Consider the following 136,784-nt stretch of genomic DNA (forward strand, 5'->3'; position numbering starts at 1 on the left):
ACCCACCAATTAACCTGAGATGGATGTTTTTGGATGGTGGGAGGAAACTGGAGTACTAAGAGAGAACCCACACAGGGACAACATGCTAACTCCGCACAGAAAGGCGCAGGTCCAGATTTGAACCCAGAACCTTTTTACTGTGAGGCGACAATGCTAACCACTGCACCACCGTGCTGCCCTGTGTGGAGAATAATTATATTTAATGTGGCCCACTGTTGGCACTAAAGCATGTCTAAATAGAGAGTTTATTTAGAAGTACAGATGTCTTATTCAACATGATCCCATACTGTAGTTGTATCTTGTGTATTCACTGGCTTGAAGTTGAATAATGTCACATTTTGTTAGCGAGTGTATTTGACAGAAGATGTGAACAGATTAGAGAGAATCCGTGGGAGGAAGTGGGACTCCCTGTTTACATCTCTGTCTTACAGTTTCCAGGCTGACAAAGTTGCACCGCAACAAAGTTAAAGCCTGTAACCAAAGTCACGTGATCAACAGAGGAACTACCAAACACTTCGCCCCCATCACCTCCCACATGCTCATATATATGCCTCATCAACGCACAAACACATCAGAGAACACAGAGAGACAGACTGTAGGTGGTTAAGGAAGTTAAAGTGTGTGACATTTGTAGATACATTTTTACAGCAGTGTAGAGAACAAAGCCAACAAAATCATGTTGATGGAGTGTTTCATCTTTGGGGTTCTCATGACAGGTAATTTTATGACAAATTTAAACACAAATTTGCAATTTCAATTTATTTTCGATTTTTAATTTTTTTTTTATTTCCGCTAAAATTAACGCCATGTGTTTCTTCTCCAGGGGTTACATGTGATGTTACAGAAGTGCTGGCCAAAGCTGGCTCTCAGGCTGTACTGCCCTGTAAAAGCGGCACTTCGTCCCCCGTCGCCATCGTCTGGAGTAAAGTCAACACAGGGTGAGTTGCAACTTCACTCCTCACTTCTCTGTGTCACTTTTACATTTCTGATTTATTAGTCCAGCTCCAAATATCAACAAATCCATTTCCTCCATCTTCAAACTAAACACTTGCATCTACATGTTCATGACTCTGGGTTGTTGTGACACCTCTGTCCACAGCACTGTTTGGAGAAAGCAAAAGAGCGGTCTGCAGTACTGGGGCTCTCGGTGGTCACGGAAAGGGGTCTCACGAGTGCAGTGCCCCCATTCCCAGTTTGAAAGAGGTGATTACAGCCTACAGATGATCAGCCTGAGAGAAGAGGACGGAGGACTTTACTCCTGCAAGGTGGAAGTTGGAGACGAGGTTACTGAAAACTTGGTCCTGCTCAGAATTATTAAAGGTAAGAAACTTATAGACACCTTGATGCATTGCTGCCACTGCAAGAAGTATTGAAATCAGTGCAGAAGATTCAACATGATACAATATTGATAAAGCAATGATAAAGTAAATTGAGGCTTAATACAATGCTACCTATGAACCAACGGTCTCATTCCACATTTGTATGTGCTATGTACTACAAATTAGCTGCTATGCTGTAAATTAATGTCATTAATTTCATCCTCGCCTGTGTCCTTTACAGTTTCCATCTCTCCATCGGTTCCCATATGGGGGAGCAATGTTGCAGTTACTTGTAATGTGACGCCTTGGCGTGACGGAGCCTCTGTGCAGTGGCTGTTGAACAACAGCCCATTTGTGCCTCAGAGTGGAATCTCGTCAATCAGAGCTGGAAGTGTTGTGAAAAAAAAAGCAACTGCGGGAGTGACAGGAGACTGGACTTGTGTTGTGGGCTACCAGGGCAAAGAGGGGCGAGCCTCAGCGACTCTGTCTGTGAGAGGTGAGATCCTGTGCAAGAAAATCTAATTATGTAAAGAAATGAAGCTGTTGGATGATATTTTTATGCTCTTAACATTTTTTTTTATTTCTCTTACAGGAATCATCCAACCATCCAGAGACAATACAAAGGTGTATGCTGTGGTGGGGTCTGCTGTCACCCTCCCCTGTGTCTTCTCCTCTGGTTTATCCCCTTCAGGCTCAGTTTGGGAGAAACAGAAGACTGGCTCTCTTTTCAAACATGTTCCTTCTTTGTCTGCATCCTCGTCGTCTGCTCAACTCCCCTGGGATAAGTCTGCCAGTTTGAACGAGGTTGGGTTTGGGGATGCGGGAGAGTACAGATGTGCAGGGACCATAGAAGACCAAAAGATAACTCGAAATATGCAGCTCGTTGTTGCCAAAAGTAAGTTTGCAGTTTCAATTTGAGGAAAAATCCTCTGCATCTTTGTTATTTGCCATAAAGTAAATGTATTTCTTGTGTTTGCTCTCAGTTGTCTCAGAAAAGAAAAAAGACTCAATGACGCTGACCTGCCAGCTGACTGACACAAGCGAGATCACCGAATATGAGTGGCTTCAAGTGATTTATGACCTCAATGGCACTGAGTCAGTTGGGCCCGTCCTGAAGGGGAAGACTTTAATTATCAGCAAGGTGTCAGAGGAGAAATGGGGCGAATGGACATGTCGTTTTTACGGGAAAGAAGGCATTTTGGGAAACATAACATACCACGCTCATCAAATGAGTGAGTTTTCTCCTTTTGTTTTTTTGTTCTTTATGCTGTAAAATATGCTACAAATAAATTTGCACACATCAAACACAAGATACTGGATTGATTTCCATGTCACATTCCATGTCACATTTTTCTGACAATCTTTCTGTTATATTTTTTTCTAACAGGTGGTCTCAGTGGACATAAATCATCAGGTGTCTCTCATAACACCGCCACCGTGGTTGGGCTCAGCTTTTTCCTCCTGGTTCTGCTGCTGGTACTGGCTCAGATGTACAAAAACCACCGAAGGGTAAAAAGCTGTATTTCATTCAAAATCGTTTTAGATTTTACTGAAAAAATTATTTGAATTTTTTTCCCTTAAAACAAAAAAATCTTGAAATAAGGGTATTTTCTTTGTTACGAGATGAGTGACTTTATTCCAGAAAAGGCTTTCATTACTTTCGCTGAAAAGAAGCTACCTTTTTTCATTAACTGAAATAATAAAATACAAGAATATTAAAAGCTTAAAGGGTAGAAGGACAGAGATACATATACTGTATCTGCACATTCATAAATTGCATTGTGAAGAGTTGCTTTCAATCTCTTTATCTTTTCTTTTATATTATTTCCACAGAGGAAACGGATCTTTCAGTTCCCTGCGCTGGAGACGATTGTTCACACCGTCTCCAATGAGCAAGAGGAGAGAAAAAGAAACCAAGTTAAAAAGTAAACACATTAAAGCCAAGACCTTGCAATGAAATCATTTTATCTCACCGACTCCAGTATATTGGGAGATTTTTGTTTGCACAAGTATTGTAAATATTTCCCGAGCAGACATTGTAGCAGTACTGTTTCATTGTTTTAAGACAAAGATAATGAAATGTATAATATAATTATCCATTATTTCAACTGTAAATATTTCTAATTCATATATGTGAGTAATGTTTGCATGTATAGGAACAAAAGGTTTCACAAATAAAATGCAGTGAACAAAATAAATCTAGTTTTATTGTTTACATTATATACAAACTGAATCCCTCTGGTCAGTAAGAAAGGTCAGAATGTTATAAATATACAATAAGTTTAGGAAAAAAAAAAATTCAGTATACTGTATTTACATAATTTACACAGGCCATATGTATATTCTGAAAGTAATATATTACACTATTTTACATTCATTACAGAATGATTAGGTCAGCTTTTCCTAAAAAGCTTACATGTCCTTGTTAGCTTGTCGCTCTGAAATTCACATCCACAGACTTAACTTTGAATTACCGCCATACGACAGTGGTCTAGTGTTGAATGAAAGGAATGACCACAGAGCTACACCTGACTGCACTCCCCATCTTCTTGCTCTGAGAGTTCGTTGAGCCCCCAAGAGGCCAAAGAACGTCTGATTCCCGCCAGCAGCCCCTCGTCTCCGGGATGTAAATGATCCATGACTTCATCATCATCAAAGCACCAGCCTGGCCAGTCCACATTTTCACCGTCCATAAAGACAATACTAAAAGAGGAAGAGATGGAAACAAAAGGTCAACCTGATTAATTTTTCAACATTAACTGTGCTTTGTTACTCTGCCTCAAGTTTGATGATGCATCGCAATCGTATTACTATAAATGCACAGAATAAACGCTGTTTGAGAGGCCTTATAAAACAGCCCAAATAAAATGAAAATAAAACAACCGCAATGAATACAAGCTGTATTACCAGCTCTAACAGTATTCTGTTTTATGTAAGTAAAAGTAGCAACAGCACAGTAGAAATACAAGTAATAGTCTTTCGTTCAACAATTGATTAAATTATTGTGAACATTAATTTAATGTTGCAGCTGGTAAAGATGGAGCTAATTTTAATTTGTTAATCATGTTAATCATTTGTTAATGTACAAGTGTGAAGTAGTAGAAAATGGAAATTCATAAGTAAAGTAAAAGTACCTCATAAATGGTTTTATTTTAAGCACAGTACTCCAATAATTGTACTTAGTCAATGTCCAATACTGATACAGTTTACAATATGTACAACACTGTAATTCATACATCAGTCTAAGTCTTCAAAAATGTTAAATTTGAGAATATCATCAAAAAGTCTATTCTCTATTAAAAGGTATTTAATATAATAATTTACTCAAATATAAAAGATACTGTTAAAGTGCCTTATGGACTTTCTTGATTGAAAAACAAACATTTTATAACATTAAAAGTTTTTGTAAATGTTTCATGCCAAAAAATGCATTCGGTGTCCACGGTGAAATTTAATAGTTTTCCTTTAAAGCACTTTAAGTACTTGCTTAGCAGAGCACAAATCCATCGAATGTTTTCAAATCAGTCAGAGTATGAGACTCCAGCACAAGTTTTTCTTAACATACTTTTTATGGTTGTCAAATGAAAATTAAACTTAGTTTTGTAAACAAAAATACAGCAAGTTGCATCTCAGTTGAGAGCTGAGGTCCAAAAAGAACCATAAGAACAGGCATGGAAGTGAAACAAGGAGCCAAAAGCAAAGGAACTAAAATGACGAACCAATAGCGAAATGCAGGAACACATGCGCAAACTATGAGGGAGAGATTAAACTAATCAGGGTGGGGTAGATAATCACAAGGGGAAAACACAAGGGCACAGGGTACGTGATTAAAACGTAAAACAGAAAATAATAAGAATAAAGAGGGAACAACGACAATGGTGCGTGAAATCAAAAATGTTGATTATATCTTTATTTGCTGCCTCATGCCTGAACAGTTTCCACTGCAAAATGTATGTTTTCATCTCAAACAGAAAAACACTAAATATAGTTGTTAGTCATTATTGCACGTGTTAATTGGGGACCTCAAGATGGTCACAGAGCGTTGTGGTTAGAAACACATTAATTTGAAGTTTCCATTCTCACAGAACAATCTCTTCATTACTAGCCTCCTCATCACGGAAAAGTCAAGTCAATACTAGAGATTTGACAGGTTAAAAATATATATTTCCAAGGAAATATAGCAAAATACTAAGAGGACATACTGACTCTGTATATTATTTAAAGTCAAAGTCTGTGATGTGAGGCCAAATTAATAAAATGTCTGGTCTGCACCTTACTATCCGGGCCCATGACAGAAAACATTTTGCTGTTGTAGTTGTTAAAGAAACTGTTAAAGTGTTTTTTTCATATTGTGCCTTCAAGTAACTGGCAAGGGCAGTGTGCATCAGATAAACAACAATAATGCAAATTTAAATAATACCACAAAATGTCTCTAAAATTAAGGCCACTGAAAATGTGCATGTTATAAGTTCTTCTACATGTGACAATGATTGAGACTACAAAAGTCATACTCTAAGAGAGTATTTGGAAAGCTAAAAAAAAGTTAGCGGTCCCTTTTCAGTGACATGTAAAGTTTATGAATGACAAGTATAATTGCATGTATTCTCCGATGGTGGTTATGTATGTGTCTCTGACGAACCTTTAAGCTTTTGGTTCATAATTATTGCCTATTTCATTGTTCTTACATAATGAGCATCTCACTTGTTTGACTGATTGATAGTATTTATTGGTTAATGGTTTAGTGGGATCCTCAGTTAAACTAGTTTGCTCTGTGCAAGTATTACAGTTAAAGTATTTTGTTCAGAAGTTGTCTTTTTCAACATGTCTGCCTTTGTGTCTTTTATGTATTACTGAATGGGCAACCAAATATGTTCTCCCTCTGACGATTGATAAGTTATTTATTAAATTCATACATGATCGAGACAACGTATTAATTGGTCAAACAATGAAAAATGTGTGAAATGAAGGACATCTTTTCATACTGACCTGTTCCTCGTCTCATCATCATCTCCGTCCACCAGCTGCTCCTTCCATCCTTTGCTCACTGTGAGTGCTCTATGTCTCATCAGCTCCACCGCCTCCCACTCTGTGTCTCTGTCTCCATCACTGGGCGATGGTGAAGGTGTAGTGGAAAATGAGGGAGAAGGAGGAGGACACCTCCTCACATTGGCCATTTTTACATTTGTGTCTCTCCTCTGTGCACCTCTGTCCCTAAATCTCTCTTTGGCTCTTTCTAAAAGACCCTCCAGAGGTGAGGGTTGTTGGTCTGGATTATATCCTGAGGTGGGAAAATGTGCAAACCCTGCTTGGGGTAAAGTGTGCAGACTATTGGAGTGCGTAGAAAGTGCATGAACACCTTCAATGATGATGTTGGGAATGGAGGCACTCCTCTGGGTTTTCATTTTGGGGCTTTTATTGTGTAAGTTCAAATCAGGCAGCTCAGGTTCAGAAAGGATTTGAAGATCTGGAGAAACTCTATCATGCATATTCCAAAACATGCCTTGGTTTGGCTTTAGGGAGCCCAGTTTGAGCACACGGTGTGAATTTGAGCTGTTAACATAGGGAAGAGAGTTTCTCTTGAAATTTAGGTTGCAGTCTGAGTCCGAGCTAGAGGAAAAATAGTTGTTTGAAGCAGCACAAGTCTGTCTTGAGCCCTGGACGAGTTGCTTATATGTCTGAGAAGAGGGGCCCTGATTTGAGCTGACTGGCCTCCTCTTCCGTAACTTGGGTGACTTCAGATTTTTGGAGAAGCTACAAGCATCTGCAGATGTCTCCATGTCTCCGGACAGACTGCAGTTGGAATTTCTCCTGTTGTCCTGGCTCACAGACAGGGAATCTGAGTCCCGCCTTGTTGATAATCCTTGTTGTGCCTGCGGTTTAAAAAACTCAGTCCCCTCACTGGCTATTGGTGGTTGGTGATGAATTTGTACAGTGCTATCTTCATTTGTTGGATAGTCAACATCTGGTAGTCCACCAAGTAAAAGATTATATGGTCCAGTTGTTTTGTATCTTAATGGATCTGCAGGAATGTTGTAGTTCGAGGTCATGCCTTGCTCCTCTGTCATCTGAGATTCAACAATTCTGTCTTCTTCCTTCCTATGGTTTCCACCATGATCACCTCTCACTCCCATTTCTATCCATTCACCTTCTTTGACTGCTGATTGCCGATCTGCAAAGTTATTGCCACTAAACTGGGATCGCCAGAGAGATAATCCAATGTTGTTAGTGGCCACCTCCTCTGGAGGCTGATATTGTACTGCTCCATTATACCCATTTACTGGGTGAGAGATAACAAGTTCATCAGTAGAGTCATTCACAAAAGTCTCTCCTACTGGATGTGTAACAGGTTGTTCTTCTATCTCAGCGTCCTCTGTCTTGGCTTTGGTAACAGGTTTGGCCTCTAGCTGGTGTATTTTCAAGTTCTCCAATCTGTTGTTCTCTGTTTCTCTCAGGTTCCTCAGTGTTTCCTGACAACGTAATATGGCAATTAAAAAAATATCCAACAATGAATCTATAATTAAGTAAGTAAGTAATTTCTGATTCTGTTTCATATGATAATATGAGTTTTGTGAGAAAATGTGATTGTGAAGTCACTGAATCATTCAAAGATGTATGATAATCACTTTTGTGACTTGTTTGTTTAGTTTCAGACTGTTTAAGCGTAATGGAAACACCCAGAGCAGGAATGACTGTAAGCCGTTGTTTGACATAGAAGAAATGCATCTAAGTGGCTGAAAAATATTGGTGTTGCATGTTCCACAGTCTCAGAACGAGACAAAAAGTATTATCAATAACAGCGCAACTTCAGACCAGTTTGTGCCAGTCTCAGGATATAGAAATGACACAGATGTATAGCTGTAAAATCCTGTCTGCAGAATCGTTCAGGGGTTCACTTGTTGGTGACCCATTTGTGCAAATATTAATTACATTGATGACTTCCCGCAATAGAGTCCTCAGCCATACTAGGAGCTCTGTGAGCCTGTGAGGTACAGCAGTGCTTTTAGCTAAATGCTAACATCTGCATGTAAACAACCTCGCAATGACAACACTACCATGCTGATGTTTAGGAAGTATAATGTTCACCATGTTCACTATCTTAGTTTAGTGGTTTAACATGCCATTGTTCACTAATCAGCCCTAAAAGGCAAAGTATAGCTGAGGTTGATGGGAATGTTGTTCACTTTGCGGGTATTTGGTCATAAACCAAAGTATAAGATAAACTGCCATTTTGACCTGATGATTGTGCTAAAGGAAAACTCAGGAAATCAACAAAGAGATTAGAAATGAATCTTCTAGAAACCATGAATGACTGAACCAAATTTTGTGCCAATCAAAAAAATCAGAGGTCAAGATGTTTCACAGAAGAGGTGAAATCTTAGACTAGCAGGTGACAAAGAGGAAAGGTCAAGGGATTACCAGACTCAGCAGGATTCATCCTCTGGGGACAATAAATGTCTTTACACAATTTGTTTTAAATCCACCCAAACAGAGATGTTTTTAGTCTAGACCAAAGACTGACATTTTCAGTACTAAAGCGACACTGGTGTTGCAGCTGAACGCTACACAAGACTACAAAAGAAACCAAAAATGCATTTACCTTTGCCTGGTGGATGGTGGAGACCCATGTGGAGCAGTTCTCTGAGGTGCTGGCTACAAGTATGAGGACATTCATGGCACTCTGAAGCTCACCTACCTCCACGAGAACAAATGAATCTGACAGAAGCAGAGAAACATGAGATCTATTAGACTTGAACTGAATCAAAATGTCTTGCATTTTGTCTGTAAGAAAGCATTACTCACAGCCATCTTTCAGTGCTATGCAATATGTTCTGTCGAGGGCCAGAGGAGGTCGAACCACCTTCAGTCGCTCTCCTTTCTTCTGGACTTTGGTCATTAGAAGCACATCAGAGAAAAGTAGAGCCACCACCTCCAGCTGTATCATACCATGTGCAAGGAAACACAAACAAACTATTGAAAAGTATGTTCAGAAGACATTTAAAACTATAGTGACTGAAGGCACCAGTGTTGCTCACCTTGTTATCCTTCCTGCCGCGAAACTTCAAGTTCTCCTCCAGCAGCAGCTTACGTATGACTTCAGGACCCACCCCTCTGATGGGGCATGCTAGGTCAAACTGGCAGATCTCTCGGACGTGCTGTCAACAAAATCCACCAAGAGTATTCATCAGTAACAAAACCTATTAAAGCTAATAACTGTATTTTAGCACACATGTTTTGCAGTATTTTCACTGACGTTTAAGCATTAACATCTTGAATAAACTTTGAAATCCTGTCTCCTCAGTATGATAGTATGCTATCTTAGTTAGCTTAGTCTGATAAATGCATTTAGGAGGGTACACAAAGCTTTAAAATGAAGTGACTGTTAAAATGTTTTTGAAAGGTCAATCAAATGACTACAAAGAGACACAAAACAACTACAAAGAGAGCAAAAATGAACACGAAGACACAAATCATAAACAAGCAGAAAGATACCTAAAACAACTACAAGAGCCATAAAAAAAAATTAAAAAAAACTACAAGGACATGCAAAAAGACTGCAAAGACAGAGAGGAAACACAAAGAGACTACACAACTATAAAGAGGCACAAAACAACTACCAAGAGACACAAAATAACCACATAGACATGCGAAAAAAACACAAAGCTATACAAAGCAACTACGACAAGATACAAAACAACTAGGAAAAGAAGCAAAATAACCACAAAGACACATTTTACCTTATCAATTTCTTCATTTATTCCCTCCACTTCATATCCTTCCACCCTCTGAGCAGATATGGAGAGAGCCAGCTCCTCATCTTTTAGCTGAAGGTAATCGTTGATACTCTCCAAAAAATGGTTTACACTGGATAACTGGACAGGAGCAAGGAGAAAGATGACTACTATGAGACAGTGAGTCAGGTAATGCACCTGTCAAGGACATAATTTGTGCTGAATCAAATAGGTTTTGATTTGATAGTGTCAGATGCTCACCATGCCTCTGAGTGTGTGTTGCACTTGAGGGTCCTGGGTGTTTTTGAGCACAGCTTTGAGCAGCAAGGGATACTTTGTGATCCTCTGATGTGGTTTGGCTTGCATGTCCCCGAGCCGCATCCGCTCACACTGAGGGTGACTCTCCACCCACTGCACAGAACAAACACAACAATATTGTCTCAGCTTGTTTTGTTTTTTTTACAATATATTTACTACATTTTGGCTGAAAACCATGACAATTTTTTTTTTTTTTTATAAAAGTCTGAGTTTAAAGCACCTAACAGCATTCTATAGTCTGAATAGTACCTAGAACCAAGCAGTCATTTAGGTGTTATTTGTTATTTGTTAATGGATTAAAAACATATTGAATCTGCTATTCTTGTGCTTCTGTTATAGACAGACAGAGTGAGGTATTGTTTTGTGATGTGGACAATTAGACCCTTTTAACACCCACCAAGTACTATTTCTTTGAGCCTTTAACTGCAAAATAAAAAGTTTCACAACCAACACTGATTGTGAGATTATGACATAAGTGAAAAAACACATACACTAGAGTTGCCAGGTTCTATGTGCAAGAGAGCTTTGCCATTCCGGTGTCTTTTTTTCGAGGCTCTGTTTAAAACATGCTGCAGGACATGCTTGTCTTGCAGTCAGTTTTTCCATAAATGTCCTGCACTTAGATTTGAATTTCTCAAACCTAATTTGAGGCTTAGTCATTTGGAAAAAAGTAGGTGTGACAAGTGGTTTACCAGTCAAGAAACACCTACGACATATCACCCACAGGTTTATAAAAACGTCACTTGCACACTGGCATCAATCACCGAATTCACAGTCAGGTAATAATTCTGTTAAAGTGGGAGTGTGTTTCAATGTACGCGTAAACTCTCATCAGCAGATGAATGCATGTTAGTGTTGCATCACTATACCTGAATGAAAGCGAGGAAATGTGGGTTGCTCCCCATCTGCCTGCGTGCGAACTCAAGATTGTTTTCCTCCTCCCAGCAGTAGTGTTGATAGGAAGAGAAACGTTCATGAAACTGGGAACAAAGAGAAGATGATTAATGACGACAGTGAAAAATGCTTCATTATGTGTAAAAAGGCTGCAATTTAATGTTGTAGCTGGTTTTAATTTCAAGGCATATTCATACATTTTGGATATCTTTAAATAGTTGAGAAGAAATAAATGTTATTTTCAGAAGGTTTTTGTGCCAGAAAGACCAGTTTTACCTGGAATATTTAGTTTTCACGCTGTTGCATAATTTCTTTTTGCGTATATGCATCGTTTCATGCACAAATACTACATTTTTGAGAATCGCAATACGCAAACCAACTTGTAACTAATCCATTGAAATATACGTGATAAATGTGAGTAAAAAGTGTAACATTTCCCTGCTGAGAATATTGGAAAGGAAGAATAAAGTGGCAGAACGCAGTGCCGGATTGTACTTTGGTAAATGTAGGCTACTTATTAGGCTACATCTCATTCACTGGGTGGATGCTTTTGTCCAAAGCAACATAAAAGAAAATGTATTCAAACTCAACCCAAATGATAAGGTGCAGTTAGGCCTGTGTGTGTCTGAACGTTTTATACAACATTTTCTTTGTCATATTTGACAGCTACATCTTTTCAGTAAAAATAAATAAATAATAATAATATTATACTGTTAATCCAAAACGCAAATTAGATTTGGCTCCTCTGCTTCAAACCATGCACATTACTTGGCACGCGTGCATTTTGTGTGAGCGCGCGAGATTAAAAAAAAAAAAAGAAAGAAAAGAAAAGAGCGCGCGCTGGTCATCAATGACGTCTGTGCGAAGCCGCTAGTTAGCAACACTGTCACGCTACCAGCAAAAAAATATACTAGTAGCTTGCAAGCTTCTTCACTAAAGGCACGACTGGATATGAAGCCGAGGCACAGACGAGTGTAAAGGTTGCTTTAGCGACATAAAAGTCACGATATGAGTGTCTCTGTCTCCTCTACGTGTTCAGGTTGGTTAAGGTGAGGGCTCGTCAGCTAACTGTGTCCAACTCAGTGGTTCCTAAACATTTAGACACAAGGCACATCAACAAGTATTTACAAGGCACAGCTTTGCATATTATTATATCCATATAAATAATCATAAATAAGATAAATGCCCACATTGAGAACCACTGGTTTAATTAGCCTGCACTTAGTTTAATATTAATGTGAAAAAAAAAAATGGGCTAGACGTTTAAAGACTTAGCCGAAGACTATGCCTCTGTTTAATATTAATTAATTTGAGTATATATCACTGCTCGTGTATGTCATGCATGCATGTCATATTTTCATGCATGTTTCATTTATTAATTTGTTTTGAGCCAGTTTTTTTTTAAAGTCTGTTTGATTTGTTTTAATTCTGTCTGATGGTGTGCAGCACTTTGTTCAACTGTGCTATATACATGAACTTTACTTATTATTAGGATTGTCATTATCACTTTTTTTTTATTATTACGATAATAACACTTACAAAGTCATTTACTCCATCCACAGGAAAAAAAAAAATAATGACCACTGATCACTTATGAGCCCCTGTGGGATGAAATAGTGCATTCATAATTTGCTTTTGTATAATCTTATTTGGTTGGTGCTTTCAAATGTATATTTAATTCTTTTTGAAAAATAGATTGAAAAATAACATCACATCTAAAATTGAGAGATTTGGTTTGGTTTGTTTTTTTGTATGCTGACTGCATCTTTATTTATGACCAGGAGATATAAAGTGCGACAGATGGATGAAACACCAACAGAGCGACGGGAGACGTGACAAGTAAGACACAGAGTCAGAACAGTTTGTCACAGGTCAACCAACCCTTGTCTCATAACAGAAGCAGAAGCTATGAGACCAGGATTTGTCTGTTTTCAATACTGAGCGCAGCATTGGCAGAATACAATGCAGCAAACTGTAGGTCTCCTTTATTTACATTGAGTCTCTTATTTTTTCTTACGGTTTTACTCCTGCTGCTGAAAATAATAACAAAATTGAATGAAGATTCAGTCATTTTGTTTATTTTGATTTCATGTTGCGAAAACCAGCACCTGCCTGGAGCTTTTTGGTAGATCACAGTGTTTCACATCTTGTATTAATTTTACTCGGAAATAACTTGAAAATGGTGCAATTATCTGTAAAAGAAAAATCTATAGATTTCTTGGCTGAACTAAGCCTCCAATGTTTATAAACCCTAACAACACCTCCTCAGTGAAACCCTCCCAAATAAACAGCTACAGTAGAAGCGTGTTCAGAGAGTCATCTTTCAAGTGAAGGGCGTAAAGGGTGAGAAAACCACCTCTGCATGTGTTATGATGAATCTAGCAGACAGTGAGCTCTTACCTGTAGGCAGCCAGCCTCCAACCTCATGGGGTCAAAGGGCTTGCCTGTCCTTCGTACCTCCTGCAACATCGGATAAATCACTTCCTGCCAGAACAGCTGGTGTGCACCGAGGATGTAGGGGAGGTTGGAGAAAAGCAGCTGAGGGGGCACCTATTACAGGAGGAAGTCAAAGCAAAAAAAAAGAAAAAAAAGAATTGTTAAAAGTTGAACTCTGTTATATTTTCCGACTTCTCAGTGGAAACCTGCTGTTGTGCTACATGTTCCACTGGTGTGTTGTAGTTTGTCTCAGCTTGCGTGGATGTTTTGTCAGTCAATCTATGTTGGTGGTATGCAGAGCAGTGGAAAATACGCCTGCAGGTTAAGTGTTTTGTACAGTTTTGTCTTTCCGGTCTACATGAGGCGGCATGCTCTGCAGACTGACCTCCAGGAGAAAGCCACGCTGGTGCAGGTTGACAAGAGCGGCAATAACCAGCTGTGAGAGGCAAACACAGAATGTGTTAAACATTTAACATAGATGTTAAACATCCTGCAGAAAGTCCCTTTAGCTCTTTTTACATACATAAAAAGACTGTGACAGCAGGTAGAGAATGACATCTTACATCTTTGATGATAATGAGCTTGTTGATGTAGGTGAGTTCAGTATGGACAAACTCCCACAGTGCCTCCTGTTGGTGTTTTTGCATCTTAGACATTGTCTGTCAATGAAATCCAGAAAGAGGATGGGAGAGTAACGAGAAGGAAAAGGAGACAGTTATTTGAGATCAGGTATTTTACAGTAAGGATATGACAAGAGCTTGTGTTTTTCTCACCAAAAAAATCACACACACAGAACATGGACAACAAAGCATTAGTTTTTCTTAGTACAAATGGTTCCTACTAAACCTGCGAATTTCTGTCATTAAAATATACTTTTATTTCCTGTAAAAGGCCAAATCATTTCCTTAAAGAGCAAAGCAAGGTCCTTTTGTCGGATGTTACTAGAACAGGAGTAAATAGATCATTTGTTGGGGACTATTTTCAGCTGCACCACAGCATATTCACAGTGGGACGGTGTAGTGGTACTGACTCTAAATAAATCCCTAGGCCTGTCACAATTATTACACAATCATCTGATCACAATTATTCCAACTCACCGCAATCTTTTGAATAATACAAATATTTGACATACTGCATTTTATCGAGCATCTATTGGCAATAACATAGTTTTTGTTGCAAAGCCGAACACCACAGCAAGATATGAATTTGGTTCAAACCAAATAAAGAAGGAAAGCCCGTTAACTTGGAGGATGCAATTTGTTGGATTTGTAGCAAAAAGGTGGCGCTCAAAGTAAAATGGAGAGAAAAAGACCATTAAATTGTTCATTGTAATTATTTGTATGACAATTAAGTGTCAACTAAAATTGTTCTTTATAGGGGAAGAGCATGTAAACCAGTGCAAAGGCTCATGTGCTATATGTAGTTACTGTTTTTTAGATAACAGTGAGGTTTTACTATAAAAAAAAAAAAAAAAAAAGATTAAGATTGCAGTGTTTTAGGTTTTGGCTCCAAAGGCAACATTTGTTAGAGGGATAAATTAACTATTGATTTTGGTCTTTTTGTTTGGACTTGTTGGCAATAAGAAAAACACTGAGAACTACCGAACTGATCCTTTAAGGGCGCATACCGAATGAGATTGCACTATGTCTGTCCAGCTCTTCTCCAGCGTCGTTCCCTGACTTTCCTCCTTCCATTTCCACTGAAGAGTGACTGATACACCGTACGCATTGAGATCCTGCTTCAACACGTCCAGTTGACCTCGCTCCTGCGTAGAAAAACAGAAGTAGAAAGGAATGTAGAAGTCAGGGAGGAAATGAATCAGTAGTTCCTTGTAAGTCAACAGTTGTGAATACCTATGGTCACATGTTACATTTAAAAATGTGCCAATCTATGTCAATAGAGGAGAACAAGTAGTGCTGCAGTTGTTTTAGTCGGCGGACATGGTTTGAGCTAGTCCATATCTGTCTCTAGATGCCAGCATACAGTTTGATGAGCGAGAGACAACTTAATACCTCAGATGACTTGTCAGACCCTCCCTGGCTGAACAGGACCTGTCTCAGTGCCGCTCTGGGTTTGGCTCCTGCAGAAGCTCCCTTACTCACTATTGTAAAATCAGTCACGACCTTCTGCTTGGTCCGTCTCTGCAAAAGGAAAAAATACGATCGGGCATTTGTGCTTTTCAAGTCATGCTTTTCAGGTAGTCAGCAAAGAAGATGGAAACGTATGAAACAAGTCTGTGCTTGTTAATCCATGATTTGTGTCTTACTGACGTCAAAAGCAGTATTCAGGGAATCTGGCAGTGTATTACACACCTGGCAGCTTTTCTAAACCTCCTAGTTTTAAACACTTTGACACTGTGGGATAGGTAATGTCTGGGGTTTTAGAACCTTTACTTCAGTAAGAGTAGTAATACCTCAGTGTATAAGTACTCCATTACTGGTTCTTAAAAAAATCTTACTTGAATAGAAGTACAGAAGCATTAAAATAACAAAAGTAAAAGTACTATGCCAAATGGCCCGTTTCATAGTGTTGCATTAGGTTTTGAGCTGCTGAATCTGCAAAAATCATCATATTATGAAGACATTTCTGACCAAAAAAAACCTCATTCTGCAGCGCACGGAGAATATTTGAACTATTTTTTCATTTAAACTTGTTCACAATGTTCTAGACATTTAGTCTATAGAAAGGCTGCCACCACCCTCACATTTCTAGTTCTTTCCACTCACCTGATAGCCGAGCGTATTGTATTTTTGTTTGTCTGCTGACCCCCTGTGGTGAACGTTTATCTCTGCAGCTGTTGTCGTCCCGTCAACAACATCCGGGTCTCTGGTTTCTGTGAACTTCTGCCTTTCTACTTCCACACTGTCTCGCCACTGCAGCGTTTCTTCCGTCAGTGATTCATTTCCCCCTCCGTTGTTCACTTGCAATGCCTTTGAGGAAAGGCTGGAGATAGAGCATTCAGGGTTACTCATTACCAAAATATGGTGTGTGGAGTCACAGAATAGTTTCTCACAAGGAAACGCTTTCGAAGAGAACATTGAGAATGGAAGACAGAGTGGAGGGACAATACTTAGAGTTTACTTAGGCCTGAAGGGCTGCAAACATCCAATACTTCCTCATAAAAAGTAAAATATTAAATGATTTTTGATGATTGATTTTGTGGAGCAGAAATATGAAAGAGTCTGCTTTCTTATTCTGTTTTGCAAAGTTTGGAAACCATTATTTTAATATAGATTTTATTTATAAAGCCCCTCTCAAAACAAAACTTATTTGGAATAAAAGAAGGTGGAATAGAGGTGGAAGAAACCATAATTCACAAAACAGAAATGCCATCAACAAATTTAAAAAAAATAGTATCTGTTAAGAAAAGAAAAGTCTGACTGAGCCTCAAAAACATTTTGTTAAAATCTCAGTCAAATTGGATGCTCTAATAGATAGATAACCAGACTGCTGCATGGTATGGACAGCGACTGTGATATAACAGGACACCAATAGTTTCTCACGGCTCCGGCTCCAGTTACACAGCTGTGCAGGTCGTAGAGTCATTTCAGAACTCCGCTGACATTATTTGCAACTTGCATCGTGTCCTGTAGCTTTAAGTTAGTGTGAAGAATTTATCTCAATTTTCAGGAAGCTACTGTGTATCAAGGAACTATTTTACCGGTTACTGCTGTAGCTGACAGAGAAGTGCCAGTTTTCTACAATGCTGGGTCAAAGCTGCCGCTTAGAAATAATGGATGAATTTTGGGACCAGTGCTTGTAGTTGTAAAAGTTACTGTAAAAGCAAAGATGCCCATTCAAAACAAACATACTGCAGACAGGTAAACTGCACTAATCTGCCCATGCTACACTGTCAAACATCAAAGCACTGACGCAAGTCCTTTCATCACGATGTCATACCTGTTCACAAGCACTGTCTGTATCCCACGGTAACACATTCAAAATGTCTGAAATATAACTTGGTTTGATTTGTGACAGTTTGGCCCAATAAAAAACTGATAATGGGTCAAGGAAGACGGGCCTGCTGGCACTTTAATAGCATCAGTAAATCAACAAATCAAAATGCCACATAGCAGTCCGTCAATCTACACAGCAGCTCTGATATTTTATGTAGAGACAACAAAACAAAAAGATAATGTTCCTCCTCAGTGCTGCACTTCTGTACATTGTTAAACAACCATCTGTGCATTTAATAGGTAAAATGATCAACTTTACCTGGGCTTGGTTGGATCCATTTTGTTTCACACAGTCATCTTCTTGGTTTCTGTTGACTTTCTCCTCCTCTCTCCCTCTCTCTCTGCTTCGATCGGTCCCTCCCTCCCTTCCTTTCACCTGCACCCCTGCCCTCAGCAACTGGCCCGACGGGAACAACTGGATTCTGCAGACAACAAATCAGTGCTGAGGGCTGGTTAATGTGTCGCAGTTAAAAGTGCTTAGCGGAGCAGAGGTGGTGACGGAGGCCTTTGAGCATGATCGCTTGTTGTTTCTTGTTAATCAGGCTCTTTGATCACCCCAAACAAACAAGAAGAAATCATTTTTAGGAGAGGAAAAGAGGTTTTCATGCAGATGTTGTACAGAACAAAAAGAGCCATTAATATAATCAGCTGTGAGAATCTGGTGTTTGATAGAACAGTAAAATAGAAAGCTACACAAAGAAGAAAAATTATTAAAAGATCAGGTTAGGTAAAAGAGACACTTTAATCTACACAGTTAAATCTATAGAAAAAAAGACATCTTTATGAATGTGATTAATGTTTAAGCCGTCATGTTGGAATGTAGATTTGCAGGGTGCCTGCAGTTGAATACATACAGTGCATCCGGAAAGTATTCACAGCGCTTCACTTTTTCCACATTTTGATGTTACAGCCTTATTCCAAAATGGATTAAATTAATTTTTTTCCCTCAACATTCTACACACAATACCCCATAATGACAATGTGAAATAATTTTTTTTGAAATTTTTGCAAATCTATTAAAAATCAAAACACGAAAAAATCACGTACATAATTCACAGCCTTCGCCATTACACTCAAAATTGAGCTCAGGTGCATCCTGTTTCCACTGATCATCCTTGAGATGTTTCTACAACTTGATTGGAGTCCACCTGTGGTAAATTCAGTTGATTGGACATGATTTGGAAAGGCACACACCGTCTATATAAGGTCCCACAGTGGACAGTGCATGTCAGAGCACAAACCAAGCCATGAAGTCCAAAGAATTGTCTATAGACCTCCGAGACAGGATTGTATCAAGGCACAGATCTGGGGGAGGGTTTAGAAAAAATTCTGCAGCATTGAAGGTCCCAATGAGCACAGTGGCCTCCATCATCTGTAAATGGAAGAAGTTTGGAACCACCAGGACTCTTCCTAGAGTCGGCCGCCCGGCCAAACTGAGCGATCGGGGGAGAAGGGCCTTAGTCAGGGAGGTGACCAAGAACCCGATGGTCACTCTGACAGAGCTCCAGCGTTGCTCTGTGAAGAGAGGAGAACCTTCCAGAAGGACAACCATCTCTGCAGCACTCCACCAAGCAGGCCTGTATGGTAAAGTGGCCAGACGGAAGCCACTCCTCAGTAAAAGGCACATGACAGCCCACCTGGAGTTTACCAAAAGGCACCTGAAGGACTGTCAGACCATGAGAAACTAAATTCTCTGGTCTGATGAACCAAAGATTGAACTCTTTGGCCTGAATGCCAAGCGTCATGTTTGGAGGAAACCAGGCACCGCTCATCACCTGGCCAATACCATCTCTACGGTGAAGCATGGTGGTGGCAGCATCATGCTGTGGAGATGTTTTTCAGCGGCAGGAACTGGGAGACTAGTCAGAATGGAGGGAAAGATGAATGCAGCAATGTACAGAGACATCCTTGATGAAAACCTTCTCCAGAGCGCTCTGGACCTCAGACTGGGGCGAAGGTTCATCTTCCAACAGGACAACGACCCGAAGCACACAGCCAAGATAACAAAGGAGTGGCTTCGGGACAACTCTGTGAATGTCTTTGAGAGGCCCAGGCAGAGCCCAGACTTGAACCCGATTGAACATCTCTGGAGAGATCTGAAAATGGCTGTGCACCGACGCTCCCCATCCAACCTGATGGAGCTTGAGAGGTCCTGCAAAGAAGAATGGGAGAAACTGCCCAAGAATAGGTGCCAAGCTTATAGCATCATACTCAAAAAGACTTGAGGCTGTAATTGCTGCCAAAGCTGCTTCAACAAAGTATTGAGCAAAGGCTGTGAATACTTATGTACGTGTTATATTTTCGTTCTTTATTTTTAATAGATTTGCAAAAATTTTAAACAAACTTTTTTCGCTTTGTCATTATGGGATATTGTGTGTAGAATGTTGAGGAAAAAAATGAATTTAATCCATTTTGGAATAAGGCTGTAACATAACAAAATGTGTAAAAAGTGAAGCGCTGTGAATACTTTCCGGATGCACTGTAATTACAGTCTCTTAATATTCTTCTCTTTTCACTTGATTTTTTTTTTTACTCCCTTTGCACTTTCGGAAACATGTATGGCACAATTCAGACACGCAAACAAAAATGCTGTAAATGTCACATTTATAATTCAGCATTTTTAATCAGATATTGACACTTGCTGACACCGCTACTCGTCATTGTTCAACACTGATTCAGTAAATGTGCTTGTTTAAAGTATTACACAGTTTCAAACAGTGTAAAAGTGCTTTGGAGTTAACACTTCTCCGCTCTGTCTGACTGCCACTGATTCATATCTGAATCTGCAGCCCAAGACTGGTATTATAAAAGTTGCTCGGCTGAGACAGACTGAGACAAGGCGTGTACTGTTTTCTCTCCAACAGTAATGAATAATGCTGACGTGATGGGGCTTCAAAGAACGCTAATGGGGCTGTGAAAAGAGGCGGGGGTCTGCCCACACTGAGGAGGAACAACAAACTTCCTTAACTTTGTTACCATGCTCATAAAATTTTAATACAGTCGACTGGAGATTTTTCAACAGTGTACCTGGGAACTGGTGCCAACCAGTTAATTAGTCAGTATTTAATTTAGCACTTCCTTCAGCAAATAAATGGAGAAGTTTGAAAATGTTTCCGTGATAACAGGAAAAAAGTATCTTAAAGTGACCATAATATAAATGATAAAGTGTACAATACATAAAACAGTTTTCAAAAAGTTGATAAAGCTATATGAAAATAAAATGGTACAACATACAGGTATAGAAATTTATAATTCATACATCTAAGACTATTATTCCCACATATTTTCTGGGATTTACAGTGTGGCGATAAAAAACAGCGCATCGTAGGGAGGAAATAGTTTGACATGTTGGAAAACATGCTTACTGGACTACTTATCACCATTTGTTGAAAAGATTAATACTCTTCTCATGTTTGTACAGAAAATATTAAGTTGCTTAGCAAAGCAAACAGCTTGCCTGCCTTTGTCCAAATGTAACAAAATCATTTTAGAAACATCTCATAAGCTCACTGCTCCGACAAAAGAAAGCTCCAACATGTAGTTCCCTGAAAAAGCACAAATTACACTTTGCTTTTTGTTTAGATTTGAATAATTATGACAATTAGTTTGCTTTAGAGATGCTGGTAGATAGGTTTTGTTACCTTTAGCGAGAGCTAGGCTAGCTGTTTCCCCTGTTTCACGGCTTTATGCTAAGCTAACCAAGTTTTAGCTTTACTGTACACACGTGAGAGTGGTATTAGTCTTCTCATCTAACCTAAAGCAACAAAGAAAATTAGCTTTGATACAAAAAATAAATTGTTTATAACATACATTGTATAAAATGTTGAATTCATCAGTGCAAAAATGATCATTTTCTGTGGCTCTGTCTCTGAAGTTTTTGATCCTGTCCTCTCCGTTGATTGACAGTCATCTCAGCAGGTGATTGGTAGAGCCCTCAGTCACATATACTGTGAAATAAGACTGTTTATTTGGTTGTGTTACCATGTCCACTTGTGCTCGTGTAGGAGTGAGTCTCTCAAGTGAACAGTACTTGGTTTCAAAAGCGTTCTGTTCCACTTGGCACGCGTAAAAGGATTACTGAATGCCATACTTTGTCTCCAGTTCCTCCGCTGCCCGTCCCAGGTGCATGTCCCTCAGTTTGTCTAACAAGTCCTGCAACAGCGGCCGGTGCAGCATTCCACCTCGTACTCCTCCACCTGCATGCGAGCCGCTCTCGGCCCACACCCGCAGCATCTGGTAGTGAGCCTCTCGGCACAATCGGTGGTCGAGCTCTGCCTGTTCGATCTCTATATCCTTCACGCCTAAAGAGCGCACCAGCTGCTTCACCTGCTGCACGTGAACCAGATCCAGCACTGTGTAGATCAGCTCAGGGACTGCACAGGGGAAAAAGAAGAGGGGCGTTGAGGGAAAGGGATAAAGAGTTGGTACAATAGTTTTCTGTATGTTGAAGGCAACACACACTGGACCACTGCATGTGCTGCTATACACTTACTGTTGATTTCCAGGGGGACACAGTCAGGCAGATTTGGCTGCTCCTGTTCTCGCAGAGGGCTTTGAGGAACGGCCTTCAGACTCGGGTTCTCTGAAAGCTCTTCACAGATCAGGACGTGCTATGAGACAAGAAGAGATCAAATCTTATGGACTGTACATACAAATCCAGCCGGAAAAAAACACAACGAGAGTTACATGAAGGTACCTCGCACGAGTCTGGGGAAACCCTGGATGGTTCGGAGGACGGATTCAGATGATTTTCTGTACACGTTTTGGTGACTTTGAAGGTGATGAGAATCCCCAGCGCAAACAATATAGCAATTCCGGCCACACATCCAGCAATCGCATTAATAAGTTCACGTCCATCAGGATCTTCATGAGGAACCAGAGAGGCACAAAGAGAAAATATGAAATGTTAGAAAAGCAGTAAATTACATTGTGTAGTTAACAAAGGAAGTAATATCTTAAATAAACTCGTTATTGAATATCTGACCACTTTTTTTTATAATTACAACTTTGATGCTGTGCAACAATACAATAAAAAAAATAAATTTAAAAAAGCAATTTAATACCCTTTTAAAGATTGAAATATGAAAGCATGATGTAAAACCAGTCAAGACAAAATAGCCTAGAATTATACATGACTGTATCATGTCACATTTTTTCAACACTTCCCAGCAGTGTGTAAAACCTGTTGATATTCTGGAAAGCAGCATGTCAACTCTTCCTCATAAAAGCTTACTTGGTTAGTGCTCACCGTTTTTTTGAGTAGGTGATGCACAAAAGTGTTTACACTCAGCAATACATCTGTGGAGTACAAAGAGGACATTTAACGTCAATATCGAGGAGGAAGTACCACATTTTAAGAGGAAGTTTAACAGGAAAGCTGAGATCCCTTTTTAACAAATGAGTTCAAAAAGACTGCATGTTAAGACTTTAGGTGTGATTTCAACTACACATTAAATTAGTACTAATTCATACTCATTCACCTGTTTTAATTACTACTAATGGCTGGATTGATGCGTTTATGTGAATAAGGACATAGTTAAAGATTATTAGATGTATGTGCAGTAAATTCCTCTGAGCTTTCCCTCTTTCATCTGTGACAAATACTTATTCTCTGTACCCGTCTACCTCTTAAACAATTTACTTTAAAGGACAACTTCTCAAAATATATTCCTTGCCTTCTATGACGCAGTTTCATCGTTACTTAGGTTTGTCATTTTGTACTTCAATCACTTCCTGTTTCAAATCTTCAACAGTTTGACGTGATGTCGAAGATTACGTGGGAAGAAATTGATACAGCATACTATCACCATATTTTGCACAGTAATATCGCATCAATACACGGATGCTAAGTATCAATATTTGATTATAAAAATGAAAATTAACATGTACATTGTCAGTCCATTGGCTTGACAATCACATTTTACTGAATTAAAATAACTGAACATTTTATTATTAGGAAAAAACAGTTGATTGCTTTTTGGGTTATAAGTTGAAAAAAAGTTTAAAAAAGGTAATAAATAATAACATACATATTATCATAATACCCAGCATCTTGCAAGATGTTTTAAAGTATCATGGTATCGTGATAGAGGTTCTCCCTCAGTGAACCAGGCAGACATTATATTTAACAAACTGAGCACTTGTTGAGTAACTGTCAAAATGACAAAACTGTCGAACACACTTTAATGTGTTGTAACTTCTCTCTCATGTTGCAGACAAATGGAAAAATTTAACAGTCAGAAGTGTGCTGCAAGTTTCAATTCCACAAACTAACTTCCCCATGAACAACTTAAATAAAAAACATCCTAAAAGAGAAGGATAGGAACAATGTATGCACAATAAAACATGAAGCAGCCGTATACTCACTTCCTGCAGGGTTCGCACTTGTTTTTTACTTTGTAGAAATTCTCGAGACATTCACACCGGGTGTTTTTTTCTGGTGTACCTGTACACAAGATTGTTTCTGTTTAGACTGAAGTGAGGAAATACATGATAAAACATGGCTGAATATTAGTGTAATATATCATATTGCCAGATTGTAAGACTTACATATCTGTTTTTCCTTTTCATCAGGCCTACATTGTGTACACTTGCGACAATCGAATGTTTCCGAGTCTATCTTAAAATTGTAATAACCATCCTCACAGCGACAAATAGTGTTTTGATTTTTCTGACATGGTGATTCTTCAACTTCATGGTTTGATGCTGCAGAAAAGTTCAAAAGAAAGAAAAAGTGAGCAAAGCAAACCATCACCTGATGCTACGCTGGTAAAACCAACATATGAAATGAAGTCAGAAAAATGTAATGCTGCTCTACTTTTGCAGCGTCGGCATCGTCTGCAGTTGGGGGAGAAGTTCATCTGGTTTGTGTACTGTCCATCAGGACAGGGTGTGCAATTAGTTCTCAAGCCCACACCACGACAATTTTCTACAAACTTATAACCTAAAAAAAAAACATGAACACCACATGTAAAAAAACAAGCATCGCGATATTTCCAATGATTTTCTTGCTACTGTGTGTGATGCGTCGTGTGCAGGGGTCCATAAAGTAGAGTACCTTCATGGCATTTGTTGCAGCATATTCCGTCTTCAGTGAGATAGTCCTCATTTGGGCACGTCCGCGGCCCTGCATCATTTAACAGTTCCGCGTTGAACATGCACTGAAAGAAATAATTTACAATGAATATACAAAGAGAGGCTTTATTCTACATTCCCATGTTTTAATGCAAAGCACTGGGCTTTCTCACCACAAGAAGCAGTAAGGTGCCAACAACGGCTTCTTTACTCCATCGTCTTCTGTGGCCAGCTACCTCCATTATCACGACGGGATTTAACTCAGTCCATCTGAGGCCACCTGAAAGGTAAACAAACTGTAAAAAAAAAAAAAAAAACTCTAACAACCAATGTATACACTATATTACAGAGCACAGTCTTCCCCTACAGTTCATGAGAGGATAAAGCTGTACTCTGACATTTATGCTACATACAAAGTATTTCAGGAACATGAACATATCAGAACAAAGGCAAACTCCTTCAACTGGATTTTGACACAGGGACGAGACAGACCCAAATTCACTGGGTGAACGTAGGGGTCTGGCCTTCCTCCATAGGGAAACCTTTCCAGTCGCTGGATCCTATTGGGCGTAGACCTCAGATTAATTTTGAAACTATTGGAGCAGCTTTAATCAATTGGCATTGACAACCATATGCATGAAACTGCCACCGCTGCAACATTTAGAAACAAATGCTTGGCTTCAGCTTTTAAGTCGTGAGATATAATCTGGCTAAAACAGGACCCGATGTGTAGAAAAAAAGGAGCAACTACTTTAAGGCCCTTTTCATGTCAGATAATGTTGTGAAACATTTTTTTAAATAATCAAATTACCACAAACCAGGTGAGTTTATAGTTTTAGAGAGACGTGTGTTCTTGTTTAGTAAGCGTTACTGTAAGGAATTTATCCACTACTAATCAAAGCTTGTTAATATTTTTTATACATTGCATACATTCTATGACTGTTACATTTATCTAGACTCAGTTAAATGACCCCTGACCTTTGACCTGATTATCTTAAAGAGCCAATTCACTCACATTACAGTAGATGTTTTTCCACATACACCTCTTGATATTCACCAATGCGATTAGTTTCAGAGTTATCGCTTAAGTTTTTTTTTTTTTTATATATATATATTTGCGCAAACCATAGAACACAATGTCCCTGTTATCAATCAGGATAATCAACTTTTCTACCCCCCTCCTCTCCCCCCGAGGTGGTTTTCTCAGCAACTCAGCAGATAAAACGAAGACGCAAAATCGACTTGAGGTAAGCAATAAATTCTTTATCAGATTTATAGTTGGGTATAAAAGCCAATAGATTTAGTTTTGTTTCAACACCATTGACCTACCATTACACTGAGATGAAACCTATACGGGGTTTGACATTCGTGGCAATGTAGGTTTTCGGTTAAACTTTTAATTTGGTTAAACTTGAATGTGAGTAGAGTGGTCACAAAAAAAAAAAAAAAGATATTATTATATTCACCTGTAATAATGAACACGCTATTTAAATAGATAACGGGGATTTAACCCTCATTTAAGGGGAACTAATTTAAATGCGACATTACTTGAAGGAAAGGGTGGGTCATACAGAACTATATTGAAGTAGTTCTTGATCGAGGATTAGTTAAACGCCTCTCACATATTTCTGCGCCACTTGTTTGGCAGCTTCAGCCCCTCACTTCCCCGTCGCACTGAAAAGCTGAGATTGGACTGAACTCTTAACATATATAGTGACTTTAAATCCTTTAAAACTCAAGACAACGATTTACGTGTTTACGGATATGCGGTTGACGCATTTAAGAACTAAATGTACAGTCAGAAGTTGTATTGTTTTTGGTTTTGTTCTTGAGTCGTTGGTTTCGGTTCATCATACACCACAAAACGCCCACATATCAAGTTTGATATGAATCTGCTCTTCCCGCAGACTGACATGCGAAGGTATTTTATTGCCACTTACCTGGATAACTACACACACGGCAAGGGGTATCTCTTTACGTCAGCTTCATGTATCGAAATCAACATTAAAGTTGATATTATTTCTCTTCGGAGAGGAGAATGGCACCGCCGCTGCCGCCCAGTCTCAGGCTGAGGACGAGGAGGCGGACTCAGACGGGAAGTCGCTGCGTCACGAGCGCATTTCAAGGAATTGCGAGGTGGCCGTACAAGAAGGCACCTGCGGGCCAAAAACACACTCTTAGAGCTGTCAGATGAACAGTACAGACAGGTGAGCACCGTGAAGTCAGCAGGTGACTCACTGACAGACATAAAGATAAAGAATCCTGTTAACCTACTGCAAAGTATATCATGTCTCACAATAACTTCTCAATTTTTAAACCGAACCGCCTTAAAAGTAGCTATTGCATATATTTTAATGTGAGACTGGGTTCGTTATGGGTGTATTAATTGGGGGAAAATAACTTTCCCTGATGAAATCTGATATTCACTGGCCTCACACACACGGACACCCCCACAAAAACGTAAACATAAAAAACAACAACAAAAAACAATCCGCAATCAAGCTTTGATTGAGTGACTGATTGATTTGTTGACCTAATTGAGTCCAGCCAAAGGTAATTAGCTCATGATACAACACTGGATATGAACCCTGAATAGTTGCCGAGTAATAATGACCCTTAGAAAAATAATACATGGTGTAAAAATATGCAGTGAATCCCTAAAAAACACTTCTTTTTTTTTAAAGCCATGAGTTAAATCCTTAATTGATGTTAATTTATTGTGGAAATTAGAAAATAATAATACGTTTTGTAATAGAAAAGTGAAAATCCATCTTGTTTTTAGATCTGGAGCATTTCTGTGAGTGACAACCAAAAAGTAAGAACAACTTAGGGAACCCTAATTATAGTTGGCATAATTAAAGCAGGCATTGAAGCAGGCATGAAAGAGCTCCCTCAGCAGAGCAAGATAAGTGTTTCCTCAGAAAAACCACATCCTTCCTTCTGAGTGAGTAACAAAAAAAAAAATCTTAATCTCTATGCCCTTCTCCTCCTCCTCGCTGTATATTTCATTCACACATAACATTAAGCACTCACACTGGTAGTTGTGTTATTATTGGGTCACCAAAGAGAGTAAGAAGGAGAAGATTGACCACAGAGACTTCTCGCCATAGTTTCACAGCACAGTCAAATTCAGATGTAGGGCATGACAGGACAAACGATCAAGTGGTCTCTGTGAAAACCTCTGCGCTACCTAACAGATGACTGTTGCATTCCTCCTTCACCACCGACCTGGTGGCGGTAACTCGCCTGGCTCGTCTGCTCCATCATCAATGGTGGCGGCTGATTCTTAAATTTGCTTTGCTGCAGCATATTCTGGACATTCTCCTTGTCAGTCTTTTGACTGACCAACTCCCAGAAACATGCCGTAGGGAAGCACACAGTGCTTGTGAGTCTTAAGCAGAGAGATTGAACAACTTCAGAGACAGACTTTACCATTTCTGCCGACTAACAGACAGAATACAAAAGAGTGTGTTCTTTTTATGCCACTTTTTCTTCAAAAATCACTCCGTATTAAGCCCACGGTTAAATGCTTCAGTGATGAAGATATTCCATAGCTTGTGGGCTACAAGACACTTTTTGATTCCAGTTTCTTCTAAAAGTAAGGGTTTGAATCCTGTGCTCAAGTATGAAATCGACCTTGTTATTTTTTAATTTAGCTCTGAACGTCTTCCCTCTTTTTGCAGACTGTAAATTTGAACCTAATTTTGTGTTGATTGGCTATCAGTGTGACAGATTCAGACAGATAGCCAATCAATTCTAACATATGAAAGGATACTGCAGTGGCCCTACAGGTAGTCTGCCCCATTTGACATCAAGTTTGTGTGATCTATATTGAATTTACTAATACTGATCATGCTTTTTATACCCTCCTATTTTAATACACACTGCATTGAGAGAGGGGCTATTCCACATTTACACCACCGTAGGCTTTCTGCAAACATGAATCAGAGAATTCCGTCTGAAGCAGCAAAGCAGAAACCAATAAACATGCAGTAAAATTCTAACATACAGTAAATAATATGCATTTTAAGTACATGCTATGTTCTTAGATAATACATTATCGCAGACAGTAATTTAAGGGTTGATAATAACATCATTTGTTAGCACAGCACAGCTCTTCGTGGAGACACCGTGACAGACATGTAAAGTAAGTCTTTTTATAGTCACGTAAAAAGTAGCTTTTGTTTATCTGTTTACTTCATCACAGAAATGTCAACATGTTCCTGGCAAATGTCCCTCTGAAGTTCTCTTTTGAACAAAGTAATCCTTACGGTCAAGCAACATTAATACTGAAACCTCAAGATAAGCATGACCAAGTTTTCTCTAAATCAGTTTAGAGTGATTTTGATGCCCTGTCATCTCTTGTCCAGTCATCTCCGTACACTGTTTGAGTGTTGCTGCTTGCTGATAGCCTCACTGTGCCTCTGACACAGCCTCTGCTTTCTCAACCGTTTAAGGAGGGCACATGTTGTGGTCTGGTTTCTGTTTTTCAGTCCTCTTATTCAATTTAAGTTGACAATGTTGCTGACGTTAATTTCATTAAAACAACAGCAACAACAACAAAAAGACACCATCAGTCAATTGCAAAGTCACAATATTTAATGTCTGGGAAAGATCTGCACACAAATGCAAAGTAGTTGGTAATCAGCAGTTAACTAAAAAAGCTCTCACACCTACTCTACAAAATGTGTTGTAATTGAATCAATTTCCCAGAAACGTGTCATTCTGTTTATGGACAGCAGCATTTTACAGTCTTACCCTCAACCATCATAAAATATAAGACATCAAATTGTGCCTGCAATGAAATGCCAGTGAATCAGATGATAAAAACACTCATTTTGTACCTCCAATCATGTCATGAAGGCAGACATTTCACATTGTTTACAGTGCATTTTACATCCTGTTATCAGAATTTCCACATTCATGACAAAACTGTCACTTTTTAATAATGACTTTGGGTCCTATATATTCATTTGGTGTTGTTTTTCTTTAGTGCTCATAAAGTTGCAGAGCTGCTCATCAGCATAAAGTAATTTCTTGGAATACATTTTTCTCTCCTTACCAGTTTTTTTTTTTGTAACACATGACCTGAAACAACCTCATCATCCAGCGCTGAGAAGAACAAGGCAGATGTAAGGAATAGATAGAGAGATAGAAACCATCAGACTGTTTGCAGCCAAAAGGTTGATTTTGGATGAAAACGAGAAAGATGACGGAAAAAAAGTGGAGGCTGGTGGAGACCATGTTTGTGTGCAGGGGGTCGCAGCAGAGACTCAGGTAGGATGAAAGTACAGGGCAGAGACGCAAAATGTTGAACTTGCAGAATGAGTCACTGACACTTTATGAATAATCAGCTACACTTCTGGTACCCTTTTCAGTCTCACACTCAGAGGGTCCCTGGTTACATCTCGTCTTACCATCTCCTCCACGGTAAGTAAAAACTATTGCTGTAAGTCAGGTCTTTGAAAAAAGTGTCTCATCATGTTGAATAATATTAAATTTATAAATGAATGTTCCTATAATCTGCTAGCAGTACAGTGTAAAGTTGTAAAGTGATTTCCTTCATCAGCCTACTATAAAAATACAACAGTGCAGACTTCTGTCATTTTCATGTTGTTTTATTCGGTGTCTGGCTGACATCAGAAAATTGCTGACCAAATAAATAATTTTTGTCCTCCTCGTCCTCCTCCTCCTCCTCCTCTCTCTGCTCATCCTCCTCCTCCTCCTCCTCTTCTTCCTCTTGTTTCCTACTTCCCAGATGAAGACACTTTGTTATTTGGCTTTTTCTTTACTGTGCAGTCTGTCTTTGTTCTCTGGGCTTTCCATACAGTGCAATAAGACACAGTATGCCTGGCCGATCGAGAGCCCCCGCTTCTGCTGTAACATGTGCCCACCAGGTACAGTGACTTCATCTTCACAGTTTTAATAGCTTTGAAGCCAACAGTGTTGTAACTGACTATTGCAATTGCCTGTATTCTAGGCCAATATATGATTTATCGGTCGGCGGTAATCTGTGATATTGATTGTGGCCCCTGCTGGGATGACCACTACATTCATACCTACAACTTGGATATGGGCTGCAAACGTTGTGAGAAATGCAATAAACGTGAGTAACTTCAAAGCTTTTGTCTTGAGGTTGGGGTGTGTCTGAGATCTGAAATGTGTGGAAAAACTTGGGTTTAGACTATTGTTAGACCAACAAGAGAAACAGTCTCAGCAGCAGCATGATTTTGTACAATATTTTACAGTGACACAGAATTTATATCATGCTTAACAGATGCCTAGCTCATAGAGGAGATTTGAACCCTCCTTTATCAATTTTCTCCAGTATACCTCACGTCACTTATCCGAACACAATAAATTACTGTCAGTCTTTACATCAGAAATATGTAAATATGGTTATGAGAGTGTATCAGTTATCAAATATGTAGGTAGAAGATGTGGACTGGTTTGGATTTGAAGACATGAGTATGAATCATTAAACTTTACTGTAAACATTATTTGTAATTTTAGTACCGATTCCTGTGAAACATCTATGTGTGTGTGTGTGTGTGAGCTCTGACTCTCTTGAGTGTGATATGTGAGTGAGTTGTCATCTCTGTTGTCCTGACTGCTAAATTTGACCAAAACCTTATAGAAGACAGGCTGTTGTTACTCAACTATGTCTGTGCTTCATGAGTTCAGAAAAGTTTGCCCAAAGACAACCTGAGGCCACATATGTGTGGGGGGTTTCCCATTTTGTCTATCATGGGGGGATACAGTCAGACAGAGAGGAGGGGAGGGGAAGGGGGTCTGTTAAACCCTGCGTGAGCCAGCTCAGGGTTAGTTTAATGGGTCGGGCAACTGCAATGGGACTTCATGTTTTCACAACAGTATAAGTATCACAGCCCACTGTTGCAGGAGGAGTCTGAAAAAGTAGACCATCTTTATGTCAGTGGAAAAAAAGAAAAACACTGAAAGGTGGTAAACATCGGAAAGAGCAGTAGAGACAAATGTCAGGTCTCTGTACTGTTACAGGTTAGCAAAACAGCCTGTTATGCTTATTTTTAAATGTCACTGCGGAAAACATTAAAAAAAAAAAAAAAAAAAAGAAAAAAAAAAAAAAAAGAGAGACCAAGTTTGTGATTTTCAGTTTGAGTTTTGGGTACATAAGTACCTTAGCAGAATGGGACTTTAATGTGTGGACCAAGAAACTTTCTTTACATTTCAGAACTACAGTGTTTGCATATTTCAATCTCATTTTACGGTACAACTAACATTAATAATCTGACAGTACAAACAGAATTGAAGGATGTTTTCATGACATATATCGTATATTTAGAATCTGAGGGGAGGAAGGTGGGTGTTCAACATATCAAAAGGGGCTTTATGTCAATTAACGCTAACGGAAATGAATTCCGGTGGAAATGATTCCGCCTACGTAAAAACGTCCCACACTGTTCTTGCAATACAACAGTATAAAAAATGTTATGTTACTTTCACCGGGGTGTTAATGATTTGCAAGGATTCAGGTGCGCAAGAATTGCACGAGGCACAATGCCGTAAAATGTTGAAATGTTTATAGATTATTAAATAGCATTTCTCCATTTGCTTTCATTTTCTATGATAATCCAATGTATACATCTTAGAATAGAATTGAAACACTTCTAAAGTTATTATTTGTTATATATTAAAATAGATTTTTGTGGCACAGCAGAGTGAAGTACTGAATGGATAGCAACCTGTTCAAACACCCTCTGACTCCCGCTGAAGCAGCGTAGCAATAAGACCCACTAAATACTAAAAATGTGTCTGAGGTTCTAATTAAAGGTCGCATGTTATAATAATTCAGATTTACATTGTCTTTTTTTAATTTATAAAGCAGATATATGTGCAAATAAAACACAGGAAAAGTGTAAAATAGGGGACTTTTAAGTTACTATAGAGACTCTCCATTTGAACTTAACATCCCATCCTTAACTGTGACCCTAAATTACATAAAAGGATAACCAGTTATGATTTTCACTGTCATAGTTTTACAAACAGTTTTGTTTTGTCATGAGTATTGCTCTGTGTAAGTCATACAAGTAGTTTTCTGTTTGCTAATTTGTGACATCAGATTGAAACGTGCACACTAACACGTTCTGTAAGAAAGAAATTGTTTCATCTAAGTGAAAAACTGTCTCTCCAAACAGTGGTAAAATAACCCTCGTGTGACTTAAAACCAGAATCTTTACCTGCCATGCCCAGTTTGAGTCACACTTTCTAAATATGTCATATATGTAAAACACTTTGTCACACAAACACACTCAGAATAATGATACTTTTTCTGTCTATACTTTATCTTTTAATGATAAATAAATTATGTTGTTTTTTTCCCAGCAAACATGGAGCGCAAGTTCAATTGTAGCTCCACTCATGACACCGTGTGCAAGTGTAAACCTGGGTACAGATGTGAAGACCACACCTGCACAGTGTGTGTAGTTGTGAAACCAGCCAGCAAATCCACCTTCCCTCCATCCACTACTGGTAAGATGCACATCGGCTGAGTCAGCTGCAAAATTACATTCATCGGTAAACTCTCTGCATGTTCTGACATCAGTTAGCAGCTGTTTGTTTCCTCTGCAGTAACCATGGAGAAGGTCACACACACACACAGAAAGGGAAATGAATTCATTATAAATCGTGTTATAAGATAATAAATCCAAACCGCCTGATCCTGATCAGAGTTAGCTTCCTGTAACTCATCTGAACCATTTCAACTGAACTATTGAAGCTGCACTGTGCTGATAAATTTGTTCTAATCTTTTCCCTCCAGCCTCGACACTCACTACACTCTGGGTTCCCCATAAACCAATCACAGGTAGAGTAAGCTCATGGTTTTATGCTACCAAGATGATTGAACGCCAGTGGGTGTTGATGTAACTTCTGAAAAACTAAAAATGTCTCCGTCACACATTGTTACAGATACGGTGGGGTTCCTGGTGATAACGGCCCTCCTGTGTGCAGGGATTGCACTACTTGTTGTGACAAAAATCAAACCATTTCTGCGCTGGATCAGGTCCAATCAATGTTAGTAGTTTGTTAATATGAAGCAAATAATCCTGCAACAACATACAGGAAGTACTTATTGTCCTTTTATTATAAGCAAAGAACCACTGTTTTTTTTTTGTATTACATAATGTGATTATTACCTTGTATATCAATCTAATCCCTAAACCCTTCCTCTCCTCTCCTCTATTGTTGCTCAGGCTACTTTTCAGCTGAAAAATCTGCACCACCAAGTCTATACGCAGAGGATGAAGATGTCTCCAAGCCAGTCCAGGAAGTGTGTGGCAAATGCGACCAACCTATTGAAGTATGTGTTAAAGACTAGAGCCTGAATGTGGATGAGCAAGAACTTGACATTTAGTGGCACAAAAGAGATGCAAAACATGTCATCTTTGGACATTTATGAAAAAGTGGCACTGAACAGCACTCTGGTTGTTGTTAACAAATGGAACCACAGAAGAAGAAGAAGAAGAAGAAGAATGCTGTTTCCTGAGAGGGTAGATGACCAATTGACATTTGGGACGTTAGGATGATGAAAGTGTAAAAAACACAAAGAGTATGACCTTGGAAGAACCTGGAAGTATAGAGAGCAACACTGTGGCAGTTATGCATGAGCAAGGAACTGTGCAGGACGTTGCTAAAAAGGGGGTATGTACTATGGTACAGAGTTAAAGATATTTCACATCTTTACATTTCTATCTATATCTGTATGTACAGTGTTTATATATAGGTATATATGTTACTAAACTGTATATTTACAAATTAAAAACTGCACTTTTGCAGTCAGATCATGAATATAACATGTACATGTTGTCTCAATTTACATTTCTTAGTTTTCTTTATTCAAAATAAACTTTGAATTTGCTAAAAATGCCTAAGATTTATGCAAAACTATTTTCAGGTCTAACACTTAAGACAGAGTTTGCAGAACTTATTCAGAAGAATTTATAAGATTTATTAAATAATAACTTACAAAGAAGATCAACTTCCAGCTGTTCTTCACAGAAATATTACGCTTCTGTTTGCAGCGAGTTTTTCCAAACGGAAAATAATGTCGCCGCATTGAGCTGTAATCCCCTCACAGTTTGCCAGAGGAAGATGAATCTGCTCCACACTTATCTGTGGTTTCACAGTTTTATAATTCCTGAATGTGTTTCAGCCAAACAAATCGTTTTGGACTTTTACGGTTCATCATAGAGCCTCCTCCTTCGACACGTGGCAGTCCTTCCCCTGCTCTTGGGAGGGGAAGAAAATGCTGTCAATCCCTCCGTGCTTCTCCTCCTCAGAGAGGTGAATACTGTGAGGGGACGTGGGATGAAACACGGGACAGCTCCTCTCGTCTTCTTTGCTGCTCATTTTCTCAGCTGTCTTCCCGCTTTCAACCGTTGACCCAACCTGGCCCGTGAACTGACTGAGCAAGCTGAAGATGACCGTTCCCGGGTTGTGGACGTGGACTGGACCTACAGAGAAGAACACAAACAAAGAAAAGCACGCAAACGGATGTTTTAAAGTGACCCAGAGAGATGCAATAATTATAGTTTACAGGATGGGACGACCAAGTACAACTCAGACTCATAACAGTAACACAGCTGCATTTTCTTTATGACCCGACAAGTATGAAAAGTCTTCATTTTACTCAGCAGTACCTAGACTGGCTGCTGACTGGGAAGACGGCTGTTGCTTTGCACTGAATGAGTCTCGGGGGATCTGATGAGTTGACTCCTCGGACACGTGAGAAGTATCTTGTCCTTCCTAAACAGGAACGTGACCATCAGTTTGTAACAAACAAAGGAAAACTAATGCAATGTATGTAAACACACAAGTCTGTTAGATACGTACCTCGTAACACAGCTTTGCAATAACTGAAAAACAGTAGATTAAGAAATGAGAAACAGAAACTTGGTTTCTTCACACAGTTCATCAGTCATGACTCAACATGTACACGATCTACAGATCTACAAAACTCATGATCACAGTAATTTCTACAATTCTTACTTTGCCTGAAACACATTTCATCTCCAGTTCCCCGGACACAGAACAGGATCATGAGGGCCAGAAGTCCAATAGCAATCATTGGACCCAAAATGGCTGCCAGCTGGCTGCTGGTCTCCTCTTTAAAAAAAAATGAAACCAGATTACTTTCCAAAGACTTTTTTTTTTTTCCATCTTCCCAAAGGACAGCCTTCCAGAGGCACTGTGACTTGTCAACTCTGTTCAGGCCCTCTTTTTCTGCTTTTCTTGGTACTACCATGGAGCCCCACTTGCATTCAGAAAAGTGAAACATGGTGTGAGATTTCCTTCTTTCACCACCGTTCGAACTATTGCTCTTTTGAATACGGGGTCAATTCTCCCCTTGTGGTCACGTTTATGGACCTAAAGTTGTTCTTAATTGTTTTTAAATGTCCTTTTCTTTTGCCTTATGTTTTGATGCTTTTAATGGTTTTATGTGAAGCACTTTGAATTGCCTTGCTGTTGAAATACACTATACAAATAAACATGCCTTGCCTTGCCTTGCCTAAAGCTCACTCATAACATCATTATAAAGCAGCTAGAAACGCAGGACCATCAAGCTGCTTTGAGATGGTCTTTCAGCCTTAAGTCTGGCATTTTGGCTGTCACCATCTTGGTTTTGTTGCGTCAGAAGTTACCGTATTTGGAGGAGCCGAGAGGAGTGAGGGTTGGATGTGACTGAGAAACCGCGGACACTACGTCCCCGCACATATACCGAAAACCTAACTCCACCTCAGGCATGTCAATCAAACAGACCCGCCTCCATATCTAACTAATTATGGAATTATTTTTAGAAGAACCACCAAAACACTGATCAAATAGATTGAATTTAGTTAATGGCATCATAATAACTTGTGAAAAAATGTTTTTGTACTTTTTATTTCAGAAGTTGACACTTTTTAAATGGGAGTCTATTGGAGCCCTTTTTGGTACTGTACGTTAAGGTACTTCTGCATTGGCTTCCCTTTTCAGATTTATCTCCTGGCCATGATTAATGTCTGTACCAAATTTAACTGCAATTCATCCAAAGGCAACATACCAAATAGCTTTAGCCTGGACATAAGGTGGTGGACCTACTGAATGAGTTGTGCTGAAAGTGATTTCAATTCTTTTCTAACATCTAACCAACTGAAAATATTGAATACTCCCCACACACAACTTTTCTCCACATAAACACTCACCTGGTTTATGATGTGTGCTGTTATCTGCCGTAAGGACTGACTCAGGGCTGCACCTGTGTAAAATAAGTTTGAAGTGTTAAACATCTTAAGTATCTCAAATATATAACCCCATGAACACGAGCAGCCTGCAACATCTGTAATGTATGTACCAAATTCTGAAATAATTCTAATCTAAAACACTAACTTTGAAGAGAATTTGTAACATTTATTAATCTCAGCGAGGTATTTAAAGCTTCAGTGTGTGGGATATATGGAGATCTATTAGCAGAAATGGAATATAATACTTGTGAATATGTTGTCATCAAAGTATAACCATCTGAAACAAAGAATCGTTCTGTTTTGTTACTTTAGAATGAGCCTTTTATATTTACATAGGAAGAGGGTCCTCTTCCGAGGAGCCCACCATATTACACTGCAATGTTTCTACAGTAGCCCAGAAGGGACAAACCAAACACTGGCTCTAGAGACGGACTTTTGCAAGTTTTTCAGTGATGTTAGATTCTTTTACACACTTGAAAGGGGAGGGTAAAGTATGGGGTAATCTACAACCTCACTGCTAGATGCTATTGAATCCTACACGCACTGCGCCATTCAGTATTAACTGCAATCAAGCAAATCCATTACTCACTCAGGAAATCTGCAGAGTTTGGGAGAAATGCTGCTATGTCCTGAGGAAGCTGAGGATGTTGTCTGTTTACCTTTGCCTGAGATCACCGCTGCTCCTTTTAGAGAACAAAAATGTTGCAGGATTGTTTAAGACTTAAGAGGACAAATACACATCAAACAAAATCTCACTTAAAATTTACAATTTTACATTTTTCTTCTTGAATTTCAATAAAATATTACAGGTTTTATGGTAAAAGTTAGATATGTGTGACGCCTCATGGTGACCATGAACTGCAATGTCTCTGCTCAGGGACCTTCTTGCAGGTCATTTCCTATTTATCTCTTCCCTTATTTCCTCTCATTATGCTGCTATCTGGCAATAAAACCACAAAATACCCTACCACAAGGAAACTCTTCTGTTAATCTGCATGAACTGAATTTTTTTTTAGCCACTTGAAGCTGTAGAAACAAGTTGTGAAGACAAGATTGACATGTCATTGTGTTTAAAGTTGGTGAACTTGTTAAAAAACAAAAAACATTTGCTCATGTATGCATCAACAGAAATTAAGCAACATTATCATTTATTTGGAGAATGTTTCTGGAGTGAATTGTTTTCTCTTTATGCTCTATCAGCTGCTGAAGGAAATATCGAACTCTTTAGCTGCTAAACTCTCCATTGTATTTATCACATGTCTACTACTAATTGGTGCTGGGCAAGTAGAGCACAACCACTTTTTTTTTAAAGAGCTGTCAAAAATGGCGATAAACAATGACCTGAAAATCACTATGAATGTCTGTGCAGTTATGGTGATAATTGTCTGCAGGTTCATTACATTGTCACATTTTCACTTCATCATTTGACACGTTATCATAAAAATATGTCAACAGCAAAGTACCAGCTTTTCCTCTTTAAAAAAAAAAGTCTAATTTCAGCTTTAATTTAATGCATATCTAACATTTTTAGAAAGGGTAAATGTTTTAGAATATTCTCAACCCGCATAAGTAGTAGTATTTATTTATTTTCTAAACATAATTTTTCAGCATTTCATAGCTCTCTGGTCAGGACCTATTAACAAAATGTGTTCTTTTGATACTTGAGTACATTTTACTGCTAATACTTGCTGGTGTTTACCTTAGGACTTCAGGATTCAGTTTTATTTATATAGTGCCAAATCCCAAAACAAGTTATTTCAGGGCAGTTAACACTGAAAGATCCTTACAACAGAACTTTACAATAAAATTTGTACTAATATCTCACCTGTGAACAACCATGCGGTAGCTGTTGACATTAGTTCTGGTTACTTTTGGACAGTCTGTCTTAACTTCACAAGCCTACATTTTGTTTTTCATGAGGCCCCCTGCTGGTTTACACACGTCTAATCTGACAGAGATCAAAGTTCTTCTCAGCATTTACCAGTTGTGATTGTGACCTGGATCTTGACACACTCCTTGCAGTTCTCTGTATATCGGACCTTCTCGACACATGTGAAACCAGCCTCACAGGTACACTTCACATCGGACGTACTGCTGCAGTTCTGCACCACTTTCAAGTGAAACTCTTAAACAGACAAAAACACAGATGATTTGGGGAATTTTAGTCGCAGCAGGTCACTTCGAGAAATGTAAATTCATATTGATAGATTTTCTGTTTGTCATAGAAACCCAAAGATCACTTTTGTCATCACAACCCTGACATAGATGGATGGAACTGTTAACGGTAGGAATGACTCAGCTTTTTTTTTTTTTTACCTGATCTGCAGTCTCCATAGCAAAGAAGGCAGCTGTCTTCGCAGTTCTGCCGAGTTGTGTAGTGTCCAGCAGGACAGGGTTCGCACTCTGTACAAGACTTCTGATACTCACCTGACAAAAGAGAAAGAACCAAATGAGAGCAACCGGATGACAGCGAGAGCTAAGACTTCCTGCAAGCCCACAGTCAAACTAATAAAGGATGTGGTGAGCAGCATGTCACTTTTCAACAAGACAGATACAAGAACAGATAGAGCAATAGACACTGTGGGATTTCCAGTACTTATTCACTGTTGATTAATTTAATTATAAAAGAAACAGCTAAATGAAGAACAGACAGTTAAAAAACAGTTGAAGACATAACGGAAGCTCACAGCAGATATCACGCTTTTCTTACCTGCAGAGCACGATTTACACGTTCTGTCTCCCATTGTGCAGAACATCAACGTCTGTTAACATAGACATTGAGTATGCATAAACCAAAGGTCCAGAACAATTAATTATGCATGTCGTGCTCATTCATGTGACCTATTTTTCATACTTGACACATTCAGTGAATTAAACGATAAGTCAGGTGGATAAACTGAGGAAGACATTTTTACCGTGGGAGAGTTTAGAACCAACTGTGCAGATAACATCAAGACAGCCACAAAGTATTTCACAAATCCCATTCTACAGAAAAAAAAAAATTTAAACAAATATTCAAACAAATGACAGATATAAAATTGTTGTCTATAAACACTTTGAAAAGCAGGTCAAGTTCTGTAAATACTGATACGCTAACACAAATTGTATCACATAGTAACAAAAAAAAAAAAAAAAAAATTATTCTTACCTTCAGTCTGATGCTTCTTTTGTTCAGCTCGTTTGTAAACTTCCTCAAGGTGTGCCTCTCGCTCTCTCGCTCTCTCTCTCGCTCTGTCTTCTCGCTCATTCTACCCATCCTGTCACGGTTTCTTACCTGCGTATAATTTCCTGTCTTCCCGTCTCCCCCGCGTATTGAGGCTTTCTACCAGTGTGTTCACACGTTCAGCTCTCCGCATCAAAGCCTTATCACTTTCCGCGTAAACTGTAAAACCTGACGAAGAATGAAGAGAAAGAGTGAACTGTTCTCTGTACAGCTAACGTATGTAAACAACATGATGGAGGAGATATTTTTGACAGGGTTAGGTTTTTTTTTTCTTATTTCAGAGTCCTGTTTTTTTCCTTTACATATTAAAGTACTTTTTTAGAGATGCTCCTCCTGCATTATATAAATATACATTTTCACTGTGGTGAAACCCAAAAATTCCAATAAACCCCACATGTCCTGTCAGATTTGCATGACCAAACCTTTTAACTTTAAGGGGACAGAAAAGGCTGAATGTGACATGTTTAGCAAATAATAATCAGGCATGTTGTTGCTCAGTTGCATCTTTTATTCATTCAGTCTCTCTCAACACATTACATACTGAAACTCTGCAGTGAAGCTTTTTAGCCACAATTAATTTGTCTTGATGTTTAAAGCTGCAAAGTCACACGTTTAGACTTCTTGATCACTACTAAGAACTATCAATTAATCCCCATGTGACACAAATTTAGATCAAATATTTTGAGGTAAGGTTTTCTCTTGTGTGAAATATTGTTTTATCCTAAACTGCCATAATTTCCATTGAAAAGCGAAATAGAGCATTCAGATCGTTGTGTCTTGATTCAAAGCTTTCTGCGATTTTTTTTTTTAGGTGTGTGACCGCAGACAGTCTTATTTTGTCTTTAAACATAAGCATATCTTCAAAGCTATATTTCCTTTACACATATAATATCAAAGCCATCGTACAGTCATTTCGCTAAAGCATTTGCATTTCAGCAGTTAATTTTTCTGACCGAGTTATTTTTAAAATGACTTCACTTGGCAACCACATACACTCAAAGAAAGAGTGCCAATGGAAAAAAAAAATCTCAATTATCATTGATTTACAGTTTTTTAGGTGATCAGTTCAGTCTCAAATGTCACTGATTAACATTTATCTGCTTTATCAAATTGGACTTGTTCTGTTTCATTCTTTCTCATGCTGTGCATCTGCTGCAGTAAAAGTCCTTTTAAAAAACACTCACTATACAGACATAACACCCAGAAACATACACACTGGCACATGCATACATAGAGACTCACTCAGTGCGTAAAAGTAAAACGACACAAAAATAAATCGTGTTCAATGTCTGACATTTCCGACGTCCTCCATCTGTATTCAAACTGCAGGGAATTGCTCAGCTCTTTCCACACATGCATGACTTGAAATCCTCCTGTCCCACTTAATGAAATGAAAGCACCGAAGTGTGTCGAAGAAAAAAAAGGTTCAACTACACCGCAGAAACTACAGCCAGGACTACAATTAGAAACAGTGTCTGATAATAGAGCAGTGATGTGTGTGTAGGGAGGGGGCGTTCCCCCGTCAGCAGTGTGTTTTCCTGGAGCAGTGTGTTAAAGTTTGTGGTTAAATGTGCCCAGGAAAACAGAACTAAAGTAAAAATGAGGTATGTGTTTATATGTTCACCTGCAACATGTGAAAGATGAGGAAACGTGACTAGAAGAAATACAGTAGTCTTATTTCCAACTTTTTTGTTTAACAGTAATAGTGCTTTTGTATTGTACAGTTTTGCTTTGCTCTTCCTGTCTATGTGCAAACTTTTTACAGGCTCAAAAATAGGTTTAGTTATATACATCAAGCACCTTGGTGAAACAGCTTTGGCAGCTATTTCTTCTTTTTTTTTTTTTCCTGTTGATTGAAAATCTGACCATTGTATTTTGGCACTCAATGGCATTTTGTTTGTCGGCTATCCTTAATTCTGCTCATCCATGCAGCTCTGCTCAAACACCCGACTCACTCTAATCTATAATAAGCATTACTGCTGAAAATTTATCTGATTATTGACAGATCCTACACGACATCACGGTGTCAGTGAACTTTTCCTACGGTTTTCAACGCTAACTCTGGACAAGCTTCAAGAGGGTGCAGAAACTATTTATATATTTTAACTGCACCAAACAGAGGCTATCGCTAAATTTAAAACTGAAAGCCAACATGCTTCCCACTGACACTGCTGTCATCTGTTGATCAGTTGTCCCCTTGGTTAAAACAAAACAGTCTTATGCAGCTGCGATGTTCATTGCTTTCCAGGTGTTTTGTTTTCGCCTTGAAAATGTTGGAAGTTAGCTTTTTGATGCTCCAAACTTCCCTAAAAATGCATTATCAAGTTATTTTGCAAATTTATTTTTTACAATTCCTTGGGCAAAGTGGTGTGGTTGGTTTTACATCAACATGCAACTTACAACAATGTTGCAAGTAATTTTTGCAACTGCACTGGAAACATGAACTGCTCCATCCATTACCTTGTGGGGTATCTAGATTTGTGAGGTCACGCAAGAATTCAATCTTATCTGCCTTCATGTGCGGTTCGAACCAATCAGCGTCCCATGAGGACCCACAGGGAGCTACGGCCGTGGTTCAGGTGTGACAACAGCAACAAGAAACTGTTTGTTCGAGAAAAGCACAGATCTGATTGATTGAAGTTAACCTGTGATAGACAAAGGGTTCATCCAATCACCAGTATTTTTTTTTATTTTTTTTTTAAACTATCCACCTTTTTCAAAACAATTTCCAAGGACGACCTGTCCGGCACGGCAGGTTAATTTATGTCCATGAAATGACTCCAGCTTTGACGGTTTCCTGGAGGTAACTCACAGCTTATGCATAACTAAATAGGATGAAAACCTTCTTTTTACCGTTTTCAATATTGTACCCAACAATATTGGCCAGAGGGATGAGGCATGTTTGTAGTCAAAACACTTAACTCAGTCACTCCAGTTTTTCTATTTTTTTCACTGTATGTTCTGCTAATAAAAGTACATGTGTTATGATGTATTTATGACTTAAGGTTCGCCTGCCTGTGATTTTATTCTTTCCTATACGGATACAAAGCAAACTGTGAATGCAACTGCAAGGCAGTAAAATGCTGAATCATTATATCTCTTTACACTTAAATGTGAAGATTCATTATGTCCAAACTCACCAATAAAACTTATAAAGGATACATTAACTCCTGGAAAACCAGCGTTACAACTACCCTGATCCCTGTTTTTGTTTGTTTATGGTGAAAGGACTGTAAATTTGTGAGAAGTGGATTTTGTAAATTTCCAGTGACAGATTATATCATATTATTTGTATTATTATTGTCATTACTACTTTTATAGAGTCTGTTGATATGTTTAGAGTGGTGAAGTCATGCTATGCTTTAATGCAGCCTCACTGCATTACAAGGACACAGTCCGTTTGTATAGTCAGTTTAGGATCTTCAATCTCCTGAATCTTCGCAGTGTAATTCACTACAAAATTCACTGTTGCTGTTACTGCAGTCTAAAACAAGATGGCAAACGATGGTCCCGTCTTGATTGACAGGTCTAAGTGGTCAAAGTCTTTTCAGACTGATTTGAGTGGACAACACAATGATCAATGATATGACTCGGTAAATAAATATGTTTACATCTAAACATGGTGTTGCCATAGTTACAGATGTGTATTGCGTTGGTGTGGTACTGTCCCTGGATGCAGCGGAGGTCACGTGGCCACCGCTTCCGTTAATACCAGAGTGGGAAGGTGTCAAGATCTGGAAGAAGGTGGAGAAGATGAAGACTTGTCGTTTTCTCTCGAGTCACTCTCCTCAGAAGACGCAGGTGCTGCAGGGTTACTGAGAGACACAGAAACTGACTCTTCATGTGTTACTCCTCATTTATTTGTCATATAGTTCTTAAATTTTTGTTTTGTTTTTTATAATTTTCTAGAAAGGCAATAATAATATATTGTAACTTGGCTAAATGGATAACTAATTATTCAAAAATATTTAAATCTGTACAAATTTAAGAGAAATCGAAACGGTGTCAAATCGATATATTTTCACTGAATTCTTTGAATCAAATAGTCTTTTATTCAGAGCACTGAAGGTGCAAAAATATAAAATATGTCTACAAGCAAGGAATTTAACAAGAATAACGTTTTAAAGCTGGAGTGGAGGACTTTTACATATATCATTTTACATTTAAGCCCTCACCAAACAAGTTCATACAATGCTGATTAAACCTGTCACTGTCAGATAAATCTCTTTGTTTCTCAGTATACGGAGTTTGTAAATCTGGTATCTGGTGTGACATTCCCGCACTGGCCAGATGAATGCATACTGAGCATGCACTGTGGGCGCACGTGCACCAAAGACTAAGGCCGACCAACCCGGCTAACTTTAAATAAAAAATATAAAACACAGTTCAATTAAAAAATACAATGATCAAAATACAGAAAAACCCATTTGTAATGGCACAATGTCATAAAAGTTGATTACATTAATAAACACTTATTATAGCTGCTTACAACAACACATTATAGTGTCATACACCATTTATTAAAAGTTCCTCCAGTTTTTGTAAATGCTACAACTATAAATGCTCTATATACTCAAACTAAAGAATCTGTAGAAAAGTTGTTAACAAAAGAAAGAAATGAACATATTAATAATAGCAGATAAATGATAAAAGCTGTAAGCCTGTGTGTGTGTGTGTGTGTGTGTGTGTGTGTGTGTGTGTGTGTGTGTGTGTGTGTGTGTGTGTGTGTGTGTGTGTGTGTGTGTGTGTGTGTGTGTGTGTGTGTGTGTGTGTGTGTGTGTGTGTGTGTGTGTGTGTGTGTGTGTGTGTGTGTGTGTGTGTGTGTGTGTGTGTGTGTGTGTGTGTGTGTGTGTGTGTGTGTGTGTGTGTGTGTGTGTGTGTGTGTGTGTGTGTGTGTGTGTGTGTGTGTGTGTGTGTGTGTGTGTGTGTGTGTGTGTGTGTGTGTGTGTGTGTGTGTGTGTGTGTGTGTGTGTGTGTGTGTGTGTGTGTGTGTGTGTGTGTGTGTGTGTGTGTGTGTGTGTGTGTGTGTGTGTGTGTGTGTGTGTGTGTGTGTGTGTGTGTGTGTGTGTGTGTGTGTGTGTGTGTGTGTGTGTGTGTGTGTGTGTGTGTGTGTGTGTGTGTGTGTGTGTGTGTGTGTACCTGTCGCCACTCTGTGTGATGAGCCTCCTGCAGGTCTCCATCTGAACATCCAGGCCTCTCTTCATCGAGCACATCTCCATATACTCGTGCAGGTGTCGGTTCATGTCGCTCTTGGCTGTAGCCAGTTCCAGCTGGTGTCAGCAAACATATTCAAAAAGTTCAGATCAAATCCGTGAAATCAAACACACGTTTACTCCGGCATGTGTGTTTACTATCTGCAGGACAAATTAGTGATGCTCGGCTTTAAATAATAGTTTCGAGAGAGGTTTGTTTACACGCGTGAGAGATTAAAAGAAAATATACAGTTTAATGCACTTTAACAACAGAAGAACAGGAACAAATGCATCAGAGCTTTGGTTTAGAAAGTCACTAAGGCAGGATGTTGCACCATTGAAAAAAAAAAAAAAATTAATCAACCAAAAAGAGACCGACTGTATTTCACTCAATGCTTAATGCAAGCAACAGATCATTGCACACGACCCATGTGTATGCAAGACATACATAAAACATAAAGACATGGGAATAAACAAACAATGTAGAAATGAAAAAAGAAATGGCAACATATATGAACTGAGATATTATTGAACAAATCTAAAACTTAAAAATACAGAGCAAGTGTCTGACCTCAATCTGGTCAATGGTCTCTTGGTACTCCTTCTCTCTGGACTTGAAGAGACATTCTGTGTCATTAATCACCTTTTCCAGACAGTCCTCCTGGTAGAGAAGAGAGGCATTTTGAGTACACATATGGAAATACATGGGATGAAATGTAGTGACACTTGGCAGTAAACATAATCTGTGCTCATGTGCATATCATCAGACATTCAGACTCTAACTCAGACACAGAACTATCAAAGCAAAGCTGGCTTAATGCCCCCATCAGCTCGGATTTCACCGAGTAATGCAGCTCCTGCCTTCAAAGGGACAACAGACTGTTCAAATACCACACAGCCGGTGAATGAAAACAAATACCTACATGGATTTCTTGGAAACAAACACACTGCACACCAACACAGGCTGGATCTGTGTGTATGCCTGTGGGCAGTGTTTTGTCCTGAAATAGCCCCGTCACAGTCAAGCACTGAAGGTCAGTGAACTGGACTGAGAGAGACTCTATCGACCAAAATATCAACCTGCTGCTCTGCATTAACACCACCCGTGACATCAGGACTTTAAAAGGTTCCTTGAAATCTGAACCAATGATAGACACATCTGTCAGACACAGCTGTCGGAAGTCAGGATGTCACATGAAAAAATGGACAGCACCTGATGACTCATGAACTGTCCTTTCTCAAGGTCCTTTGACTAGTGAAAGAAACAATGAAAAAAAAAACAGGTTTTATAATGGGTTATGAAAACAGATAGTAAGTATCATGAAAATCAAGCAGACACGGTGTGTATATCTATGTGTATCTTTTTTGTGTTAATGTGAATGAGAAAGTCAGAATTAATTCTCAACATATTCAAATCCGGATAAGTCTTTCAAAATTTGGATTTTGAGTCAAAGGAAGAAGTGTAAATGTCGTCTCGCATAATTAGATCTATCGCCACCAGCCTTGTCCAGCACTGGAGAGTGGTCTGGCTGCTTCCACATATGATTCTGCTATTGGTGATAAAACATACAGGCTTGTTTGAATTTCTTTAAACCAACCACAGTCATCTTGGGCAGCGCTAATCCTAGGATGCAGCAACTGTGCCCTTTACATGGGGAGGCAGACCTGTTATAAAAATCCATGCAAAAGACTGAAAAGAGGCAAGCAGGTCTACTTTATTGGAGATTTATACAAAAATCTTTGTCAAAACTTCCTATTTTGCTCTGGGTTGTTGTTGTTGTTGTTTCCCATTGCGATTTACGACTTGGATATTGAAAACGGTAGCAACGGTAGCGGAAGTGGAGGAGAATGTCGACTGAATCAGTCGGACAATGGCAGGTTTATACCAACATTCTACATCCAGTGATGTGAATGAGATCAAATTGTAAATATAATTGTAGTTTTTATGAGGCCACCGTACGTCAGGAGAAATTCATGTAATCCAACACATCCTCTGTCAACCACACAAGCTGTAGTTTACGTCCATATCTGTCCAGACTCATTTAATATATGTAGTGAAGACATTTTAAGGAATCCCAAATGCTGCTTGGCTAATAGAGCTAGTTAACAATAGGCAATGCGTCAAATATAGATGTTGCTGTAGAGAAGCGACAAATTCTAAGATCTAAGATATCACGTTCCCAAGAACGGGACAGACAGACAGACATACATAGATTATATATTAATGTACGTACAGACAGACAACCTGAAAACATAATGCCTGTGTCTATGGCTATCACTAACACCGAGGTACGAAAATGTCCACAGATCTGAATCAGCATTACAAGTTTGACGTATTAGCTCGTACAACATGTTGCAGGACTGTTGGGAGTCATATTGCACTACATTGTGTAGGTGTTGCCTCCTCCTACTCTTCCTCACAGCCTACCTCTCCTGGTGGGTGGGTCGGATCTGGAGGCAGAGTGCATCCTGGGAAGTCCTCCCAAAGAAGCAGTGTCTCTTCAGTCTCCTCCCAAGCCAGACTGTCACAGTCATCCTCAAACTCACATTCACGCCTAAAATGAAAACATAAATGCGCGCACACACGCGCACACACACACACACACACACACGCACACACACACACACACAATTAGTGCCGGGGTGAAGAACACTTTCATTATTGTCATCACATTTCAAAGTCAGAGCACTCACAGTTGGTTCAGCATCCTCTGCATCTCCTCATTGATCTGATTGGCCGACGAGCCACAATGCTCCTCGTCTTTAACCATGCCACCGTCGCTTTCAGAGGTGCTGACTGGTTCGTCACACTCACTCCCGTTAAAAGACAGAGGAGTTTGTTTACGCCGGCAATTTAGCGATGATTGGTTGTTGGGAACCTGCAGCAACATTTGCGGGATCGGGCTTAGGACATCACACTAACGCAATCAATATACAAGAAGTTTACTTGGTGAACACATAAAAGAACCAGAGATGAGACAGCCCTGGTACCTGGTACATTTGGATGACATCTTCACAGTTCCTCTGTTGGGCCACATCACACAGACGAGCGGTGATGTCGATCCGACGGCAGATGTCCATGTCCACCTTCATGGCTTTCTCCTGGATTTTACTGTCCAACTCTGACAAATTCTACAAAGGGTGGAGGCAGAAGCAGCGAAATCTTGCTAGAAAAATCTACTAATCAGTCTGATAACGTATGATGATGGTACCACTTTCTGATACAGCTACCTAAAGATAGAGAAAAAGAGATGCTAGCTAGCCTAGCTAGCAACAAAGTCAAGTGCCATTTTGGAAGAGAAATCTTCATCAATGGCTTATTACTGATCGATAAAGCATTAGTAAATAGTACACTGACTGACCCTTTGTTTGACATGTAAGTAATAACTGGCTCACTAAACAGTGGTACCAAAACTGTTGCACAATGTTCCCTGAGAGAAATGCATGCTGCAGTGCATCCATTGCGATGCAGAGGGAGAGCTGATTCCTGCTAACAGCTACAAGTATGTGTGATTAGTATTCGACTGTATGAGCTCTACAGTTCTCACATTGCTCATGAGGCCTTTGAAGAGAACCAGCTCTGCCTTCAGCTGCTGAACTCTGAGCGCCAGCTCGTCCTGACAGCCTTCACTCTCATGCAGGTCCTGCACATACAGAAGAAGCCATTAAGAACACACATGTACAGGTAAGCATCAGTGAAAACATACAAACACACGTGCAGACATGTCCTGTCACAGTTCTGTCTTTACTGCAAATTACAGGTTGCATTATGAAAGCAGAGGTCATCAACCAAATAAAAGCTTTTGTCTGCGAAGTGTACAGAGACGTTGCCAAACCTGAATGCATTATCTAATCTGAGGCGCTCTCAATGTGTCTGACGGCATGGTAACTCTCTTTTCTCCCTGCTGGCTTATTCATACGTGCTACAATACTGGTCAGGACCTTTCAAGTCTCAAGTGGTGTTTTGCAGTTTGTGGTCTCCAGTTGATGTGGTGCTGCCAGCTAAAAATCGGGTCAGGCACAGATTCCCAGCAATGGTGCTTGTGCACAGAGACACATACATACGGGAAACCAACACTGAACTGATAAAACTACAGCAGCAGGAAGCACAAATATGGCAATCTCTTTGGTGCTCAGTGACAGGATAGGGGCTTATGCCACAACTTCACCAACCACCAAGGTGCACAGAGAAGAGACAAGAATCTACAATGGTCCAACAACACTTGTAGTATATAGAACAACTTTAATGTGATTTGGCTTGCGTCCTTCAAGGTCAACATGGAACACATTATAAAAACACATGGAACAAACCATACTAAGTGGGTTTTTTTAAGTGTGTTTCATGTTGACCCTGATGAAGACCACCAGCCGAAATGCGTTGGTGAAACATTAAAGTTGTGCTAAATGTTGGGTGACAGGGAAAAGAGAAAACCAGTCACAAGAGTAAAACAAGGTTTGTATGAGTCAGGACTTGAATTAATGTAGCAGTGAAACAGGTAGCAAAAAAGGAACATTATCAGTGCCAGCAAAGAATGAGAGCTCCCTGCTCACCGTGTTCATCAAATGGCTGCACTGTAATCTCATTAAACAACTAATCTTTCCCACTTTTATCAGTTTCATTAAAATATTTAACCACTAACACTCGTGTTGTTTTAGACAGGCCAGCTGAGCCTTTTCTGAACTATCACAGCCAGTAAGTGATTTGTCTTATTTTTAAGTGAAGACTAAAAAAAACACCTTCATTTCATACTGCATTGGACCAACTATGCTTTCAGTAGTTCAAAGGACCTTTCAGTTTAATTCATTTCCTGGAGATGTACTTGAACCATAACTACTACTTGCCTAAATCTAAACTTACTCTAACCTTAAACCCAGTATTCACACTAACATGTAACCATTTTTGTTAAGGAGACTTGCTTTTGTCCCTATTCACAGATTTGTGTCCCCACAATGACACACACACAGGGCTACACAATGTTACCTCTTGTAGGTCTGAAATCTTCTGCTGCAGATCCATCCTCATAGTGTACTCTTCTTCCCACCTAAGAGACAGCAGACGTGTAAGAATATAATCTTTCAGTCAGTGTCTTTATGTAGATAGAGATCAAACAGACAGACATGTCCTCCATTATTATATAGATACAGATATCCAATGTGTGCATCTTATGGACCAGGTTAGAAAGGCAGATATAAATGTTGCCATGCCTGATTTACTTCAGTGTTAAAAAAGGCTAGTCATCACAGCCAGATGTTTTCAATGTCCTGTTTTCCTCAGAACACATGACTCCGCTATCCCGGATTCACCAGAAAGCAGACACAGACTTGATGATTACATGCAGGGAGATGATGCAGCAGCGTTTGCAAAAGCCGCATTCACTGTGCGTCATGAATCAGTGAACAGCACACTGACTGCTGATGACAACTTGAGGGATACTGGGGACGTTTTCGTTTTTTGTAAAAACAGCATAAAACAAAACAAAAAACATGATAAATACTTAGTGGGACATTTCACATCTGAAAAATGTACTTGTCTGGTGGAAAACCTACATAATCACCACACTGTTTCTTAGTTACCTCAGATCACTGGTGTCCATATATCTGTAACAAACTGTATTAAATAAAATATTCCTGCCTGGCTGATTTAATGTGCTGCCTTTAATGGCATCTTCACACATAAAACATATGTAACTTGACACTAACCCTCCAAAACTGCTGACTAAAATCACCAAATAAAACTGTAATCTTAAATCAATGTCATTTAAAACGAGAAGAATAACACAAAGGGTCGGATTTGTGTTTGAAATGCACAAGAATGGAAACTAGATTTCAGTCTGGCTGAGTGCCTGTGAATCAGACAATAACATACAAATTCAGTTTAGTTAAATTACATTAGGATACCATTCTGGAGATAAGTTGCATAAAACAGCCAGTTGTAAATGGCAAATGTGTGAGTGCGTGACCATTTCAGTGATCTGCTGATTGTCTGACTGATGATTTGCATTCTTCTATGATGCACCTCAGATGATTGGCCCATTAATCAAAACTTTAATACATTTAAAGCCTCAGCACAGATCCTGTATGTGATCTCAAGAGTCTGTGACTTCACACCACACATGCTCAGGTGGAATCGACTCACTGCAGTCCATAACCGCTCACAGAAATGCTGTTTGAAATGCAGAAAGCTGCGGCACATGCAGACCTCAAGGGAATACTAAGACACCGAGTCATGAAACAGGGGGTTATTGTTGTCGTAGGAGATGCTTGTTTGATCAGTAAGGTGAGAGCATGCAGAAAGTCGAGAAGTGCTTCCTCTAGCAAGCCTCCCCCCCCTCCCTCCCCCATTCCCCCCCAATCCAGCAGTCACAGCTTGCAGTGCATGCTGCATTGCAGATACAGTGTGGAGGGGGGTGGGGGGGACGCTGCGCAGTGGAACAGAGGACAGAGCATGAGAGAGGGAGAGCAAGTGTGTGGGGATTGTGTCAGGTTTACATGAGAAAGAGAACCTGAGATAGAGAGGGGAGAGTGAGGGGCAGAGACAGAGGGAGGGTAAAAGGGGAGAAATAAAAGTTGTCGTTTAACAAAAGCGGAATGGATAAAAGAGCTGAAGGAGGGTAAAAATTTAAAAATTTAAAAAAAGTTTAAAATGAAGCAGTATGCACCACAAGCTGCTTTTTAATTACCACCTATAGTTATAGTCCTTGAATAGACACGAAAATGTCTCAAGGGCAGTAACAAACATTAAATGGTGTAAAGAACTGACTACATGGGTAACGACCATGAATCTGAGCTTCACCTGGATAAACAGGTTTTTCATTGTCCTGAGGTAAACTGATATCTACATTAAGATCACGCAGGTTGAGGAAAAGTGAAGACCCTTTTCAGAAGACTCGGTAAAACCTGGTTCTTGCACTGTGCGGGACACGGCTTGTCACACACCTTGATTCACGTGTTGTGAAACAGAAGTGGCATCTTTCCGTACAAAAGGTCGGTAAATCAGGCCACTACGTACAAAGAGAGCATGTGTCTGATCTGTCTGACACTCTTGGGGTTGTTAGGGTCGTCCTCAGCCTCGTCCACAAAGAGCCCACTATCCTGTGGTCAGGATCTCCTCAGTGGAGAATGCATGGCTGCTCATTTGGACATAATGAGGGAATTCAATGATGACTGCACAGAGACTTGGGGCCAACTAGAGCTCAATCAGGACAGATAATCCACCAACTGTGACACATCCTTGAGATTCACAAAAGAATTTCACAGATTTGGGAATGTTTCCTCCACAAATTTAAGATATATTCCTCCGGAAAAGAGAGTTAGAATTCTGCCATTTCAGTGATTAAGTCATTTTCAACAAACACAAACAGCTTTATTCCTAAACTGGAGATTGTAGCATTCAGATTGAAACTGGTGACATCATCAAGAAGCAGCTACTAATGATTACATCTGCCATTCCCCCCACCCCCACATTACTCTGGTTTGTTGTTTTGCCTCTAAAATGTCAGAGTTAAACATGTCTAAATTTGATAGTGCTCGAGGTGAGGTCTTTAAATCCTAACTATTTGGTTGATTATCATATGTGAGAAAGAACAACAGTGAATCCTTACATTTAAGAAGCTTTAAATGTTTGTCAAAAGATGCTTGTTTTTGCTTGTAAAAGACTTTTAAAAAATAGCTGCTAATTATTCAATGAATATTTAGTTGAGTTAAATGAAGGGCTTGAAGTTGTAAATCCGAAATGTCCTCATCCCACATGCTATGACGAGTTACTGTTCACATTGACCTCTCTGGACCGACTCCAGGCCTTGTGTCTCAATGACATCATTATTATCGTATGTATATTAGTATTCTCTGTAAATGAAACCACCCTTGGGTGAGTCAAACTCTACAGTGCTTCCTGAGAGAAAGGGGTTTTTTTACCAGACACTGATCTTTACACAGCTCTGACCTTCATTCTACTTTTATATTTAGCTCCTGACATGTTAATTTTTCCTGTGTATTTGTAGCAGCAGCACCTGCCTCTGTGGTCAGGCATGAAGTGAATGCAGGGTCAGGCAGGAGGGGATGGATGTAGTGCCTCTGTGCTGACTCTGCTCATGCTGGAGACAGCTGGTCTGCAGCTGCTTTACAGCTCTGCTCACTCCTCCAAAGCAGGGCATTACACACACTCAAGGAAACTATGAGGCATTCCCATAATGCATAGAAATGCCCCTGAAAGACTGTTAAAGGTGTAATAAAAGAGTTTTGTTCCATTTACCTGCGTTTATACTCATCTCTCTCCCTCTTCACTTTAGCCAGGACATTATACAGGGCTCTTATCTCGGGGGTGATGGTGTCAATCTGGACCCCAACTCCGTCTGGGTGCACCCAGGACACTCCGGGGCTGGTTAGACGCTCCGCACCGGGGCCAAACTTGCGGGTGTGGTTGTAGGACCAGATGGTGCCCGGGAGGAACCGTGGTGGAGGGTTGGTGGAGCTGCCTGGGCCTGCGCTGTTGTTGGGGGCCACTTTAAAGCCAGATGGGGACTCCACACAGGGGGAGGACTGACTGATGGTAATGGCAGGGTTACAAGTGTAATTAGTCTGGGTTGAACTCGAGTTTCCAGCAGTTGCAGGTAGAAGGGTTGTGGTGAGTGGTGGCGTGAAGAGAGTTGTAGGCCTCCTGGCTGAGTTGTTGGTGTTGTGGAAGGGAAGGGAGCCGGGCCTAAGCGGGATCGTTCCCACAAATCCGGTCTGCACACCAGCCTCCTGGGTGTGCGCCCTGCCCTCACAGCATCCACCTTGACAGCCCTTGTTGGAATCCAGCGCCTGTTGCAGCTGCTTCTCTAAGATCTTATTTCTGCGCTCTAATTCGTGCACTTTGGCCAAAAAGCATCTGAACCTCAGGTTGAGAGTTTTCAGGACGCTGATGTTGGATCCCAGGTCGTTTCTGAGGGCCATCGCTGCAGGAGGATGCGACACTGAGCGGTGCTGAAAGGGGCTGCTGTGGTTGTGGTGGAGGTAAGGTGAGGTCTGTGAGGGTGCGGTAAAGTCAGGCCCCGACTGATCAGGCCCCGGACCGGATTGCTCACCTAGCAGAAAGAACGCCGGGTCCGGTCCACCGAAAACGGCGTCGGGAAGGAGGCCCGAGGGAGAGTCCGGGTGTCCGGGAGCTTGGCTCTGCTGTGGATGCTGTTGGAGATGCGTGTTCGCCCCCAACAAAGGATTCATGCTATGGTATGGAAAACTAAAGCGCTGCAGATCTGGCATGAACACGGACGGGAATTGTCTTGCTAAAACAGAATATAATTAATGGATGAATTACGCGTAATAGCTAAACGTCCAAGTAAGCTGTCCGCGCAAACCGTCAGTATTTACCTGATTATGTCAGAGTTTCTAAATTTGAGTCTTATCCTTAAAGCCCAGAGGTCTTAACGTTGGCTGATGGATCACTGCTCTCTGACGGTCCGCAGAAAAACATCCTAAAAAGCAATTCGAGATGGACGGCGAGGAGGGATACACAAGACTGGAGCTGCTCCTCGGTGAGATGTTCTGCAAATAAACGCAATGAAATGAAGAAAAAGACGCAGAGCATGAATGAATAACAAGTAAATCCAGGGTCACCGCGTCACTGAAGTTCTGGCAACAAGCTGTGACCGCAGGCAGGAGCAGGTGCTGCGGGATTGGGAGAGCCGTCTGCCGTAAATACGGGAGTAGAGGAGCATTAAGACGTTAACCGTTCGCTTTCTGTGGATTAGTATCTTATCTACCTTTGTTTTGTACAAGTAATTTCTTGGTTTGAGAGAAATTCTTAGCCAAAGATGTCTGATAATCACACAGAAAACTTAAAAATGCACATGAAGGTTTTATAAAACTGGACTGGCCCAGTGGCAGGATGAACCCTGAGGCCCACAAAGCCCCACTTTCATTGTTTGTCAGATGGTTTGTGGTAATTTCAATTCAGGGGTGGAGGAAGCGTTCAGATTCCCATTTTAAAGTTACAATACAGCAATGTAAAAATACTCCATTACAAGTAAAAGTCCAGCGTGACGAATCCTACTTAATAAAAAATACAGAAGTATTTGCAGCAAAATGCAGTTAAAGTTTTAAAGCTGCTGCAGGTGCAGCTGGTTTCAACTACTTTAGGCCTATATATCTAGTTTATATACATGGACAGCAGCTAAATCTGGGGGGTCATCAGATGATTACAAGGAGGTGAAAGAAGAAAAAACAAAGCTGTTTTCTGTAATCTTTGACCTTTGGTGAGATATTGGATGATTTGAACATTTATTGAAATTAAACCATGTGAGAAGTTTAGAGGTTAAAAGCGCTATTGACAACAACTCAGACATCTGAAATGTGACCCTGACTGCATACTGCTTTTTGTGAGACGTAAGAGGATGAAAAGGTTGGAAACCACCGCTTTAATCTCAATATGTTGTACTTTGAAAGCCTGTTATATCATGTATTGGGTCAAATCTCCATCAATAAAGTAACTAAAGCTGTCAAATAAATGTAGGCTAATAGAAAAGTATAACATTTAACTCTAAAATGTGAAGTGGAAGTATAAAGTAACAGACTAAAATGGTGAATTATTGATTTGAAAGTAGATTGCCACACACGAGGTCAATAATTTTCTAATATTAGTGGTGTAAAGTAACCAAGTACATTTACTCAATTATTGTACTATCTATCTATCTATCTATCTATCTATCTATCTATCTGTCTCTGTCTGTCTGTCTGTCTGTCTGTCTGTCTGTCTATCTATCTTTCTATCTATCTATCTATCTATCTATCTATCTATCTATCTATCTATCTGTCTGTCTGTCTGTCTGTCTGTCTGTCTGTCTGTCTGTCTGTCTGTCTATCTATCTATCAGACAGCAAGAGTACTTGATGTGGATCCTCTTAGATCTCTCCTTGTCTTCTGTCCAACTACACTGCAGTGTATCTCCATGTTGCCTCGAGTGTCCGTTGGGACAAATTACAATGCATCGGCCCCCAGTGAAATATTCCCAGACCAGGAGATTGTTGTTGCTCCATCACTGCTCCCTCTGTTGCTGTTTTTTCCGTCTACAGACAGGGACATGGGATTGCTCCTTCTGCCCCAGCACTGGCAGAAGGAGAAGCTGCTGATCCCTCACAGAGAGGAGGAGAAAAAGAGACCTGTATTATATGTCAAAAATCTAAACAGGCTTTATTTTTCCTGTTAAAAAAAAGAAAAGAAACAGTAGCTCATGTTCCTTACTTTCACATAAACTCTCCTTTGTGCTCTGCACTTGCCTCCTCTCTGCCTTCTCTCGGCCAAAGAGCATCTCACAGAACTTCCTGTTCATGATCTGGTAGATTAAAGGGTTGATCATGCAGTGAGACTTGGCATTGCAGGGATCAAGGTGACCACAGGAGGAAGACTGGAGAAAAGACCGGGGTCTCAGAGTGGGACCAACCGTGACCTCACTCAGGCCTGAGCTGGGGTTCATGGCGGCAGCGTTACTCCACCTCTCCTCAAGATTGTAGTGAATTTGTCTATAATATTTTGTGACAGTCCAGTTGAGCAACAAGGGGGCGTCCAGGATCTTCAAAGGTGCTTGAGAATATGAGTCCATGCCACTGGACTCCACCACAGTCTGTAACAAGCTTTCTGCCTCTTAGTCATCTCTGAGATTCAAGGCAGAGATCAGAGACATAGTGGCATAAGGCATCCAGGCCAGCAGGAAGGTGGTGCACACCACTGCAGCCATCTAAAATAAACACATGGTTTATTTTTGCTGTGGGATATACATCAGGGAATTATAAAATCACTCTCAGTAGGCCCTGCCTTTGCAAGTCTCAAGACTTTGCTGGCATTACTGACAAAGGAAGATGGTATGGATGCCAAGGTCCGATTAGATCTGAAGACCTGCAAACAAGAGCAATAGTTAATGCTGTGTTGAGTGACAAAGAAAAAAAAAAAACATAAAACCGCCACCACATGCCACCAGATGATTCAGTGAGTCTATGAAACTCCACTGGAGGATGGAAAAACTATTCTCTCAAAATGTTTTTCCTTGTTTGGTTCTTTGATGGTGGTGGAGAGAGCTGTCTAACACTTTAGTGCAAAATCTCCCAGAGGTGTTCAATTGGGTTGAGATTTAGTGACAGTGAAGGCCACAGCATTTGATTTACATCATTTTCAAACCATTCAGTGACCCCTCCGGCCCAGTGGATGGAGGCTCTGTCATCCTGGAAGAGACCACTCCCATCACAATAGAAACGTTTTCATCACAGGCTTATACAGTATTCTCTGCCAATGTCACATTATGCTTTGCCCAGGCATGTTTGAGGATAGGCACAAAAACTACTTGGTTAGAATTAGGGAAAGATTTCTTCAAGAAAATCCATTGCTTTCTCTTTGACTCACATACATGATCGTTTTAAAACCCTGAAAATGTAATTTGATACTTTGCTGTACTGTACTTTGTCTTATATAACCAGCGCTGTGTGGTTACTCATTAGTGATTGACTGAGATGCTGCCCACTGTTGCACCTTGACATCTGTGATTGGAAGAGCAGGCAGTTTGGCTCACCAGCATTTCTAATTTTGATGCCAATATTGCATTACATTAAGCTGACGCTTTTATCCAAAGTGACTTACAACACACTGATGGCACAACATCGGGAGCAATTTTTTTTTTTTTAGGGTTCAGTGTCTTGCTCAAGGACACTTAGGCATGTGGACAGGAGGAGCTGGGGATTGAGCCATCAACCTTCTGATTAGTTTGCAACCCACTCTACCAACTGAGCTACAGCCTCCCTCCCAATATGCAACTCAGAGTGCTGCATGAACTGTTGTTCTGTGTTGCTGTGGTTTGATATAACCAGCTGGCCGCTGTGACTCTGAGGCACTCTGATTGGGAGCTGGCCAGGTTCAGCAGCTTGTATATTAATGAGTACATTAGGGACATGTTTGGCTTTCCTGTCGTTTGTTTGTTTGTCACTTGAGAGTTTATCTGTCCTTTTAGCTTTATGTTTGACCAGAAAATAGAGGTTAAATATCCTCGTCTTACCTGCAAAACATAACTCCAAGAAGTTGTTTGTTGTATCTATTTTTAACAGCGTTATAGGGCAGTGGTCTCACCTCTGGAACAACATTTTTCCTTAGTCATTTATTTGTGACCTAAATTTTTGAGCCTTTCAAATTCATTTCACAAAAAATGGTGATAACTTCATGAGATGAAATAATGACTTCATGCAGTGTTAAAGCATAAAAAAAAACAAAAGTGCAACTAGGGCTACAAACCCAGTGAAATAAAAAGACCGGCATATATGCCTTTCAGATAAATTTAAACTGGTGATGCTCATCAGGTTCCAAGAATCTAATTTGAACTGTATGACATATATTAAATTAAAAGGCAGAAGTAAATAAAAAGGGTAGATTTATGTAATCCTAACCCTGTTTACAAAAGCTCTGCTGAGAGCTAAATTAACATTGTTAGTTTTGGTTATTACAATCATGCAAACATCTACTGCATGCATGCTGGTAAATGTATGGGTTGAAAGAAAAAGCGCAGCAGTAGAAGTTCTCTAAACTTCTAAATAAAAGTATGATCTTTTTTTCCTCAACTCCATCAGTGAACCACTCAAATTGCCACAGGAACCACTTTTAGGTTGTGACCCACCAGTTGAGAAACACTGCTTTAAGATGCATATTCTTAAATAAGGTCATAAAACTGTCACAAACTTACTGCCACACATTGAATCTCAGGGAGAGTTGCAACTTTCATCTTCAACACAAAATGAATTTAAAAAAGTGACTAATGCATTAAAACAAAATACAGACTACAGGCAGAGCTGCCAAATCCTCCATTTTATGTTACAACGGAGCAGTTGTCCTTACTGTCAGCAGGATGGCCAGATATGAAGTGATGATGATGAGTGCAGGAACTCCGAAGCACAATGTCAAGACGAAGAAAATATAGATTCTGTCACTTATAGACGACCTCATTCTCCACCTTGAAACAGTGACATTGGTAGACTGGTTTTCATTCACATGTCTGTCTGTAAATCAGAGAACAACACAGTCATCTGCAGACATTTGTACAGGTGAAGAAAAATTAATCCCTGGATTACCAGTTGATGGTGCAGCTAATCCCATATGGTTCTGGTCCTTAACTTCCAAAACCAAAAGCAGGCAGTAAGGCCCAGACCGAAGAGTAAACCCACACCAGAGCAATGGCCAGGGACACATGGCACCTCTCAATCCATTGACCTAGAGAAGCAAGAAGCATGAAAACCACCTCGCGACTATCAAAGCAATGTATGTGTGTAAAAGGAAAATTAACACTTGGGAAATCTTGACATTTCAGACACAGATTTAATTGCCCTGTTAGTGTTACCCAACCAATCACCTGTTGATTCATGAGTGAGTCATTATCTAAATCAATACACTAAAGAAGGGTCTTTTACAGACTTAAATAAGAATGTAAAGTTTTGTGTAAAATCTGTGTAGCCTTGGAAACGAGAGAGGTGGATTTAGACCTCAGTCATATCTGGGTTGTACATTTTAGGTTTGTTTGAGTATATAATCTCAGATTTACCATATCTTAAGCAGCAGATCTTCAGGCAACGGTCCAGGGAGATGAGACAGGTGGTGAACAGAGAGCCGATGCCAAACACAAAGCACTGAATGCCATACCAGAGGCACCCTGCTTCCCCAAACACCCAGGCGTGACACAGGCTGGCAGAGCAGAGGGAGAAGAAGAGCTTCAGTCCTGGCACTTAATCGATCATCAGCTTCTGTCTTTGACTAACTAGATGTCTGTATTTAACACACAGTGTTATCAGCCTGAGTTCATGCCTTGCTGCTTGCTGGAAATAACAAACATTTATATACCTGGAAATAATGAAAAATGGCGCTCCCAAGAGGCTGAAACCAAAATCGCAGAGAGCCAGATTGATGGTCAAGAGCTCTGGAGGGCTGAGATTCTTTCTTTTCTGCAGTGGACTAACAGCACTGTGCCATTCCCCAGCGCTGAGGTGACACCAGGAGACAGGGGAAAATGAAGAACATCAATGCAGCTAAAAGTTTTAAATGAGAAAAATAGGAATTGTTTCAAGAATGATAATAAAGATAATTTTTCATTAAGTAGCAACTCGGGATGGATGGATGGATAGATAGATAGATAGATAGGACATGGAGATAGTCTGACCTGTGAAGATTAGGAAGACAGCAACAGCCAGGTCTGCAGAAGGGGACAGCTGGGAGACGAACAGTGGCTGGACGAACGAGGGGACAAACCCGGAGTCTGTGTGTGAGCCATTACCTCCCATTGATGCACTGCACTGATCCCAAGAGATACAACTCAATTCCCCTCAAGGTCTTTTTCAAATGTCTCATTTCCAAGAATGGCTGACTGATGAGCGTAAATACATATAGACAGAAAACCTGAAAGCATAATGCCTGCCGGCCTGGAGGCAGGAAAGCATGCTCATTTCTCTCTCATCTCTTTGAGTTCGTTGGAGGCAAATACTTCTTCTGACATCGCAAATGAATGAGTTACAAAAAAAATACCATCTTTTCAAAAGATGCTTATAAATAAATGTAACTGACTCTTCTTGTGGCAAGTTTCTAAGTAATTTGCAGCTATAGAGGGAAAACTGCACATTTCATCTCACTTCCTGCTGATTGGTAATGATTCACAGTCATAATAATAACTGCTGTTTGTCAAAGTGTAGAAAAAAGCTGTGAATCATACTCGTGTTTATTTTTATATTTCAAAAACTGTTATTCAAAGGGAAAAATGTATATTTTATTTCACATGAATGAAGCATAAAAACTGTAAAACAAAGATGCTCTTGTCAAGCATTTGCCCCTTCAGGGCTTTTACATTCAGAAAAATCATCATTTTCTGATGCCCCCAGCAGAGGGTCAGTCTCATGAGTGACACAGGGGTCAACAGGCTAATAAGGTCAGTGAGAACAGCCAAATCAGGACAACAGACAATAAAAATTCATGGATTCCTCTCTAAAATCTGTTTCTTAAAAATGTCTCACCTTATTCTCTCTTTATGAAGCAAACAGGAAAACATTTTACAATCAGGCTAAAACAAGCATCTCAGCTCACGTTTTCTCTTGTCCGTCTATTTTTCCTCTCTGTTCGTCTGTCAGCTTTTCTTCACTGCAAATATCCTCTTATATTTTCCTTCAATCTCTGAAGTCTGAAGCATCTTCTGTAAATCCATGTAGCATTCCTCTGACGAGCTGGAGAGAAAATGTCCTGCGAAATAATTTGGCTTAGAAATGATCAGTGGGAGGGACGCCAACCAAGAGACAAAGACAGATAGCGGCGGATATTTCAGGGTCTTAAACCTCTTTTCTTCCTTTTTAATCCCCTCCTCTGACCGTTGTTTTCTTCCACTGATAGATTTTCCTGAATTCACACTTCAGTTTAGAAAATTTAAACAAAGATTGATAGGTCAGAAAATACTGCAGGCTTCAAACTGAGCTTTGGTGTCTGATCTTCAATTTGGATTTAATTAAAGTAATGCCATTTCTGATATTTAACTTAACACACACAGCATCTAACTGATGTTAAGTCTGAGCTCTGGAAACTTTATCCAATCACTGAATGACCAGTGTTATAGCGCATCCTGTATGTGTCAGAGCAGTGTCCCAGAATAAATCCTTCTCTTTTAAACTTAATCTCATCCATCATGATCAGTAATACAAACACATCACTTAGTTTGAGAGACTTTTTCTTCCACTAAAATCAGCAGACCTTCTAATACTTTTGTACTCTTTGTTTTATAAGGAATAATATATAAGGAGTATATATTCTTCTTAAATCAGGCTGTTGTTACACCTAAAGTATGCAAAAAAAAAACCTTCTAAAATGTATCAGTGTATGATTTTCAACTATATTTGGCCTCAGGAACATTCCTCTTTAGTGTCCAGCAGTAATTCTGCCAACACAGAGGGGTTGCATTATCCCAGTTACCACTTTTCCATGTTCACTTGAGCATACACAAAACAACATAAAATAAAACTATGGGTGATAAAGGAATTATGAAAAAAAATATATATATATAGAATCAGTGCACAAAAATACATAAGCAGCTTTTTTTTTTTTGGACAAAAGTTTTGTAGATCAGAGATATCAATACAGATGGATCATTGAGAAAAGTTTCAAAAATAACCCATTACTGTATATCACCAGAAGGTTTGCTTCCTAAAAAGCTGCAAATCGAAGAGTAGACTTCTGTAAACTTGTGTTAGCCATGCTACAGCTCTGCCCTGACAGACCAGATCTTGAACAGGTCCAAAGAGGGAGGGGAAATTTTAAAAATTTAAATAAAAAGATCATGCAATGCCTTTTCAGGGCTGGTGCAGGAATTCATTCAAGTCCCACATAATAAAGAGTCCAGGCAATTAAACCACTGTCATTGTATTCCCACAGGAGGAAATTGATCAGGTAATTGGATAGAAAACTTTTAACCATTTGCCCGAGTCACTGACCCACGGCAGAACCCATCCCCAAATATCAGCGGTAATCCCACCGGAGCCATTTCTATTTCAAGTCATTCTTTGCAATGACACAAAGAGGAGAACTGAGGCGTAATTCTCACAAACAAAGGACTTTATTCCACCACTGACTGTAGCACCTTAGCACTACAGACAGGCAAAGACTCTCACACCTTCACTCCATCAAACACAAGAACAGAACTTAATAAAAAAAATAATTGGTCACCAATTTAAATCTTTCATTTGCTCTATGTGGGACTTTTCCTCAGGTGTATAATTTGGGTCGACAAGCTGATGGAAACGGGCAGAGTCATAGATGGTACAACATCTTATTATACATTCATAACTCTGGATTCAGGAGAATGTGGGTAATGTGACACAGGGCAGTGACCATCATCAGCTGGTTGGTTTACTCCTTGGTAGCCATGTGTGCCATCAGGTCGCACACACGGTTGCTGTAGGCGAACTCGTTGTCGTACCTGGTAGAGGAAAAAAAAAAAAAAAAAAAAAAAAAAAAGTCAATATGTATTACTGGGAATAGATGTGAGGACATGAAAGTAATCAATGCTGAAGGCGCACCATGAGACCAGCTTGACAAAGTGGTCGTTGAGGGCGATGCCAGCGCCAGCATCAAAGATGGAGGAGTGGGTATCACCATTGAAGTCTGTGGAGACGACCTGCAGGAGAGTGAAGAGAGTGTCACATTAACAAGCAGACCAATCGACAAAACCAAAACGATCGGAGACCGCTCAGATCATACCTGGTGTTCTGTGTATCCCAGATAGCCCTTCATGGGTCCTTCAGCTGCAGCCTTCACGACCTTCTTGATGTCATCGTATTTGGCCTGTAAAGAAAATACATTTTGTTTGTATTTTAAAAGAAAAACACAGGAAAAAAGTACTGTAGACATGAAGTAACACGTTAGAATCAAAGTTTAATTTACTATTACAAACATTTATACTGAACATATTAAATGATAATCCTGGTGTTCTGTATTTTTGTAAATCCTCTAAAATCCTCATGAAACAACCAAAACCAACAGCCGTCCATCAGTACCTTCTTATTTCACTACTCCTGTCTTTTCCTTCAAGATGTAACATAATCCTTTACATACGATTTTTTACAATTTTATTGTTTAATTTTAGTTTTGCTTTTACATGTAATGATGATGCAACATAATGTGCTACAAGCATTGTGCCAAAAAAACAAAAGATGAGATGAATGTGAGATGTAGGTTAATATAATGTGTGATGTGTTTGTGAGGCTGACCAGTTTCCTTTTACAGAAAAGAAAAAACAAAAAGATATGTACAATAAGTTTTAACAAAATGAAAAAAGAAGCAGACAGATGTGTATTAAAAGGGGTCTAGGTGAAATAAACTACATGGCCTCATCACCATGAACATGAAGCTCTACGGTAAAGAGGAATAAGTTTGCCTACATTGGAAATACTTGGTGGTGGGAAAAATTCACAGTTGGTTTTAGCTTATTCATGGAATTTGTTGACAGTAAAAACTTACTCATCAGCTAAAATTAATTTCAGTAAATTTGCATGACTCACGGGTTTCTCCAAACGGACTGTCAGGTCAACCACTGACACGTTGGGGGTGGGGACACGAAAGGCCATGCCGGTCAGCTTGCTGTAAAATATATATGCATGTTTTTTAAATAAACAAAACATTAGATTTTAATGATGAATTTGTCACTTTTCTGGTATTGCAAAGATATATTCAGTTAAGTATTGAAAGGTCTTTTTTTATATATATATACATATATATATATATATATTTAATTGAATGAAATCTATTGTCCAGAATACAACTTCTATATAAAGTCATGATGTTACACACTCTGGTACAGTAGGTGGCAGCATGCACCCTTAACACTGGTTTGTAGTCAGCCAGAAAAACAAAAGAAGTAAAGTAGTGTGTTTTTGACAACTGACCCGTTGAGCTCGGGGATGACCTTGCCAACAGCTTTGGCAGCACCAGTAGAAGCGGGGATGATGTTCTGACTGGCACCGCGGCCGTCCCTCCACAGTTTGCCAGAGGGACCATCCACTGTCTTTTGGGTGGCAGTGATGGCGTGAACTGTACTCTGATGGACAAAGACCAAGAGACAAAAGGAGGATGATTAAATGTTGATCAACCCTCTCACCACTAAATTGTTCTCGGGTGGAGTGTTTTGAGTCTGACCATCAGGCCCTCAATGATGCCGAAGTTGTCATTGATGACTTTGGCCAGGGGAGCCAGGCAGTTGGTTGTGCAGGAAGCGTTGCTATGGAGAAAGAAACCGCATCAGTTAACTTCATTTTCAAAATAAAAGGCTTTTTCTGTCACACTATGATTTTTTTTTTATGACCAATGCATGATCAGTGAAGAAATTTGCAGATTATAGATATTCAATAATAATGTTCTAATAATTGTACGATTTTCAAACAGCTTTTGGATAATCTTTTTGGTACTGAAAACTTCAGAATTTCCATTTTACCACTCAAAAATAACCAATCTATGACACACTTTCTGATTCTTACCTGACAACCGTGAGGGAGTTGTCGTACTTTTCGTGGTTGACACCCATAACAAACATGGGGGCATCAGCGCTGGGTGCAGAGATGATGACTCTCTTGGCACCGCCCTTCAAGTGAGTCTGCACGTTGTGTTGAAATCATATTAAAATCTTCCTTTTTGCACATCAAATACACTATATAACCAAATTATTTTTAAGGGTTTGGGACTGGATTGAGTACGTACAGAGGCCTTCTCAATGGTGGTGAACACACCAGTGGACTCCACCACATACTGGGCACCAGCGTCACCCCATTTGATATTGGCGGGGTCCCTCCTGCAGAAAAAAATTAAATAAAAATAGAGCAAAAGAGGGTAAGAGTTTGTCTTTTTTGATAATGTGTATCTTGGAATTAAACTGACACGTTCTGCATTAGACAAATTAATGGTTTATGAACAATAGACGGCAGGTGAACTAACTCGTGGAAAACTGTGATTTTCTGTCCATCGATGACCAGCTTGTCTCCCTCAATCTTGACCTCGCCCTTGAAGCGGCCGTGGGTTGAGTCATACTTGAACATGTAGACCTAAAAGATGAGATGAGATAAGATAAGAGGAACTCCTGAGACAGATTTCTCTAAAATAACAACAGCTGAAAAGGGCAGAGGAGATAATATTTGAAACGAATTTGCATATAAACAGGAATAGTGTGCCTCTGACTCCAAAAACCTTCATTACAAACTGTGAACTCATTGCACTCTTCATCTTGATGGAAATCACAAACATCTATTTTACATTCATCACATTCTTGCATGACTCATTCTCCAGAGACATGACAAGACCCTGAAAGCAATGAAAAAGCCACACATGCGTCACTCGTGATTCAGCAGCACCTTACTGATGTCTGGTGACAATTTCAAACCTTTCTCCTAAACCAATACTCTTGTCTTACCATGTACTCTAGGTCGATGAATGGGTCATTGATGGCCACAATCTCCACTTTCTTGGAGCTGAAAGCAGCACGGGTCACCAGACGACCAATGCGGCCGAATCTGAAAAGGAAACAGTTGTTTCTAAGTCTGGCCTCTAGATGGCGATGTGACACCGTGCAAGTCTGACCACATTCATGTCTCAGAGTTTCAGTGAAATAAAGGTCTACATACTTAAAAGAAGCTGAAAAACATTCATTAAGTAATATGCAGTTTTTGACATTCAATTGTTCCTCAGAAGAACCTACTTCACTGTAAGTGTCTAACTTTCTCCTTTGTGTGGGAAACAAACACCTCAGGAGACCTGAAACCAGTTGAAGAAAGGGCAAAGTTCATGAGGAGGGGCCGAGGGAGGTGCCTACTACACAGCTTATGGCTGCACAGCTCTCGCACTTTCCTCTCTGGGGGCTAAAGTCAAAATCAACCTCCACCAGTGTGGCAATCCTAGTGACGACACTGCACTGTTTGATCAGTGGACAGGTTACTATTTAACCACAGGTCCAAAATCTTGGCAGATACCCTTTGTCCTCAGACTGTGTGCGTGTGCGTTGCATAAAGAACAGATTCATGAAACAAGCACGTAGACTTTAACGTCAGATTATGTGTGTCCTAACTAACGTTTCATTGATTTGTTGTACTCGCTTCAGACAGCAGAAAAACAATCACCTGTCGAATGACCCTCATGTCAAAAGCACTGCCCACATTGTTATCTCCCGAAGGACTAAGGTTCAAAGTTCAAGAAAAACATGAGAACAGGTGGGTGACGGTCAATAGGTTAATGGCCTTCATTTAAAAAAAGAACACTGTTCCTGCTTTAGCTGCTGTACGGTGTCACTATTATCAGCCAGTCTGCAGTTTGCCCTACTTTTCAGAGCACAGTGTCAAAACAGTCAACGAAGTGGAGTCATCTGGTATCCTCAGCTGAATACCAGCTGGGATCAGCATGAGCAGGTTGGTCGTTCCTCTATACTGAGGGTCATGAATGCTGTGGATTCTAATGAAGAAGTAGCTTACAGTGTCGAAACACTCAAACTTCAAAAGTAAAATGAACTGAACTGCAGACTGGCACCTAAGATTCAGCATGTTTTTAGTTTTCAATTCATTCACATATCTTACTGCACAGTCAGACCATCAGATTCCTTTAGGGTCCATTCGATACATTTTCATCTTGATACAAAAGGCACAGTTTTGTGAATTCAAACATATATTTACACATGAACATCTTTAACTCTCAACTACAATGTTGACTGTTAGACAACTCAAATAAATACTTGTTATACATCTTTTCTAGTTTCCTCTCTTTATATTTTGTAGTTTCTTTTTATTTGACGTTTTTAATTCATCATCCCTTTAAGAGATGCCTTTGTACAATCTTTTATTCCTACCTACTGATACCTGCACACGTTTTTGGTCATGTACATCTGAGTGAGCATATGTGAATACCTTGTGTACACGTCTTGCATTATGATTTTAAAAAAAATAAAAGGGAATAGAGTGTGTATTTTGAAACCTGAACCAAGACAGTCATTTTAGTAAATGAGTGTTAAATGCTCCCCATGTGCCCAGATGAGAGGGGTGTGGCACTGTGAGTTAAGTGCAAAATGCAGTGTGTTACAATTTGGTTAATTTAGGGATAATCTGGGTTCATGGTTTAAATGAGGGGATGGCAATGATCTCTTACCCATTGATACCGACTTTCACCATTTTGCCTGGGTTGGTTTAGTCCTCTGGAGGGAAACATGAGAGAAGAAGAAAAATAATATTCACTGTTAAATATTGATATGGCAACATTTCTGAATCCATATATTAGCTTTCACTTTATCACAGACAGTAGATGGTGCACCGATATAAACAAAGACTTAAAACACAACATGCAAAAGCACGAATAAAGCTATCTGTGAACACGGTCCACAAAACTTTCAGTTCAAATCTGCAGGCTTTTTTCCTCGAAGTTACAACACCAGAACTTTTCCTGCAAGTGTAGACATAACCAACAAAATCTAAATTTTATACGTAGCTAGACTCAGTCTGACAAAGTGAATTTCTATCCACATGTGCATTAAAATGAGGCTCAGTGGAGCTCGTGCAGACTGTCCCCAGATGATCGAAGTCATGCAGCCTGAAGCTGCTGAAGCCCTGCAGCTTCCTGTCGATCTCTGGCGCAAGGCATTAAATTATTTTAGATATTTACCGTTTGTGAGAAGCCTCTGTCTGTCTTGCGACTCCGGGTGTGAGTGGGGAAGAACAAAGTTTAGCTGTGTTTTTATGATTGACCGGAGTTTAAGACCACGCCCCCTCAGGGGTCAGCCCTCCTCACCCCGCCCACTCTGAATGTCAAGGTCGTCTGCTCCACAGAGGCATGCAGAAAGGCCCCTGCATCAGAGAAGCTTCTGTCTTATCATCCCATTTCTGCTGCTAATTATAGGCTTTAAAATACGTGAGTAAAATTTACTTAATTTCCATCAAGCCTGTTTTGTGCTTCTACCTTTAAGAGGTCTAGATATAGACACCAAGACATTACAGTACTCAGATAGTGCATTGAAAAAAGAGAGGGGTCCCTCGCTGACCTTCTCAGTAAGTACAGACACACAGAGGGAGCAAATGAGAGATCAAATCGCTGTCTTCCTGACTCTGACATTTAATGTCCAAAGACCATGACCCTAATTCGACTACTCTTTTTTTTTCTGCTGTCCCATCCCTTCAAGAGGTGAGCCTGAGTTACTGAACATGAACACATGATTGCTGCGCATGTGCAGAGGAATCTGTCTGGTTTCATGTACACAGTGAACTTGTTACTTTGCCAGGTTAATACATTACATTTCATTTAGCTGACGCTTTTATCCAAAGCGACTTACAATAAGAAATAATAATACGAAAATACGAAAATAATCTAATGATACACAAGTTATTTTGTATGAATAAAAGTGCTCCTCACGAGGTCCCATTAAAGCATCATGCTGCTGCAAGATTAACTAGCTTCACTTTTCTTCCCCGCACATGAAATATGAAAAAATATGACAAGGCCTAGCCATGTCAGTTTATTTTTTTGATTTTATTTTATTTTTCTGGCAATAATGTTGACAGAGGAAAATGAAGCACTCCAGAGGCTATTAAAATTTGTTAAATCTTAATATTCAGCTGGTCTAATATCATATACACTGGGCCTCAGCAGTCAGTCCAGAGACAGTGAATCGAAACCTCAGCCATATCATGGCATCTTCTCACCATGGCAGACCTTAAACATTCAACACCTTATAGATATAATTAGACAAAGTATAATATTTAGTATTTGCATTTTCTGCCTCAGCAGTTCATGTATTCATATATAAGTTGCAGCAGGCTGCAGACATGTTGCTCTGCACTAAAGCTGGGCAGCGATGGTTTATTTTATGGCTGCTGACCAATAGTCCAGACATAGCTGAACTACCACAACCCTAAGTGCATACATGCCAATGGTGGCCTCTGCTTTGCAGCTTAAGGTCAAAGAGGGGAAGTAAAGGTCAGGCTAAGATTAGACACCGGCTGGCTAGTCAACACTTGGGCCATGTTATACTCTCAGTACTGTAAATGCTGCCTCATAGAGATCATATGTTCTTTCTATATCACAACAGTTAAACTCTTCCCACTGTAAAGAGGAAAGTGACCGGCCATGGAATAAAATATCTTACAAAATGATTATTTTACTTCAGTTAAAAGGTCACTGCAAGGTGGTAGCTGAGAAACGTTTTAAAACAATATTTATTTAACTTATTTGCCTAATGTAAATATGTTAATTTCAGTTAATTAGAAAGTACTCCAACAGCAATAGTATGCAAACTGCACAGTCTCCACTTTTCTGATCTGTGTACAATCATGTACGAAACAGAGGTCTTCAAATACACTTATAGAACTTGTATCCGGTAATAATGTTCAGTACAAAGTCCAGATGGCAGCTATAGTGCAAGGTAATAAACAGATGAAAAAAGATAGACTTCTACTGCCATCTTGTGTCGTTGTACAAAACCACATCTAATTTCATTTTTATGTTAATCTTCAAAATTCAACCAAAATATTATCAAATTATTCAACTCTGCTGAGTATGTAAGTGTTTACATATCAAATATTTTCAGATGATCAAGAATTGTGCATGATGACCAAAATTAAAACTGCAAGCAGAGATATGTGTGCCCTGACGTGCTACATGTCGGGGATCCAGCGGGTCGAGGCCGCCGGCTCCCCGACGTGCAGCACACGAGGGTCGGCATATTCCCGCTTGCAGTTTTAGAAATTTTTTTTTCTTAAACTCGTTTTTTATTCTTCTTAAAAAAATTACCTTTTTTTTTGGGCAGCTTTAACATCTTCAAAAACTCATGAAAGTTGGTGCCTGACGCATGTGCAAAGTTTCGTGAGGTTTGGAGCATCGTTTGACCTTAAACATCAACTTCCTGTGTCACGGTGAAACATCAAACTTAGTCGCATTACCCTGACTATACTATATACAAAAATGACTTTTGGGTCACTTTTTGGACAACATGCTGTAGTATGACTTTTTAGAGTACGACCTTTTTCTTAACTGACATGCTTGATTCAGGTGGGGATCAAACCCAATTACTTCTAACTGAGGCAACTGCTCTAACCACTGCTCCACTGTGTCCCACTATAGCATGTCATCCAAAATGTGGAAAAAAAAGTCATAAAGGCATGTCATCCAAATTATGAAAAAATAAGTCATACTATAGCATGTCCTCAAAAGCACAAAAAAAAGTCACTGCATTACAGGCAAAGTGGTGCAGTGGTTAGTGCTGGTGCCTCTCAGTCAGAAGGTCATTGGTTTGATTCCTGCTGGAGCCATGCATGTCATGTTGTCTAAAGTATATATATATATATAAAAAAAAACCTCATCCAATAGCATGTAGTTGAATTTCCAGGTTCTAACAATTTCAAATTTTTGACTTTTTTCGTACTATAACATGTTGCCCAAAAAAGTCAAAAATTTGAAATTGTTGGAAATTTTAGAACCTGGATATTTTGAAATTCAACTACATGCTATTGGATGAGGTTTTTTTTATACTTCAGACAAGATTAAATTTTTTAGACCTGCGATGCATGGCTCCAGCAGGAATCAAATCAATGACCACCTGACTAAGAGGTACCAGCACCAACCACTGCACCACTTGCCTTTGATGCTATTATTTTCTTTTGTCCTTTTGAGGACATGCTATAGTATGACTTTTATTTCATATTTTATACTATTTTCATACCACAGCATGTTGTCCGAAATATGAAGTCAAAAAAAATATTTAAAAAAATTATACTTTAGACAACATGACTAACCACTGCACCACTGTGCTTGTGATGCTCTTACTTTCTTTTGTCTTTTATTTCATATTTTGGAAGACAATGCATTCATACTATAGCATGTTGTCCAAAATGTGACAAAAAAAACTCATAATATAGCATGTTGTCCAAAATATTAAACAAAAGTCATACTATAGCATGATATGAAAAAAAAACGTGATTGCCAACTTTCATGAGTTTTTGAATATGATAAAGCCGCCAAAAATGCAGTTCTTTGCGGAGAAAAATAAGGAACGAGAATAATAATCCCTTGGATAACAATAGGGCTTTTGCACCATCGGTGCTCAGGCCCTAATAATGTGCTCTGTACAGATGAATCAAAGGTAGAGTTGTTTGACTACAGTAACAGTAGACATGTTTGATGCAGCTCAAAACAGCCTCTCAGGAGAAGAACCTCATATCAACTTTGAAGCACAGTGGTGAAAATGTTATGGTTTAGGGTTGCTTCACCGCCTGAGGGATTGCATGGCAGCTTGCGGCCATTTATTCAACTATGAATTCTCCACCATATCGAAAACGGCTTGAAAATATTGTGAGGTCATCTGTCAGACAGCCGACATTGAACCGGGAATGGACTTTTCAACAGGATGACCATCCTCAACACCCAGCAAGTTTACCAAGAAATGACTCAGAAAGAAGAAATGGAGGGTTAGGAGATGACAGTAAAGACGGCTTAGTCCCAAGTGAATTGCAACACATTAGAAACCGTAAAATACACAAAATGAGCTAAAGTTGAGCATCCTAACCCTACACAGCAAAAAAAGATTAAAAAAAAAAATAAAATAAAAAAAGACAAGGCAATAAACTCACTTCTAATTTTAGAAAAACAGTAGAAAACAGATGAAACCAAAAAAATGATACCCAGCAGGATCAAACCTGGGCTGCTCACTTGGCAGATCTATTTATAACGTCTTCACACAGGCACATGTTGGCTGGTTGGGAATGGAGACGAAGGGAGATGGGGCAAGCCGGCCTTTAACATGCAAGCTTGCAGGCTGGAACCAATCAGCTCCCTACAACACAATCACAAAGACATGTTCAGTCAGATGAGCTCACCTGCAGTCAACAGCACCAGAGCAGGATCAGCAGAAAGAGGGAGCGACAGGTCCATAGAGATAAATACATCTCGCAACAATGACAGAAAGGGCATTTGAAACAGGCAGTGCATGCAGGGAAACCCTAAAACATCTTGCAACTGAAAGAATTTTGCATGAAGAGTGGTAAAACAATTTCAGCAAGCCGATGTCAGAGATGGTGGAAAAGATGAAAGTTACATTAATATATATATTATTGTTGAGTTAATGATTGAAAAAAAACACAATTTCCTTGTGTTGGTGTTTAAGTATACTACCTTTATCTGTGAGTGGATCAAATGTTTGCTTTTGTCTTAAACATTTCTTAGAAGAAAACGGTTCACGTTTTGTTCAAGCCCTGCTGGTACCCAACTGCTATGTAAAACTGCACTCATCTAACAAACAACTGAAATAGTTATTATTATTTTAATTTCCTTGCACAATGATTCAAGTTTTAAGTTTTAAGTTTTTGTCCAGGGAAGTTTGCTGTGCTGCCAGAGTAAAAACAGTCCAGAATGATGGGGGTAGAAATTAACTTCATCCAACAGCCACAGGAATATTTACTAAATCGTTTCAAGTTAAAAAAAAATATCTGTCACGATAATTTGAAGCTCCATTTTGAAGGACAAATTGAGATGACGCGTGCCAATAGAGAGTGAACCATCTGGGATTTACGTGTGGGAAAAGAAGTGAATTTCTAATGAGCAAAAAAGTACAACACCACAAATGTCAAATCCATTTATTCATGCAAATCATAAGTAAACATAAAAATAAACTGCAGGATTTACAAGTGCCATCATAATATGTGGATATCCACGTCCATTAAGGCTGTTTTAACACAATCCCCTGACCACAAAATGTCTACACATCTCTACTGCAAGCAGACAGCTAAGAATACAGAAAGTGCCAGATTACTTAAAAAAACAAGCGTAACAATCATTTTATGTAAACGTAGCACACACGGTCTAATATTCACTTTACACATGGAATAAACTGTGAAGCATCTGATCTATACTGGATGAAACATTAGCACTGCAAGTTTACACCATACTACATATAGTCTACACGCATGTAAACATCCTTCTCTGCAGGTGAATGCCTTTGCACGTGTGGGTTTCATGATAATCTAAGAAGGACGTCACCAGTCTTTATTTTTCTCTCCACTAACAGCCGAGTCCACTCATGGACCCGATTCGATCCAGTTTCAGGCCAAAGCACCCTCGGTTCCATCCCCTCCGTGACCGGTCCGGTTCTGCTCGCTTCTGGTTGGCCAAGGCCCCCTTCAGCAGACGGAGCCAGGGCGTCTCGGGCTGCGTTTGCACGTCAGCCCATTTGGGGTATTCAGCCGCTTTGACCCCAGAGGAGAAGCTGGGTTGCTCCTCCGGCGGGCTGTTCAACAGGTTCTCCAGGTCGTCCAGGGTCAGAAGATCATTATAGCGTTCCAGAAACTGCTCCATAAACTACACAGTGGGAAGAAAAAAAGATGAAATTTAATTGTCGGGGCGTGTACAAGGGGAAATAATTCAATCAGTAATACATTTCATCTCCTCTTATTCTTTCCTACTCGGCCTCCCCTCCTCTCTTTGCTCCGCCATTCATCCACTCTAACTTTTTTCTTCCGCTTCTACCCCTTCCTCTCCCCTCCTCACCCCTCCTCTCCTCTCCCCCTGTACCTGCACAGCATCAGGAGAAGGATGCAGAGCGCGAGCCTCTGTGATCTCCAGGGGCGTCAGGAGGAGCAGGGTGGCACAAAGCAGCACAGGACACAGCATGGCAGCAGAGACGTGGGGACGGAATCACTGGAGTAGGAAAACTGGAAACACTCCGCCTGAAGAGATTCAAATACTGAAGAAATTTAAATATTAGTTAAATTATTTATAAAAAGAAATACAACAAATAACTATTTAGAAAAAAAAAAATCGTGTTACGAAGACATTAATTGGAGCAGTGCAGACACGGTTTAATTAGTCCTAAGTCAGGCTCTTTAGGATTTAAATGATGATGATTCATTTTTGGATTTGCCGACGCATATTGCAACACAGTAATAAGCAACACATGTAATGCATATAGGGCGTCTAGCCGAAGCTAATTGTCAGCCCCCGTACCTGATTATGCATAAAATCTAGGTTAGAACAGCCAACAAGTGAGCAGATCAAAATAGAATTGTAATTGAAATGTATTATTTAGTATTTAGCAAAACTTTATGTTGCATTAAATCATTCTCAATTTAAGGGGCAACAATGTTTAAAAAAGTACTAATTTGAAGGTTTTCCTGTTAAATTTAAGATGATCGTTTTTTTGTGATAAAATCTCAATAATGAGGTCTGAAAATGTTGTTTGTTTTCCTTTATAATTCTAACAACAATCTTAATTTTACTAAATGTTTTATGATTTAATTAAGAAATAATTGTTGTAACAGACCATCAGATAATAATAATAATAATAATATAATAATAACTAAACAATAATGAGCAAAAAAATACAACAAGAATATGTAAACATTTCAAAGAAAATGTGAGCGTGCTCACCTGTTGTTTGTTTTCTCTCGGCTCTGGATGTCTTCTGCTCTCACAGACTCTTCTCCATCTCCCTCGCTCTCAGTTTCTCGGCTACCTCTCACTTGTTGGCACCTGCTTGGAGCATCACTATCTCACTCGGCTGGCTCCTCCTCTTCCTCGCTCTGTGATGGAATTGAAAGGATGGTTTTCTTCCCCTTGCGTCTGTCCCCTTGGCAAAGGCTGAGTGCTGGGGCACCAGCTGGGATGCTGCAGAGGTTTTGTAGAGCCAGAGATGACAGCCCCCCCGCCCGCCCACCCACCACATCATCTTCCTCCTCCTCCTCATCATCTCCTTTTCTTTGGAGTGATGTCATAGCCTTGGAGAGACAGATTGTCATTGCCAAGGTGACTGTGTGTGGTGGGCACTCTGCAAACCAAACTGAAGCCACTGTACTCCACAAGCCAAGGTCAGAGGTCAGCCAAATGGCTCGTCGGTTTGACCAGTGAGTTATTAGGTTGGAGAGAGTCACGTGTTTTAGTCACGACTTAATCTGATTTATATGTTTCCCATGTGTTAACAATGCTCTTCATGCATATTAGCCTCGCTCTCTCCCCTTTGTCTCCATGGTCTTTCCCAGCATGCACTGACCTCCCCTCTCTCGCTGGGTAAGTTACAGTCTGTCAGTGCCATCTGCTCCCTGTACCCCCTGCCGCCAAATTGCAACACTAGCAGGAGCTGCGTGATCCAACACAGACCTTAAAGTTCAGCAGCCTCTGATTATTTCAAGTAAATAAACCGCTGCAATAAGAAATGTTTGTCAGGATGCCGGGCGTGCAATCAGTGCTTATTTTCTCTTAAACAGGGCTTGCATATGCAGCACGAACAACGCGAATTCATCACCGCGCAGCTATAAACTGCACATTCATTTAGACTTGCACACTTATTTGCCCTCAGATAAAACCTAACTGCTGGTGCAATCATATTGTTGGCAAGTGTCTTTACGTAACATCAATCACAGAATATGCACCCCTCTCATCTTTTCGGAGAGGACAATGTGTGGGAGAGGGAGTAGGCGAGAAGGAGAGATTAGTGTTGAGGGGAGGAGGAGGAGGAAGAGGAGGAGGGGCGGAAGGGGGGGGGGGGTTAAACTACCATGCATGTGATGTCAGTGAAGAGAGGAGCGCTGGAGGAAAAATAGGCAGGAGAGAGTAGGAGGAGGAGAATGGGAGGCAGAGTGCAGGGAGACCTACAAAAGAGATTGATTACAGGGGAACCAACTAGGCAACAGCAAATGTGTCAGACAGAGCAAGAAGAAAAAGAAGAAGAAAAAAAAAAAAAGATTGTAAGTAAACATGCAGCCAAGCTCACTGCTGAGAAATACAACGGAGTGCCTCTCGTCTCAAAGATTATAATCTTAAAGACAAAGGACGCTGTAAGAAAAAAAAGAAGAAAAGTGGGGAAAGTGGAAATGAAGTGGGGAAGCATGTGGGGTAGTAATACTGTCTGAGCAGGCTGTGGCAACTCATGAAACACTGCTGTCCAAACACATTATACAAGCAGACATTCAAAGCTGCTTTAAATAGTGGTATAAATTTACTTGACATAACCCAGCAGACACGCAACCTTCCACACGTTTGTTAGTCAGGAGTTTCTACAGTGAGCATTGAGGCCGATGAGTGACACACTTGAAGCCGAGACAAACAGACAGCCGACAAAGTTCTCATCAAAACCAGAAGCAGGTTTATTAAAAGATATTCGAGGACATTAGATATGTCAGACTAATTTAGTTTGGTGCCAAGTACTAATGTTTTTTGAAAATATACAAAAAAGATTTTTTTTTTAAAAAGTTAAAAAAAAAAACAATGCTTACAGATAAAAGATTAAAAAGAGACACGGAAACAAGACAAGTGAAAAAGAAATCAGTTTCTGAGCCGAGCTCGTCGGGATGTTCGCGAGATGGGCGTTGTCACTTTGGGAGTCTCATTCTCTGTCATTACAGCATCTAAAGAAAAAAGAAAAAACATAAAAACAGGACATTAGAACTTGATGAAGTGGGACATGTCGTTATTTTTTACATATATGCTCAAGAGACAGAAACTGTTGTTCAATTCCAGAACAATAACTTGTTTAACTGTCTATATAAGATGTAATTTGAAGAAACCATGAAAGCAGTTCTCTCACTCAATGTAACGCTGACCAAAAGAGGTGGCTCACACTTACCCTCTTCATCCTCCTCTTCATCACTGCTGAAGGTGATCACTGGTTTCTTGGTCTTGCGAGATTTGTGAGGCGTCACAAAACTGTCATCACCACGGCTGGAAACTGAGGGCTTTGCTTGACCTGTAAGAAAATTAAAAACAAAACAAACACAGAAGAAGAAGAAGAAGAAGAAGAAAAAAAGTGGATTTTGTCACTAAACCAATGAACAAGTTGTTTATGTTCTTCAAAGTTCAGGCTCCGAGTACTGACCTCTCGTTGTCTTCGCGCGACCTCTGGTGGGCAAAGGTGTACGTGCGACTGTCTTGTCCGTGGATCCTCCTTCTTTTGGATTTTTCTCGTCCATCTCGGGACTTTCTACATTCTCCAGACCCCGTGTGTGAACCGCAGTCAGACGCTTTTCAAACTCATCTACCTGGGCCTGGTGAACAGTTATTAACATGAAAAGATCAAAATAAACCAACATAACCATACTCTTATCCTTTAGAGGATCCACATGTAGTTGAAATGGGAGTATTCCATACAGCACCTTGAACTGTGGTTTGGCCCCACGACGGAGCTTGGCGGTGATGGAGAGCAGAGGCTGGTAGACTCCAGGTTCGGTCAGCTTGTCACTGTAACATTCCCAGCATTCTTGCAGCCTCTTAAAACCACGCTCGCACATGGACAGCAGAGACAGAGACATGGCCAAGTCACACCACTGACGCTCTGTCCTAAAGGAGGGAGGTAAAATGAGAGTCCGAGCGATCAGCGACTAAACCTGATTAGCAACTAGGAAATGCACCGAAATTCTAGACCCTCAACAAAAAAAGCTCATTACTCAAACATGGCATTGCCCTGACATTTGGATCAAATCTCATTTCCCAGGAACCTCCTCTATCTAAATTCACTTTGCTATTGTGTAATATGAAATGTCCTTCCTCTGAGCACCGGGTATGGATGAAGTATGAGTCAGAGGTTGAAACCGGGCCAGACCCATTGTTCCTATTACATTCCCAAAATATATAGCAAGACCATTTCCATGACAGACTGAGCGAGTACGAGGATGGCAGTGTAGGTGATAGGTGAAGTGAACTGGCTTTCATTGTTTAACTCTCTTGTCAGAGTGAAAACACCCACTAATTACCCACACGCCCACCACCGCATCTCAGACAATGAAATACTGTAGGACAGAGTCACAAATAAGCACGGACACTGTAATAAATAAAAAAAAAGAAAAGAAAAGAAAAAGATGCAGGTGAGAGGATGAGAAAAAGGAGATGTACTCACTTGGCAGTCCTGAAGCGCTGACACATTTTCTCTACCAGAGACTCGGTCTGTCTTTCTTTGGTGATGTAAGAAAACAGCTGCCTGAAAAAACACAGACAATACAGGGTGCAAATAAATGACTCGCCCAAGGCCAGTAGAGTCCTGCAAAGTATGGACACACCCTCTGTGGACAAAGGCAGTAAATGGAAGAGGACATTGTCAATACAGCTCACTTCATAATGGTGTTGAAGTCCTCCGAGCTCATTCCTCTCTCTGGATCGGACAGGCGGCTGATGATGTCTGGGAGCAGATTGTAGATGGCATTGTCCTGACGGGTGACAGAGGACAGAGTTAAAATCCCGACTAATTATTCAGACAAAAGATTCTGGATCTAGGTGTATACCTTGGTGGCCAGCTCATTGAAGAAGTTCAGGGCCAGGCTGGTGATGTGCGGCACGGGGTCAATTAGCAGCACAGCCACCTCGCTGACTTGACCTTTGACCTTGAGCACATCCTTAAGCACCAACTGAGTAAGAACCGTCACCGCTGTCTGCCTCACTGAAGGCACGTCGTCACTCAGCCTGGAAGTGGAAGAACAATTTTGAATTACTGGCTGGTTGGTTAACTTTTTCAAACTTTGGTAATAAGACAGAGTCCACAGCCATGCTGGCTGCTCTCTGAGGCTGTACTTTGTGTTAAATCAACAAGCTGACTTGCTTAAAATAACATGAACATGTTGATATTTAGCAGGTATAAAGCATATTTATAGTTTCACTTCAGTATGCCAACATATGCTAGTTAGTATTCAACACAATGCTGTGGAGACTGAGGACGTTAATTTTGTAGGTATTTAGTCACTGATTAAAATTGAACCTGATGATGGCGTGAGAGGAAAACCTATTCATAGATCTTCTGACTTTGAGCCATGAACAACACTTGAAATATTTTGGACTATTTCACATTACAAGATTTCAGTATTATCTTTTGTCACTGGTTTGAAGTGAGCAAAACTCTGATTGGTCCGATTGGGAATTCTTGCAACACAATTTTAATGACATTGGAATGAAAATGCGAATGTGAAATGTGGCCCGGCTGTTGTAAATCAGCTGTGAAAGTGTTAAACTCTTAAAATTCCTCTCCTGGCATTGATGAAACCTCCAAAAAACTCATCTTTGCTCATCAAAAATACATATTTACAATTTTTTTTTTTTTTTTTAAAGAAAAAGATCCTCCAATACCTTAAAGTGGCTTAGACGCAACTCTACATATTTGCCTTTATTCAGTACACGTGGCTCTATGAATATGCGAATAGCCCCGGCCTCCATCTTCACCCACCCCTTCACCGATTCGCCGCAGCTCGACGATATGGAAAGTCCCGCCCCGCAACTTGACAGGCTTGGTCAGCGTTTTCAGAAATGCTTAGTCATGGTGATGAGTTAAATCCCCTCACTTAATGTCTTGTAACATATAAAAATGAACACTTTAACAGGATTACAAATTAGATTTTCACTGGAATAATTAATTCATTAACTTTAATAAAAGATAATAAAGGATGTTTATATTCATGAGTTTAACGTGTTTTGCTTCCCATTGTAGTCATGAATATCTGATGTTGTGGTGAAACACTGAAGATCTAAAATAAAGTTGTTTGGAACTTTAAATGTATTACAAATGACTGAGGGGAACATGGATATCGGTGCCAAATATTACATCTGTCCATTCAATAGCTGCCGAGACATTAAAACAAAGACAAGCACCTCATGTTGGCGCTAAAGGTAAAGTCAGGGGATCACAGTCATTAGGATACATCAAATGGGGACCACAAACGTCTGTACCAGTTCATCCCGTAGATGCTGAGATAATTTACTGGTCAAGTGACATTTGACTGGCTGGGAGGTTTCATCCTCGGGGCAACATGAAAGAAAATGCAATGGCAAATCATCCAGTAGCTGTTGATGGCATTTAATTTTGGACCACATTGGAGGGCTGACAGACCAACAATAGACCACTTCGAGAGCCAAATCGCTAGTGTTACTAGAAATGTGAGGGGAGGTGAAAATGACTTGTCACCTGAACATTTGTTATTCTGCAGTTGTAGTCAATTCAGCTTTCTGTAAAGATTTTAAATTAGCCAGAACGTTACTGAAACCAAACAACTGTCACAGCCTCGGCAGAATACAATGGGACTGGACAGGCTGTGGCACAGCAGTCGGATAGCACTCTGAGACCAATTTAGACTTACCCTCACCCAAAACAAAAGAAACTCATTAACCATTTCTCATTTATGCCAGAGAGCAGGACTCCTGGCAGAGGATCAGACACTTGTTCATGGTACTTCCACATGCCAGTGCGGGAGCTTACAACGGCAACGAACAGGGTAATTAATTCTTAATGCGCTTATCAGGAGGCTCCAGCGTTGAGAACAGTGGAGGTGTTGCTGTGTGGGAGGCAATTAGGCACTATGAAATACTTATCAGGTAGAAAACACTGGGGGGGCAAGAACAGCATGCTTTACATGTCCAAACACCTCAATGTGAGCATTATCAACCATTATAATTAAAACCGCTATTCATCAAACAGAGAAACTTCAGTTGTAAATTGGCTGTGGGAAACCAGTGGAACTGTGCATGGGAGAAAATGAGCGAGACTGTTAAGTGTTTTTTCAAAATGAAAGTGTACAAGCGCAAACCTTTGTAGACCTTCTGACTTTGCCTGAAACTATTTCCTCCCGCTCCTTCAGCCGCTCTGTATAATTACAACATACTGGTCATTGGTTCTACTCACAATCCGTAACACACTGGTAATTAAGCTGCTTGTTGTCTAAGGTAGTCTGAGGCTCCACCCAAGTTTACAAGTGGAGTGAGTGAGAGTGAGAGTGTGTGTGTGTGTGTGTGTGTGTGTGTGTGTGTGTGTGTGTGTGTGTGTGTTTCCGAGAGCCGTGAAGTGATGACCTGTTCCCATGGCAACCGCAGGGGTCAGAATACGAGGCACATATCGGCGCTGGCCGACACAGATCATCTCGAAGTTTGTTCCCTCCTCCATTAAAAAGTCGTGATGGGAAAGAGTAAACTTTTCCCATCATGTGGCTCAGTGGAGCGTTGTGACAGCAGCAGCACTTCAGTGGCTCAGAAGAACAACACTGAGATGTCGCGACGGTGCGATACGGATGAAGATGGCTTTAGTGTACAAGCATTAAGGGGGAAAAGTTGTCTGTGGTGAAACGTCATTTACAGTAAACCCACTCCGCTGAGCCATCAGGCGTAGATTGTCTCTTATGGGTGGAATAATTTTTTTTTTTTTTTTTAAAGTACTGATATTATGATAATGCGCATGTAACTTGAAGACAGTGAATTAGTGTGGGGTGGATGACGAGAATAAGCTGCTACTGTAACAAATTAGTTTCACGTTACTGGGCTGTTAAAACAGAATATGTCATTGCATTACCTGGCATAGAGATTCTGTGTCCAGGGCTCCAAAATATTTGGGAAGCGGACAGTGAGATCTCCCAGAGCAATAATGGCGTTGGCCCTAACCACCGGGAGAGCCGAGCGCTCCAACACCGTGAACATGAGACGGATGTTTTCTTCACACACTGATGGGCTGACATGAGGGATAGAGAAACCACAGCAGGAAAAGTCATCACGACGGTTAGATTCTCAATTAAGTGGCTGATTGCTTTATTCAAAACATGTCGGAAATCAGAAAGAAAATGTCCATCATAAAAGCTGACATGTACATTTTTATTTTTTTTTTACTGCATATTGGACAAAGACAACACGTTTAATATCAAAAAATTCTAAATATAGATATACTTAGAAGTTTGAATCGGTGATTTGTCAGCATTTTTTGCTTAATGGTGGACATGAACAATTCATCACTTAATATTTGTGTCAAATGACTAATTGATTCATCAACAAATCACTTCAGTTCTACATGAATGAACATGGGGAAAGCCAATGTTTACCTTATCATCATGTACTGAGAGAGTGCCAGACAGGAAGCCGTGGTGAGCTGAGGGTGGGAATAGCGTCCTGGGGAGCTACAGACTCTCACCAGCAGGGGAAGGAATGCACATAGCAGATTCTCCTCTAAGCAGATAAGAAAGAATAGTCTTTATGTAATGTACAAAAACATTTTTTTTTTTTTTTTATTAAGAGTTGGTTTAAAACTTTTTTTTTTTTTTTTTAGAAGACAAAAGGGTTTTCTTTACCAGCCAGTAATTCTGTCTCGCAAATTTTTCTGATGAGTTCAGCCTCCGTATCCTCAGCAGAAGCACCGATCAGCCCAAGCTCCTCCTCCATAGCGCTCTCATTGGCCACTTGCTTTTGGGAAAACAATTTTTCCAGGTTCACAAAAACAGACAGATCTCGCTCCAAAACATCCCTGGAAAGCCTATGACCTTCGCTATGAGGCAGTCAGACCAGTTTTTGCTCATCATTTAAGTGAAACTATGAGATACATTCTGGACAAAAATTGACCCCAGAAATCTTGAAGCTCTTCAGTAAAGCCATCGCCTAATATGTCAATCAATAAATAAACAGGAAATTGCAGCACAGAAATGCAGATGTAGGTTTGAGGTCATTTAGAAACACTGCCAGCTGTACATCGTTTGTCCACCAGAGAGCACTGACAAATGTACATTTACCTATAAAATGACATTCCAGGTTTCAGTCCAACCTACAAATTTGGTTGCGTCTGTCTCTCTGTTTCACGCGCTAGCCAAGAGAAAAATGTGAAAAAAATAAAAGGAAAAAACTTTTCCTGGTAATTAACGGAACATTCATTTTCCTGTTTCCTGATGGACGGAACAATTAGGAACCATCACTCATCTGACTGTGTCTCTAAAATAAATCTCATCGAGCCGTCCTGGTGAGTCTGATTTTCAAAAAGCTTTTTGCCACACAGGGTTGTTTTTGCTTGATTCTTAACTTTTAAGTAATATTAAAGAATCTGTAGACAAACTTTGAGAAACAAGCAGCTGACAGGGGACATTGGTTGTTAAAAAAAACAAAAAAACAAAAAGCCTAATGTGACATAGCCAGACTGGTTTTGTGTGACCAACAGTCAACAGTGGAGGAGCTGGTATCATCAGATTTATGTATTTCTTTGCTAAACCCTTCAAAGATGTGACTATGTAGTAGTAGTAGTAACCATCTTGTAGTAGTACTTTCAGCTTTATACTACATGGCATTTCTCAATTGTGTAGTGCATGACCTTTACTTTCTGAATTGATTAAATTAACGTTCGTATTGTTCCACAATCACTCGAGTAACAACTTGGCAACACAGACAGGCTTTTAAAAGTAAAAGAGTTTGTACCAGAAATCATGAATGGCTTTATCTAATTTACTGCCTCATTTCAAGGGCATTGTACACTGTACTGTCTATAACACCTGTGCAGCACAGGTACAGGTGTTGCCGCCTCGGCAGCCTCATTACCTTAGCTTTGGATGGGCCCTTTTCCTTCTCCTCCCTCTCCTCAGTTTCTCCTCTCCTCCTCCGCAGCTCAGCACTCACGCTGCGCTCAAGGTGAGACACCTGCCAGAAAGCCAAGCAGCCACACAGAGCCAACAGCTGGGCCAGACACACACAGCTCACTGCAGGAGAGGAAGACACGTGGACACGCGTGATTAAGAACATGTTTACAAAGCACTGGGACAAGTCATGCAGTGTCAATGTTGACATCTAAATATGTCAACGCCGAGTCACAACAACACCCGAGAACACAGGACTCAGCTTTATAAAGAGGCACAATGGGACTCACCTTGTTCACCTTGCTCATTGGACTCTTGAGATCCATCTTGCTTTTGGCTGACATCCTTGTTGAGTTCGCCACCTTCAGCAATCTGATCCAGTAAGAGGCGAGCGCTTCGCTGGAGCAGCCGGGAGCACAGCTGGTCAGGGGATTCGGCCAGGAAGTAGATGAGACGCACAGCCTGCTCCATGAAGCTCTGCCAGTAAGGGTCTTCCATCACCACACCTGGAGCAAACACAGACAGAAGCAGTCAGAGGAAGAACCCACAGTTGGTAAAAGCCAAGGCTGAGAAAAATTCTCATCAAAGGGCACATTAGGCTGCATTTACCTTCAGCGACGGCCTGCGTGAGGCAGGTGAAGAGCTGATGGTCCTGAGGGAGTCTGAATGGAGCACCTTTTGATTGCTGGTGGAAACAGTGCAGGGGCATATTAACATTATGCTTAACCCCACAAGCCACAGTTTAGCACAAACAAGGCTCGTAAATTTCAGAAATTGTGATAAAGATTCAGAAAAATAAATTATTATTTGTATTGTTATTAGTAAAAAAAACAGGAAATATGTCATGTTTTATGTGATCAGTTAGACCCCTTATGATCAAATTACTTTTAAACTCCAATAAAAAAAAATGCAAATGGCTTTATGTGGTGTCAGGTGGAGTCAGAAGAGGTCAACACAAATCACAGGTGTAGATGACATAAAAATCCTGTGTATTGACTTGTTCGACAGGTGTCTCCAAACATGAAGTTTCACTTGCTGTAGCAGACTTATGACATATGTCGTCAGTTCCATAACATGCTTATTAATTCTCATGAAGTCAGAAAAAGTCATTGAAGTCTGAAGCAGAAGTTTATTTTTAAGCTGTTAAGGAGGCGTCTGGGTCTCCAGGGCAACACAAAGAATACTACAGTTAAATCGCTTGTATCTACTTTATAAGAAAAAGATTTTGGAGCCGGTAACACTGGCCTACTGACATCAACAGGCTCAAGTCAAGGTAACCCTCTGGTCATAAAGAAGTACTGAGAGGCAAACATGGTTTCTCTCTTCTTACCCTGACATGGTCAGTGATGCTGCAGATGGTGATAACGGAGTCTCTGGCCAGAAGGAAGTCCTCCGTCACTTTCTCTCCCAGAGCCACCGAACAAAGAGTGTCCAGATTACTGAGCACCACCTCTCTCTCTGCCCTGTCACATTTACAAAAGAGGCGTAGAGTTTGAGTTTTATAATCCCAAATAATCATGTGATAATGCAAAGTGAAGTAATAACATTGGCCCACACCACACCAAAGCGCTCTGCGCTGGCCTTGGCATTGCTCAGCTGTTGCCCAGATAATGCCTGTAGGAGGACGGGTTACGAGAGGCACATGAGGTTATGAATGCTGCTTATGCTGGATGAAGAGAAGCAGCAGTGTGGGTGGACTGCAGATACTCTCTTCACTCCCTCACTCACGCTTCCCTACAGCAGTGGCAGTCTTTGAGGTAGATTGAGAGGGAACACGCACACAATATATATACATATATATGTGCTGGCAAGGAGCCTAGTTTAAGGCTCATATTCTGACTAATAAGAGCATTTGCTGAATGTCGAGCAGCTGAGGCAGGCACAAAATTTAAGAAGTGTTATTATGCAGTGAGAAATAGCACTGATGCCCCCCCCCCGAGTCAACTCAACAAAAAAAGCTTATTTTTTTTCTGCCAGTAGATGTAACTGGGTGCTGCTTATTTGAATATAAAGTGTTTGTTCCGAGTGAAAATAAAACTTGATTTTACACTCCAGTTACCATCTGCGCTAAAATGCAGTAGGAATGAAAACTTTTACACCCTGATTGTCTGATCCCGTCAGTTTTTCAAATTCACCTCACAATAAAAATAAACAAAAATAAAAATTATTGGAAATATCCATGTGCATCTACTGTATTTGTATCACTTCAACATTACTGACTACTTCCATCTGATTGAACATGACGCTAAGTGCAAACTACAGTCAGTAAAACTGTTCGCAACTCTGACCGTGGTGCAGTTTCATCCAGGAGTAGAAGCAAAGTATTTTACACCATAGGCCGTCAGCACCAATATCAATGGGAGTATAATGACATGATGGCTAACGGTAGCCAAATATGAAAACAATTTATCCAAATGGAGGTGAGAACGGGCTTCTCTGTTTTGCAGAAACATCATGACTCGGTATTATATTTGCCATGCGCCTCAACAGCGTTCCAGTTCAATCTGTTTGCACCCGTCTTTCCCTCGTCCACAGCAAACAAGTCAAGTATGCGCAGTTCCTGCAACCACTACATTAACAGAAACAGAGTTGTGTATGTCGCCTTTTACAAACTTGGATAATTGGACACAATATTCTACAGCCAGTAATTATTTTGCAACAACTTGGGGTATTTGTTTTGGTTGCCATCCCCACCTACTCTACTGCACCCTGCGGTGCGAGCAAAATGAGATCAGATCCGATCACAGCGTGGACAGAATGAGAATGTGAGTAAACACCGAGCTGTGACGGGACTGAGTGTGTATAGATATAAATCAAAAACAACAGGAGTATATCAAGACTTTGTGTCGCTCAGATGATTCACCGCGACAGCTGACTTCTGTATTTGCTTACCTTAAACGCAAAACAGTAATGCATACATGCAATATGCCCACTTATCCAACCACATACTCAAAGAGTACAGTAAGTATGGCTGAGACACTTTGGGATGCTCCTATAGTGTAAGAAATTATACCAAAACTATATACTGGTCAAAAGCAAGAAAGAGTAAAACCTTAACGAGTAAACTTTCATAAAAGCTTTTCGTCCTTGTGACATGAGCAGTTTGCTTCATTGGAACGTAGTGAAAGTGGTCTGTCTCTTACCGTGCCGCCATGCCCAGCAGCAACACTGCAGCTCGCTTGTGTAAGCCAGAGGTTTCTCGTTTGCCGGTAAATCTCTCCCACAAGACCTGAACTACGTTGGACTGGAGGTTGCTTCCACTGCCGAAGAACTCCTGCACCTACAGAGACATGTTTGTATGGTTAGATCCTTTTATGCTTACGTGTAGTGTATGCATAGAATGTAGATTTAATATACGTCAGCACAACATACCCTTCAGTACACGTTTCATTGTTACAAACGAGCCTTTGCATTTCAACATTATGCAAAGTTGTGTTTCTATAATTGACCGTCATACGCAGAACTGATTCAATGAGAGTAGCAACAGAGTCACTCACAATTTCCTCAAGACACTGGATTGTTCCCAGAGATGCGTCCACCATCAGCTCGGAGAGATTGTCGACAAGCGTCTGAGCTTTTATCCTAATAAAAGATTAGACAGAAGCTTGTTTTTTGGTTGTTGTATTTTTTTTTTTTCTTAAATTCTGCTAGAATCACAATACAGTATTTAACAGTAATTGCCCAGTTTTCATTATCTATACAAAAAAATATCCCAAACAAGGAAACCAGATAATTCTATGAGATTTCCAGATGGACTGAAAGGTAAATGGGATATTGCTTTCATTATTAATGTTACCCAGCAAATCAGACAGTCTAAAATTACTGGAATCCTCACAAAAGAAATTCCAATAAAACGATAGAATGTTCATGATTTGACCAGATTTCCCATAAACCCCATCTCTTCCAGGTTTGCCGTTTCTTCCTGGTCAACCATCAAGCGGTTTGTTTTGATGATGAGAGGAGAGTTTGAACAGGTTTACTAACTGCAAGATGAACATTTCCTGGAGGGACTGATTATAATAAAATAAATGTATAACTGGATAAAATCCCCCCCAAACTAATATCAGCTGTATCTTAGTCCACCAAGGATATAAACAAGATGAGTTGTTTATACGAGGGTTGATCAATAAATTCGGATGCTACTGCTCGTGCATGGAGCAGGAGAAAGATATAATCCGAATAAGTAACTGGTACAAATTTCGCGGCTTGATCACCATCTGTTCCCGAGTTACACTCGCTTTTGTTAGCAGTGGATCAAATTGTCTAGTATGCGTGACGTAGTTTTACAGACCTGATGGTGTCTCCCTGAGGGTTCAGATACAGGCGCCTGTAGGCCTGAACAACAGCGTCTTTAATGGCAGCATCAGTTGACCAGACCAGGGGCAACATCTTCCTCACTCCGCTCACAGAGTTAGCGACACTGAACTCGCACACAGTCACACAGAACTGTACAGCCTCCTGGACAACTAAAAACACAAAACACACCCGTGGTAGACTGTACAAATGTTCTCATCTCATTACCAAATAAAGTCATACACCTTACTGAAATGTACGAGAGTCTACCTGAAGTCGTTTTCCAGTACAGCATGGCGTTGATGACAGAGATCGCTCTCTCCACTTGTAAGGCAAACGTTTCTGTGTCTTTCAAGTACTGCACCAACATCTCCTGCTTCTTCAGCTCACCATCCTCCCCTTCTTTCTCTCCCTCTTTTTGTGGAGTTGGTGGTAAATTCTGGCTGAGCTCAGAGGTGTCCTCATCAGAGCCTGAAGAAAATATGAGAGATTGTATACTATAAAACGATGTTCCATTGGAAAAAGAACAAAACACATATTTTCACTGCTGCTCGATTACTCAACAGTTCCTGAAGCATCTGCACAGTAATTCAGTTAAAAATCTGTTCCATTTCTTGTAGGCCTTTTAATGTGTTGACGGGTAAGCCATCAAACTCTAAATTCTCTTTGGGGTGGGGTCTCACAGCATCAGAGAATATACATCTGCAGACAACTAGAGCAGCTAATTGGCAGGAACAATAACATTTCTAGTCTATAAGAATCAGTACTTCAAGCAGCAGTGAGCAGTTATACAAAAAAAAGGTATACATCCATTAGAAATGTTTACTTATAGGGACATCATGATAGTAAAATGATGAATTGTGCACACCACATAGCTGCAAAATCCTTGGTTGAATTCTAGCTGGGTGTCTGCCAGATTCTCTCTCTCTCTCTCTCTCTCTCTCTCTCTCTCTCTCTCTCTATCTATCTCCTGACTAATAAAGAAAGAAATGGCAGCAAATAGTCATGTCCCCAAAATAAACGTAATTTTCAACTCAATAACACTGGGTGCCGGCTTTCAATCTAGATTGGAGGGGAAAAAAAAAACCTTCACATGTAAATGAGGACGGTCAGCTGACACATTATAATATATCAATATTACGAAAGTAAGTGCACTTTACGTTTGGATTTGTAATTGGATGAACTGCCAGTAACTCGACACACACAGAGACACGTCACAGTTCCCATACTTTGGTATGAAAAAAAGAAAGAAAACATATTCATCCATTGATTTGAAACAAATGACTAATTTATTTATGATAAAAAAAATTCAGTCGAGACAGAACATTGTGAACTGCAGCATAGTGTTAGTGGAGGCTATATGCGTCATATTTCATCAACTAGTGCTTTGAAATATATCAATATAACAGCAGGTTTTAGAAGTGCAGTGTTTTAGTGCTGTAAAACACATCTTTAACCTACCCTCTGGTAAAGGCAAATATTAAGAGACACATTCATATTAATGAAAAATTATGCGAAATGAATTTCTTCAAATGAAAAAGGAAACTGAATCTTAAATTTGTTCAATCTTGCTTAAGTGTCACAGCAGAGAGCCTTTTGACGGCCATGTCTTGATGAAAGTGTATTAAGTGAACTGAGCTTTTACCTTTGAAAATCAGAGCCAGTGTGTCCATTAGAGTCTTGGGGGTGAGAGTGAACAGAGCAGCAAACATCTCAGATTCTGGGAAGCAGCTGTGAGCTCGTATACAAAGCTTGACAGCATTCCTGTTGGGGGGGGGGACAAAAGAAACTCGCATATCAAACTATTGGTTAATTGACATTGACAGTATGGGAGAAAAAGAAAATCCTTTGGATAGTGACACTACGTCAGGTTTTACCCACACCTCCACTGGTGACTAGCTTCACCTGTATTTATTGACGCGGAGGTATTGAGCTATCTTCACTGCAGTTGCTCTGTCGTCTTCTGCCTCCTTTTCTTCCTCCACCTCACCCTCTTCCTCCTGCTGGTCCTTCTCTACTTCAGTTGCGGGTTGCAGTTCTGTCCTGACGGTGACGAGGAGCTCGGGCTCCATAGCTGACCACAGCTCAGATGCTTTAATCACTGCCACTGCCGGGAGGGAAAGGAATAAATATAGTCAATGATAATGACTTGGGTCAGAACGACAATGAACGTCAATTGGACCAAAGTAACAAAAGAGGGTTTTTTTTGGTTTTTTTAAGTTTTCAGTAGGACAAAATGGTAAATGGTTGATCAGATTTAAAAATCTAAATGTAATAACTGAGCTCTGGAGCACCACCACTGGATCCAAATTTGTTTTAATCTTTTTCCTGGGGTGACACTGTACTCTCGCTTTTATTAGATATTTGAACTGCTGTCCATTTTAAAGAAAATGAAGAACACAAATTAAAGTATTTCTGGCAGTGTTTTTCACTGACCACCTTGAAAAATACATTTTAGAAAAATTTTGTTCAGAGGTTTATTCATTAGTTTGTGGAAAAAACAACTAACAAATAATAATGCTGACATGCCATTATAAATTTTTATCCAGTCCTAATTAAATAACCAATTACAATACTGAGTCTTTTAGAGAAATATTTTCGCACAGATCTACTGTTACGTTTGACTAAAATAATTTTGAAACTCAAAAAACGAACATTTTGGCACTAAATAACAATGCAACAGTTTAATAAACTGCATTACATAGTTTGAAAGTGACATGCGTAAGCTTGGAGCTGGCATGCAGAGTTTGAGTGACTGTTTGAACTTGGCCCTCAGATTACCAAAGAAAAAGCTCATGGCCGACTGAACAGTAGCGAGAGCTGGGTGAACTCCTTGCCTTTGTCACACACACACACACACACACACACAATCAACACGCACTGTCAGCATCATCCCAGCAATTACTCCGCTGTGACTGTAGAGGAATAATTTAGGTTGAGCCAAGTCACTGTAGGCAGACCCTTACAGCAGAGCAGGAAGCCTCCTCTGCTCTGCCAAGATTACCTGCCAGTCAAGACAAGAAGAACCCAGTTCTCGTTCAGTGTGCTCGCATTCGCCTTGGTCTCATCACTGGGCAATATGTGAACGGGTCATGAACAAAACTAAACTGAAACTAATCAAAGGGATGCGTTTACCAGGCGCTCTTCCCTCCAGTTTCTCTTTCAGTTCTCTGAGTTTGGCCATCTCTTTCTCCAGCGGCTTCTTCAGATCTGCACTGCTCAACTGAAAGACACGAGAACAAGACTCAGGGCTATTGTGAAACCTAAAAAACACCTGCTGCTTTTCAGTCTGAATTAGGGTTGTTTATGTTACCTTGCAGCTATAAGGATTGTGTGCTATGAAAGCTGCCAACAGCTGAATGGCGCTCTTCACTGCATTTATAGATTTGTCCATCAGCCGTCCCACAGCGAGCTCCATCACCTCACTGTACCTGCACAGGGGCAGCGCCTGAACACAGACAGCTTTTATCACCAAAAGGGACTTTAATGTCATGGTTTAAAAAAAAAAAACATCAACCTTCAAAAGAACACATACTTTGCTGTTGACGATACGCGTGTAGAACTGCAACACGCGCGCTCTCACGTGGGAGTGCGTGTCGTGCAGATGTTCCTGCAGCGTGTCAAAGAAGCGGTCGCGGTCGGCTTTGCCAGACTCATCTAGCCCATCACCACACAGGACCCGCACGAGAATCTCTCCCAGCACCTCACACACAGCTACACGCATTGTGTGGCTCTGGAGAAAAAAGGTTGGGAAAAGAGGATATTATATATATTTATATTTACATATATAATTACATTTTGGTCTCTACAACTGCTTCAGAAAACAAAACAAAGAAAACTGAGTAATAAGTCTGCCCTCAGATTACCAAAGACAAAACTCATCGCTCACTGAATAGCAACGAGAGCTGGGTGAACTCCTTGCCTTTGTCTCACACACACACACACACACACACACACACACACACACACACACACACACACACACACACTGTCAGCATCATCCCATCAATTACTCCACTGTGACTGTAGAGGAATAATTTGGGTTGAGCCAAGTCACTGTAGGCAGACCCTTACAGCAGAGCAGGAAGCCTCCTCTGCTCTGCCAAGATTACCTGCCAGTCAAGACAAGAAGAACTCAACTCTCATTCAGTGAGCTCGTATTCGCCTTGGTCTCATCACTGGGCAATATGTGAATGAAATGGGAAGAAAAACATGTCAGCCAAGTTGTTTCAAAAATTATTTTGGAAGAATAACCGTTTGTCTTTGCTAAAACCATTTTCTTTCAGTTTCTTGTGTCCAGAAGGTAGTTTACTTTGGCTCTTCAATTCCTAAATGAAGAATGGGGTGCTGCCATAACACGACATGCAAGTAACAATTTGCACTTCAGCAAGACAGCTGGAGCAAACGCAAATGAAAGAGCTTGTCAGGTGTTCATTCTTGAAACAAACTCAAAACATGTACTTGTTCTTTGAGCAATGTAAGCACAAAGTAAAATTTAATGGGGTGCTGTAAAGTCCCTGCTCCTGTCTGAAAAATGGATCCAGCGGTGTTACATTGAGGCACTTTGCTTTAGCAGAGAACAATGTGAACAATAAAAAGAAGCCTGCTTGTTCTGCTCCCCACATTGCTGCACTTTTTGTGCACAACCCACTTTCATGATGGTGCCTTGACAACTGTAAAAGAAATTTATGGACGTAATAGATCAGTGCTCAGTCCATCCAGAAATTTCCCCTCGGGGATTAATAAAGTGTATAAAATCAAAAAAAAAATAATCAAATCCTAGACCTCTGAGCAAGCATGCATGCTCACATAAGGACATTTATTTTTATGAGCAGCCCTGTTGCTAACACACAGAGGCTGCCATAGTGAAGTCATTAATATTAATAATTTACATGATCACATAGCGCACATAAAAATAATAATTCTTAATAATCAATATGGCAGCAAGCTTCTACTGATTTAATAGTTTTCCTCCTCAGGAGCTGAAAATCAGTAATTCACTGTTCAGTATCCGTACCTCTCCTTCCAGGTGTGTGATGAGGACACTAATGTTGGGGATCATTAATTCAGGCACCATGGAACTGAGTTCTGAGAGAAAGGAAGCAAATGCTTTGACCCCCGACCCCTCTCTCGCAAGCTCCTCGTTTGACTTTTGACCAATCTCCCTGAGGGAAGGGGAAAAAAATTAAAGCACATGAATTTCTAGCCGGACACAGCCATTTTCTGTCAATGAATTAGATTTCCACAAGCTGATTCACCAGGGACATTGCCTGTTGGAAACTTAATATACACACAAATCCTGTACTGACCTTATAACTTCTCCTATGATAGCTCTGACTCCGTATTCTGTGCTCCACACAGACACAGCCTGCGCAAACACGGACGACAACTGCTCGAAGTGTTGCAACAATTGGATCACTTTTACACTGGCACCTGCAAGAGTTTAGAGAGTACACTAAATGGAAACTGATGTACAAATCGGCTACGTCTGGTCAGCTATCGTATGCCGTTTTTGCCATTTGTAAAACTGACAACTTTAATTTACTCCTTCATTAACAAAGCCTTTTCACAAGGCTGCATATGACTGAGAGACTTACCCAGGAGGTGATTGTACTTCTTGATCAGCAACCCTAGAAGGTGAATTATACAATCTCTGGTGGGTTTGCTCTTCACATGGCTGATGGTTGGATTCTCAAGTAGCTTGTAGCAGCAGCAGGTCACACAGCTAAGTAGACAAGGATATACAATTAAAGGTTTGTTCATACTGGGGTGCGATAAAGCCTGGATGGAAAGCAACCTGAAGCCCAGCTCAAGCGACATTTAAGGTTCTGTGTTATCAGAACTAACAAGCATTGTGCGTGATATTCATCTAAAAGCTGAGATATTGACAGTTTCTAGTAGTGACACGAGTTCTAAACTATCACATAAATGTCTTCTGAGAATATATTCACTGAATATCATCTCTAAAATGTGTGCATTTTTCAGTGGGAACATTAAATGAATTAAATTGGATAATTTAACTTCATTAGGCTTGGTGTGACATTAGTAATGAAGAAGCAAGCTCATTTTTACATAAGCTCCAATTAAGCCTACAGTGTTATCAATGATGGGAAGAGATCTGGAGAAGAAAGTGGAAAATGACACCAACTAACTGAATTAAAACAGCTACTGTAAAACAATACTGCCCTCTCGCCCTTCACTCCCCAGACATGATGTACCTGATGAACTCCTCCTCCACCAAGGAGAGGCTCCAGAGGGAACGGATATCCAGCTGAAGGAGATGGACAAGGGCCTGCAGCACATTCTCTCTCTCCGAGTCCCACTGTAACAGTCCTTCACCAGCTTTGGCTTTTTTACCACCCTGAACAACACGGATAAAACCTGGTCAGTTCAGTTAAGCTTCACTGATGAATTGTAAAAAGCTAGGTCATACCTTCCCGTGCGCTGTGACAATATTCTGTCTGTAGGATTCACTCTCGAGGTTCTCTGTGAGCTTGCAGAGCAGGAAGATGCTCATTTTAACAGCATTAAGGTTCTCTTTGCGCTCTGCAGCTGAGAGGGAGGTGGAGACGAGGAGTGCTGGCAGGGAAACAGCCAGGCCACTCACCACTGAAAGGGAAAAAAGCCAGATAATATAGTGAATCATGATACCATGTCATGATGACAAAATACCTCAATCTCGCAAAGAGATGAGTATTGGTGCTTTCAAAAAATATTTACACAATGAGTTTTTTGACAAATAGTTAAGTAAATTGTATCGCTATACTTTAAAACCAGAAAAATAACACCAATGCCATGTCACAATAGTATGATATCCTAAACAAAATGATATATTATCGATATGTTTCCCCATCACTAACCCCACTCAGGTTGTCAATTTAAAAATAAAAATACCAAAAAGCACTAACCTTGTACTAGTAATTCCAGAGTATCTTCTTTTACACCCAGCTCCACTGAGTTGTAGTGTCTTAAAAAGAAGACGACATTAGTTTCGTACGGTTATCAGTGGCAATAACTCGTGCAAACTTCACAAGATCAATACTTACTGCAGCACACTGTAGCCCGTGTCAAAGTGCTCCAATATACACAAAGCCCCCTGGCTTCTCAATGCCGACTTGAATCCTGCGTGAAAAGTCACAAGCATCGAGTCACATCAGCCCACGTGAAAACAAAAGAGCAGCTCCAGAACTCGTGCTCGTTTACTTACTGCTAAGAAAGGCCGGCAGCTGTTTTGGAGAGAGCACATCCTGAACGACGTACTGGTTAATGCCACCAGTCTTTACCAGGTCCCCCACGCACACAGGCACAAAAAAGTCCCACGACATACCTGCGTCAGGGAAAAGATTAGTTTATTTCCAACATCAGGAAAGGTAGCTACTCGGCTCGCACTATAATGACTGCAACATGAGCCTTACAGATCATCGTACCACAAAAAGTTTATATTTTAGCTCGTAACTGGTAAGCAAGAGTGCACAGGTCTCATCCCTAACCTGCTAACTCGTGCTTCCCCCTATGACTGACTTTTAAATACTGAATTAATCTTCCTATTAACCAACAGTGAGACGTCGTCGTCGTTGTTCTGAATTAGGATATCACAGCAGTTAGCAGGCTAACTAGCAGAGCTAGCTGTCCCTGCTAATTAGATCAGTTGCTACGTTATTGTTTAAAGGAAACAGTTGCAGCAAGGCTAAAACTATCGACTGTTTCAAAACACAACCATAAATCTCACCTGCAGTTACCGCGGTCTCGTTAGCCACAATTTGGCCCTCGGCAGATTGAAGTGTCGTCTGCTCTCTTCAGTTTGCAAACGGTCTGAAGCCCCAGGTTTTCAAATTTGTTTGGACATGGCGCCAAACCGACGAAACCCTGACGTCACAAACGTAACGTCGTTACCAGGTCGTGTCGGCCCAACACCACCGCCTGCTGGACAATCGTGAACACTGCAGCACAAAGTCAGAGCTGCCAGGGAAAACAAATGACGATTAAAATGACACATTTTAATGAAAACCGCAGAGACAAAGGACCACACAGGAAAGGTTTTTTTTTTTTGAGGTAGTAGCTGTATTCAAATGATTGACAACACAATCACCCCCTCTCCCCTGTACCAATGTTTCAGCTACAGAAATGACAATACTTTTCAAGAAATGTCTTACTTTCTATGCAGCACTCAATCAAATGTTAAAATGAAATGGTTCAACTCACTACCACAGATGACTAATACTGTCAGGGTGCAGCATTTGTCTTCATATTCATATTTGCCCTCTTGTTATACTTAGAAAATAAAAACTAGTGTTCCAAGGCTAAGCACAAGAAACTAACCATACAACAAAGCATAAAATCATCCATGGCCTGTTTTCAGGGAAAATACTCACTATTTTGCAGTTGTACATGTGAATACGGTATAGAGTATCACTGAAACTTAAATTTTCAAATCAATGGGGGCAGTTGTAGTGTTTATTATTCACTGCAAACAAAATGTAAAAAAAAAATAAGTCACAATAAGAGCACCAAAAGTAACTGAGGAAATCAAAATTGATGTTAACGGTTTAAAAAAAAAAAAAATCAAAATTTAAATACATTTGTAACCACTTGGCTCCTTCACACACACTGAATCAGACCAAGGCAAATACATAAACAAAAAAAAAAGCACCAAATGTTAAGGAAGATGAGAAACAAAAAGTTCTAGTAACTAATGAAGAAATATTTTTCTCATTTTCCATTAGATCAGTGTCCGTGTTTTGTTCCAGGATCACCAGGTGGTTTTATTTTCTCTTTCTGTCCTGAGAGCATCGTGGACAGTACCTGCATAGCAGAAATTTCAAAATGAAGTGGTTAGGGTGTTGGGTAACAATTCACACTTTTATTGTGCGCATTGATGAGAGCACATTACAGCCTCAATTTCAGTTCAGAGTTTTTTACCATTTGCCTCTTGGTTTGGTTGTCAGGCCCACACATGCAAAATGGAACCACTCAATGGAGCACTGGGGAAAAAACAAAAACAGATAAAATGCCGTTAAGTGTTGTCCAAATGGAGCACTTAGCCCAGGCAAAACCACACTTTTCAAAACACACAACCAAGAACGATCTACTTATTGATATTCAGAGGACGTCAGCTGAGTAGGCAGTCTTACAATGCGTCCCCAGGACACATTGCGTTTCCACTGCTAAACGAATGTGGCCACATCCGTGCCGGCCGCCTCCAAATGCAGCCTGAACAAATTGGATCTCAGTGCGTCCTGAGTGCGTTTCCACCTGAACTTTTGATGGCCACTTGTGATCGATTCTGACGAGGCTGAATATGTCTGGAATTATGTAGCTAAAGGAAAACAGGGTCAAATAGAGCCATCACATGTGGCATCAGCTGATAAATCACTCTGTCTGACATCTGTGACCTCCACAGAGGATGAAGCACGAGACTGCAGGACTCATAAGCTTCTAAATTTGTGGTTAGCATTTAGGATATAAATGTGAGGGAGTGAGTTTACATATACTGAATGTACTATGAAGGGTTATTGACATATAACATAATTTCAACTTCTACTTTTTTATTATTCACCGTATTTAATCTTCTCAATTTCAGCCCTGAACCATAAAATTATACAGTGGTGCCCTTTGTGATATGTGAATGGTATTTATTGTTATTCAAAAACCTAAACTCATTACATTACTTAGATAGGTCATTCACAGACCCAGTGTAAGTAATAGATTTTATGAAAGGGCCTGTTATCACACTATATACTCACTCCAAAATGCAACATTTCCTCCTTTTTTAACATGGTATTATGTTGCTGAGGAATCTTACATTTGATAATGGTTAGAACTTAAATACTCCAGTTAAGTACCATTATATGCATGCATTTCTGACCAGCAGTGGGGAAAACAGCCACATGGTACAATACTACATAGAAAACAATTTCTCAGACAACACTCTGGTTTTGTCTTTAGTACATAATTGTTATTTGTATTTTTAAAAAAATGTGTGTTTTTATGTAGTTTTGTCCTTACTTGGGTCTGTAAGGAGCACCATGTTGTCTGTCTCGCATAGCCATCTCCACCATGCTGTCCCAGTGCAGAAGAATAGTGAAGCTGCACCCAATTATCATAGGGGAAAAAAACGCTCTGGGTTGTTTTTATGACTGTAAACCAGAATGCAGCAATGGTCCCCTCACAAACTAGAGTTGGGGGAAACATTTTCACGTGGGGAAGCAAGCCTTGGCATTAAAATGGCTAAATCCTGTAAAAGGCTTACAGAACGCGGCAGGCCTGCCTTATTGCATAATTCAAATCTTTGTTGTTGTTTCCTGTTGCAATGGAGATTTTGAAAATAGTAACATGAAAATAGTAACATGAAAATAGTAACATGAAAATAGCGGAGGGGGAGGAGAATATGGCCTGTAATAGTCGGACATGGCAGGTTTATACCAAAATTCTACATCTGGTCAGTCAAACTAGTCAAATATGAGCTCTTTCTTTTCTTGTCTTGTCTGTAGTTTTTTTTAATTCCCCAACAATCAACAGCTGTCTCCTCTACAAAAAACTCAAACTCCTATTCTGATTTCTCTGTAAGTGCACTGGATGAAAGTCACAAATGATCCTCAACATTAAAGTGACCGTTAGTGCCAATTATATATGACCTGTGACTGAGATCATTAAACAGAACTCACGTCGGTGTTATCACAGCCGATCATCTCGCCGTACGAGACCTGATGACACAGACAGTAGGTGGGTTCGTTGGGGTCCACCGGCATGTCCAGCACATCAGATGGGTGCACATTCCCAAAGTTGGAGGAAGGGCTGTTGAATTCTCCTCTGATGATTGAAAAAAATATTGTAAGTGAGAATGAGAGTATGATTCGAACGCTACCGAAAAAATAAATAAAATACACAGTTAAACACAGGACCACCACAAGTTGGAAAATAAATACAAAGCGTACGGCTGAAGGAGCTTGACTTTCTTCTGTGCACTCTTAGGGCTGCCATCTTCATCTGAACTCTTCACTTTAGACCTTGTTTTAGCTATCTTCTTTTCCTTTTGTCTAGAGTCTCCTGGAATCACAAAAACACTGAAGTAAGTATATATTTACTAAATTGACCAAGTCATCAACACAAAAATAAAAAAAAAGTACGCAGAACAAATACAGCGTGCACGCACCTTTCTTCCCCTTACTAGAGGTGGAATCGTAGTCCGTGCTTTCGATCTGCTTTTCCTTCAGGTCAGCCTCAAACCGAGCCAGGTCTGTGTCCAGACGTCTGATGTGTTTGTCAACCTGCACAAAATGAATCATCAGCTGACTTACCTTGGTTCACAGTTTGTGTTCAATCAGCACAGTGCATCTATCTAACAGAGGTCTTTAAAACAACAGGTTTATTGTTACGATACCAACCATTTCATAGGTCTGCATGGCCAGCTGCACCTTATCATCTCCAAACTCTTTGCATTTACTGTATGACTGCTGAATCTGCCTCAGTATGGACAGCTTTTGCTCGGAGGACAGAGTGCGGGCGTTGGCTGTGTATTCTTTAGCCAGAGAGTCTATCTGTCCTTTTAGATCTATAAGAGAGAGACACTGAGAAAAAACTCTATACAGAGAAAAACTTCGAAACAAAATTGCAATGGAAACTTCTTTGTTTAACAAGCATCAACAAGCATTTTATTTATGGCTATAAACAGCACGTACGTGACAGCAACACAAGAAATAGCTAGGACGCTGGCTGGTATATGAATTCATACACTATTCACAACTGACAAAAGTCAATTAACAGCATAAGACTATGAGAAGTGTTTGCAGATAGTTATGGAGTTTGATGCACTGGTATCATATTACAGATCAGTGCCAGAAAATGAAATAAGCCTATTCGTGACTCCTCATCGCAGGCTGTGACACAACCAGTGTCCACAGTAAAATAAATTATTTTAAAGTCAAGATTTTCAGCAGTCTAAAGAATTATAAATAAAAAAAAAAATGGCAAAATAAAAAAATATAAACAAACATTGAATTGATTTTCTTGTGGCTTGCCTCACCACCAGGTTGTGAATCCCTACACAACTTATACTATTTAAAGAGGAGATACAAAAGCGGCGTGGTGTGTCTGTTTTCACATTAAGTCAGCATTGAAATTCAAGAGTTCACAGATCTCACCCTCTGTGCGCTGATCTAGATCCCTCATCAAATTGAAATTCCTCTGCAGCTCAAAAGGCAAGTTTTCTATGCCTGGTGTGGTATAGGGAGGGGCAACAAAGGGTTTAATTGAAATATCAGTGAGATCAACATGAAACAACAATACAACAACAACAATAACACAAGAATAGTGGTTAGCTTAAGCTCATGCCACGGGGCTGCTATTAACGTTACCGTTTGAATTAACATTCACGGGTATCGCAGTAAACGACAAGTGATTCAAAGACAACACACATTGCCTGTTAATATTTAAGTATGTGACCACGGGTAATACAGTAAGTTGTGTTGTGCGATTTCAAACAGCATCATTTCTTTGCTTCAATGCGATGTGGTATTCCAGCAAATAGACTGAGCCTGTAGCCGCTGATCGTTAGGAAACGGTTGGGGCACACTCTTCCGCATAAATGCAGGCCAGGGCCAATTTTACACAAGTAAACGCAAAGCATTCAAAGACTAGGTAGGGTGGAATATTTTCCAACGCGTTAGAAGCAGGATAAATGTCTTACTGTCCAAATAATGCTCCAAATACATCCCCGCCGCCATCTTGGAAAATGTAAACAACACAGCTTCCGGTCCGAAATGGAGCAATCTGATTGGTTGTTTCCTGACAACACCGCAGGAGGACTTTCCAGCACAAACTGCCATCCAAAGGGTCTTTCAGGTGTCATTTAAGTAATCAGTACTAGCAGGCACGTGAAACGATATCTGCAACGCATTAATGACCGGTCAAAACTTGCATTTAAGATATGAATCAAAATCAGTTCAGATGAAAAAAAAAAAAAAAGCTATAGTTGAGTTTAAAATATCTAAAATGGCAATTTCCCATTTACATTGGGAGTAGTTGAAGCTCAACTTCATCATACTTTCAGTGTAGTTCTCAGTAGCCATCATTTTAATTAAATATATCTTTTTGGATGTTTAGAAATTAGTTATTTTAAGCTACATTTAAGTTATACTCTTTTGACACTGGAATTGTAGCGGATCAAAAATGAACATTCGATTTGAAATGTTTGAATTTGCCCCCTAAGTTAACATAACTGAACATAAAAGACAAACTTCCCACTGATGAATATTGAATCAAACAAGTGATGAGGAAAGATCTCTTAAAGATTTATTATCTCACAGATTTATGAAAACAATCACAGCCTGCAATTAATTGGCAGACAAACACAATGAATATTCTGAAATACAAATAAAAAATAGTTTCATCCGTCAGCTCATAATAATGTTACAATTACATTTGACAGATGCTGCTCTCACCAACAGACCACAATGATCTGATTACTCACAAGATGGAAAGAGGAGGATCTCACGTCTGTTATGAAGCTCTAATGTAATCTAGTACATTTTAACACTCTGTCCACACTGTCACTCTTGTTTTTCCAACATGACCTTCAGCTTTTTGAATTTATTTTTCCCCATTCTGTTATTTGCCTTGTCGGGTGTGTTTCTCTTTTCGGCCTGCTTTTTCTCAAATCTGCTCCCTTCCTTTTTGGCAACCTTTGATACTTTAGTCTCATCAGCTGTCTTCACTGCAGGCTTCTTGGCCACTGTTCCCTTCACAGTCTCTCCATCCATCTTGGGGATCTTTGCCTTTTTTGGTCCAGTGGGTAAGATCTTTTTGCCTTTTGACTGGGTTTTTGCCGTTTTCTTGACAGCTGTTCCGTTGGCTACGGTTTTTTGCTTTAAGCTGCCTTTCTTGCCGGAGACGGTCTTCTTTGTCTTGTCACTTTTGGACGGTTTCTCCTCAGGAGATTCTGTGGTTTCTGTCGCCTTGGGAGCCTCTGCCTTTTCCTCTTCTACAATAGTAACAGACACAGGGGGTTAGTTTATAATAAACAAGGTAAATATCATGATCAACACTGGCATTTAGAAAAGGTCTTACCGTTCCCTGCTAGAGCAGTTGGAGTTACATTGGAGAACTTCTTCAGCTTGGCCACAAAAAATCCGTCCATATTGTGGGAATGAGGATAGAATCGGCGCGAGAGTCGCAGAGAAGGATGGAATCTAAATTGTTTGAATCTAAAAAGATGAACAAACATTTATGTTTAACAATCTTGCCTTTTAATAACTCAAATACTTAAGTGAAAACACACACTGATTATCATATTTACCTGGTGAAGCCTTCGCTGCCAAAGTCAAGTCCTGTGGGAACCAATTTGACGTTCCTTTTTTTCAAAGCGTAGTCCACCACCCATTCATTCTCTTCCACCTAGTGCAACATAATTTAATCACTAACCAAGCTCGTCTGATGAACTGACTCACAAATAAATATGGCAATACAAATTTTTTATCTTACCATTATTGAGCATGTGCAGTAGATCAGATATCCTCCTGAAGGGGACTCAGCATTGACAGAGTCGATGGCAGACAGAATCAGTTCTTTCTGTAAGTGGGCAGAGCGCTGGATGTCCAGTTGATCCTATTGGAAAATAGAAGAGTCGGAGAAAACATTATTAACACTCTACAATAGCCAAACAAACATATCTGTATGATACACAAAGACTGTGAGTGTTGTTTTACCTTACTGGTCTTCACTGCTGGATCTTTAGCGATGACTCCGGTGCCTGAGCACGGTGCATCAAGCAGCACTCTATCGAACCCGCCCATTACCTTGATGTAAAATTTCACCAGGTTAGGAGACTACTCACACCTCCATGATAAATCTAAACCACACAGATACTTCAACCTGTAGCAGCACATTACCTTTGGGAACTGCCTGCCATCGTAGTTGCTGACCACGGTGTTGGTGACCCCTAGACGGTGGATGTTTCCCACCACGCTCTTCAATCTTTGAGCATTAGCGTCATTGGCCACAATCACTCCTGTGTTTCTCATCAGCTGAGCTACAAGTGGGAACATTCACGTAAGGGCTTTAGTATTTTAAACTCACTCAGATTATAGTTTGTTCCACCTCAACAACACACATTATACTCAGGGTAAAAGAATTACTTCTTACCGATATAGGTGGTCTTGCCTCCTGGAGCAGAGCTCATGTCCAACACTAAGTCTCCTTCCTGTGGAGAGAGCGCCATGACTGGCAGAAAGCTGGAGGCTCCTTGCAGCATATAGTGACCAGCCAAATACTCCGGGGTTGCACCTGTTTTAAAACATATGAAAAATCACAGTTAAAGCTTTTGTGGTTGTAGATTTTCTCCAGTGAAGATCCCTAATGGCTCATATCAAGAGTATTGACATGAATCTACTGAAACTTACCTATAGGTACTGAGGAGTCGTAGATCACCAAACCCACTTTAGACCATTTCCCCAGTGGATCAAGGTTCACTCCTCTGTTGATCAAAGCCTGAACAAGGAAAAACGAGGAGAGGAGTTCCCCATGTGAGCACTTAAATACAAGTCAAGACATTTGATAGTTTCGGCGTTAACTAAGAATTCCTACCAAAATACCTTGCCACTTATTTTCTGACAAAGCCAGTTTTTTTTCTTCTGCTGACTGCATTTTAAACTCTTATGTTAAACTGTTATTTCCTTGACATAGTTTATTTAGATTGTGTAAACAAAAGAATGCCTATGCTTCTTTATTTGTACTCTTTATCGAGTTAACCAACAAAAAAATTAATATGCATGACGCATATAGCACATTTCTGATATTGTAACTGGCAATGTAATGTGTCCCAGTGCGAGCATTTACCTGTGCAAGGTCCCGCCTCCTTGTTTTCAGTGTGTTGGTACGAATAGTGACAGGTCTCTGAATTTCATTGGCCTCAAGGAAATCAACCAACTGTAAACAAGTCCAAACATAAGCAATTTAACTCAACACAGTAAAACTTTTTAACAACAGCTCATGTTAAGTCCCATAATATATAAATAAGAGTTCCTTTTTCTTATTGACTATAAAGCAGGTCTAGGTGTTATAAAAATACGATGAAAGTGTCAAAATGCTGACTTTACACTTCAGTAAGTTTGTAATGTCACAAATTCACTAATGTCATATGTCTACCCTCAACATGGCTCACTGTCCAACCTTTTCTGTGGAGGAAAATACCAAGTGTTTCAGAGAGAAGGTTAAGAGAGGAAATTAAAAACTATACAGTGGTTTTTAGTATTTGAAACCACAAAAATATCTTCTTATGGATATCAAGACTACAAATATAATGCAGGAAACTTAAAAATATGGGACCTTATCATTGTCAATCTATTCTAACAATGATGAAAAGAGAAACAGGATTTCAATCAAATAAACATGCTGTCTTTTAGACACAAAAAACACACCTCTGAAAGAGGAAAGAGATCTATTAATTTCTCTATGAGGAAGTCGTTGTAGCTGTAGTAGGTACAGAGATCTTTCTTCAGAAGAGACATGTACTCAGCTCTCTCTTTCCCCTCCTCCCTTTTTGTTGAGAAATTGCAAAGGACATCAATGTTGTCCTTTATTCTTTGATGGACTGACTTCAGATCTAGAGGCAGGATACCTAAAAATACAGATGAGGAAAATGTTTTGATTGTTTGTAAACCAATTACAGTAAATTTGTTGGCACATTTGTTGCTTTTAAAGAAAGGAAACAATCAGGAAATTAAGTGACTCACCCTCCTTCTCACTCTCCTCTGCCCCGGGTAGCCTGAACTGATCCACATCATCTATGTTGGTTTGTACAGTGTCTTCCTCATCCATGTCAGCATCTGATTTGTCTTCATCATCTTTGTCTGCCTCCTCCTCATCATCATCTTCATCACTCTCTAGACCCATGGATTCCTTCAGCCTTTTCTCTTTTTTGGCTGCTCGTTCAATCGGAAGAAGCTAAATGTAAAATAAACACCAAATAAAGGAGTTACTAAATTTACCTAACTATTTACCACATTAACCACCTTCACACTATGAGAGGTACACTCCTGATTTTGTTGCAGCGCCCAAAAGCACAGTTATCAACAGTAAAGTTGGTGGAAATATTCTTTAAAAGATCAGAGCTTGTATTTGCAAATGTGCAATTAGGAATAATTAAATTTGCACTTTTGAGTAACAACTTCCACCAAATTTCAAAGTAGTGGTTGACAAAAAATTAAAGCGGAGCCATTTCACTTACATCTTCTCCATCACTGTCTTCTGCTGCTGCTTCATCTCCACTGCCATCATCAAGTGTACCGTAGTCGTCAACCATTTCTTCATCATCATCATCATCATCATCATCATCGTCCTCCTTCTCCTCCTTCATTCCTAACTTTTCACCCTTCTTTCCTTGGCATTTTCCTCCTGTCTTCTGCTGCAGCTGCTGCTCTTCCTTTTTATCATCATCCTCCTCCTCTTCCTCCCAGTGTTCATCACTGTCATCCACACTTTCAAGTTCATCAGCTTTGCGTTTCCTGTTTGCTGGTTTCAACCATTTACTGTTCTCATCAGTGAATCCTTCAGAGAGAACGACACAAACACATTTTTTACTTAAAAAATGTGTTGTTCCTTTGAAAAGGTCAAAAACCTCATGAGTTGAGATTTTTGTTTTGAATCAACTCCACAATACATCAATTAACAACCTCCATGAATGTCAAAATACTGGTGTTAGATAATCCATCATACTGAACATTAAGCCTTAACTTGTTTTTGTCAAAACGGTTAGTCATTAAACTCACATTTGCATGTTTAGAGCATTTCAATGCTGCATACAATTGCACTCTCCTTAACGATAATAACCTGACAGCAACAAATAAAATGTCTATCACACCATGTCTTGTCATTTGTTGTATCTTCTGGGACAGTTAATTATAAGCCAAATAATGTGAGTGACTGCAGTACCAAGAATTCCCTGTGTTAAAAACAAAAAAAAAAGGTAATCTTCTAGGCACATAGCACAGGTGATCAGTAGCAGTTATCTGTCCATGTGCATATATATAAAAAAAATGTTGACCACATTGACCGAGACTGGTGTAGTTACCTTTCTTGGGCTGTTCTTCGGCAACATCTTTAGGCTTTTTCAAGTTCTGGACTCTCTTTGCAGCTCTGAAAAAAATTGCAATATGAATGAGCAACTTGCTAACCTGATAATGACTTTGTGTTAAGCTATTTGTCCACCTCTTACCTTTTCCTGCCTCTACTTGAGAGACGTTTCGGTTCAGTGTCCTCTGCAAAGAGAAAAAAATAACCCGACTGTGACAAACAAACCACGACGATGCAGCCAACAAGATGTAACGAGGTTGCTTAATGTTATGGTCCATATTATAACTGCATTCATGTGTTATGAAAAAGCTGAACGTAAGAAATGTAATAATTACCATCAGTTATAAACTTGACCAACTCTGTTTCTGCTCCTTTCTGCTTCCTGGATTTTTTCCCCGGTCCTCTCTTCACCTTGTTGGTGGGATCCAACTTCCGACCCATGATTCTGTGCTACACGGACAGCCTGAAAAAAAAGAAGATGGCAAGAATGTGTTCAAACCCTGATCAAAATAACAATGTTAATGTTTAAGAGCAGAGGCTGTTGATGGTCCTATCTTCAGAAAATATTTGTGGACATTATATATCCACTTGTATTAGCCACATATAGACAACATCATACTATTTATATGTTTAATAACTGACCACAGTAAAACCAGGATTCCCATTAGGATCTGAGAAGATCTTGAATACACAGACTAAGGTCTTTGGTTTAAGACTCCAAGTCACTCAGCAGGCAGTTATGGGAAGTCAATTTAGAGACCTTTCCCAGAGAAATCAAAAGCTGTCAAACAGAGAAACTGTTTTGAAAGGAATAAGAAAGTGCTCTGCGGAAAACTTGTTTAAAAAAAACAACTTCAATTTAACGACACATGCACCGTGTTATCTATAGAGCCGATCGCTTTTCCATGGAGAATATGCATTGATATCCTCCTGTTTATCACTCGCTGCTAGCCAGTTTGTGTCGGTTTATTGCTGGATATATAACTATCAACACATTCAAATATAAGACGCCTGAAAAATTGAACAGACAAAACATGACAAAATTACGTCCCTTTTAGACCTCGACGGCGAGCTGACCGCACGCACTTTAAAGAAGTACAAGTTGAGACTTCGGTTATCAACACCGACACAGTCTTTAGCTGCAAAGTGAAGTGCAGCAACGATTTTTCAAATACTCACCGATAAACCTGGTAGTTTGGGATTGTACTTCTGATGGCAAAGTCTCATAAGATGAACTCTTCACACGTGAATGTTCCTTCTACACGTTGTAACAGAACATCCGGTGCACAAAAGTGACGAAGACGTGGTGGGAAGGACGCGATCGCGCTCACGTGGGTGGTGGTGCGGGCATTTGCATTTCTAATAAATACAAACGCAAGAAATTATCAAGTTTCAATTTTTTTACACGTTTATTGTATCGAAATGATGACAGCTATCATAGCTAGCTAGGCGCAGCGTAAGTATTTACCTGTACTAAGCACGACCACCCACCACACGCGCACAACTTTTGTCGTGACGTACACATTCTGCGACTCTCCGTAAGAGGTTCATCATGGCGGCTCCAAATGGCAAGAAGCGTGGTCTTGAACATTTGGACGAATATGAACCAAAGCCAGCTAAACACATGCGCAGCCTGCACGACCGCATGGCAGAGAGGCGAATGGTTGTTATTTTGGAGGGAGCATCGCTGGAAACCGTGAAGGTAAAGCGTCAGAGCTGCGTGTGCGTTATTGTGCCGAAACCCTGCCTGCTTCATGTGGAAGTAACATCAGTAACCATGTAGTCATCAACTAATATAGTGGCTGAATTTGTTGTCGGCTCGGTTTGTGTCTTCCAGGTCGGAAAAACCTTTGAGCTGTTAAACTGCGACCAACACAAAAATATGATTGTGAAAAGTGGAAGAGATCCGGGACACATAAGGCCAGATATCACACATCAGGTAAACACTCATTTCACAACAGTGTTCATTTTCACATTGCAGCCTTGTGCTTCTGTTTATTTCACAGTATCATGTCTGTTGTGTAAAGTTCTTCCAGGCATGCATGAGGTCGAGGCCCGTAGAACCAGTTTGTACCTGAAATTGCTTATTTCCTTTCACCAGTGTCTGCTCATGCTAATGGACAGTCCGCTGAACAGGGCCGGCCTGTTGCAGGTTTACATCCACACGGAGAAAAACGCGTTAATAGAGATCAATCCACAGACTCGCATCCCAAGAACCTTCCCCCGCTTCTGTGGCCTCATGGGTAAACTATCATTTCTGTTTCAGGGTGCATAATACATACATGGAATTGTTTTTGTGTAGGCAAAGTACAAAACAGTCAGCCGGACTCACCGGTGTTATGGTTTTAGTTAACCCTTCCCTCCTCAGCTGTCCTTCAAATCTTTCTTCTCTTCTTCTATCTTAGTTCAGCTGCTGCACAAGCTGAGTGTCAGGGCTGCTGACGGCCCTCAAAAGCTTTTGAGGATGATTAAAAATCCCGTGTCTGACCACCTGCCTCCCGGCTGCCCTCGCATCGCCACCTCCTTCTCGTCAGGAGAAGCTGTCTGTCCCCGGTCTGTGGTGCCAGAGGGACCGGCTGCAGTGGTGATCGGCGCGTTTGCACATGGAGCGGTGAGAAAAGGCTTTAATTTGTGGTTGGTTCGCAGTTATGTTAAAGATTGCATCTGTGTCACTGATGTCTCTGTGTTTATCAGGTGAATGTGGACTACACAGAGAAGACCGTGTCCATCAGTAACTACCCCCTCTCTGCTGCACTGACCTGTGCCAAGATGTGCTCTGCCTTTGAGGAAGTGTGGGGTGTCCTGTGACAGATCTTAAGCTGCTGATGCCGACTGAACAAAGACAGTTGACCACATGGGCCTTATTTCAGTGGACTAGAAATATCGGACTGAATGTCCAGTGATGTCAAATGGACTACAGACGTGTATCCTGTTATACACTGTACTGAATGTGTACACTTACATGAGGGTGTTTGGACACCATGTGGAATATACATTGTTTTTTGTACCCAGTTTTCCCCATCCATGTAAAGGCATGGCTGTTTTTATAACATTATCAATTGCACAAAGTTATGAGTATTGGATTATTGATTATTTTAGTTACATTAAAATGTATGACTAAATAATGTGTGATTTTGGTTCATAGAAATTGGGAAGGGGTCACACAAGGACACGTCTACAGCACGGTGAAGAAAAACTCTTATTGGAAATAAAGAAAATTGTTTTTTCTGAGAACATGGAACCTAAGTGTCACGTGTACAAAGACCTTGTAGCTATCACAAAAAGGAACATTTTAAGACAGCTGATGAATCAAAAGAGGATATAGAGTTTCAGGTTGCTACAAAGGCTTCAGTTTATTATTGCTCACCATAGACACCGATTCTAATAGTAGTAGTAAGTTCTTCTGGCATCCCAACGTTTCTGCGTCTTTACTCTTTAATATCTTCTAGGAGGCCTACGTCTTGGTGGTTGTCTTTTTCGATAATATCTATATGGACGTCGGACTTGCTTTGGTCTACGAGTCCTTCGAGTCTTCCTTGGTGTCCTTCGATATGTTGCAGGTCTGCGTCTTTTCCTAGCTGGCTTTGGCAATTTTCTTCTGGCTTTGGGTCTCTTCCTTCTTTGTTTGTACGATCTGGCTGCTGTTTTGCGAGTCTTGCGTCTGGGTTTGTGTACTCTGCGTTTTGGTTTGTGAGTCTTTATGGTTCTTCTCTGTGGCTTCTTTGTTACTTTGGGGCATTTTCTGGATGCTGTGCTCTGCTTCAGCGCTCTTACTAGTTTTGGAGGTTTCACAGCGATTGTCCTTACTTGCATTGTGTCTGTCAGGTTCTGTTATTTGTAAAATAGGATTACAAAAAAGAGTTACAATTGAAGGTAATGTTGGATTACTGTTCACAAGACAAATACTTTGGTCTCTAACTTGCACATTAAAATTGCAACTCTTGGGAAAGAAAACTGCTGCAGTATCCAGTATTTAGCTGCATCCCAATAAACTACATGCATAACTTGTACAAAGGAGTGTTGTACTTAGTTTTAACTAATACAAAAGTTGCACACGTTGTTTCATTTACACGTTACCAAATTAAATGAGCAAATAGGTTTGACCTTATTCTCACGGTTCACCAGCGTTTGTGTCACCATGGTCACCCGTCTGTCGTTCTCGTTGACACGGTAGCCTCCAGCAGCCAGCGTCCGTTTGAGCTCTGCTATGGAGATGCCGTCAGTTTGTTTGCACTGAGAAACCATACTGAGGATGAGCTGGGAGACGCGAGGCGAGGCCAGCTTTGACATGTTTGTCTTTGGTGCATTTTTGGCCTCCGTTTGAATCTGATGCTTGAAAAGACGAACAGGAGTCTCTGAAAAAAATAAATCATGACTTAAAGGTTGTGTGACATTTAAAAAAATTAAAAAAAAATAATAATTAGTATCTTGTTCCAAGGACCTAATTCAAACCTTGATTTTTGTCATGAGATAAATGTAAATTTAGTTATTGTTTAATATCTGTATATATTGTTTAATGTCTATAATAGCATACATTGCAGAGGCTGAGATTATGTCCAACTTGACTTTTTTCTTCTTTTTGGAATAAATTTAGAGCTTCATTTAAAATGAAAAATTTTATATTTTACCAATTAAAAAAAAAACCAACACAAACAGTAAGCCGATTTCTGTTTTTTTTTTTTTTCAGGATCCTTACATTTGCTTAATTTTCAGTCAACAAACTTAAATTAAATCACCAATAATAATAAAATATAAAGACTTTATTATTAATAATATTATTATTTTTAAATCTACCGGAAGTGTCGAAAAAATTGAATCAATCTAAAAATGTATATATATATTTTTATTTTTTTTCTAAAGCTACAGCCGTTAGCACAATTAACTGAGGCGCAGCAATGAGCTAAAGTTGGCGAACAGTTTTAGCTCAGCTGTAATTGTCCCTTTCACTCACTTGGCAGAGACGCCGTCCTCCTTCCTGCCTGCTCCTTCTGGAAAGCCCGTTTCAGTAGCCGGCCCAAACGTTTGGCTCCTGCTTTTCCGAGGCCTTTCCCGGTCCGAGTTTTCGTAGGTTTCCCAGTTTGTTTTACCAGCTTTAAAGGTACCTTTCCTTCTGATTTAAGGAGGATTGTTTCATTCCTCTGCGCGGCTTTTTTAGGAGCAGCTTTCCTCCGCATTTTCAAGAAGAAATCTGAAGGACGGAAAACTCCCCGGTTGGTTTTTGCCAACACATGTGGAAGATGTTGAAATGGTAATGTTGTCCCATTTTGAAAAATAACAGTTCTTCAGTTGCTGTGTGGATGCTGGGCATCAGAGGCAGAACTTTATCTGAATCAGGAGCTGGTTTAAAACCAGCTGTAACATTTTAGAAGGTGCAGAGTATTAAGTAACTGAGGAGATTTACTTAAGGACTGGACTTCAATAAAATAAAAATATATATAAAGTCCTTGTACGTTTCCTTGAGCTCTGTTGTGTTGTAGTTTTCTTGACCTCTAGGCTGAAAACATCACAACCAGCTCCATAAGTAAAATTCTGATGTCATATTGTCAGCAAAGAAAATCTGACAATGTCATGATCAAATATTCAGCGGTAGAGCTGCAATGATTGGTTTAATTTATTTTATTTTAATCTGTGAGCAGATACAGAAAATCAATTGCAAACTATTTTTTTATTTTTATTATTGATTAACTGTTTTGTGTAATTCTTAATGAAAAAAAGCTTAAGTTTACTTAAAACGTAATAAATATGACCATCTTTTGGTCATGGACTGAGCCAGGCTTTGGGAAACTAGTTGACATTTTTCACTTATTTTGTGACATTTTAAAGCCCAATAATCGCCAGGTTAATCAATAATGAAATTAATCAGCCCCAGTAACAGGGGGACATTTTACTGCAGAATGGGCCAAATATTTGTAAATTTTTGTGTTTGTACTCTGTACTTCTTCCACCACTGAAATTGCAACATGACAATAGTTTTTCAAATGTTTATTTTTCAATTAATACCAAACAGTTTGTGCAATTATTGCAACATCTAGACACATCTTAACAACAATTAAGGCTAATACAAAAATTGTGTTCGTCCGACTGTTCAGCATGTTTGTAATGAATTCTTCTGAGTTTGACTGGAGCACTGCAGGCTTGTAGGACACAGGTTTGATTTGGCACAAAGGACTGTGATCAAGAAAGAGGGCTCCAAGAGCATCAATTCCCGGTATGGATCCGAGTCACAGTTAATCTGGAAAAGAACACATTGAAACACATGGGATCGGTAGTTGAGAGATTAATGAGAGATAATTATGATTAAATTACCTGAGAAAAAGATGTGAGAAACAGACGAGTGTGTGACAACCCCGAAAGGGAAGTGACGCCAGGGCGGTGCTTCAGACTCTGATGATAAGCCTGAGGAAAGAGGTAGATAACATGTGGCACGTGAGCTTAATGACGTTGTCCCACACAGACACGTCGAGCCCGAAGATGACTCCTCACCTGCAGCGCTACTTGTAGTGCAGAGTACTGCACCCACGCCTCCTGCTGCTGCGCTGCTGAGGGTGAAAATGCTCCACCTCTGCCTGCTCTTTCAGTCGCTGCGAGGTAGTGAGCCCACACACATTCCCCCACAGTATGCACCGTCTCACTGTGGGAGTAAACTACAACGCAACAAAGATATTGACATGATTCTAGAGTCTGTAAAGAGTGTGTATGAAAGGCAGTTTTATGCTATTAAAGCTGTGTATGTTGCATAAACATGATGACAAATTTGAAAAGAGATGAATGTGAGTCTGTCTTACTCTCAGGCAGAAGCAGATGGAGGGTATCTTTGGCAATAAGGAAACCTGTGGCACCATAATTCATGGCTCTGTTTTGTTTTGTTTTTTGTTAAAAAAAAAAAGGTGTGTACTATAATGTTAAATTATTCCAAAAACAATGAACATTTTTTTTTATACTGCATTAATCAGCATACACTTTACCTTGGATAGGTGGGATGAAAAAGTGGAGGGACAAACATTCCCATGGGGAAGAGGAGGTCATTACCCAGGAGAAGTGGTGTGACAGAGAGACTAAAAGCAGCGTAAAAAGATTAATGCACGCTCAATATGATCTAATATCTGTCAGCTTTAAGTCTGGAAGCAGACACTTACATATCAGTGTTCTCAGTCTGCTTAGTCAGGAGTTTACTGCGTCTCTTTTGCCACAGCGACAGCAGCTGTACATAGTTGGAGAAGAAGCTGTGGGTGCTGACGGTCACCTGAAATCATACAGGTTGTAGTTCAGAGGAGTTTTTCTTTTTTTTATTTCTGACTGCACATCTTTGGGCAATAAATGAACTTATTCACTCCAATAAAACAGATACGGAGTTAATATGTCAGAACTTGTTTTGGTGATCACAATTTTAACAGCAGTATCAATCTGATAATTGTCTGCTAGTCTTTATTTTATTATATTTGACAAAACCTTGTGTTTAGAGCATTCTGGTAGGTTTAACTTTGGTTAAATCCTCTGGCAAAAGAGGCTTAACCAGGCCGGACTTCAAATCAAGAGCCTGTCTGAGGTCTGGGATGTACCTTGGAAAGATGCAGGTCAAGCTCAGCTTCACCCGAGATCTCATTTGTAGTCCATAGTTTTGGAATTAAAGACTGAACCTGGAGAAAGACCGGTCATTAATTAATTAATGAATATCAAACTGCCAACAACATGCAGCTTTATGGATAAAGACAAAGACAATTATTTTGTCACGCTGCTTCACGTTACCTTTTTCATGACGAGCTGAAGAGACTTCTGATCTGTCCACTTTAGCTCGTGTAATTTGGATTTGAAGGAGGAAAAGACATCTTGAATAATCCTTTCTGCCTGTTGAACAACAACAATAAAAACATCTTTAATTCACTCATTATAAGCCTTAAACTTTGATCTCTACTGTATTCACTCCTCACCTCTTCGTGTGCTGTCCTTTCAGTGAGAAGGTGCGTGAGAACTGAGTCAAATCCTCTCTCGGTCTCCAGCACACAGTGTTTCCAGCGAGGAGCTACCTGGTGAAGAGCCCCACAATGAAGATATGACTCCAAGTCAGTTCACAGGTTCAGTATTATTCTTTTTTGTAAAATGGTAAAGTACATTACAGTTTATAGACTAACCCCGTCAGTGTTTCCCAAAGCCACAGAAAAGTTCTTTGCAGGTTCTGAAAATCTGGAGTCCATAGCAGGCATCAGGGTGTGCAGCAGATTGAGGACCATGTAAGTGTGAACGGGACCACTGAGGGGAATCAAATGATGCAGCAAAGGGTAAATACAGAAAAAAAGAAAGGTTGTGTGGATGTTTGTCATGTTTTCATGTCACTTTGAAGTACCGGGTGCTCAGTTCATGTTTGTTCAGCCACTTGTTAATGATGCGGGACATTTTCACAATGTAGGGTAAGTTATGCAGGAGGACATGATCATCTTCGCTGAGGGACAGTGGATGGAAAGCGGCCTGCAGACAGCCCAACCAATCAATGGCAGGGGCCTGTTTCTGTGGCAACATTTACATGGAAAAACAAATCTGGTTATTAGAGTGAATTAAGACAGTAATGACACAAGTCAAGTCAACCTAAAAGCCTAATATCACAAATTTGCCTCAAGGGGCTTTATAGTCTGTACAGCCGACACGTGCCCTACATGCAAGAGATCTTGTATGCACAGAGGAGCAACATATATGATTAACATACATGAGCAACATATATGATTAACAATCTGGACAAAATAATAGAATTCCCTCTCACCTGTAGTTCTTTGATGGTCATGCGCTGATGGAGCTGTCGTTTCAGCAGGCGATAGTGCAGAGGGGAAGCTGCGACTGCAAGCTCAGAGGACAGAGAGATGAACAGGCCTACATGCATCATGCTGCTACCCGGCGGAGCTCCCAGCAGGGCCAGGTACCTCTGACATAATGCCAAAAAGGGACGTAGAGTCTGAATGAAAAGAGACAGGAGAATGATGACAAAATACTTTAGTGGGATGCTTCAGTATTGTTGGATTCATTAGATGTTATTTCTTGAATCAGCAGGGGACATCAACCTCAGTTTTTGCTTCAGACTTCTGTGTCTTGCTGTTCCATTCAATCGGGATCAAAAGTTCTGGCTGATCAATCTGTTGACAAAGAGGACGCCTGAATGACACAAAACATTCTTTGCTGTGGCAACGCTCCCACCAAATTATCCAAATGGATACTGGCCTGTATGTATCTTTTGGTCGTCCCGCGGGCAATTTCATTTGCGTCTTTGCCCACATAAAGGTTGAAGAACGGAAAGGTGGCGTAGTCTCTCATGAGCACGCTCAGGGTGGAGTTGAAATCAGCTTGATCCCACTGCCCTGATACGGCCCAACCTCCCAGCTGCATACAGAGAGGAGAGAGAGCGAATAAAAGGGATTATTTTGTCTGGACAGTGGTTCAACAGCCAAAGATATTCACGTAACTAGCATTTAAAACAAAAAAAAGGCACAATTTCTCACGTGATAATCAACAAATAATTATCAGTTTAGGTTTAAAGATATTTAATTTCTTGTTGCTTGACTAATTCACTATGTCAACTGTTGTTAATTGTATGTGGAAGTGGAAAGAAAAGGTGAAATCTCCACAAGGGAAACCTTTTTCTCTCTGACGTCAACTGATCACAAATTACCACATGCAAATATAGCTCCCCCTTACATGCAATGTAATTTAAAAAAAATCTTACAATATAAGTAGTCAGATTGATAGTTTATCCATGTTTTGTCAAAATTCAATGATATATATATATATGTATATATGTGTGTGTTGGGCATTTCCTGCTTTGGACCGATTTATGAAAGGTACATGGTTATCATACTTTCTGGATGAGTGTAAGGAAGGGCTCTGCTCCGGTGGTTTCTAGAGATCGAGTGTCCAAACAGGAATGGTAGAATCCTTTTGTCTTCTGCACTGCTGACCTGTGCGGCCTGTCGGTTGTTTCTGACAGACAGATACAGAAAAAACTGCTTAATGTAGATCACACCGTGAGGAGACATGCTCTCTTATGCACCAAAGATAATCATATCAATGTAATGTAAACTAGAGCTGCAGACAGACTCCTACCTAAAATCTCCCTGAGATACTGCAGCAGCATAGTTTTTCTGTTCAGTGTTTCATCTTCTCTCTGTTGTCTCATGTCTTCTTTCTCCTCATCTCGTCCTCTCCTCTTTGGCCCCGCACGCTTTTCCATCTGGTTTTGTGGATGTCCAGGGATACCCTGACCTCTTTGTCTCCCCCCACTGTCCAGTAAAAGTCTGTCTGATCCACATGGGTACAAGAAGTAATCGCAAGGCTGCGTGAAGGGATCGGTGGACGTGGAGAGACGGGCTGAGGCCTGCTGGCAGGCTGGGGAGAGACATGGAGTCACTGCAGGAAAAAGGGACAGAAGAGTTAGACTGAATAAAAAAAAAAAACCTCTTAATTTATTATCTGATGTTTTTGTGTCATTGTGTTTGTCTGAAGGCCTACCAGGGCCTGCATGGTTGTTGTTCTCAGTGTGGAGCTTGTGATACATATAGTAAATCAGTCCCAGCATAGCAGTACATAAGAAAAGCCCCAAAAGGAGGAGAAGCAGCCTTTTGTGTTTTATCCACACTGGCTTTGCTTGGTGCTGGTGCTCTGATGGTTGTTGTTGTTGTTGTTGTTGCGCAGGCTGGAGCTGGCTTTGTTGCTGGACCTGGTGGGGATGGTGGGTGGGGAGTGGCAGCTGTAACAGAGGTGGAGGCTGAAGCCCCCTCTCAAGTTCTTGCTGTGACAACAGCTGGACTGATAGCTGAGGCTGGACGTGAGGAACAGATGCAAGAATGTAAGTGGCTCAACTGAAATACAGTAAACGTTTTTTTATTCTTATTATTTACCTGCATCCCCATTAGTGTCTATAAAGTGGTCGCTAATCCTCCAGGGGTCCTCACAAAAACAAGTAGTGAGGCCAGTAATGCAGGTGTAGAAACATAATTTGATGTCAACAATTCAGTATGAGCCTTAAAACAAGCAGTGAAGAAAGATTGTAAAACCCAGCAATGCACCCATTAAAATCTTTTCATGAGATGCACGTCAATGGGCTATGAATGATGTTTCCCTGTAATTATATTTTTTATTTCAATATTTTATAGTCACAAAGACATAAAAATGTCAGATAAATCACATGATAATTAAAGATAGACTTTTTTTTTTTGTGTCATAGTGCATTCCTTTTTCCTTCTTTCCTGTTTTGTTAATCATCTGAAAACTCCATGGCACCCTCCAACCCACAGTTTGGAACCTTTTCGGGCTACATTTTCACAATCAATGCATCTTCCATATACTTTCTAGAGTAATCATTTAGTCTATAAAATGTCAAAATATTTGTGAAAAATGTCAAGCACAGTTTCCCAGAGCAAGCTGATGTTTCCAAACTCTTGTCCGTTTACAAATTGGAGGAGCCGGAATCAAAGAAGTTTGGACCAAAAAAAGCCAAAACTATCAATCAGTTATCAAAAAATATAAGTAGACTAACTGCTTTAACTCCTGCACCATTGATACAGCCCACTATTTCACAAGTAGTGAGTATAAATAGACAATAACAGGCCTCGTAATCATAAATCTAGCATCACACAAGTGTCAATGTTTAAGTGTCAGTATGCAAGTGTGGTTTTCATTTTAGTCCATACATTCACAGGTGTTTAGTAGAACTGGGCTAAAAACACTTCCTGAAGGCTCAACACTGATTTCTGGAATCCCAAAACCCCCACGTCTCCTAACACCGTGTCAAGTTCATAACTTACATCACAAAGTACAGCTGAAGTCATTTCCACAGCTCTACAAAATTAACTCCCTTTGTCAACATTTACCTGAAGGACCCATTTCTTTCCTCACTAATACTTTAAGCAACAATAAGTTACATGATGAAGAGCTGTCACATATGAGACTCATCATTTCAACTTTTAATCACGGCAATCATGTCACGAGGTAAAACAGTGCAATTATATGCTTAGAAATACCCACCAATATCTATTTTGCTATATAAATGTGTAAAAATGTTAATATTAATAATGGTGTTTAGCAGCTTGACTATGCAGAGTAAATATGCTGTTTTAACTGCATTTGTCAATATCACTGGAAAAATGCTGAAAAAAAATCCTTCCTGGAACTGAACATTTGAAGCAGCATACTTTACACACACTATTTTACACACTGTAGACTTCATCACTCCAAATCCACATAACATTGATGAGACTATTTCCCACAAACATGGATGACTTTACTCCAGTTTCAAGAAAATAAAGCATGCATATTTGCCTCATTGCCATGTGAGCAAAGTAAACACAGCTTCATAACAACACGGCAACCTTTAGTTTATGAAATCTTACCTCGAGCTCTATTGGAGTTTCAGTCATTCTTGCCCTGTGTTTTCCCAACGCGTTGCATCTTCTGTCTTTAACATTTCACGTGTACCTCCTCCTTCGGTGCCTCCGTCAAACAGCTGTCATCTCAGCTGTCTATATCTCTTTTTATCACTCACTTCTACCCTCATCTGACACTGATAAAAACAACTCTGCAGGTCATGTCTTACTCTCAACTCCAGAATCTAGATCATCAAGCAAAGACTGGGAGTCTACTCTGGGATCTGCACGGGGATGGTTTATAGTTAGTGAACCCCGGAGAAACTCGCCATGAAGACTACAACCTGTATTGTCAGTAAGCCTCCTGTCTTCAGTGTTAAAAGCTTCACAGCAGAAAGATGGGACATGTAAGTCGAAACCAACACATTACCTCCGCTTATACGTCATCACATAGCATTGAATGGGGGGGGTAAGAAAGTAAGCCCACGAAGATGCAAACATACACGTCTGCTGTCGTCATTATCAGTGTAACACATGGCTGTTAACAACTGATAGAGCAGTTCGGTGCCCTGGAGGTCACAGTCTAGCAGTAGCACATCATCAAGAGGCTCGGCGAAAACACGTTTCATCGATGTCACATGGAGTCCGAGCAAAAACAAATAGGAAAAACTGTCATTATGGTGCAACTTACACCGCTATGTTTGTATTGTTTTAGTTCGTGAACCAAAATTGTACCACTTACAGGCAAAAAAAACCACCCAAAAACCTTTGGCTATTTATAATTTTTATTTATTTATCTTTTGATGCAGCCAAAAAGGGAGGGTTTGGGCTAAATAATGTTTTTAAACATATACACATTCACACATATCAAACGTATAAAAAAAGTTATATGAAAAGACAAGGCATCCACATGTAATACAATAGGACATAACACAATGTACTGCCAAGATAAATGTAACCATGAAGGCATCATCATATGTATAATATCACGTGGTGACAAAGGCAGGGCCACAAAGGTGGAGTAGTTGGTGCAAACAAAAGACATAATACTAGACCAAATGCCACCACTGCTTACACAGCTAGCATGCAATGCTGAATCACTATTGCAATGTTTTGTTTATTCATTCTGGTGATAAACTGCACCAGGCTCAATGCAAGGACAAGTAATAACAGGTTTCTTACTGAGGAAGTAATTTCTGTGGCTGCAAACCAGGCTCAATTCAAAACAAACAATGGGATGCAACAATGGAGAAGGCACATTGCCAGGTTAAAAATGGATCCAAATAAATGTAAGCATTTATCAGTCAAATACAGTAAGACAAGAATAAAATAGTATATAGCCGACGCAAACAGAATAAAGTACAAAAGTTGAATAATGGAAAGACTAGTGGTATTCACGGTGAAAACAGAACAGATCATGAACAAAAATCTGGGCTCAAACACAAAAAAACATACATGAATGTCAAAACCTTAAATCCCATGTAACTTATTTACTAAACTTAACGCTTTAAAGTATTTGGTCACTGTGTTTTTAACATCTGCTACCTAAAGCTTGAATGCCTCTAAAATTATATTATCCTACAGTCAGGACAGGTTATTTTAGTACTGGTACACGTTACCTTAATAATTAATAAAAAATAGGTCCATAAATTATTAGTACTTAAAGCGAGAGTCTAAGAAATGCCTATCAAAAGCTACTATTATGCTTCTAGTTGGTGTTTCCTTAAAAAAAATTATCATGTGCATGGACTCTGGAGTCAAAGTGATGCTAAAAGGGTATTTTACTTCACTATGGAACTGTGCAACAATTACATAACAGGTCCTGTTTCCAGCAATGCAGCTGCCATTTATAACTAAATTGTTTTTATATTTTGAGATCCCGGGATTGAATCTGTGCTTGTCTGTTCATGATTTCTGCATCCAAAAAGCATGCTTCTAAAAATACTCACCACAATTAAATCAGCTCAAAGTTATTTTTTTTAAAAGGAAATGGCTGATTTTTGTTTTATTTGTGTCCTTATACAGTATGATCAAATAGAGAGAAAGAGCAACAAGACATAAGTCAACGCATGCCTGTAAATGATCAAATTCACATCACTAAAACTTAGAGCAACATTCACTGTTTTTTTTTTGTTTTTTTTTAAATATTTTTGCAGTTGCGTTATAGCCCTAGACAACAGTAAAATGCTGTCAGAGAAGATTGGCTGATATAAAGCACTTCTTATGCAGGGAATCATCATTAACCATGCTGGTTGGTACAACAAGTGCCAAAGGGTTGACGATATACTTTACCACCAGCCAATCAGAGTGGTGAAATGTCCATATAATGGTAAAATTGGAGGTTTGTTATACTCCTCACCCTATGGTAACAATCTGACGCAGGCACATCAACATCATTACAATGCTCATAGGGAAAGAGACCAGCCAGAGAAAGTCTTAAGAGAAATATCTCAGTTCATGATGCTACTAACGATATTTAGGTGAGAGAACGAGAAAGGCAACTTTACATTTATCAGACTGCTCTTTTGACCCAACTGTTCTTGTGCAAGTTATGCTGGATATTTTAGCATAAACAAACAATTGGCGCAAAAAATACGGTCTAGTACACAAAGAAGGCTAAATGGGAGATTGGAGACTGGGAATAATAGATGAGGGGAGTTTATTTTTTCAGTGCAGTACATTACCTCTGCACTGAGTAAAGTGAACAAAGATGAAGGGAATACTACACTGTATCTGCATGCAAACATACCTTTTCACTCTGCACATTCACATTCACACCTGCGCACGTATACTGAATAAAAGCCCTGTTGCAAAGGCAAATTGGCAGCTGGATGAATCCTGTGCTTTAGGATTTTGGTTCATAGTTAAACTCAGTGATGCTGCATCAGCCAATCACTGCGCAGCCTGCTTGGCTCGCTGGGTGTGGCACTTCATACACAGGATTTTACCATCTAGTGGATAACAACCATTTTCATCCGCTTCTATGGAGAGAGGGCGGGCACAGTCCTGCAGAGTAAATGAATATATATTTATTATATTTTTATTACTTTCTAGAGTGCACGATTACACCATGGGATGTGTATTTTGATCGGAAATGTTGTGCTTGATTGTCTTACCTCACAGCGGTAACACTTGAGGTGGAAGTTCTTGTCGAGGGCAACGACTCTGACTGTCTCCTCGCTGCCCGGGGCTGGAATGATGGGTTCATTGCAGCTCACACACAGAGGGGAGAAACGCCTGCAGGAGAAAGGTCGAGAGGTGCCCATTAGTAAATTACCCCCACATACTGAAGCAATACACAATATTCTAATGAAACTTCATAAAATGTGTTGCTTCCGGGCCTGTCAACTAGTAACCGTAATTAATCAACTTTGTCAAACCCAATTGTTTTAAACACTATAACAGCTTTTAGCAGCAGGAGATGGAGACACAAGTTTCAAGTGATTCGAACCAAGTGTGGAAGAAGTGTTGCTACTTCTTTCCTCCGGCATGGCCTCTTTTATCAATGACCTTGATAGGTGAGATTAATGATAAATCCAAACACAAAATGTATTTGACCTAAAAAAAAATACATGCTTTAGCAGATAATGCTTTCTTGTGCTGAAGAACAACTGGTTAACACATTTTGTCCCAGCTCTCTTCCTATTTTGTTTAGTTAGAATGATACATTGCATCACATCATCACGTCTCGTAACAAATGAATAGAAATGTACTGCTTTGTTATAACTATTTAGGAGTCCGTAGCCACCTGTGATAATCCTGGACACAGTAGGGGTTGTTGTTGTCGTCAGTGATGAAGGGTGCACCCTCAAGTATGCAGGAGCAGGTGCTGCAGCGGAAACACTGGGCATGGAAACACTGTCCCACCGCCTTCAGCACCCGGTCTGTGATCCTCTCCCCACACCGGGAGCACATGGCCAGGGAACTCTGAGGAGCACGAGAAGGCATGTAAGCGATATAGAAATATAAAACTGAGATATAAAACTAAAACCTGGAAGCACACTTGGAAATGATGGTGCATTTGCTGTGCGATCAGCAGTTTCTGCTCAGATGAAACGTATTAGTTCCGCTACGTGGACATGACCCTTTTTAACAGTGGAAGAACTTTCTTGGCTTTTCACTAAAAACACCAGATATTAAATGAAACAGAGTTTAAGTGTCAGTTGTTGCTACACTGAAACAGCTAAAATGATAAAAGAGGTTTCACTTCAGCACAACTTTTCTTGATATAATTAGACAAGATCCCCATAACTTCACCAATTTTATATAATAGGAAGGGAAACAAATTTAAACTGGTGTGAACCTACAGTGACCATCAGCTCCAAACTGAATTTGATAGTCAACATAGAATAAACAATTGAGAGACAATCTGTTTGCGTCTCCTCACCATGTAACAGTCCTCACACTGTGGTGAGCCATCCCTGTCGTAGAACTGCATGCCCTGCAGGGGGCGATGACAGCTCATGCAACAGAAGCAGCTGGAGTGGAAGAGTTTATCCATGGCCCTCACTGCTGGCTGAGTACGGGAGAGAGCCTCGCCACACTTCCCACAAACCTCTGAAGAAAAGAGGGAGAAACATAAACAACATTATACACAAATACATCCACCTATTTACTCAGCTGCGCCTGCGTGGATTACGTTGTCTAGTTAATGCTAATAACACTTTCATAAAAACAGATTATACACTTGTAGCAGTAAACAGAACCAATGTAGATTAAAAAAAAATCCTACTGCACTAACATAGTAGAATATGAAGAATAAATTGTGTATATTTTAATATCCATAAGTCTTTGTACAACGCAAGCAGACATCAGGCTGACAAGAAAATCATTTATTTCTTTTGTGTGCTAAACATTTCCAGTGTGGGTTACTGAAATGTTATTGCCAAATACTTTTTGCCTTCATTCAGTTCACCAAGAATATTAGCAAACAAAAACTTAAACAATTACTTTTGTTTATACTTAATCACATTACCAACTCTTGATAATTTTTTGATACACTTGTACAAGACGTGCGAAGGAGAAGCTACTCAATGACTGTAATTAGCAACAATGACATCCACCATTCATCTGCATTAGTGCAGATGATCATGGCGTGAGATAGAAGTTATGTTAAATGATTTCCTCATTAGCATATGGAAGACTGATAGTACGACTGTGTGAGTGGTGAAGTGTGAAATGAATCTGTGTTTGCCACTGAATATGCATGTCTGCACCTGTGGGAGGGGAGGATATGACAGGTGCGTGAGTGTCCATGTCTTTAATGAAGTCCTTGGTCATTCTCTCCAGCTCCTCCACCTCCCTCATGTTCAGAGGAACGCCTCCACCTAGGATTGGAACTGGGCCAGGGGGGGAGGGCTGCACACACAAGAATCCATTAGTGAATATGTATACATTATTTACAATGTTTAATACAGCATGCCTACATAGAACATTTTGTTATTTATGACTGAACAATTTACCTTTAAAAACACCGTGCATGTCCAGAATTCTTATCCATTGACTATAAACTGAATTGCTTGTACTTCTTGTGGTTTTCTACAGCTACAGGCAAGGCAAAAAGCTGAAACATACCATTGATGAAGGGGAAGTTTTCATTGGTTGATTAAAGGAGGAGGGTGGAGATGCCATCATCTTGGGTTGAGGAGGAGGCACAGCAGCAGGAGGGTTTTGGTTTGCATTCACCTGACTGGCAAAGGGAGAGCTCTTTATGTGATTAGGTGCTGTGGCTGAAGCAGCGGCCATGTTATTCGGTGGACTAGGAGGTGCGGGCGGAGCTGCAGGGGGTGGAGGGAAAGAGCCGGTGGCTTTGGAAGGGGAAGGTTTTGGTGCACTGCTGATTGGGGTGGGCATCTGGTTCAGGTTCTGGTTGAGTTTTTGTGCCAGAGACGACGATGATGTTGCTGTTCTTCCCCCAAAGCCGGACTTGGGAGCCACAGCCGGGGCCTTAGCGAATGGCTGGGCGACAGAGTTTGGTGCAGTGTTGTGATTGGCTTGTCGGTTTGTTCTGGCTTTCAGTTCCTCTGCCCAGGGAGCAGGAGGGGGGCGGTCTCCCATTTCAGGGGGTGGGAGGAAGGAGAGGGCTGGTTTGGGAGCAGTTGGGGGAGGAGCTGAAGGCTTGGGTGCAGATGAATACTGGCTTGGTAGCTACGGACAGAACAAGAACAACAAAATGATCTCTTTCAACATCCATTACCTCAACACCACTCAGAAAAAAGTCTAATTCAATGTGAGACTATTATAGACAAGGATTTAGTTCTTTTGGAGACGTAAAACTTAAATTGACCGTAAACTATAATTCAACAGAGGGAAGTTCATTTCTAGTGTAAAACACTGCATGCTGGAATGCTGCAAGCGGACACTTTTATTATATTGAATGAGGTATTTTGATTAAAGTAAACACTGGAGGCACTCCACAGTTTGAGCTTATCAGACGTGCTTTGTCTTTCTGACATTTATTTTGCCGTTTTGAGCCAACATTATTCTGCCCTGATCCAGTACCTCCCAGTCGGATAAAAACACTCTCCATTTATGGCCCTCTCACTGATTCTCTGGCAGCACACTCTGGCTTCATCACACTCTTCATGCTCTCCACTCACTTCTGTGCATCACTCTCCCTCCCTGTATCCCCTCTCAGCGTGAATCACCAGCTATCTCACTTTTTGCTTTCTCTTTCAGTCTGGTGTGCTGCGTGTGCAGTTCACTTCAAATTGAGCTTTCAACCTGAACAGATGAGGAGAGACTAATGAAATTAACTTGGTGTCTCTCCAAACTATTTCCACTAACCTACCTTTATTTTTTTCCTGTTCTCTGTCTGACTCACTCTTTTTCTGCAGCAAGCTTCCTGTGAGTCAAAGCCTGCTGTCATTGTCTCTCTCATCTGATCTTATCTCTGTAGTCAACTTAGACCTAAAGTCTAATGTTTGTTGCAGCGTATTCCCCAGCTTTCTGTGCTTTGTACCTTGGGGTTGAAAGGTCCTCTGGTCTCCATCTCAGACAACAAGTCAGTCAGAGAGTCAAGCTGTTTATCGAAGCTTGTCTGCTTTTCAATCAGTCTCTGGCGGAAGGAGACAGAAGGGGGAAATAATCACAACAAGTACATTTATTCACACAAACAAACTGAAGAAACTGATGCATGGATGAGTCGAGAAAGGTGGATAAAGAGGAGAACGATTGTTACAGACTGTAAATAGACATTAACAACAAGTTATGTTTACATATCCGTGTTTAATTAAGACTCAAAGTGCAAATGCAGAATGAAGTGTAACCAAAAACTGTGACACTTGGATGGTTACTGAGGTGGAAAACCCAGAATGAAAGAATAATGGTAAAGAAACAAACTTGATACTGGGATTAATGACAATGGTGAATACATGAATTATATTTTACTTTTATTCTCTGGTCAGATGAAAGTGCATACTGCATGTTCAATTAGGTAATTTTCTATTCATTGGGCAGATTGCAGAGAAGCATTTAGCATAAGCTCTTCAATAATTTAGACATAAGGTTTTCATTATTTTCAAGCCTTTTTAAACATTTACATTTTGTACTTTTTAACGATCACTACCAAAAATATCCAATTCCATACATGCCTTTGTATCCTGACAAAAAAAACTATAATTGAAGCAGTTTGACAATTACCATCTCTACAATAAACCTTTCATTGCATGTCTAAAAACTATTTCAGTGACATAAATGGGCAATAATCCCGTTAGAAGCATGGAACTGGGCAATTTACCAGACTAATGCTAATATGATTTGTGGGAAAATCTCAGAAGACGGTATTTCCTGCAAACACTGTGTAGACTCATTAGGACAACAATGTGTTCCAATGTCCCAACTGATTATCAAATTATACGTACATGGAGTTACATGCAGCGAAAGGAAGACTCATGCAGACAGTCAAAGAAACTTTAGATGCATGTGGTGAAGATACTCTTTTGACTCACCTGTGGATTCCCAGCAGCACCGGGATTACTGATACCAGAGGCAGGGAGAGGTGGAGGTGGAGGGGGAGGAGGGGGAGAGGGACAGGTGGGCGGACAGGCATTCTCCTCAGGGGGAGCTGGGAGGGGCAGGTCATCGGCCACTGGAGGTGGAGCAGGGAAGGTGGGAGGAGGGACATCAGTGGCATTGGGTGTGGTTTGGCATTCAGGGGGAGGGGCTGGCAAATCATCATCCAGTGGAGGAGGGGGAGGGGGTGGGAAGTCTGACAAAAACGAGGTGGAGGGAGGGGGGGTTGATTGGTTAAAAGCCATCACAAAACAACGCCTTTACTCTCAATTTTGATTTGATCATTCAGCTCAATTTTACTGAATACTTTAATAACATGTTTATAGAAAAACAACAAATGAGACATAACAAAAAACAAAAGCGTTTGGAAAATTTGGCTAGTATGAGATGTGCTTAATGCTCTTTGGTGCGCTTTTCTAATGATGACTTCTTAAAATGTCTCCCAAGTCAAAAGCTCATTCTACCTGGTCAATTTCCTGCATTAAATGCACCTATGAAGTTTTATTGTAAACAAACAAAATGTTGTGTTTACATTTAGTGTTTCTTATCAAAACACACTGCGTGCATCCTAAAGATCTGAACAGAATTAATTTCCTCCGGCATAAAACATTTGGAAATGCATTCATATTGCATTTACATCCATGTTTGCTTGCTATCTGTCCCACTCAGCCTTTGCAGGTGATGGCTACTCTTCTTTGCACGTAACCACCATCAATCTGAATCGTGTGAAACCAGCTGAAGTCACATGAATATGACTTCTTTATGCGTGGTCAAAAACTGCACATGCTACCTTTAATTTAGCTGGTTTCTCTGACTGCGTACATGAATTAGATCATAGATTCAAACTAGTTGTATAACTGTGCACAACTCTAAAGTAAAAGTAAAATCTCTCACAAAAGCAGGAGTTTGAATATTTTACTAAAACTTCAGAAAGGCAGTTTACAGTGATGTAGTGTCAGAGACAACTCACTAAAACAGAACCACACAACCGATGTGTTCTATCCATAAGGTGTGAAGCAGCAGGAGGTAGGATAGGGTCGGGTTATTCTCTGAGTGGATAGAAATTAAAACAAGACACAAAAATGGTTTGGAAAACAGCATAAATAATGCAAATACCATCACAGAGCGAAGGGGGAGGTGGAGGCAGATCTCCCACTCGACCAATAACAGCTGTGCCTATCGGTGTTGGTGATGGAGCTGAGGGAGGTGTCAGACTTTTGGGCCGTGGCGGTGCCACAGAAGCAAACTTCTTTGGCTGGTTGTAGAAGGACGGGGTGGTGACTTTGAAGTTCAGAGAGGACGTCACCATGAATGGCTTGCTGCTGTTGGAGTCCTCCATTTTGTGTATTTATCTGAGGAGAAACAGAAGAAACGTCATGAACAGTTCGTCACTGATCATTTTCATTCCTGTACAAATGCCTGTTTTACAACAAAAATATGAATCGGGGTTGCATGAAAGCCAAACAACTCCAGCCTCAGGATTCCTACTGTAACACCCGATAGGATAAAACCAACATTAATCAGCTGAGTGAAGTCGAAGGGCTCGCATTCCTTGGCAGCATATGCACGTTGGGCATTTAGCTGGAGAATTAGTGGTGATGACACATCAACAAACCATTTGGCTGGACACAGATGCAAACTACACACTAATTATAACCAGATTTAGAGTTTGTAATACATCCACAGCGAAAAAAATAACAGCATTATGAACACTGAAAGATGTCCGCACTAACTTGCTTGATAATTGGCTTTAATTGCATTACAAAATTAAAATTGTGCCACAACTGTAAAACAAATTTTGGATGATAATATGGCAGGAACAATTTAAAAAAAATAGGAAGTAGGAGTAATACATCTTCGGGAGAACATCTTTCTTTCTCTATCCTAAGTTTAAAACATTTAAAAAGGGACAGCTCACTAAAGTTAGTTTAACCGATTCATTTACTGTATATTGTTTAACATTTCTTGATTGACATTTACATCTTTTATTCTCATTGCCAAATCAGTACACTCTGCAGATTGGTAACTATTGTATACGTGTATGCTGAATCCCTATAGTCTAAGTAAAATTAATTAAAATAGAAGTTTATTGTGACTTGTGGTATGTCTTAAAATTGAGTTGGGACTATTTTTGGTTTTAGTGAAATAACAGTAAAGAAGAAAATAACCCAGGAGCATCCTGCAAATCCAGCAGTACTCTTTAAACAGGAAAAGCTTTGGCAAACAGTCTATAATGGAGTGGGAGAAAAGTGTGTGAAAATTTCCTGAGGCCATGTATACCGAGCTAAGGGCGCAGACACTGTGGCACTCCCAGATGCCAGAGACAATTTACAATATGTAACACATGGCTGTTTACACTCACATAAACACACAGCGACACATTTGCTCCTAGACAGCGACTATCATAAAGTCTTCATGGTAGGTCAAAAAGAGGCTATTTACTTCACACATGCTTGCGGTTAAACAAACGTTGCGATTCAGTGTTCAGTGCTGAGATTCCTTGCAAAGTCTGAGTACATTTCCCTGAAGACCACCGGCCCCAAACATTATCTTTTGTCAAAAGCATGGTTGCCCTTCACAATAAATGCACATTCATTATTCGCTTGCTCTGCAGAAGGTACATCAATCCTTCCTCGTTAAGTCTGCAACTGCTCAGACTGGAAATCATTGCAAAACAGATATACAAAGTATATAAATGTGGTTTGTTTTGGCCTTCTTAGGTTAAGTTTAATATTTATTTCACAGGAGAGGGGTTGACGTGCGCGGTTGAACCATGTTACCATGGTTCTCGCTATAACACGATTAAGCCATTAAAAAATAACACTACAGGATTCCCCAAAATATCAAATACTGCAATTGTTTGTTTACATCACAGCACTGAAATGGACTCCTTCTAGTTGAACTTACTGGAACTCTGTCTTTAAAAAGGTGTAACAATCACGTGTCACTGTGCTGAACAGAAAACTTGGTGTACATTTTAAGCCACAATGCAAACTCAGTTACTTTCATCATTTAGATGAACACCATTTAGATGAAAGTGAGTTAGTGTTTGGAAACCATACTTTCTAGAGCGATGTCAGGTATGAGAGCCTTCAAAATGATTATGGAGACTGAGTCTAGCTGAAGGTAAACCAACCAGGAAAAATTCTGAGTGCTTCATCCTCATTCCTTTTTGATGGGACACAGACAATGCTTCAAGTTCTGACAGGACAAAGAAACCTCCTTACAGCTCCTGAAAGTGTCTCTGGCACTCATGACATAACCCGCTTCCCTGATGAGAGAGCACTGCTTCTGCTTTTTGGGTCAGCTTCCTTCAAAGGAAGATTTACTGATGTTAAACAATAGTAACCATATATGTCCAAACCAACCTGTGCTATTACAGGGGTGTCAGCTGTTGCATTGTGTCATGAGGTAGTCTAAAAATCCTACCATGAATCATGGATTTAGTAAACTGTTGGCAACACCCAACTTTAAGCACTCAGGGTCATGAGTCATCCTTTGTTAGAGTATATTTTTCATCGGTTTTTGAATACCTGGCAAAAATTATTACAGCTTTCCAATGTTACAAAACAAAAAATGACTGGAGGAATAATGACTGATGATACAAATCTTACACCCAGTTTTAACCATTTGTCTCATCATAAAGGTTCACCCAGTCAGTGGAAAAAACACTCTTGAATGTCACTGACTTTGAGTAGAGTTACAGAAATGTCTACCTACAGAATCTTAGCTCCATTTCGCCAACCCACTTAAATAATTCAGAAAATTGCTGTGTGAATCAATAAGGGGAGAAGGTGAAGCTCTAATGGAGAGGCAAAGAGCTGTTCTACTTCTTTGGTGATGACACAGAAACACATGGCCAGACTAAAACCTGCAGCAATGGAAAAATAAAATCACTGAAAGAAAGAGAAAGGACAGGTCTTTTGGAAAACAGCTGGCCTCTTATAAACCAAGTATAAAGACCTACTTCACAAAGTGGACTCAGTGCAAAAACAGATTGACTGGTTACAGCCAAGATAAGGCTCTTAGCTTTAAATGAGGTTCTCATGTGTGAATATCAACAAAGTACTCTCAACATACCCTCTAAAAGGAGTGTTTGACAAGGATCGATATAGACTGTGATTTAGTCTTTTGATGTAGCCACCTTGTTTCTAAAGAGCCAATATACAATAGTACTCTTAATTATTTAACAGCAATGATAACTTGAGGTCAGGTTTAATGTGTTTCTTGATACAGTCCTTAGGGATTCCATACGGTGAGGTCAGCTACACACTCATCCCCAGACATCCTACAGCAAATCTATCTTGAAACTTGATCCATCAGATGAGAGAGACCCTCAGCGGAGGAACATTTTTGGCACAACAGCTCAGTGACATCACCTTTTTTTCTTCCCGCCCCCCACTTCCCTCTAATCATGGTCTCTTTCTATATATCTTTGCCGCTTTCATCCGTTATTTTTACTCCTTAAATGAGGAGCGATTGTCTTAAGTTTTGGCTCATTCTCAGTCTGATGCACAGACAAACATTCTGGGGCAGAGCACAACCGTTTCATTTCTTTTATTCCTTCCTCAGCCTCTGGTTCATTTCTCACCCGCCACTTGAACTGAATGACATCACTTGTGGCTGCATTTAATCATCTCTACGTTGCAGCTGTGATGGAGGATGGCACCGTGTAGCCTTTTGTAAGGGCCCCAGCATAAATCACACACTGTGCTCTGTAGCTTTTGAACTTTGTATAAACTCCACATGGCTGAGCAGCCTTTACAGACCAGAAAGATGGTTCTCAACCAGGTTTGGGAACCACAGCCCAGTTTGTTTGTGATTCCTTCATATCAGGAACTAACTTACACATGGGACAGAGAGTGAATGTAGTCAGCTGAACTACCTCAAAGGATATAAAAAGCAGCAGGGGTGTTGCATCTGTCAGCGCAGCGTGATTTTGAAATCATCTGTAAAGCTGGGAGACTTCTTCTTTTTCAGTTCCTTATGAACGACAAAACAAAAAAGTAAAGCGAAGCTGTTTGGTACTTAGTTTAGTCTTTGTGTTTTGTCTTGGTGTTCTTACTGTACTTAACTTGGACATGTTGTCTCCTCTGAAGGCAGCTACTACATGTATGTGGTTCAATAGTGGTAAAGGAGGAGTTTATCCCACTTTTAAAAGGAAAACTTTTAACTCGGCAGTGGTTCATTGCTTTCTGTTAAGGAGGCACTAAATTTAGTTTATATACAGCTGGAGCTTTTTAAAAGGTCACATATAGAGGCAGTATAGCAAGATGGCTCATTAAACTTCAATCTTCTTTGTCCTGATCTTATAAAAAAAACAAAAAAAAAACACCCATATTATGTGGGTAATGTATTTTTGATTTGGTGATATGGTACCACTATGCTCACATAAATATAGTAAACTGTTGAAAACAATACTGGTAAAACTAAAGGTCCCAAATCACTAATGAGTTCACTACTGCTTTCACTGCTAAATATACATAAATTTGGTAATGCAAATTATTATGAAAAATAAAGACAAAGCATATTTATCGGGAAGGCACAGTGGGCCTAAAGAAAACCTGTATTTCTTACAGTACTTCTTGGCATTCCTTCCATGTCTGGTCATTAATTTCATCAGTGACTAGTGAGTTGTTGATGAGGCTTCCTATTGTTCCAATGCTAGTTGCACACCCGGTTTCTGGGAAAGCGTGTCTGGGCCAGGGGTCACTAATGCGGGGACAAACAACCCTTTTGAATCCAATCTTACAGGTCACTGGACATGCATGGAGCGCCAGTGTTTTTCTCCCTCTCAGACTGCAGCTAAAAGAATGATTGAACGGACAACATTTAAAAACGGATAATAACATCAGCCACTGGACTGTGTATCAGACTCTCATCCCAGCAGCCATGTCTGCTTGCACTAACATACAGTGTAATGTAGGCCAAAGAAGTATCACAAGACAGTGAGACCAGATCAAAGCGCTAGACAAACATTGATTTGAGGCAAAGGAATGCTCTAAAATAACTTTTTGTCTGTTCTGACTCGTGGAGGCTACAATTAAGGAGGATTCCTCATCACTCTAGTCATAATTAGAGCCATGTGCTATTCATTCACAGATTTGTATTTGCCTCACCAATTTACTGAGGCGTCAGCAACCATAATCTCAGTCTTTTCAAACACAGGCCCCACACTAACCTCAGACTTGAAGCTTCTAGCCATAAGTTAGTCTTAAACACATCGTACTTGGCGTGGCCTTGGGTTAAGGCTCTCTTATAATCAGAGGATTTTCACATTCACAAAGTTATAGAACTTCCACTCAAATGACATCACTTGTTAGTGAACAGAGCTGTGGCATCTCACGCTCTTACAAACGACACTAGTCACTATTTCCGAGTACCTTTTTAGATATCCTAGTGCCATCAGTAACCTGAGCTCTGATAGAGCCTTGAACTTTCCTGCCGTTATAATTTGCCTAATAGTGAGTTAGTTACTCCTCTGCCAATATCACACATTCCTCCTAGTTTACACCACCGGTGGATGATGCCTACACTTTTTCACTTCATACTTTAGTGAGCGTAGTCCAAGTCTACATTCTTACTTATTACTTGTACAAACAAATAGACTTTACTTTATTCATCTTTCTATTATGGTAAATTTTGTTGCCCAATATAGTCTATGGCCCGAAGCCAAATTCAGTTTGCACAGGTTCAAAGGAGCCTTATGACACTTTTCTTTACATGCTTCACTAACTGCATAATAACAATAAAGCTTATTTGAGGTGAACTGAATCTAGTGCGATCAAATTAGAGCTGGAATGATAACATGATTAATTCATTAGCTCATTGATGGGACATAAATCGGCAATTACTTTGATCATTGCCTTTTCTGGTTTTCTTTGTCCTCCATGATGATAAACTGAATATCTTTTGGTTGTGGACTGTGTGTCGGGACAAAACAAGACATTTTAGGCTGCGTCTTGGGCTTTGGCAAACACCGGTTGACATTTTCCACCATTTTCTGACAGGTTAACGGATTACAGAGAAAATAAACGACAGATTCATTGATTACCAAAATAATCATTAATTGCAGCCATAAATCCACCAACTTTGCCATAAATTCTACTTTTATAAAGCTTATGCATTTTCAGTTTTTGTTGACATCGTCAGAAAGGTGATTCTTCCTACTTTATGTCTACTATCGAGGTCATATTGGGTGATGTTGTACTGGTCTGCATTATATTGAAAGATGTTCCTCATATTTTGTCCAGCCCATTAAGGAGGGAGGGGGTGTTACCATTGTGTGCAGGCGCATGAAAGAGTCATAGATCCCCTTAATGTGGACACAACAAAACAGTAAAACATGAAACACATCACCTGAAGACAGATTTCTACTGACTTGGCACAATCAATAAAGCTTGCTGCTCCACCGTCCTCCGGCATTTAGATTACGCAGGTTTTTTCCCCCGGCTGTCGGCCCACTTACTTATGAGTTTACAGCCACGAAGTGGACGAGTAGTCAATACATACATCAGAGGAAGAGCGGCAGCTTAGGTTCATCAAACACGAGCCTCCATCAGTGTACACATGAAGGTTTCTGGCTAAAGCTGGCTAACAAAGCTAACGCTGCGTTTTTTTGTTGTTGTTTGTTTTTTTACGTTAAAGCTTCGGCACACGTAATCTCACAACATTAAATCAGATAAAGTCTGAGTAATAAGTTGCTCACCTGCACCTCGGACCAGCCAGCGTGTGTGTGTGTGTGTGTGTGTGTGTGATATACGTAACCTCTCGGTAACGTTAGCTCCGGCCGGACCACTCGCTCACACCGTCTGATGATCAGGAGGTTTCGGCCGTAAAACTATCTAACGAAGCCCCATTTTTTTGTTTTGTTTTTTGTATTACCTCATATGGCAAATCGGAGAGTTTCTCTTAACCACGCTGTCATCAAGTTTAATTATTTTTTTTTTGCGACACTGTGAGGCACACGCATGCGTCCAGCCGCGTCGCTAGCTGCCTAGCTTAGTCAACTTTTTTTTAGCTGGACTTCCTGTCGGAGCTTCCGCATTGCCATGCCTTATCGTCGGTACCCATCAGCTGGTGTAGCTCTTACGTGCAGGGTGGGGGGGGGGGGGGGGGGTTGTTCACATCCACAGAGCAGACCGGGGACCACCACCCACTACGAGGTATCTTTTTTTTTTTTTTTTTTTTTTTTTTTTAATAAGAGTCTTTTTTTAATTTAAAACGCTGCCATGTGACAGATCCACACTGATTGTCACACTTCAAACACACTTCCAACGCTTGGTGTTAACTGCCCTCACTGGGCAAGCAACACATCTGCGCCCTCATGACACACTAACAAAAAGATTTCACCTTATTAGGTAACCTGTAGCAGTCTGCCCCTAAAAAGTAAGGCATGCCACCACCTTCTGATATCTTGATCTGAGTCACACAGCGCATAAAATGACTTACCCTGTTGATACAGCTGCAGTGTTGATCTCCCTTTTAGTTTTTTTTAGTTTTTTTTTTACTTCTCTTTCTTTTGTTCTTCTTTTTTCTGTTGGTCCAAGCTGAGTAAGAGCTGTCTGTAATGGCAACTTCTCTTTCTCTCTTCCCCTCTCCAGCTATTAGACCCTCCCCCTGGGCTTTTCAGTCTGGAAAAGGAATGACACCATCCTTCCAAACAAGTTCTTTCTCGTTTGACTTCGGCCCAGGACTTATGTGTTACTATGTAAACAGCACCTCTCCCTCTCTCTCTCTCTCTCTCTTTCTCCTTTCTGTGAGTATCCTCATAAACTGTCCAGTCAGACCCCTCCTCCTACTCCTCCTCCTACTCCTCCTCCTATTCCTCCGCCTCCTCCTGCTCTCTTTTCTCTCTGGATTCTTGCAGCATTCTTCATTCAATGACATCAACCCTGTTGCCTCTCCTTGTAAGGTCAGACTGAGGGAATGAGGGAGCAAGAGGGAGGGAGAGATAATGGGGCCAGAGGCTTGATTAGATGCAGACACTGAAAGCGGTCAGGGGTTTAAATGCAAGGAGGCACAGTGGCTGAAGAAAGTACCTTCCAACATGGGTGGACTGTGTAAAATGTCCCCTGTTTGTGCTTTTATTAACTCTCAGAAAAATCCTAGGACTGAGTTTGAGTCCTTTCTTTCACTTGCCTCAACAAGCACAGCTGAGGCTCAGATTGTAAAGGCATTACTCTCTCTGCTGCCAAGTGGGCTGCCACACACATCATCATTTGCTTTGCACTTAGGCAGTAAACATGCATAGACTTCTTCTGTGCACGATTAGTACACTTGATTATAGACAGCAACTACACTTTATTTCTCTGGAGTCTAACTGCTGTTCGTCCTCGTAAAGAGGATGTGATTGCCTTCAACCTGGGTGTTAAAGTGACACCTCCCATCCTGTAGCTCAGCCACTTCCATGACATAATGTCCTGTCATGTCTCACCCACGCAGATCTCACACCCTTGGCAACTTATCACACTTTCAAGTGTAGTCAGTCCTTGTGCAGTGCCAGAAATCTCTTGATAAGGCTGTTGAGTCCTGTTGACATTTTAATATCATATCCTTAATTTTAACATTTCAAAACTTTTTTGTTTTAATGAGATACATAGGTACAGTAAAAAATAGCAATAGGGTGGGAAATCAGTTTAAAAAAACACGAGCTCTTAGAAAATAATAACTTTCAAGATCATACTTTATGATATTATTAGGGCTGAAATGATTAGCAGATTAACAAATACAAATCATCAACTACTATGTTAATTATTATTAGCCTCTCAGTTCTCAGGATTTGCTGCTTTTCTTTATCTTACGTGAAGTTGATATTTCTCAAGGTTTTGGACTGTTAGCATAAAGCACTTTCATGA

At 40.2% G+C, this 136,784-nt stretch overlaps 16 protein-coding genes and 2 non-coding genes across 26 annotated transcripts; 3 read left to right on the forward strand and 15 right to left on the reverse strand.

Moving 5' to 3' along the window:
- The first annotated feature begins 600 nt into the window (after positions 1 to 600).
- Positions 601 to 3,471, forward strand: LOC138194072 (lymphocyte activation gene 3 protein-like). Its single transcript, XM_069142493.1, has 8 exons — positions 601 to 716; positions 824 to 938; positions 1,100 to 1,320; positions 1,561 to 1,815; positions 1,912 to 2,214; positions 2,303 to 2,551; positions 2,707 to 2,828; positions 3,153 to 3,471. Exons 1-8 carry the CDS (start codon positions 677 to 679, stop codon positions 3,246 to 3,248), a joined length of 1,401 nt encoding a protein of 466 aa, XP_068998594.1. The 5' UTR covers positions 601 to 676; the 3' UTR covers positions 3,249 to 3,471.
- Positions 3,472 to 3,501: 30 nt separating this feature from the next.
- plekhg6 (pleckstrin homology domain containing, family G (with RhoGef domain) member 6) lies at positions 3,502 to 17,981 on the reverse strand. The gene is made up of 15 exons (XM_069142492.1): positions 17,912 to 17,981; positions 16,423 to 16,639; positions 15,709 to 15,837; positions 15,324 to 15,461; positions 14,260 to 14,355; positions 14,082 to 14,132; positions 13,661 to 13,810; positions 11,236 to 11,346; positions 10,310 to 10,459; positions 10,055 to 10,189; positions 9,353 to 9,472; positions 9,120 to 9,252; positions 8,917 to 9,032; positions 6,306 to 7,786; positions 3,502 to 4,022 (listed from the first exon to the last, which is right to left on the reverse strand). The coding sequence occupies exons 1-15, from the start codon at positions 17,929 to 17,931 to the stop codon at positions 3,842 to 3,844; spliced, it is 3,228 nt and encodes a 1,075-aa protein (XP_068998593.1). The 5' UTR covers positions 17,932 to 17,981; the 3' UTR covers positions 3,502 to 3,841.
- A 1,975-nt stretch (positions 17,982 to 19,956) lies between these two features.
- On the reverse strand, positions 19,957 to 26,809 carry tnfrsf1a (tumor necrosis factor receptor superfamily, member 1a). Of its 2 annotated transcripts, none has more exons than XM_069142496.1 (10): positions 26,667 to 26,809; positions 24,900 to 25,006; positions 24,710 to 24,812; positions 24,470 to 24,595; positions 24,202 to 24,357; positions 24,019 to 24,097; positions 22,901 to 22,950; positions 22,349 to 22,515; positions 22,145 to 22,262; positions 19,957 to 22,025 (listed from the first exon to the last, which is right to left on the reverse strand). In XM_069142496.1, exons 2-10 carry the CDS (start codon positions 24,966 to 24,968, stop codon positions 21,727 to 21,729), a joined length of 1,167 nt encoding a protein of 388 aa, XP_068998597.1. In that variant the 5' UTR covers positions 24,969 to 25,006; positions 26,667 to 26,809; the 3' UTR covers positions 19,957 to 21,726. The 2 variants fall into 2 exon arrangements, with proteins under 2 accessions (XP_068998597.1, XP_068998598.1); XM_069142497.1 differs by having other exon boundaries at positions 24,900 to 25,022.
- A 3,232-nt stretch (positions 26,810 to 30,041) lies between these two features.
- LOC138194078 (tumor necrosis factor receptor superfamily member 6-like) lies at positions 30,042 to 34,081 on the forward strand. The gene is made up of 7 exons (XM_069142501.1): positions 30,042 to 30,156; positions 30,485 to 30,623; positions 30,707 to 30,832; positions 33,088 to 33,234; positions 33,524 to 33,568; positions 33,673 to 33,777; positions 33,957 to 34,081. Exons 2-7 carry the CDS (start codon positions 30,485 to 30,487, stop codon positions 34,079 to 34,081), a joined length of 687 nt encoding a protein of 228 aa, XP_068998602.1. The 5' UTR covers positions 30,042 to 30,156.
- LOC138194076 (uncharacterized) lies at positions 33,030 to 40,603 on the reverse strand. Its single transcript, XM_069142498.1, has 11 exons — positions 40,135 to 40,603; positions 39,902 to 39,971; positions 39,697 to 39,748; positions 39,303 to 39,413; positions 38,968 to 39,111; positions 37,576 to 37,669; positions 36,948 to 37,000; positions 35,752 to 35,868; positions 35,596 to 35,618; positions 35,403 to 35,508; positions 33,030 to 35,216 (listed from the first exon to the last, which is right to left on the reverse strand). The coding sequence occupies exons 2-11, from the start codon at positions 39,968 to 39,970 to the stop codon at positions 34,948 to 34,950; spliced, it is 1,038 nt and encodes a 345-aa protein (XP_068998599.1). The 5' UTR covers position 39,971; positions 40,135 to 40,603; the 3' UTR covers positions 33,030 to 34,947.
- A 93-nt stretch (positions 40,604 to 40,696) lies between these two features.
- Positions 40,697 to 55,001, reverse strand: iffo1b (intermediate filament family orphan 1b). 2 transcript variants are annotated; one of them, XM_069142495.1, is made up of 9 exons: positions 53,653 to 55,001; positions 50,383 to 50,443; positions 48,950 to 49,045; positions 48,393 to 48,533; positions 48,096 to 48,280; positions 47,830 to 47,956; positions 45,973 to 46,062; positions 45,349 to 45,479; positions 40,697 to 43,943 (listed from the first exon to the last, which is right to left on the reverse strand). In XM_069142495.1, exons 1-9 carry the CDS (start codon positions 54,642 to 54,644, stop codon positions 43,937 to 43,939), a joined length of 1,830 nt encoding a protein of 609 aa, XP_068998596.1. In that variant the 5' UTR covers positions 54,645 to 55,001; the 3' UTR covers positions 40,697 to 43,936. The 2 variants fall into 2 exon arrangements, with proteins under 2 accessions (XP_068998596.1, XP_068998595.1); XM_069142494.1 differs by having other exon boundaries at positions 40,697 to 44,024; positions 53,653 to 55,000.
- A 199-nt stretch (positions 55,002 to 55,200) lies between these two features.
- Positions 55,201 to 62,882, reverse strand: opn9 (opsin 9). The gene is given in 10 exon segments (XM_069138438.1): positions 55,201 to 57,114; positions 57,192 to 57,272; positions 59,250 to 59,364; positions 59,483 to 59,621; positions 59,950 to 60,089; positions 60,246 to 60,351; positions 60,354 to 60,383; positions 60,562 to 60,628; positions 61,476 to 61,504; positions 62,867 to 62,882. Coding segments are annotated over 10 exon segments (816 nt in total). The 3' UTR covers positions 55,201 to 57,021.
- An 87-nt stretch (positions 62,883 to 62,969) lies between these two features.
- gapdh (glyceraldehyde-3-phosphate dehydrogenase) lies at positions 62,970 to 68,657 on the reverse strand. The gene is made up of 12 exons (XM_069142500.1): positions 68,559 to 68,657; positions 68,049 to 68,094; positions 66,331 to 66,430; positions 65,859 to 65,965; positions 65,625 to 65,715; positions 65,405 to 65,520; positions 65,067 to 65,148; positions 64,817 to 64,968; positions 64,433 to 64,511; positions 63,633 to 63,716; positions 63,452 to 63,549; positions 62,970 to 63,351 (listed from the first exon to the last, which is right to left on the reverse strand). The coding sequence occupies exons 2-12, from the start codon at positions 68,069 to 68,071 to the stop codon at positions 63,282 to 63,284; spliced, it is 1,002 nt and encodes a 333-aa protein (XP_068998601.1). The 5' UTR covers positions 68,072 to 68,094; positions 68,559 to 68,657; the 3' UTR covers positions 62,970 to 63,281.
- A 4,844-nt stretch (positions 68,658 to 73,501) lies between these two features.
- On the reverse strand, positions 73,502 to 75,516 carry nppcl (natriuretic peptide C-like). 2 transcript variants are annotated; one of them, XM_069142503.1, is made up of 3 exons: positions 75,306 to 75,516; positions 74,451 to 74,605; positions 73,502 to 74,237 (listed from the first exon to the last, which is right to left on the reverse strand). In XM_069142503.1, exons 2-3 carry the CDS (start codon positions 74,547 to 74,549, stop codon positions 73,941 to 73,943), a joined length of 396 nt encoding a protein of 131 aa, XP_068998604.1. In that variant the 5' UTR covers positions 74,550 to 74,605; positions 75,306 to 75,516; the 3' UTR covers positions 73,502 to 73,940. The 2 variants fall into 2 exon arrangements, with proteins under 2 accessions (XP_068998604.1, XP_068998603.1); XM_069142502.1 differs by having other exon boundaries at positions 74,451 to 74,622; positions 75,306 to 75,515.
- A 1,483-nt stretch (positions 75,517 to 76,999) lies between these two features.
- Positions 77,000 to 96,842, reverse strand: ncapd2 (non-SMC condensin I complex, subunit D2). The gene is made up of 32 exons (XM_069142504.1): positions 96,237 to 96,842; positions 95,715 to 95,834; positions 95,554 to 95,629; positions 95,416 to 95,474; positions 94,941 to 95,116; positions 94,726 to 94,868; positions 94,105 to 94,232; positions 93,817 to 93,940; positions 93,525 to 93,672; positions 92,043 to 92,240; positions 91,821 to 91,955; positions 91,643 to 91,730; positions 90,413 to 90,614; positions 90,153 to 90,271; positions 88,778 to 88,978; positions 88,506 to 88,680; positions 87,712 to 87,796; positions 87,358 to 87,494; positions 85,545 to 85,677; positions 84,824 to 84,899; positions 84,505 to 84,720; positions 84,180 to 84,337; positions 82,952 to 83,063; positions 82,706 to 82,829; positions 82,186 to 82,341; positions 79,145 to 79,322; positions 78,975 to 79,069; positions 78,763 to 78,843; positions 78,023 to 78,206; positions 77,746 to 77,914; positions 77,497 to 77,616; positions 77,000 to 77,278 (listed from the first exon to the last, which is right to left on the reverse strand). The coding sequence occupies exons 2-32, from the start codon at positions 95,830 to 95,832 to the stop codon at positions 77,196 to 77,198; spliced, it is 4,197 nt and encodes a 1,398-aa protein (XP_068998605.1). The 5' UTR covers positions 95,833 to 95,834; positions 96,237 to 96,842; the 3' UTR covers positions 77,000 to 77,195.
- Positions 91,275 to 91,583, reverse strand: LOC138194613 (small nucleolar RNA U85). The gene has a single exon (XR_011177943.1). It is a non-coding gene; the product is annotated as a small nucleolar RNA U85 (small nucleolar RNA).
- On the reverse strand, positions 92,360 to 92,691 carry LOC138194612 (small nucleolar RNA U85). The gene has a single exon (XR_011177942.1). It is a non-coding gene; the product is annotated as a small nucleolar RNA U85 (small nucleolar RNA).
- Positions 96,843 to 96,946: 104 nt separating the features above from the next.
- ing4 (inhibitor of growth family, member 4) lies at positions 96,947 to 101,254 on the reverse strand. Its single transcript, XM_069142505.1, has 8 exons — positions 101,193 to 101,254; positions 100,648 to 100,719; positions 99,892 to 100,058; positions 99,660 to 99,774; positions 99,442 to 99,553; positions 99,172 to 99,316; positions 97,427 to 97,488; positions 96,947 to 97,309 (listed from the first exon to the last, which is right to left on the reverse strand). The coding sequence occupies exons 1-8, from the start codon at positions 101,227 to 101,229 to the stop codon at positions 97,270 to 97,272; spliced, it is 750 nt and encodes a 249-aa protein (XP_068998606.1). The 5' UTR covers positions 101,230 to 101,254; the 3' UTR covers positions 96,947 to 97,269.
- Positions 101,255 to 101,780: 526 nt separating this feature from the next.
- On the reverse strand, positions 101,781 to 107,849 carry nop2 (NOP2 nucleolar protein homolog (yeast)). The gene is made up of 16 exons (XM_069142506.1): positions 107,753 to 107,849; positions 106,909 to 107,036; positions 106,716 to 106,758; positions 106,572 to 106,636; positions 105,729 to 106,048; positions 105,235 to 105,445; positions 104,920 to 105,119; positions 104,339 to 104,428; positions 103,903 to 103,990; positions 103,646 to 103,786; positions 103,393 to 103,532; positions 103,210 to 103,299; positions 102,986 to 103,108; positions 102,801 to 102,898; positions 102,572 to 102,708; positions 101,781 to 102,485 (listed from the first exon to the last, which is right to left on the reverse strand). Exons 2-16 carry the CDS (start codon positions 107,012 to 107,014, stop codon positions 102,055 to 102,057), a joined length of 2,283 nt encoding a protein of 760 aa, XP_068998607.1. The 5' UTR covers positions 107,015 to 107,036; positions 107,753 to 107,849; the 3' UTR covers positions 101,781 to 102,054.
- Positions 107,850 to 108,108: 259 nt separating this feature from the next.
- On the forward strand, positions 108,109 to 109,698 carry emg1 (EMG1 N1-specific pseudouridine methyltransferase). The gene is made up of 5 exons (XM_069142508.1): positions 108,109 to 108,275; positions 108,411 to 108,512; positions 108,675 to 108,816; positions 108,979 to 109,184; positions 109,268 to 109,698. Exons 1-5 carry the CDS (start codon positions 108,126 to 108,128, stop codon positions 109,379 to 109,381), a joined length of 714 nt encoding a protein of 237 aa, XP_068998609.1. The 5' UTR covers positions 108,109 to 108,125; the 3' UTR covers positions 109,382 to 109,698.
- A 449-nt stretch (positions 109,699 to 110,147) lies between these two features.
- On the reverse strand, positions 110,148 to 110,863 carry LOC138191561 (histone H1.1-like). Its single transcript, XM_069138452.1, has 2 exons — positions 110,689 to 110,863; positions 110,148 to 110,401 (listed from the first exon to the last, which is right to left on the reverse strand). The coding sequence occupies exons 1-2, from the start codon at positions 110,861 to 110,863 to the stop codon at positions 110,148 to 110,150; spliced, it is 429 nt and encodes a 142-aa protein (XP_068994553.1).
- A 1,551-nt stretch (positions 110,864 to 112,414) lies between these two features.
- Positions 112,415 to 119,279, reverse strand: kel (Kell metallo-endopeptidase (Kell blood group)). Of its 3 annotated transcripts, XM_069142509.1 has the most exons (18): positions 118,942 to 119,279; positions 117,062 to 117,371; positions 116,657 to 116,959; positions 116,412 to 116,533; positions 115,778 to 115,936; positions 115,621 to 115,692; positions 115,326 to 115,514; positions 114,915 to 115,075; positions 114,703 to 114,820; positions 114,502 to 114,597; positions 114,320 to 114,418; positions 114,133 to 114,210; positions 113,710 to 113,816; positions 113,539 to 113,628; positions 113,359 to 113,426; positions 113,057 to 113,217; positions 112,880 to 112,969; positions 112,415 to 112,805 (listed from the first exon to the last, which is right to left on the reverse strand). In XM_069142509.1, exons 1-18 carry the CDS (start codon positions 118,966 to 118,968, stop codon positions 112,659 to 112,661), a joined length of 2,397 nt encoding a protein of 798 aa, XP_068998610.1. In that variant the 5' UTR covers positions 118,969 to 119,279; the 3' UTR covers positions 112,415 to 112,658. The 3 variants fall into 3 exon arrangements, with proteins under 3 accessions (XP_068998610.1, XP_068998611.1, XP_068998612.1); XM_069142510.1 differs by lacking the exons at positions 112,415 to 112,805; positions 112,880 to 112,969 and having other exon boundaries at positions 113,130 to 113,217; positions 113,359 to 113,403; XM_069142511.1 differs by lacking the exons at positions 112,415 to 112,805; positions 112,880 to 112,969; positions 113,057 to 113,217 and having other exon boundaries at positions 113,302 to 113,403.
- Positions 119,280 to 121,061: 1,782 nt separating this feature from the next.
- zyx (zyxin) lies at positions 121,062 to 135,687 on the reverse strand. 4 transcript variants are annotated; one of them, XM_069142512.1, is made up of 10 exons: positions 135,379 to 135,687; positions 128,044 to 128,279; positions 126,864 to 127,123; positions 125,876 to 125,971; positions 124,489 to 125,061; positions 124,131 to 124,272; positions 123,302 to 123,471; positions 122,663 to 122,841; positions 122,031 to 122,151; positions 121,062 to 121,920 (listed from the first exon to the last, which is right to left on the reverse strand). In XM_069142512.1, exons 2-10 carry the CDS (start codon positions 128,264 to 128,266, stop codon positions 121,807 to 121,809), a joined length of 1,878 nt encoding a protein of 625 aa, XP_068998613.1. In that variant the 5' UTR covers positions 128,267 to 128,279; positions 135,379 to 135,687; the 3' UTR covers positions 121,062 to 121,806. The 4 variants fall into 4 exon arrangements, with proteins under 4 accessions (XP_068998613.1, XP_068998616.1, XP_068998614.1 ...); XM_069142515.1 differs by lacking the exon at positions 135,379 to 135,687 and adding an exon at positions 134,812 to 135,370; XM_069142513.1 differs by lacking the exon at positions 135,379 to 135,687 and adding an exon at positions 134,695 to 134,805.
- Between the last annotated feature and the right edge of the window lie 1,097 nt (positions 135,688 to 136,784).

The sequence above is a fragment of the Embiotoca jacksoni genome, unplaced genomic scaffold (genome assembly GCF_022577435.1).
Source record: "Embiotoca jacksoni isolate LCO1_2020_lvr unplaced genomic scaffold, fEmbJac1.0.p SCAF_11, whole genome shotgun sequence".
Lineage (NCBI taxonomy): Eukaryota > Metazoa > Chordata > Actinopteri > Embiotocidae > Embiotoca > Embiotoca jacksoni.

Bases quoted from the DNA above. Each gene is read 5' to 3' on its own strand.
- LOC138194072 (XM_069142493.1), top strand. From the start codon at position 677: ATGTTGATGGAGTGTTTCATCTTTGGGGTTCTCATGACAG. The intron at 939-1,099 runs GTGAGTTGCAAC...CTCTGTCCACAG, and splicing joins TGGAGTAAAGTCAACACAGG to CACTGTTTGGAGAAAGCAAA. The intron at 1,321-1,560 runs GTAAGAAACTTA...TGTCCTTTACAG, and splicing joins CCTGCTCAGAATTATTAAAG to TTTCCATCTCTCCATCGGTT.
- plekhg6 (XM_069142492.1), bottom strand. From the start codon at position 17,931: ATGGATCCAACCAAGCCCAG. The intron at 10,460-11,235 runs GTATAGTGATGC...TGTTCTGTGCAG, and splicing joins ATTTCCTCGCTTTCATTCAG to TGGGTGGAGAGTCACCCTCA. The intron at 7,787-8,916 runs GTAAATGCATTT...TTACGTTGTCAG, and splicing joins CCACCATCCACCAGGCAAAG to GAAACACTGAGGAACCTGAG.
- tnfrsf1a (XM_069142496.1), bottom strand. From the start codon at position 24,968: ATGGAGGTAGCTGGCCACAGAAGACGATGGAGTAAAGAAGCCGTTGTT. The intron at 24,813-24,899 runs GTGAGAAAGCCC...TATTTCTTTCAG, and splicing joins GCACCTTACTGCTTCTTGTG to TGCATGTTCAACGCGGAACT. The intron at 24,596-24,709 runs GTACTCTACTTT...TTTTTTTTTTAG, and splicing joins CTGCAACAAATGCCATGAAG to GTTATAAGTTTGTAGAAAAT.
- LOC138194078 (XM_069142501.1), top strand. From the start codon at position 30,485: ATGAAGACACTTTGTTATTTGGCTTTTTCTTTACTGTGCAGTCTGTCT. The intron at 33,235-33,523 runs GTAAGATGCACA...TTTTCCCTCCAG, and splicing joins CTTCCCTCCATCCACTACTG to CCTCGACACTCACTACACTC. The intron at 33,778-33,956 runs GTTAGTAGTTTG...ATTGTTGCTCAG, and splicing joins CTGGATCAGGTCCAATCAAT to GCTACTTTTCAGCTGAAAAA.
- LOC138194076 (XM_069142498.1), bottom strand. From the start codon at position 39,970: ATGGGATTTGTGAAATACTTTGTGGCTGTCTTGATGTTATCTGCACAG. The intron at 37,670-38,967 runs GTAAATGCTGAG...GTTCTCTAAAAG, and splicing joins CCAGGTCACAATCACAACTG to GAGCAGCGGTGATCTCAGGC. The intron at 37,001-37,575 runs GTGAGTAATGGA...TATTTTACACAG, and splicing joins AAACTCTGCAGATTTCCTGA to GTGCAGCCCTGAGTCAGTCC.
- iffo1b (XM_069142494.1), bottom strand. From the start codon at position 54,644: ATGCCAGATCTGCAGCGCTTTAGTTTTCCATACCATAGCATGAATCCT. The intron at 48,534-48,949 runs GTGAGAACTGTA...CACCCTTTGTAG, and splicing joins TCAAAGGCCTCATGAGCAAT to AATTTGTCAGAGTTGGACAG. The intron at 47,957-48,095 runs GTGAGTGCTCTG...TTTTCATTTTAG, and splicing joins CAGAGGATGCTGAACCAACT to GCGTGAATGTGAGTTTGAGG.
- gapdh (XM_069142500.1), bottom strand. From the start codon at position 68,071: ATGGTGAAAGTCGGTATCAATGG. The intron at 64,512-64,816 runs GTCAGTTGTCAA...TATATTTTACAG, and splicing joins GTCATCCCCGAGCTCAACGG to CAAGCTGACCGGCATGGCCT. The intron at 63,352-63,451 runs GTGCGCCTTCAG...TTCCTCTACCAG, and splicing joins TTTGTCAAGCTGGTCTCATG to GTACGACAACGAGTTCGCCT.
- nppcl (XM_069142503.1), bottom strand. From the start codon at position 74,549: ATGCTGTGTCCTGTGCTGCTTTGTGCCACCCTGCTCCTCCTGACGCCC. The intron at 74,238-74,450 runs GTACAGGGGGAG...CCCACTGTGTAG, and splicing joins CTTCTCCTGATGCTGTGCAG to TTTATGGAGCAGTTTCTGGA.
- ncapd2 (XM_069142504.1), bottom strand. From the start codon at position 95,832: ATGTCGTGGGACTTTTTTGTGCCTGTGTGCGTGGGGGACCTGGTAAAG. The intron at 94,869-94,940 runs GTATGACCTAGC...CGTGTTGTTCAG, and splicing joins TTGTCACAGCGCACGGGAAG to GGTGGTAAAAAAGCCAAAGC. The intron at 77,617-77,745 runs GTCAGTACTCGG...ATTTTCTTACAG, and splicing joins TCGCGCGAAGACAACGAGAG to GTCAAGCAAAGCCCTCAGTT.
- ing4 (XM_069142505.1), bottom strand. From the start codon at position 101,229: ATGGCGGCGGGGATGTATTTGGAGCATTATTTGGACA. The intron at 99,775-99,891 runs GTTGGTATCGTA...CATTTTGTGCAG, and splicing joins CCATGCAGACCTATGAAATG to GTTGACAAACACATCAGACG. The intron at 99,554-99,659 runs GTGCGTGCACGC...TTGTGATTCCAG, and splicing joins CTCTAGTAAGGGGAAGAAAG to GAGACTCTAGACAAAAGGAA.
- nop2 (XM_069142506.1), bottom strand. From the start codon at position 107,014: ATGGGTCGGAAGTTGGATCCCACCAACAAGGTGAAGAGAGGACCGGGG. The intron at 105,446-105,728 runs GTAAGTGAAATG...TTTTACATTTAG, and splicing joins AAGACAGTGATGGAGAAGAT to CTTCTTCCGATTGAACGAGC. The intron at 104,429-104,919 runs GTGTGTTTTTTG...ACTTGTTTACAG, and splicing joins ATCTCTTTCCTCTTTCAGAG to TTGGTTGATTTCCTTGAGGC.
- emg1 (XM_069142508.1), top strand. From the start codon at position 108,126: ATGGCGGCTCCAAATGGCAAGAAGCGTGGTCTTGAACATTTGGACGAA. The intron at 108,276-108,410 runs GTAAAGCGTCAG...TGTGTCTTCCAG, and splicing joins CATCGCTGGAAACCGTGAAG to GTCGGAAAAACCTTTGAGCT. The intron at 108,817-108,978 runs GTAAACTATCAT...CTTCTATCTTAG, and splicing joins CCGCTTCTGTGGCCTCATGG to TTCAGCTGCTGCACAAGCTG.
- LOC138191561 (XM_069138452.1), bottom strand. From the start codon at position 110,863: ATGTCAAAGCTGGCCTCGCCTCGCGTCTCCCAGCTCATCCTCAGTATG. The intron at 110,402-110,688 runs GTGAGAATAAGG...TACAAATAACAG, and splicing joins GACACAAACGCTGGTGAACC to AACCTGACAGACACAATGCA.
- kel (XM_069142509.1), bottom strand. From the start codon at position 118,968: ATGACTGAAACTCCAATAGAGCTCGAG. The intron at 114,821-114,914 runs GTACTTCAAAGT...GATTCCCCTCAG, and splicing joins AAACATGAACTGAGCACCCG to TGGTCCCGTTCACACTTACA. The intron at 112,806-112,879 runs GTAATTTAATCA...GTTCTTTTCCAG, and splicing joins TTCTCACATCTTTTTCTCAG to ATTAACTGTGACTCGGATCC.
- zyx (XM_069142512.1), bottom strand. From the start codon at position 128,266: ATGGAGGACTCCAACAGCAGCAAGCCATTCATGGTGACGTCCTCTCTG. The intron at 123,472-124,130 runs GTGCAGACATGC...TCTTTTCTTCAG, and splicing joins CATATCCTCCCCTCCCACAG to AGGTTTGTGGGAAGTGTGGC. The intron at 121,921-122,030 runs GTAAGACAATCA...TTTACTCTGCAG, and splicing joins TCAAGTGTTACCGCTGTGAG to GACTGTGCCCGCCCTCTCTC.